This window comes from Aristolochia californica, unplaced genomic scaffold (assembly GCF_029961685.1).
Source record: "Aristolochia californica isolate CCGP_79_NKW_82.1479 unplaced genomic scaffold, dmAriCali1.0.hap1 SCAF_11, whole genome shotgun sequence".
NCBI lineage: Eukaryota > Viridiplantae > Streptophyta > Magnoliopsida > Piperales > Aristolochiaceae > Aristolochia > Aristolochia californica.
This window is the reverse complement of record NW_027181782.1, coordinates 31,910,818-32,051,878: the sequence shown is the minus strand read 5'-3', so window position 1 is coordinate 32,051,878 and position 141,061 is coordinate 31,910,818. Positions and strand designations below refer to the sequence as shown.

The window sequence follows — 141,061 nt, the reverse complement described above, 5'->3', positions numbered from 1 at the left end:
CAAAGTTTTATTAATTGACACTCTGCCTTCCTCGAGTTAGTGTTTTTTTGTGGCTTTTCATAAGCTTTTATTTCTTCTTTTATATATTGACACATCTCTTATTTCTCATATTGAAGATCTCTCTCTTGTGAATTTTTCACTAAACATCTAGGATCTCTTAATTTTTTTCAACATTTAGGAATACTTTGTGATAATGTTCAACTATGTACTAGTCCAAATCTAATTACACAGTGGAATGAGGATTAGTGAGCATAAAGAAGGAATTAAAATGAAGGTTTATACAAGTGGAACCAACTTAATATCAAAAAAGAAATATGGGCCATGATCAAAAGGCCTTTTAGAAAACCTCTGATGGCTATTTCACATAGTCTATGTTTACTCAAATCTGGTCTACACCAGTCCAATTTTTTTCTCGGTTCGTCTGTCCAACCCACTAAATGACTAAAGTGGGTTCGTCGGTCCAATTTTTGGGCTCATTAAGAGCCCTTTACTTAAAGCCCATCCAGCTGTGTTATGACAGGAAGAACCTGATCCACACAATCTCTTGGCCCCAACCACGTCCAACAGTGGCTATTCTCTTGCGAAACGACGCCCCACATATCCCAAAAAAAAAAAAAAAAAACACCTTACCAGACAATCTCGTCTCTGAAACTGAAAGTAGAGAAAGCAAGTCGCCGGAGCAGCAGAGTCCACGAAGCTGACCATGTCAGTCGCGCCTTCGCTTCCTCGCCTCCATTCTCCTTTTGTCTCGTCCTCTCACCACTCAAAGCTCTCTGTGTCTTTCTCGCACAAACCCAGCAGAATACGAACACCGCCCACCTCTTATCCGGCTATAAGGGCTGTTGATCTCGACCAAAACACGGTAAACCTGTTCGTCTTTTACTTACAACTAAGTTTTTATTTTGGATGAAAAGAATCTGGGGTTAACGACGACGCTTACAGGTGGTGGCGATTTCGGTGGGCGTCGCTAGTATCGCGGTTGGGATTGGGATTCCGGTCTTCTATGAAACCCAGATTGATAATGCAGTAAGGACGAAAATTTTCTGTAAGAGCTTGTTGCAGATTTTGTGTTAATTCTGGTTTTTCAGGCGAAACGAGAGAACACGCAGGCCTGCTTCCCCTGCAATGGCTCCGGCGCTCGTAAGTCTCTAATCTCTGTTGTTGATGATATAAGGATTTCATCATCGAATTTCTTCTTGGAAACAAACTGTCAGCCATTAAGAATCAAACCAAACTAAATCCCCAAAACAGATAATATTTCAAATCCAGAGCTTTCATGATAGATATAGTTGGACTTCAGAGAAATGCAGATTTTGTATGGGGTCTGGGAATGTGAGTGTGGATCTGGGAGCCGGAGAACCTGAAGTTTCAGCGTGTATCAACTGTGAAAGCAGGGGGAGTCTGACCTGCACCACCTGCCAAGGATCTGGAATTCAACCTCGCTACCTCGACCGCAGGTAACACTCTCTTTAACAAACTATAACACAGTAACGGTGTCTAAATTACTCAGTTTCTTAGTCCATTTGCTTATACTTTCCTTTCACGAACAGAGAATTCAAAGACGACGATTAAGATGCAGAGGAGAAGAAGCAAACCGTGTCTTCGTTTTGAGCAGCAAAACATTCATCTGAGACTTGTATTTAGTTGAATGAATTGTTGGATACCAGATGGATTTTATCATTTTTTTGTATTTAATAGGTGAGATCTCAATTACTTTATGAACATGACAGACCAAGCCGAATATACCAAAATATGGATGTCCAAGTTTACCTTACACGAAATAAACCACATCAATCTTGATCTTACCCTCTACCCACTGTCTACGTAACAGTTACAGGCTGAGTGGTAGCTTTCTTCTGGGATTTGCACCTGCACAAGGAAGGCCTTTTCAGCAATCGTTCACAGAATAATTTCATGAACCTCGAAATAGAAGTTCAAGTGATGATAACAGACCGGTTGCAAAGTGATCGAGATGCAAAATTATGATTGTTGCAGTTTGTACACATCCAGTCTCCATCACGCCATTGCTTCGCTCTGCAAAAAATCAAATACAACTACTTATCCACTTTTGTATCATCCAGAAAAAGTAGCAACCAAGTATTCTATTGTTATTTGTCTCTCTCCCCCATCCCTGTCAGAAATAACAAGTAACCCAGCAAGGTTTGTTCTGTTGTGATATTCTTTCACATTTTCTACATATACGATGTGATCAATCATGGAATTCAACTATAAATCTACACGAGTATCAAAACCATTAAGGTCCTTAGATTGTAGGCATTGCATCCTCCGAACAGCTTTCCATGTAAGTTTTCTTCCAGTTCTCCCCTAAGAAGGATATGTTACACATGGAACAAATGTCAAAACCTCAGCAACACAGACAACGCACAGAGAAACTACTCGTAAAACATAGTCAACAAAAAAAATCTGCATATTGCACAGTCGGAAGGAACAAAATACATCAAAATCAGATAAAAATATAAAGCAAACTACTATCTAGTCAAGTATGGGCTCCTCATACAATTTTGTTATCTGCCTCAAATGCTATACTTTCCTTAGCGTCTTCTCCCCTTTCTCTTAATAAAGCAGTAGCTATTCTCAGAATACATAAGGATGATAAAGCTGGCAAGAATTTCTCACCCCTTTCCTATAAGTGTAGACATTGTTGCATGCTGTGGTGACGGCATCTGAGCTGTCATGTTCCCGCTTGGGTATGTGGTATACATATCAGGAGGAACATTACCAGACTTTGCCATTGGAACAAAACCTTGATAGGGAAGTTGTTGGCCATTTGTCTAGAACATCCAAAAAACAACAGCATCACAAAGAAATAGCAAATCTAGACACAAGGATGCAAACAGTTAATACTTCAGTTCTGACTCAATTATACCAAAAAATGGCTATTCACATCTCCTGCATTTAGTCGCTTGTTGTCCCACTCATTCACAAATTCATCAGATGCCAAACGCTTTGTTCCCAGAGCTGAAAAACAAAGGTAAGAACAAAATTAGAAACAAGAAAGCAAGAGAAGTAAACAGAATCCAAATGATGATACAAAGTCCTCAATAAGCAGAGCCTAAGAATGCCTTGGAAGAAGCAAAATATCACAAAACCACGTCTATGGTCCGCAGCAGAAATGTTCATAAGTGACACTGTTTGTGCATTTTTTGTACATGTGAAATCTCAAAATTGTTAATAAAAAAGAATGACTTGTTTCTATCCAATGAAATAATATGAGATTTACTTCTACGAATACAAATAAAATAAAACTGAACAGGACTATGATTACATGGTGACCACAATTGCTACAAGTCCTATTTTAAGGCCAAATGAGATAAATAACCACATTAAAATGGGAAGAATTTTAACTCATTCCAAATAACAAAAATACATGTCGCTGACAGCAACAGAATAATATTCTTTTTTATATTGCTCCACACAATATCACTATTCAAGTTGACACAGTACTTTTTAAAAGCACAATATCATTATTCAAGTTCACATGGTACTTTTTAAAAAATATATGAGACTTTTGTCAAATAAGAGAACTGAAATCCATAGGATCAGAACAAATGTGAGAAAGAACTATATCAAGCACTGTTAAATAATATCAGAAGAAATCATGACCTTTCCTTACCAGGAAATAAATCAGAAGCTGACGAGTTTGCTGCAGAAGAAGGCCCACCAGATGGCATAGGTGCACCGCATTTTTTACACTGCCATACAAAATTAATAGAAGATACTCATCTCTCCTTTGAAAAGACACATAGTTATCTACTTACATAAGCCACCCTTGAACAGATGAACAAAAATACCTGTGCACGTGAAGAATAATTATGGAATCCGCAGCCACACAGCCAATCACCAGAGCGCCATCCTTTTGGGACCATAAGAAGCTGACCAGCACCAGTTGCATAAGGAAAAGCACCACCACTGTTCCCAAGAAATGGCCAACCAGAAGCTGGGTGAAATCCATATTTTTCAGCACCTCCAAATGGCCAATTTGGATTAGTAGCTGTCAGCAACTTGAGGCCTGGTGCACCCTGGGCCCTGGCAAAATAATGTGCATAAGTTGGGAGAGAAGCTCCAGGCATTGCAATTGCTGGCATTGCTGCTACCTCCTTTGGTTGCCCACACTTTTTGCACTTTTCTCTTGAAGCATAATTGTTGTTACTGCAACCTATTGACATCACCAATGGGCCCACGAATACCCAGCGAGGAAAATGCAGCCAAGTAACGCACACCAACCAGCCCAACCACAGGACCAACACCAAAAACACACGCACCCACACCAGTCATACACTAAACCCAACAGATTGCAATAGTCTAATTTCAACTTGAGGAAATAAACTGTCAACATTTTTAGCTATTCAAATACTTCAAGATAACAAGTTGGTTAATTTTCAATTATAACAACATTTGTACATCAATTAGTCACTAAATTGGACAGAATAAATAAGATAAAGTCTGTCTGTTGTTTACATGAATTTGAACTTTTCAATTGGCATAAGGAAACAACCAACAGCATTGATGAATAAATAGTACAATAGAGCATGCTTCATGAAAGGTGACTCCTGCAAAAACTTCACAAACATATAATGAGCAAACAACAGAACATTTTCCCTCTTTATAATCAATTCTTAAAAATCCAATATTGTGCCATACCATCTGCCAATGTGATTAAATATTTTATATCCTCCATTTTCATTGTTCTTTTCCTATTGTTTGATGACTTTAAGTGAATCTTGCCCATTGTATTCTGCAGAAATGTTATAGCGTGTACAACAGCAAAAAAAAAAAAAAAAAAAAAAAAAAAGCTAATGATCAATCTATCAACATTATGATTAAGCAGATCAAGCAGAGATTCCACAGCCGACTTTGCTCTCTAATACAAGAATGACATCAAATATTATCGTGAACTACAATTAAGAAAATGTTTAACACGCATCCACCAACTCTTGAGCGAACGCATAAATGACTACTTCAAAGAGAGTCAGGTTATCATCTTTTACGGAGCAGATTCAAACTTCAATTACACGTACACATAATTATCGAGCAAAACAGTATCAGAATAATTTATTGGCAAGAATGTTCAAGTTTCCCATTAACATTCAAAATCACGGTAAATTAGTTTCACCATCAGTTGTCAAAATTGCACCAATATATATACTACAACTATTGACAAACTTTTCCTTTCTGCTACGGTGATTTAAATAATATATAGCAGCTTAACGTATTAGACCCATTGCCTAATAAAACCGGGACACGAAATTATAAACCTTAAAAAAAAAAAAAAAGAAGAGGACGAACCAGTGCATATCCAATCTCCAATTCGTGGAAGCCATTTAGAATCGGCGGGAGTTTTGGTGTCGACGAGGAGACGAGGCTGTTTGCATCTGTTGCAGAAGGATCTGAAAGCGTAGTTCCTGTTCTGGCACCCGGAGCACTCCCAATCTCCTTCTCTACCTTCCGACATGATATATTTTGGCTCTGTTGCTTCGAAGACGTGGGGCAGGGACGAGCGAAGGTCTTTCGTTCCTCTTCTAGGGTTTTGCAAAGTTGTTGAAGCAGAAGGCTGAGAGCGGTACAGCCGTACAGAAGGCGAATTGCCTCACAAAGGACAGATTTTCCTTTGTGGAAGTCCGAGGAGGCCTACCGCTTTTGATGGTTCTCACTTCTGAGTTTGGAACGCAAACAAGACACACGTCTTGTCATCATAGCTGCATCGCGACATATGGTGGGCTGGGAACGGGCTGTGGGCTCAACAGCTCAAGAAATGGATCTAAAGAGTCTGTATAGGAATTTGGCAATTCTCCCCCAGCCATTTAAGTACAAGTTATTACACACGACTCCTAAGAATTTTTTATGGAGTATACTAATATATAATAACCAGTTTAATAAACTTAAACAATTATTAACCAATTAAATAGGAAACTAAAGAGAGTAATTAGAGTAAAAGGTATTTTCATAAAAAAAATTTATGCTAATGAATCCGCTCATGAGCCAACAAGTTGATTTTAGAAAATCTCTAGTTTGACATGTTATACTTAACCAATCTTATTTCAAGTTTGAACTCAAGCAAAGCTCGAACGGTTTGAAAGCCGGTTTAGCTTGGTGCCAACCCTAGTAGCTTGTATCAAATAACTTTCTATTATAATCTAAAAATTAGTAGTAGTTGGGAATAGTCCTGAAACAAATAGATGGATTGATGCTATTGAAGAAACTCGTGATATTGACACAAATCTTTGCCACCATACTTCCATTTTGTAGCATACAAATGACAAAAAAAAAAAAAATACTATTGATTCAGTATAAGATTGAAAAAACGAAAGAGTTTTTTAAGTTCCTCTATGAAGAAAGTAAAAATAGGAAGACTTGATCAGATAAACGTGATCATGGTAGTTTGTTCATATTATAATCACTATGTCATGGAATTTTTGCGATCGTCTTTTATGTTATTATTTTTCTTTCGACAATGAGAATAAGTGTTTCAATATTATAAATGAGTTCTTAGTAATATATGTCAATTTTCTTGTCGATATAAATGAATTTTTTTCAATTTTTTATGTGTTTTGCATACAGTTTGGTAGTAATATTTGTTTTGAAATATGTTGTAACATTTTATCGCAAATACAAAAGTCAAAATTAGCATAATTACTTTAGCAACAATAGAAACTTATCTAGTAATACCCAAATTGAAAAGTGATTACATGTCTTTATTCAAATAGAAATGTTCATCCAAAAATAACGGGTAATAATAAATATTATTCTTATTTCAACGTAAATAACTATATCAAATGGATATGATGAATATCATCACCCTTATGCTGCAGAAGAGTTATTCAACCATCGACAAGTTATAATTAAGAAACATAATTAAAAAAGATTTTTGGTATCTGGAAACAATGATTTGCCAATTTAGATCGAACATCTCCATATCCATACAAGACACAAGTGAAAATTGTCATTGCATGTTGTTTTATTCACTATTTTATACGAAAATTAGATCGTAAGGAATTGAAGGAGAAGTGTAGAAATTATTGATGATGATGTAGAGTTTGAACAATATAAAAAAGAAGATCAAGATGATTTAGAGGAAAAAAGTAACCAATCTACAAGTCTCAACATCGAGGAGAAAGAGAAATGAACAAACTGAATTAGCTAACAATTTTTATAATAACAAAGCAACTCAAATGTTGATTTATTAAAAAAGTTTTAAAATTTGTATTTGACATCACAGGATTATATACTGATGGTTTCTTGGAAATATATATCCCAAGAAAAACATTTCTAGTTTTCCCTGGGATATAAATTTCCAAAGAGGAGCACTATTGGGCCTAAATATATACTCAAAAAAAAATATGAGACCGGCTTATGGGCTCATGTATGTGTGCCTATACAATTTATACGAGGTACATACATCATTGCATGCACTCTCTATTTTATGTCTTTTTACCAATTGAAGTTAAAACTAATTAATTATATTTAATAAGAGAGTATAATGTAATTTATATGATATTGTAGAGATTATTTTAAGACATACAAGTTCCAGTTGGGATCATAGAAAACCCCCTTAACATGTATATAAAGTAGCTACGATTTCAAATATATTGGTTAATGAGTCTAGAAGTGAGATCGAACTTAGCCAAACTCGAACTTCCATATGTTCAAGCTTGGCTTGATTCGAATACTTCGAACTCTAGCTCAACCTCAAGCCTAAAATTGGATCAAACACGAGCCCAAAATTTTTAATCAAGTTTGAGTTTGAGTTCGAGCCGGGTTTAAACTCCCACCTACTTTTAAAACTTGCATAAAATTATTCATAAATACTGATAAATTATACATAAACTTTGCTCAATAAATAATGCCAGCATAATAGAAAGCTTAAAACAACTTGCTGAATTAAAATTACAAAAAAAATCATATTTGACACTCGTTTACTTGTTAACATCTAAATTATTACAGTTTCAGTAAATGATTGATACAAAAAAATATATGTCAAATATCTTTTCCAAACTGGTTCTAAATTATGCTCCTTCCAGTCCCTTATTTGATTTTGGACCAAATAGTTCCAATACAAATACGATTGGGCCTTTGGCTGGCTTCTAATTTGAGGTCTGGGTTCAGTTATAATAGGATTTGGTGCGTAGTGTGCAAAAGGTTCTATTACAGGTGAGAACATCATCACTAGCGCCTTAAGAAAAAGGGGCGTAGAGAGCGAATTAGGGGCTTGGGAATGTGCCAACCTCGAGAATGAAGTGGCAACCGAAAATTGGAAAACTGGAAAAAGAATGGAGGATTGGAGAGAACTAGAGGAGACAGAAACTGTGTCGCCTATTTTTCCTTCTGGAGTCTGAAGTTGCGAAAGAGTTTGAAATCAAAACAAAAATGAACACGGACACGGACACGCAGAGAAAGAGAGAGTAAGGTCTAATTGAAATCAAAATAGAAAAGATCGGCTCACCTCTGGTCTATTTCGTGATTTCCATCGTCATTACACCGAAGAGCGAAGACGAACATGGCCTGCCCTAGTCTCTTGATGAACGCCACTGCTTTGCTGAATGCTTGCCTGAAGAGTCGAACACCCGAAACGCTCAAATGCCTTTATTCCCGTTACTGCCCACTAGTTTAATTAAACGAGTTGGCTCACGAGCTTGCAAACCCAATCGCCACCTCGGATCGTTTACTAATTTTATATATATTTAAGGGTATTTAAAGAAAAACAATTTAAAGTATTTTATATTTGAAAGATAATGCTCAATCGCTTAAATAAAATAATCGATAATGGGATTTTTATATATGCATTGAGTTTCTTTTATTTTAAAAATATTTAAGTTATTTTTATTTTGAGGGGAGGTCACCCATCCTCAACCAACCCGTGCCCACCACTGCCCTTACCCGTTGGATCTAGTTTTTATCCTTTTATTTCCTAAACCCTATTTTAACTACCTACATGGCTACATCTCTATCAAACAACAAGGGCTTCTCTTCTTCCCTTGCTTTCGTGTTGAAGAGAGGTGTGAGCTGATAAGGAATTAGCACAATTTCTTCAGTTATCGGTTTCGATGTTATTGTATTTAACTCGTGTAAAACTTATCTTTTCTATTCTAAATTATATAAATGTTACCCTTAATCAATTGTAAAAGTGTGGTTCATTTCAATATCTAACAAGATATCAAAGTAGATCGACCTTCTACATCTGCCATCCTCTGAAAAAAAAATTCCGCTTCATTTCCCTTATTAACTCACTCTCTGCTACACCCTCCCCAAATTGAACTACTCGGACAATACACTCTTTCCGATTCCGTTTGCCTCAGTCGTTACTAGTGCTACTGCTCTTCTACATCTCTTTATCAGACAATATGCTCTCTTCGAATCCGTCCGCCCCAGCAACTACCAGTGTTGCTGCTCTTCCACATCTCTTCATTGAACGATGTGCTCTCTCCGATTCCGTTCACCCTAGCTGCTAATAGTGTCGCTACTCTTCAACATCTCTTCACCAGATGATGCACTCTCTTAGATTCCATTCGCCTTAGTAGATACCAATGTAGCTACTCTTCCACATTTTTTTACCGGATGATGCACTCTCTCCAATTCTGTCAACCCCAGCCGCTACCAGTGTCATTGCTCTTCACCGTACAATGCACTCTCTCTATCTCTATCCGCCCCAGCCGCTACCAATGCCACTGCTCTTCCACATCTCTTCACCAGATTATGTACTCTCTCCGATTCCGTCTACCCCAGTTGCTACTTTGTTCTTCCCGTCCTTTAGCTTCCAAGAACCCTCGAAACAAATGTCCTTACATAGCCAATGCCACGTACACAATTTCAATTGTTATGACACAAGATTGGTGCCTTTAACAATGGTTTATTTTGATGGGGGCATGGTAAGGGCTTATTAATTATCGAATAAAATTCCATTGTATTTATTCCATGTTGTAATTATCTTCTCGTATAAAACCTATATTTTACATTTTAAATTATATAAATACCCTCCTTAATCAATAGTAAGTGTTCAATATCTAACATGAACCATCGGAGACTTAATACGACACGTCTGTTATGCCAAGCCTTTATTTCTCTGCATATCCATAAATGATGCAAATACCCACTTGAGCAGTTAGACTAGTGGAAAAGCAAAGGGCCCTCTAAGTAAGGGTGGCATCGAGTCGAGTCGAGCCCGAACTTACCTATGTTCGAGCCGAGATTTGAACTGAGCCTCGTCTCGAGCCTAAAATTATTATCGAGCTCAATCCCAAAAATTTTAACCGAGTTCGAGCCGAGCTCGAGCTTCAACATACATTTAAATTTTTTTTAAAAATATATATCAAATAAATTGTATATAAAATTATGCATACATTTTACATGAAATTGGGCATGACCTCTACATGAAATTGGGCATAACCTATATATATATATAATACATGTATAAGATTGGGCATGACCTCTACCTAAAATTGAACATAATCTATGTATATAATACCTGTATAAAATTGGGCATGACCTCTACTTAAAATAGGGCATAATCTTTATACATAATACTTGATAAACACTCCATAAACACTCCATAAAATTGTCTATACATTCCATAAACACTCCATGAAATTGTTTATATACTCCATAAAATAGTTTAAACACTCCATACACTGCATAACATTATGAATAAACTTCATACAATAATCAAAAACAACAAAATTAAATGAAATATCACTATCAATTTACAATCACCCAAGTAAAAACTATAAATCCATTATAAATTTACATACTATAGTTGTTTCTCTTCATGCTAGAAAATAATATACGTCCCTGCATGACCAAAATCTCCACCTATGACAAAAACAAAAAAATAAAATTAGTTATTGTAAGAAAAAAAAACTCTTCCACTACTAGTTACTTAATGTCGTTAAAAATATTAAAATTACTATGATGAGAAAAACATGAAAAATCATGTAGCATGTAGCATGTAGCATTATCTCTACACTCTTCTTCTCAAGTTGTAATCATAAAACAAAATTTTAATAAATAAAATTAAAAAAATACTAAAAAATATCATAATAAATAATTAATGAAAGAAATTCAGGCTGTAGTAGGGGGTGACGACGACGAGTGAGGGTTCAGAGCAACTGCTCTAGCTGGGGTACGACGAGGCGAGGGCGACGTTATGAGAGTCGACGACGACGGTGATAAGAGGCAGAGAAGGCGATGTGCGGGGGGGAGGATTAGGTGCGGCGGCGGCGGAAAGGGCATTGACAGCGAGAGGGAGAAAGGAGATGGAGGCCGAGAGAGGTAGAAAAAAAATTTAGAGGAAAAAGAGAGAAGGGAAGGAGGAGACCAAGAGAGCGAGAGTGTGGGAGAGAGCAGCACGGGAAATGGCAGACTGCCAAAAATTTCCCAAATCCCCCCAAATCTGCTGTTCGTTAAATTAACGAGCCGGCTCGCGAGCTGTCGAGCTGAATATAGCTTTGGTCGAACTTGGCTCATCAATTTAAACATTTTTTATCTCGAGCTCGGCTCAAACTTGAGAGATACCAAATGGATCCGAATTCGAGCGGGTTTGGTTCAAAGCCAGCGTTACCTCCGAGTCCACGAACGATACTAATCTATCAGTACAATTGACAAGTGGATCCTGCTACTGACACAGTAAAAAGTTACCGGCCCATCTTATCTCGGGCAGGTAGAAGACGCACGTCGCCTCTCAGCATTAGCTCTCAGATAGTCTGCGTCCCACCCACGTCGCGTCTTCTTCTCAGCATTAGCTCTCAGATAGTCTGCGTCCCACCCACGTCCTGATTAAGACCCTGCCCACCTAGCCAAAAATACAGAAGCATGCGGGACCTACCTATGAACTCATGAAGCTTGGAACCCTAATTGCATTCCTCTTGTTAGTTAAGTAAGTACACCAAACTTGGACAAAAACACACTGTGAGTTAGTTATTGGGACCCAGATTACTTGACATAGCCCTCTTTAATGTCACAAACTCTTGGGTTGAAAGTCAAAAACTAAACTCATTAGAATGATTATTGAAAGACATTTAATTATATTAAGCGTGATTATGACCCTATTGACCAAACTCTCTTACCATAATCTTAATTATGTTAGACTCCGCAGATATCTCTTTTTTTTAAAATAAAAATAAAATTTAATATAATACATTTTTAAATATTAAATAATAATTTTAAAATTACTCTTGTATTTTGAACCGGGTCAGGTGCACTTTGAAAGTTCAAGCTAGTAATTAGACACTCACGTGGGTACCAACTCTGAGTAACCAACGGTCTCCTTCCTCGAAAGCCGAATTGACTTTGCAATTCCCAGTCGGGCCCACACTTGTCGTCTTTTCTTCTTTAATCCGCATGCAATTGACATTGACACGTCTGCGTCTCCAATAAGTAATAATTAACCAAATTAACCACGTATTATCGGTTACTAATTCCGATTTTCTTGTTGTAACCTTAACTTAAAAGCGACAAAAGCTCTAATGATGTGAAATCATGATCTGTCGCCTGGTTACTTCACCTGACCAGCTGTCCTGTCGGAGGCCCGTTCGATCAATCGTCAGCGGTACCTTATGTCGGACCCTCTGGTCCCACTATCGATAACGTTATCCGTTATCAGAATCAGAACTAGGCGATTAGTTAATTATTCGGATAAAGAAATTTGGAAATAATCATTTATTAAAGAAAAATTAAAAGATTAAAGAAAAGTCAGAGCAAGTGTGGGAGATAAAAATCCGAAAACCCCAAGTCCGGATGTGAGAGACGAATTAAGGAATGATTTAGACTTGGAAAGGAGTCCGGAAGAGGGCCCGAAAAGAAATTCAAAACGAGATACGGCTCTGAGTCGACATTTGCATTTTGCTCCTCCAGGCGTCGATTTTGTTCCCTTGGAGCCGTGCGGCCTCGGCGCAACCGACCGCGATTATATGCCTGATACGTCCGTTAGAGTCTTTGGATCCTCTCTCGGATCATCATTTCTTCGTCTTTCTGCTCTCTTCTCCAGCATTTCTGTTTCTCTGTAGGGTTTCGTGCTTCCAAGTGGTGCGGTCTTTCTCTTGTTGCGAACATTGTCTTTTCTCTTCTGGTTTAGTTTGGACTCTTGAGCTTTTCTGTGAAATTTTTGCTTGAACGAGTACGTCTTGGTGATTTCCTGCTGTATATTATCTTTTTACTGTCAAATTGCTCAGTGGGTTCTGGTAATTTTATCTAGTTGCTCTGTTTTTTTATGTGAATTAATGTTTCTTCAGTCTTCTCTTGAATATAATTCGTTTTTTCCCTGTTTTTTTTTCTTTTTTTCTTTTATTGTCTTTTTTTTTTTCGTGCCGTTTTGTTTATTTTGTTTTCTGTTGAACCTTTACGAGATTACTGATTTTTTATGCTTCTGTTGCTTATTGTAGGAATTAAATGGTTGATAATGTATCTTGAATTTTCTCGGTCAATGCTTTTACGACTGCGATTAGATTTTTTAATATTTGCTTGTTCTTTGTTCCTCTTTACTGGTATATATTCTTTTCTTTTCTTGATGATATTTGGATGTACGTGGACTTTGTGCTGTAACTGTAATTTTTTTTACTATGCAACTTTTTAACCTCAATTGCGAATTGACTTCTGTATATTCATAGTTTCATTACTTAATATATATATACAGAGGGAAATTACATAGATATATATCCCATTCTTGTGTGTTATAGATTTCTCTACTGAGTTTGATGGTATGTATGTGAAATTTTGGATAATTCCTGACTTGTTGTTTCCATTGTGTCTAATTGTTTGTATTATTTACATCTGATGGCTTTGTTTTTTCTTAGTTTCTTGTCAACTCCGAATTTTTTTCACTACTTTTTCATTGTATTGCTTCACAGGGAATTAGAGTCCTGAATCCATTTAAAGTTTACTAGATATAATTTTGGCGCTTTGGCTGGGATTACTGTGGTGGTTGCAGCAGAAGTTCCATCCATTCTGCATTCTTACTTTCCAAGATGATGGGATCCTTTCTGACCAGAGGCCTTGTGTATGTTTTGAACTTGAACAATGAGTCTTTGCTACTATCTATTTGTTAAATTTTCTGATTTTTTTTTGTATTTACTTTCTTGGAGGGAACAGAAGCAAATATAATGTCTGTAGACGAAGTTGTGGTGATTTTCAAGTGTTTGTTGTGTTTGCAGTATGGTGTTTGGCTATGCTTATCCGGCATATGAATGCTTTAAAACAGTGGAGAAGAACAAGCCTGAGATTGAGCAACTGATATTTTGGTGTCAATATTGGTGGGTTTGTCACCCTTTAACTATTACTAAACAAAAACTGTATATATGGCAAACATTGTTTTCTGCTGATGAGCTTATCCCTCTCTGAGATTTCCAGGATTTTGGTTGCAGTCTTGACAGTATTTGAGAGGGTTGGGGATACTTTTATTTCATGGTAATAATTCTTAGCTTTAGATGTTGCATAATCTTTTTGTCCATCAATTTTCTGGGCTCATTTGACAGCTTTTATGTTAAATGTGCATATTTTGAAGGTTGCCAATGTACAGTGAAGCCAAGCTGGCATTCTTTGTGTATTTGTGGTATCCTAAAACAAGGGTATGGTTTCCCTGAGTGTTGTGTTCAGTAATTTATTATGACCTTTTAGCATCTCTTATGTTGTCTTTACTTTGAAATATACCAGGGTACATCATATGTTTATGACGCATTCTTGAGGCCATATGTTGCAAAGCATGAAACAGAAATTGATCGGAATTTACTGGAGTTGAGAGCTAGGGCAGGTGATATGGCCGTATTGTACTGGCAAAAGGTTGCCAGCTATGGGCAGACAAGGATTTTTGAAATTCTTCAGTATGTTGCTGCACAGTCATCATCAAGACCTGGGGTTGCTCAGGTACCCCTTGAAAAGGATAAATAGATATATTACTTCATAAGTAGTAAATGGTTTACCATTGCGTGGTTGTGTGGGTCTTGATGATTCACCGATCTCTAGTAGATTGCTTGCTCTGTGCTTACTAGTTCAAAAACCATTTACTCAATAATGTTGTGACATGAAAAGCTCCAAGCTCAACGTCACAAAAAGTATAAAATGGATGCTGAGGCAGATGCAGGTGTCCATTGTACTATTATCTACATTTACTAGCTTTGCATTCCTTTATTTTTTGAGCTTTCGTTGCTCTGTTCCAATAAAAGCTTTAGAAGTGCGTTTTCATGATTTTATGTTGTACCTGGCCCCTCCACATTGGTCAGTTTCAAATCTGAAATATTACAGTGCTGCATGATGTGTAATTCAAACTGGTTTAAGGTGTCTGTAGAGAGCTTTCTAGAGGAGATGATGCTTGCTCAAAGTAAAGCTGAAATTTGCTGACTAACTGAGAAACTTCATGTGAAAACAACAAAATAAATATGATGGAGGGAGGAGGAAAGAGAAGCAGAAGTGCTGACTTAGATGAAATGAAGACTAGTTAAATCTGAATTTACTTTTTCTTTCTTATAAGCATCTGAAGTACAATGATTATCACTTGAGTTAAATCTAGCACAAACATTTAGCTGAATTGAGAAGCAGACTTCTTGTATTATTTAATGTTGAAATTATCCTGAAAGATTGTTCTCTTGAGGTCCTCATTCTTTGTCCACTATCCCCTACAACATATTGCACATTCAGAAAGGTAGGCAAACTTGAAAGGTAAGCAAAACTGCCATTCAGGCAAACATGAAATCTAGTCATCATGTTTTTTTATGGATTAATATGATTTTGGCATTTGCTAGATTATGTAAACTTTAAAATGATTGGATAGTCGACTTCCCAATGTTGAGGATCTTAAAAGGATTATGTACACATTTTCTATGTTGAAGTTTTTATGCTTGTAACTTTGTCATTCACAACAAGTTTGGATTTCGAGTGCACAAAAAGTTGAATAATAGATTTTCTCTTGCATGTTCTTGAATTAACTGATCTTTCATGATACAAGCTTTAATACATTTACTGAACCAAAGCAGCAGCAACAGCAGTCGAGGGTCCGAGTTCCTCCACCTGCTCCTCCATCCACTCGCCCAACATCTCAAGGGCAACAACAACAGCCAGTGGCACTTGAACAACCAGCTCCAGGTGCAAGGACAGAGGAAGTTGCTCCACCTCCTGCACCGCCAAAAACGCTGGTATCCAATCCAGTACAAAAAGCACCTGGTGAACCTAGTACCATACAAAGAACAACTTCAGGTCCGTCCCAGGTACAAAAAACAATTGTTGGATCCACCAGCACACAAAAGGCAACTCCAGGGGAACCAGAAACTACTAGCCAGTTAACTGCATCAAGCAGTGAAAACACGATGGAAGTGGAGATGCAGCTAACTTTAGCAGAAGGAAATTCAAGTCCTCCACCACCGGAGATGGTCATGGAAGAGGCCATTCGCGTAACACGGGGGAGATTGAGGAGAACCCGAACCGCAGCAAGCCGTTAGTAGCTGTTTCCACTGCTTCGTTTCTCTTCCATCTGTTGTTCTTAGTAGTTAGTGTTAAATTAGCTGATTGATCTGAAATGTAAGTAAAAAGAAAAAGTTGATAAAGGGTAATGAAACGAGACTCTTTTGGATCGATATATCAATAATGTATTTCTCATTTAGGAGGATTTAAACAAGGATGTTGGGGGTGCGGGAGCTCCTTCGAGTTGATAGAGGCCGAGAGAGGGACCCACAAACCGGAACAGTATCCATCCACCAATGACGATGAAAATAGAGGCGTAGGCGAATTTGTTGAGCCAGAAAAGAATACCCTTCTCTCCCACGTAGAGCTCTACTGCTTTCTCGCCGATGGTCATGGAGTCCCAGTCCTTGGGAGGGGGCGGTGGTTTCGGTGGGTTGAAGTCCTCTGACTGCTGACGGGCTCGTCTCCTAGACCCTCGGCGGAATCTTATCTGTAGAGTCTCCGGTGGTTTTTCAGGCGTATCTGAAGGCGGCGGCGGCGGCGGGGGATTATCATCTTTGCTGTTAACTGCCCGGAGGATATGGAGCCCAGAGCGTGACAGAGGGCTGAGGGATTTTGATGCGAAGGCCTTGGAGTGGAAGATGCGGGAGATCGGGTACAGGGGAAGGATGGCGTTGGCTGCTCCCATTTCTTCTTACACCGATAATGGTTGGCTGTTGCTTTTTCCTCTTTTTATCCTATTTTTAGCGCCTGTGAACTTTTTTTTAACTGGGCCAGGCTTCAGAAACTAAAACATAACGAAATAGGCCCATGTATGGGAAGTAGAAACTGTGACATGCGATTGGGTTGAGATCGAACCTGTTCGACTTATATATAACTAGTGGGCTTCATAGAGAATATCGTTACAAAAAGGGAAAAAAATTTATGGGTTTTTGTTTTTCCACTTTTTGTCTCAGTCGCGTCTTACCCAAGTCGAAACTTCCCTCTCATTAGAACGGTGACTCAAATTTGGTAACTCGGAACCCGCGATTGATTCAACTTTCTCTCTGGATTCTGCCACGTGGACAAACGCTAATTGAGTAAGTCCAATCCCACTCTGAGTCAACTTTCCTTCTATGATCCTTGACCACTATAAATGTACCCTTCACTTCACTCCTTCACCTCACTTCCTTCGTTCCTCCTCTCTTCTTCTTCGTTCCATGGCAACCATGATCCTTTCCCTCCCGTCTTCACTGCCTGCCGTCTGTAGACGTAAATCCCACCTGAAAGCATTTCCTGCAAGGGTTACTTCACAACGGCCAGTCATTTCTTGCCTCAGGGCTGAGGCAGTTAGCTCTGTTTCTTTCCCCTCTGCGCCTCTCCAATGCTTCAAGACCTCGGCTGGATATACAAGAGATAAAAGCTGCATTTTGTTGATCGGGCTAAGTTATAATACGGCACCGGTGGAGATGCGTGAAAAGCTTGCTGTACCTGAAGCAGAATGTGCTAATGCCATTGAAGAGTTATGCGGCTTGAATCATGTAGTAGAAGCTGCTGTTCTGAGTACTTGTAACCGTGTGGAAGTATATGTGGTTGCTCTCTCTCGGGACCGGGCCCTTTTTGAAGTTACAGAATGGATGGCAAAGGTTTGTACCTGTCTTTCTATTCATCTTGAATAATATTTTCGCTTTATTTTCTTCTCAGAAATAATCCCTTAGACAAGGCCTTGATGTTAATGTATATCATCTTCTTTGCAGAAAAGTGGCACCGATGTTTCCGACCTCAAACCTCACCTGTTTGTGCTTCGAGAAAGCGATGCAACTCAACATCTCTTCCGAGTATCTGCCGGACTCGATTCGCTCGTCTTGGGTGAGGGACAAGTACTCTCTCAAGTTAAACAAGTTGCGACAATCGGTAATGGAGCAAAAGGATTTGGAAAGATCATGACTCTGCTCTTCAATCGCGCAATCCAACTCGGCAAGGAAGTACGTACCAAAACCAACATCTCATCCGGTGCAGTATCAATAAGCGCTTCTGCCGTCGAGTTGGCTCTTTCAAAGCTTCCTGTCACCACGTTTCGCTCTGTAAGAGTATTGGTCGTCGGAGCAGGCAAAACCGGCAAACTTGTCATCAAACATTTGGCTGCCAAGGGGTCCAAGCATATCGTGGTTGTGAACCGATCGGAGCAGAAAGTCGCTGCCATTCACAAAGAATTGAAGGGTGTTGAGCTGATTTACAAACCCAGTACGGAGATGCTCGCTTGTGCCGCGGAAGCAGATGTTGTATTCACCTGCACATCGTCAGAGAAGCCCCTATTCTTGAAGGAACAAGTCGAAACACTTCCTTCAGTTAGTGAATCGCTGGGGGGACTGAGGCTATTCGTCGACATATCTGTGCCTAGAAACGTAGGTTCTTGCGTCTCCGATGTGGGCTCTGCTCGGCTTTACGATGTGGACGACCTGAAAGAAGCAATGGAGGCCAATATGGAGAAGAGAAGAAGAAAAGCAATGGAGGCTGAACCAATTATCGCAGAAAATTTGCTGCAGTTTGAGGATGCATTCAACTCTTTTGAGACTGTTCCCACGCTCAAAAAGTTGAGGTCATACGCAGAGACAATTCGGGCAGAAGAGTTGGAGAAATGCTTGTCGAAATTGGGGGCTGATCTTCCTGAGAAACTGATCCCAGAAGTCACTGCTCTCAGCCACCGCATCGTGAAGAAGCTTCTCCAGGGACCCATCCAACATTTGAAATGCAGTGCTAGCGAACACCGAACTTTAGAAGAAACAGTTGAAAATATGCATGTCATTAACAGGGTGTACAGTCTCGACACTCAAGAATTTCATGTTAGAGCAGAGTAACTAAAGAAAGAAGTGAGAAGGACAGAGTTCAATCTCTGGATGTACAGCCTCGACACTCTAGAATTTCATGCTGGAGCAGAGTAACTAAAGAAAGAAGTTGAGAACGAAAGAGTTCAAAGCTCTGCAATTTTTTATTCTTTTACTTTTGCTTTCCCACTTTGCTACATGGTTCAAAATTGTGTAGTTGGTCCCTTTGTTATCAATAAAAGAAGGATGTTGATGGCCATTTTGTATAAAGTTAAAAGGAAATGTTTGTATAAATGACAAATTAGAAGAGGAGATCTCCATTGAAATGATTATAAAGGTTTTCTAGTTCTTAGTCAAGAACAAAAGGTATGTTATCTCAGAACAGAGGCAGAAAATTTGATAGGAGAGATCAAGATAGCCATAAAACCAGCCCACATCGTTGAAATAATTCATTCGGGTGTGGAAAGTTGACTTGGAGAAGAGTGTGTGTTGTTGTTCAGAGCTTTGGCCCTGTGTCTTCTCCTGAAAACATCCTGTAGGAATCTCTTGGTCTCAGTCTGTATTTCCATGAAGGGCTTCCCCTCTATACCTTCTCTTTCTCTTTCTAACATTCTTTGCCTCTTCATTACTGCCCTGGCTGCCTCCTTGTTCTCCTTCTCTTGTCTTTCAACTTCTTCCTGCATATACATGTAAGTCTTAAACATGAATTTCTAATAACAATATGAAATTCATTATAAATTAAACGGAAGATAAATCGTACCTTCTTCCATACGCTTCAAATTCCTTCGCTCTGTTTTCTCGGTGCTTCCGATCTCTGAGCACTCACGGGGATGGCACTGAAGGGGCTTGAGTGACGAGACAAGGGACCGAAAACCATACTTAACCGAAGCCAACCTTCCATCAAGGTTATTCATGGCTTCGTGTTACCGAGGGAATTGCAACTGCCGGAAGTTGCAACTGCCAGAAATTTGAGACCACGTTTGAGAAAACCGTTTCTCATAAAAACGGTTTACATTCTCCCACTTGGTCCAAACTTCTAATATAATTTTAAACCCATCGATAATCTGAATTTAAGTAATAAATACATGAATCATGGCGATAGGTCCTCTAATGACGAGTAGTATCTTCCATGTATTACTATGTATGTATTACTTATACTGTATGAATAAACCCTATATTTACTCTTGGTCCAACACAGATGAATTTTCTCAAAATTAAAGTGCACATAAAAATGAGAAAAAAACATCAAATTAATTTAAGAATTTCACTGAAATAACATTGTTCATACAATGAAAAAATTTACATAATGGAACCAAGTCCCATATTCACAACATGATCCTTGAATTTAAACAGTGGCATGCCCTTAGTCAAAGGATCTGCGATCATTAAGTCAATGCTGACGTGCTCAATGACCACTTTATTTTCTTTAACACGTTCTCTTATGGCCAAATACTTAATGTCGATGTGTTTACTTCGACTTCCACTTTTGTTGTTCTTGGCCATAAAAACAGCAGCTGAATTATCGCAATATATTCTTAATGGCCTAGAGATAGAATCCATAATTCTAAGCCCAGAAATGAAACTCTTACGCCATACACCATGTGAAATAGCCTCAAAATAGGAAACTAATTCGGCTTCCATAGTTGACGTGGTGGTCAAAGTCTGTTTGGCACTCCTCCATGATATTGCTCCACTAGCTAACAAGAAAATGTATCCTGATGCTGATTTGCGGGAATCAACACAGCCAGCAAAGTCAGAATCTGAGTAACCAATGACTTCTAAATTGTCCGTCCGCTTATACATCAACATGTAGTCTTTGGTTCCTTGAAGGTATCGCATGACTTTCTTTGCAGTTCTCCAGTGGTCTAACCCGGGATTACTCTGATATCACCCCAACATCCCAACAGCAAATGCAATATCAGGTCTTGTGCAGACTTGAACATACATTATACTTCCAACAGCAGAAGCATATGGAATGTCCTTCATTTTTTCCCTTTCAAAGTCGTTCTTCGGGCATTGGTTCAAATTGAACCTATCACCCTTCACAATGGGAGCTACACTTGGTGAACAATTGTTCATCTGAAATCTCTCTAACACTGTATTAATACAGGTTTCTTGAGACATACCTAAGATACCTCGAAATCTGTCTCTATGAATCTTAATGCCAATGAAGCTTCACCCATATCCTGCATATCAAAATTGTTAGAGAGAAATTGTTTCACCTCATGTAGAAAACCCTTATCATTGGTTACTAGCAAAATGTCATCCACATATAAAACAAGAAAACAAATTTTACTCCCACTGACCTTCTGGTATATACATTGATCCATAATGTTTTCTACAAACCCGAATGAAGAAATTACATTATGGAATTTCAAATACCATTGGCGGGATGCTTGTTTTAATCCATATATTGACTTTTTTAGCTTGCAAGCCAATTGGTCACCATCACTAGAAGGGAATCCTTCAGGTTGTTTCATGTAAACCTCCTCCTCTAGATCTCCATTGAGAAATGCCGTTTTCACATCCATTTGTTGCAACTCTAAGTCAAAATGGGCTACTAATGCCAAAATTATGTACAAGGAATCTTTCTTAGATACAGGAGAAAAAGTTTCTTTGTAATCGATTCCTTATTTCTGAGTGAATCCCTTAGCAACGAGTCTTTCCTTGTATCGCTCAATGTTGCCTAATAAGTTTTTCTTTGTTTTAAAATCCCACTTACATCCAATGGCTTTAAATCCATTAGGCAACTCAACAAGATCCCATACTTCATTACTCTTCATAGAATTCATCTCTTCCTTCATGGCATTGTACCATAATTCTGATTCTTTGCAACTCATGGCTTCTGAAAAATACATGGGATCATTTGCGGTTCCAATGTCAAATTCTTGTAGATACACTATATAATCATCAGGAATTGCTGATCTCCTGAGTCTAGTAGATCTTCTTAATATAGAACCATCATTTTCCTGAGAAGTAAGTGGTTCAACTAGTTTTTCAAAAGTGTTTGGCAACTCTTGAAGAACTTGATCTACTGGAATGTTGTCAGCAATTTGTGGAACTTCAATGATTGGTTGTTCAACACCAGTTTGTACTTGAGGGATGCTGTGAACAATAATCGATCTATCACTTGAGGTGGAAGGTTGAGATTCTGAATAATCCTTCTCAAAAACTATGTTCCGAGTTGGATTCCTCCCACTGATTAAGTCATTTTCAAGAAATTTTGCATTTCTTAATTCCACTGTCCTAGTGTTGTGAGATGGACAATAAAATTTGTAACCTTTAGACCTTTCAGCATATCCAATGAAATACCCACTAATGGTCCTTGGGTCCAACTTCTTCTCTTGTGGATTATAAATTCTCACTTCAGACGGGCATCCCCAAACGCGCATATATCGCAAACTCGGTTTCCAACCTTTCCATAATTCAAATGGCGTTTTTGAAACAGCCTTGGTTGGAACTCAGTTTAATATATACACTGTCGTTTTAAGTGCTTCAGGCCACAAGGATCTAGGAAGATTGGAGTTGCTAAGCATACTCCGTACCATGCCTAATAATGTTCGATTTCTTCTTTCTGCTACACCATTTTGGTCCAGAGAACCAGACATGGTATATTGGGCAACAATCCCATGTTCTTGAAGAAACTTTGCAAATGGCCCAGGTGCTTGTCCACTCTCAGTGTATCTACCATAATATTCTCCACCTCTATCTGATTTCACGATCTTAATTTGCTTACTGCATTATGCCTCTACTTCAGCCTTAAAGATCTTAAAGGCATCTAAAACTTCATACTTGTTATAAAGCATGTAGAGATACATGTATCGTGAGGAATCATCTATAAAAGAGATGAAGTATTTCTGACTATGTGAGTCCATGTCTGGACTACATATATCAGTATGTATGATATCTAATATGGTTGAACTCCTATTGGCACCTTTCTTTGACTTGTTAGTCTGTTTTTCCTTAATGCAGTCTACACAAGTCTCACAATCAGTAAAATCCAGAGTATTAAGTACCCCTTCATTCACTAATCTTTTAATTCTATCTATGGAGATATGACCTAATCTCCGGTACCATAATGTAGAGGAATTCTCATTAATAACACCTCTTTTATTACCAATGTGAACATGCATTGAACCGTAAGTGGTATTGTTTTGTAAATTAATGTTATAAAGACCATCAGACAATGTACTATTCCCAACACAATCAGACTTATAATATAAACTGAAAGATGAGTCTGAAAAGTTACAAGAATATCCATAAGGTACAAGCCTTGAAACTGAAATCAAGTTTCTGGAGAAACTTGGAACATAAAAGGTCTTTTCTAATTTTAAAACAAAGTCACTACTTAAAGTTAAATAGCAAGTTCCTATAGCTTCCACATGTGAGCTCATCTGATCTCCTGAGAAAATGTGATGCTCACTTCCTACTGGTTTCCTTAGGTTTTGCAAACCCTGCAAGGAATTCGAGATGTGGATTGTTGATCCAGAATCAATCCACCAAGTGTAATTATTGACATTAACCATATTAGATTCATAACAAACAAATGAGGTTGGTGTACCTTTGTCAGCAAGCCATTTTTGAAACTTGGCACATTCCTTCTTCATGTGTCCCTTCTTTTTACAGAAAAAAACACTTGGAATCTTTCTTAATACCAGCTTGAGGGGATATTTTACCCTTCCCTTTTTGTTTGGCTTGATACTTGCCCTTTCCATGTGTTGCCATCATGACATTTTCTCCTTGTTCCATCACCAGTCTCCCTTCCTCTTGAACACACATGGTCAAAAGTTCATTAACTGACCATTTATCTTTATGTGTGTTGTACGAGATTTTGAAGGGTCCATATTGGTGCGGAAGGGAATTCAGAATGTAATGCACCACGAAAGATTTTGACATATCAACCTCAGGATTTTTTAATTGAGCCGCAATATCCCTCATTTGCATGATGTGCTCACGCACACCTCTCATACTGGTGTGCTTTAGGGATGAGAACTTCATGATTAGGGTGCTTGCTAATGCCTTATCTGAAGTGACAAATTGAGCATCAATGGCTTTCAGCAAGTCTTTGACATTTTCATACTGCTCAACAGAACCATGAATACCAGCAGCAATTTTTGTCTTAATGAACATTACACTGAGGTGATTAGATCGCTCCCATCGTTCATAAAGTGTAATTGCATATGTAGTGCTGGTATCAGTAATTACAGGTGGTTCGTCTTTCCTAATAGCATAATCTATGTCCATCCACCCTAAATGAAGAAGTATTCTCTCTTTCCAAACCTTATAGTTATCTCCCTTAAGATTAGGGATATCACAACGAAAATCAGAGAAATGTGCAGGTGGTACAATTGCATAAAATTACAAATTACATGCCGATGTTAAAATTGAGGCCTGAATAAAATATCATGCTTTACCAATGTAAATCATGCTTAAAAGTCAAATCAACTGACATAAAAAACATTGCCTGTGGGCTAAATATTTTTAATTCAAGTAGATTCAAAATTCTTTATGAGTAAACTTGATGATAAAACTATCAAATTATTTATGAATTCATAATTCATGTGGGTAAATTATGAATAATTTGATATTTTATCCTAATTAATATACTCAAATATAATAAAAAATTCATGTGGGATAAAATTTATTATATTAAGTATAATTAATTAAAATTAATTTCTAATTTTTCTTTATGATAAAACTATCAAATTATTTATGAATTCATAATCCCTGTGGGTAAATTATGAATAACTTGATATTTTATCCTAACTAATAAACTCAAATATAATAAAAATTTCTGTGTGATAAAATTTATTATATCAAATAAAATTAGTTACAATTAATGTCTAATATTCTTTATATGATCCTAATCATAATATATAATTTTTATTAAGTTAAAGATGTTGTGGTTACTCTCTAATTCATAAAAATTATATGGATCACTAGACATTAAATCTCATAAATATATGAGAATAGCATGAATTGCATAATTATAACTTACACTAACATGTTATCATTATGCACCAAATATGTTCATAAAATATGCATAATTAAAAACTATAATATTATGCATAACTTTAATTTCATGCATTTACATATATGCCAAAAATTGCATAAAAAACTGTAACAGGAAATAAATCTAAACCTTCCTGTATACTGAACAGCAGACGGCCAATGGCCTAATGGTTACTAGCGCAAGTAATTTCCTCATCGCGCGCGGGTTCGAATCCCGCTGGCGCAAATCCAATTTATGCATCGAGTCAACTCGGACCAGGAACGGCTAGCCAACTCAACTCGTCCCGAGCCAACTCAATGGTATATACAAAATTACCTTATAAATTTAATCACATTTTTCTGTGCGTTGGAGGTCATCTTTAACCTCCAGCCGCGCAGAAGAAAACTTCGCTGGCGTTCTTTCAAGTCGTCGACGTCGGAAAACAGGTCAGAATTGTCTCCGGCGTTGACGCTGCGTCTCCGATGCTCTCAGGCGTCACGAGACAGCCACCGTAGTGAGCTCACAGAGAGCGTACTGCGACAGCCTCCGTCGGCGGTCGGTGCCAGCAACCGTGCGGAATGGTCGCCGGAGCCGGCGTCATGCTCGACGCTGGCTGTCGCCAATGCCAGAGCCCCGACGCCCGCAAGCAGTGAGCGTAGAATTGTTTAAAAAAACAAAAACAGAGACTCTAAGGGGGGGTTAGTGCCCCAAAGTGGATTCTTGAAGATCAAGTCATGTCCAACATGAAGATCATGTTATGTCATGTACATGAAGATCAGGTAAGAATTTGTGTTAGTGTTGACGACTTCATGTGCACTGGAAAACAGTTTCAAGTGTTAGTGCCCCAACATGAGAAAAACATAAAAAACAAGAGAATTTCTAAACCTTTACAGTGCACTTAATTACAACATAATCCTTAAACCCTAAATTAGGTAAAACAACCATTATTACTACACGAATAAGTTATTTAATGTATAATTAAATATACTAATATATTTATTAATTGAATTAGATATTTTATTGTACATTAATATGGTAATTACATGAGCCAATGAAATACCTACACGATTAATTACAAATAATAAATAAATAACATTATAAATAACAAAAACGAAAGTAATACGTTGAGTTATTAATTTATTAATAACATATGGTATACTTTAACCTAAAAATGAATAATTTAAGAGAAAAAATTGATCTAATCATAACTTTAACACACTATATATTTGTACATAATATATTTTATGTATTATTAATTATTAATATATTATCACAAAATTTAAAACTATTGGTTTAATTAACTATAGCAATCGGATAATTATGCCAAAAATAATTTATCAAATATTTATTTTAATAATATTTTAATTATGACTATTAAATCACTATTTTAATATAGTAACTGTAATATAAATATATTAAATAAATTAAAATAATTATTTTATAAATATAAATTATAAATTAATAATTTTTATGACAATAGTTTAATTTTTCCTAACTTAGGAAAAATTAAACCATCGTCGTCTTCCTCAGCTGCGAGCCAAAGGGCAACGACGATGGCGACGGCGACGGCCAGCGACGGCGACGGCCAGCGACGACGGCGGGCAACGACGATGGCAACGGGAACGGGCTAGTAGGCAACGGCGACGGAACGAGAGAGGGTTGCGGCAACACCGATAGAGGGCTGCGGGAACGAGAGACAGTTGCGGAAAGAGAGAGGGCTGCGGCAACACCAAGAGAGGGCTCCGGCAACACCGAGAGAGGGTTGTGGAAGGAGAGAGGGCTGTGGAAATGAAATGGCAAAGAGGGTGTGCGGCAGAGAGCCCCCCGAGAGACAGCCCCGCTCGACGAGAGAGAGCCCGCGCGAGAGTCATGTAGATGATTCTCAAAATCGGGTGGAAAGCACTTTCCGCCCGTTACTCTTGAGACATGAACTCTTGAGTCATGTATCTTCATGTACATGAAATGAATTTTGGCTCTCCCTAACGACATCAGGACATGAACTGCGTGATGCGCATGAAGATCATGTCCTGAGTCATGTGCACTAACCCCCCCTAACTGAAACAGAGACTCTCGGAATCAAAACACTGGATCAGAGGTTTGCTCTGATACCAACTGTAAGTCTTAAACATGAATTTCTAATAACAATATGAAATTCATTATAAATTAAATGAAAGATAAATCGTACCTCCTTCCGTACGCTTCAAATTCCTTTGCTCTGTTTTCTCGGTGCTTCCGATCTCTGAGCACTCACGGCGATGGCACTGAAGGGGCTTGAGTGACGAGACAGGGGACCGAAAACCATACTTAACAGAAGCTAACCTCCCATCAAGGTTATTCATGGCTTCGTGTTACCGAGGGAGTTGCAACTGCCAGAAGTTTGAGACCATGTTTGAGAAAATCGTTTCTCATAAAAACGGTTTACAATACATTCATAATTTTTTCCTCAATTTATCCAGCAACCAAACTATTCATGGGAGAACAGATCAAGATTGCCTTTCATCGCATACCCATGATGACAAAAAGTGCTTGAGAGCTTGGTTTTTTTCCAAGGTATTTTGTATCGAGACCTTCAAATTGGAATATATTGAAACCCATTGCACTAAAAGGCCTACCTTTTAGAGAAGGCACAATGTGGATATTAAAGACGGCTGGACTTCTCCGACACTCCCCCGCACGTGCGATGCCCACAACACCCGGGGGGTCATATTCAATAACCGATACAAATACAGGGTGCAGTGGGAGGATTCAAACACACAACTGACTTGCTCTGATAACATATCAAAACTCATTGCGCTAAAAGGTCAACCTTTTAGAGAAGGCACAACTTAGGTATTAAAGACAGGCGGGGGGACAGAATATAAATTCACAATATATTTTAGTTATGTCTATTAATCATTTGTACTTGAGAGGGTGCTATACATTTTGATACCATGAATTTAGGTCTCCTGCACTGCCTTCGAATCGTGATCCAATTTGGCTCCTTCAAATTTTGAGTTGAACTACTTGAGTCAAATTGTGATTCGGACGAACTCGACTCTACCGCTCGTGGATTAACCCAGTGAGTCGTCATCATCATTGCATATCGCTGATATATGTTGAATATCTGATAACGTTTATGTTAGATTGTAGGGTGGATGAGAAGCCCAGCGGCCGATATATGCCGGACAGTCCGTTAGAGCAAAAGAGCCTTAAGATTCTTTCTCGCATAATCTCGTTTCGTCTTCTGGGTACTCTGTTGTCCACCATTTCGGTTTCTATGCAGGGTTTGTGCTTCAAAGAGGTGCGGCCTTCCTCTTCTTGTAATATTGTCTTTTATTTTCTAGTTTAGTTTAGTTTAGTTTAGTCTAGACTTTTGAGCTTAGTGATTTTTCCTGTATATGATCCTTTTCCTGTCAGATTGCTCAGTTGTCTTGTGTTTCCATTTGAGGTTTTATTTGATTAATCAGTTATACTCTTCGTAGACCTCCTTTTTTGTTAAACAAAGAAGTTAAAAAACTCTGTTAACTATCTCAAACCAACTTCCAGTGCTTAGGAGGAAAGGATGAGTGCCTCTGTCTCGTTCCTTCTTTCTCCAGGAGATGTCATAAGAAACAAATTCTGGCGGGGAAGAAAAAAATACCTTGCCTCAGTGATCATAAGAGTCAGCGTTTGTCTGTGAAAGTGAATTTCTTGTCGGAGTAGAGGAACTTTCTCTTATGTCCAACAGAAAATTTGATTCTTCCGGTGAGCCTCCAGTTGTAGGCTACCTGTTTGATCATATTGCATCTAATATCTAACCTTCTGAATTCTGGATTTTCTCTTTCCAACATAATGGCTCGTTTTTCAACTGTGTCAAAGCAGAACTTGTGTCTCACAATTCAATGAGGAGCCCACTTCGGATATGGTGTATGCAGTTTTGACCCACCATATTTCTTCTATCGGCAGTGTTCAAATCCCTCATAGAAGTGGATGCAGGAGAAATTACTCAAATGTGATTGGATTGACTGCTCTACTGCGGCCCGTTATGGCTTCCACACAGCGAAAAATACCTAAGAATCTTCGGTACCCACGTCGTGCAAAGGTTCCTTCTGAGCCAAATAATACTAGATTTATGAAGAAAAAGATCATGGAGGAAAATGCATCTAAGGCTGATTCAGATGATATGGAGAGTCGAGAAGACGACAACCCATCTTGGTCCCCGGATGAAATAGAAACAATTTCCTCTCTTTTCCGGGGAAGAATCCCTCAGAAACCGGGAAAGCCAACAAAACCGAGGCCTTTGCCACTTCCTTTGCCCTACAAAATCCGACCATTGGGGTATCCCACCCCCAAAAGACACATAAGATCAGTTTCCCGTGTTCAATTGTCATCACGTTCTTCGTTTTCTAGCAGAGTGTATAAGAACCCAGATGCACTCATCGGCCTAGCTAGAGAAATAAGCAGACTTCCTTCTGAGACAGATGCTTCAGAAATTCTGGACAAGTGGCTCAGGTTTCTTCGTAAAGGGTCTCTCTCATTGACTATTCGAGAATTGGGTCACATGGGTCTTCCTGAAAGAGCTTTACAAACCTTCTGCTGGGCTCAAAAGCACTCACAGTTCTACCCTGATGATAGGATCCTTGCTTCAACTGTTGAGATTTTAGCAAGGACTCGAGGACTCAAAAAGCCAATTGATATGGAGAAGTTCATCAGTTCAGCAAGCCGGACAGTGGTTGAGGCAATGGCCAGGGGGTTGACAAGAGCTGGAAGTTATCATCTCACCCGGAAGCTTCTCTTAATAGCTAAAGACAATAACAGAACACTAGATGCCAGTATCCATGCAAAGCTAATACTGGAACTTGGGAAGAACCCTGATAAACATAGACTAGTATTGGCTTTACTGGACGAGCTCGGAGAGAGGGAGGATTTGAATTTGAAGCAGCAAGATTGTACAGCTATTATGAAAGTCTGTATCAGACTAGGGAAGTTTGAAGCTGTGGAGAGCCTGTTTAGTTGGTATAAAGAGTTGGGAAACGACCCTAGTCTTGTCATGTACACCACAGTGGTTCACAGTAGGTACTGTGAGAAGAAATACAGAGCGGCGCTGATGTTAGTTTGGGAGATGGAGGAATTGAACTTCATTTTGGATCTTCCAGCTTACCGGGTTGTGATAAAATTATGTGTTGCTTTGGATGATTTGTCTAGGGCTGTTAGGTATTTCTCAAAGCTGAAAGAAGCTGGATTTTCACCTGGTTATGATATTTATCGTGATATGCTCAAGATCTATGTGAATTCAGCTATGTGGGCCAAAGTTGAAGAGCTACGCAAGGAGGTAGAAATGGAAGGATTTAAGTTGGAAAAGGAGACATCCTTGATGTCAGAGATGAAGAAACAAACTGAGTCTTATAATTGATGAGATAATTTTTTCCTTTTTCTTGCTGTTGTAAGTAGATCTAAATGCTCTGTTTGCACTGATTTTCAGTGGAATTTTGTGTTGGTCATGGAAAACAATATGATAGAAAATTAATTTTTCTTTGACCAAATCACTTATTGAAAAATGTTGTATTGAAAAAAATAATTATGAAGTCTGTTTCTACATTAGAAACAAAAGGCAAAGTTTTGGAAATAGCAGAAGACAACATGGAGGTGAGAGAGGAGAGTCATTTAAAATCAGTTTAATGCTTCTAAGTCCATTTTCATTGTTTTTTAGAACAATGTGTAAAATGATAGCCAGCCAAATTCCAATTATTAGCTAAAAGTATGTTTGAGAGCATTAGGTCATGCAATATTTTCTAAAACCATATTTTTCGAGCTTATACAAATGTTTTAAAAACCTTTCATTCACTTAGATTTGACCTAAATCATGCTTAGAGCTTATTAGTATAAACTACTAATATGTTTAATCGACCATCCACTTATAGTATGATCAATCGTCTTCAAAGCAGTTAAGATGAACTTAGAATGGACGATTTGTGTAACATAATCGATCATACAGAATGCTGTTTGACAAGAATTATAAAAGGATTGATCATCCTCTCGGTATGATTAATCATACAACCATTCTAGGGTAAAATATAAAGCATAATAAAGGAAGGGTATATAAAATATAATCAATCAACTAAATTTTCATACAGTTGCAAAGTGGTTGATTTATGTCATAATCAATCCTAAGGTTGTGGAAACTAAAAAGTATAGCATCTAGGAGACGATTGATCGATAAATGAAAATGTATGGTAGATCAACCTTATTTGTAGAATGACGCTTAAAAAATAGCTAGTTTTACCAAAAAAAACCTTAAAAATAGGGACCTAAACTCATACCTAATGAAGCAATAAGCATATCTTAGCATATCAAACTTTTGAAGAAAAAAATTATGCCTCAATTTCCAAATTTACCCTTTTATATGAGAAAAATCCCAAACTTGCATATTTCCAATTATTGGCATATTTCTTGGTAGCCTTAATTCTATCAAACTCCACATACTTCATTCCATTTGCTAAAATATTGGAAGCTTAATCTTACTAGAAGAAGGTTGTCTCACTAAAAAGAATGTGTAAATTTTTTTCTCTTTTGTATTTTAAAAATGAAAGTGGTTTTCTAAAACCTTAAATCTAGCAGGGGATGATTAATAGAGATGAAATCTAGTTGTAAGAAGAGTGAAATTGGGTATGATACTTGGCTTAAAGAGAGTTGGTTAATCTCTTTGTAATTTTTCTAAGAAGAGCAAAATAGTAATTTTTTTTCTAAACAAGGGTTCTTGGTGGCAATTACCAATTGGGGAAAATGGAGAACAAAATTTTCTTACCTCCTTGTGGTATTGTGCATGTGATTTTAATTTTTCCTCTTCACTCGATTTCAATTGCACTATAGGCATTTAAGTTCTAATATTTTTTTATGCTCAATTAACCCGTAGTAGTATGGGTAAAAGCCAAAAACCTAATGAGGAGTTCTGACTCTCATTAAAAATACAACGGCATCGTCATTTGTCTCATGATCAAATTAATTTTGTGAAGTGTTTTAAAGGAACTACGACAATTAGGCTCTACTTGTTATTTTCGCATTTTGTGAAGGAATACTTTGTCTTGAAATGACAAGCAGATCTAGATGATCGAAACTTTCTTCCTTATAATGTATTTATCTTTGACAAAGATGATTAGTCACAGAATCTAAAAGACACCATTGTCATATTATTTTTATGGTGGAGATAAAGTATGTTTCTTACAACTTTAAGGCTCAAATAGTAATTTTGATTAAAATTTGTGTGGGAGGAACCCAATTATATGTATTTCACATGGTTCGCCAAAGTTTCTTGATTTTATTTGAGAATAAAGCACATTGATGAAAAGTTCAACTTCATCAAAGAAATGTGTATAACAAAACTAACTGATGATTTAAAGAAAAAATGTATTGAGATGGTTATTAATCTTTTATTTAAGGGGTTGAGCCTTAAAAGTATTTATTGAACATTTGGATGATATGGGCAATGTGATTCATTTTTCTTGGTTTTGACTGGGGGATGACAAAAATTGCTCAATAGAGAAGACAAACTTGTGTTTTGTGAGAAGAAACTGTTGGAGGAGATGATATGCACGAAGACAAGGGCTCCAGTAGTTGTAAGAGGAGTTCTAATGGTCAATAGCCAATAGTGTCAACACCAAAACTAGATGAACTTTTTCAGGTAACAAAGAGACTAACTTCAGGGGATCCAATGGGGTTGTCTAGTAGGTTTTGCTATGGACAAACATTGTCTCCAATAATTATTGAAATAAAATACAAAAAGGAGAAGATGAGAGTCATTAATGGCAATCAGACACCAGGAAAGGAACAAATGTCAGGAAGTTGTTAGGGGTAGCAAACAAAATGCAAATGTTGATCATGAAACACTAGCGTTTGTGGTTATTAGCAAAGGTAGAGAATTAAAACAACCATGAAATATTGGGATGGGTCATTGGCAAAGAGGCAAGCGTTGTGCAATGAGTAGTTGTGGAATGCTAAGCTATTAAGGAAAACTATGGTGATAGAGTAGTGCGCTAAGACTAATTAGGAGTCTTGTTGGAATGGAGAAGTGTGGATTGATTAGAATTCTAGAAGTGAAGTTGTGATTAGATTTTCTATTTTAAAGCGGGTTTAAATGCTTTAGAATAAGAATCTTGACTCTATTTTGAGTAAAAAAACATGTAAGGAGTAGCCTATAAATATTAATTAAATATCTAGTTTAATTAGATGAAACAAATATACAAATTTGTAACTTTCTCTTACACCTTCTTCTTTGTTCTCCTTTTTCTTCCTCTCATCTAGCATCTAATATCAGAGTTTTTTTTTTATCAAAAGCGTTCTATTTTCCCTTGATTTTAAAGCTCTAGTCTAGTTGAGGCGTGGATTCGTGGATTTGTGTCAAAGAAGGAGGAATCAAAGAAAACCCTAATTTTTTCAACCCACGGGAGGTTGATGACAACCCTTGAGTAAACTCATGGTCAGGTCAAGTGGGTTTGAGTTCTCCAATGGCAACAAAAAAGAACAAATCAACCCTCAAGTAGCTTGAACCTAAAGTTGAGTCAACTCGTGGCGTATAAGGGGTGGGATCACTTCAAGTAATACAATATGACAAGAATACATCTAGGTTAGTACATATAACATAGAAAGTTATGTTGTTGCATTACTAATCAGGATATCAAGTTTTCTGAGAGATAACTTTTCTTGTTAGAGCACAGAGAAGTCGATAAATATAAGCAGGAAGGTTGCCTACTATATAAAAAGTTGGCATTAGTTGTTGGAAATTTTATTGAGTTTGCAAATGGTGTGATTAGGGAGATCCATGGTCTACCGCCTAACGATATTGAGTTTGCAAATGAAGCTCGTAGAAGAGGCAAAACATCATCAAATTCCCAGTTTTGAAGTTCTTCTACTCGTCACAGGAAGAGTTCATAACAATCTCCTGATAATACTAAAATGATCATTAATGCCATTAACAATATGGCATAAACCCTTGTGGGGATCTTTTGTCCCGCATATGCCAATGCAAAGCTTCTATAGTACGAAGCTCTTTTAGAAGTACCTAACTTGCCCAGAGAAGTCAAATTTTATACCCCTCAAGTTGATTGACAACAAAGATAAGAAAAATATGTTTGTCAAGATGACACTGGAAGAGCGATATGATTGGCTCATATATAACTTCAATAAAATGTAATAGATTGACACACAATTGTTGACAATATTAACATTGATATATAAGACATTTGATTTTGAATGAATGTCGTTGATTAATGAGTATTTCGATTGACTTTGAAATAATATGTCTTAATGTGAATAAATGTATATTGTGGTTAATATATGGATATGTGTGTGTTTAAGACATGGATGATACGTTTTTTTTTTTTTTTGTTACGAGAGGAGGGCTAAGAATTATTTAATAATATGATTTAATATTTGTGTTTAATACATAGATATTGCAACTTATTTGATGGTACTAGTTGTGTTTTATTGTTTAGATATAGATGCTCATTTGTGTTTGGGCTTTGTTTTCATTATTAAATATCCAATATTGCAGGTACTCATAGATTATCTATAAAATAGTGAATAAATTTACATTTGTATTATATATTACACAGTTGTACTTGCTCTTGTAAGTTATTACTTACATCATCGCAATGAGTAAGTACAATGTTCTTATGTTAGAAGCGATCTATGGTATTTTAAAAAAATATTAAAAAAATTATCTATTAAATTTTAAAAAATTTATAAGATAAATTAAAATATTTTTCTCAAATCGGCTAAAAACTGGACTATTATTTGATAAGGGAGAGAATCTTTCTAAGGTGAGAGAATCTTTCTGAGGTGTCACCACTTTATTGAAGATGGGATAAGTTCCGGCGCAGCCTGCAACTCAAGGTTCATTTATTTAATTTCGTTGGGTGGACCCACCGAAGTGCCACGTGTCGTTGAGGTAGAGCGACTCAGACATCCACTTAGGGCCATTATGCAGCCGCAGCATGTCCATAAGGATATGCCTAAAAAGGGGAAAGGGGAGTAGGTGTCGCTTTATCTCTCACGTGCCTCCGTCACGTGTGGGTCTGTGACCCACCGCGCAGAATTCATTACACGCAAACAAAAAAAAAAAAACGAAAAAATACCCCCTTAGTTTAGAGAGAGAGGAGAGGGAGGGGGGATCGAGAAATGGGTAAGGTAGTGGAGGAGAAGAAGAAGAAGAAGAAAGGTCGTCCCTCTCTTTTGGATCTCCAAAAGCGAAGCCTCCGACAACAGCATGAACAGCTATTACAACAACTGCAAAAGGACCCCTATTCTAATACCGGAAACCCCAATTCACGAAACCCTAACCCTCCGTCCCACCGGCGGCTTACTCGTCGCAACCCTAATCCGGAGGTCGTTGCGGACAACCGGAATGATGAAGACGACGATGAGGATGATGACGAGGAGACTAATGGCAAGCGCAGGGAGAAAAAACTCACGCTGGTGCTTCGTTTGCCCCAAGGGACGGAGAATTCGCAGTCGGCCGGGAGGTCGGGATCCGACGCCGCTGACGAATCCGACGGGGAGGAGGATGAGAATGGGGAGACTCCGCTCAAGAGAAGGAAGATCAATGCCGTTGGTGTTGCCGACGGATCGGGGGAATTCGGTGAAGGATCGATTAATGGAAAGGTGATAGTTTTTTTTTTTTTTTTTTTTTTGCTCTTTTTCGAATTGGGGTTTTTTTTTTTTTTTGTTCCGGGACATTCCGCTTACTGATTGGGAAGGGGAGAAAATTGACTCTTTTGAGAAAACTGATGGGTTTTGTCAATCATTGGGTCTTTGGGTGCTGGATCAGATACGGAAAAAAGGTGTGATCTTTTTCGAATTTAAAAATTTTGTTTTCCGCTTTGAATTGCAGTTTTGGGGATTTCTCATTGCTATTTGTCTTAAAAGGCGTGTTTTCTTTTGCCCTTTTTAAGTAGGAGACGTGGCTGGACTTTTTAATTTCCGATAGTCTGTTTGTTAGTTGAAAAATCTCTGTCCATATTTGTCACAGATTAATTTTGATATCGTAAACAGTTTACCGAATTGACTTTGTCGAGTTTTTGTTTTCCGTATTTCTTTTTCCTTTAAAGTTCACGTCTGGGATTTCAGCGGTACTTTACGAGGTTATTTGTTGTACTTTTATATTCTTGATTGGTCTCGGGTTCTAAAATATCCTGAGAACATATGTTTTGTCTTTAAAGTTCTAATTTGTCTTTTCTTCCCTTTCTTTCTGTTTTTTTTTTTTTTTTTTTTTTTGTTGTTGTTGTTGTTGCTTCTATTTTTATCATCTCTCGTTTGGTCTTTTTCTCTGATCTAATTGGATCTTTCTTCTACTTTTACCGTTTCATAGCATGTGGAAAGGTCTTCAAATTCTGAGGACGATGAGTTTATGTTCGGTAGTGTTCTTTAATTTGACTGACTGTCTCTCTTACTCCGATATAATTTTTTTCCAGACAGAAAGGCAGACTTCTGTTGCGAAAGCGACTGATTCCCTTCCAGGTGTGTGTTGGTTGGATTTGCCACAAAAAATTCTTGTTCTTGGAAATCTTTATATATTTACGTGGTTTATTCCATGCAGTGGCACCTTCTGGTACCGGGCCCACAACTCCCCTGCCGGATAAGAAGTTGCTGATTTTTATCCTCGACCGGCTTCAAAAGTGAGACTGCGGATTCCTTCTTCCCTTGTCTAAATTTGATTCTTCGATATGTTTCTGTTTTCAAATCTTAGTTCTGACCTCATGTTCGGTAATTATCTGATATGTTGGCAGGAAAGACACTTACGGAGTTTTTTCAGAACCTGTGGATCCGAATGAGGTTGATTTTCGACCCCTTTCATATTGATTCGTTGGTTGTTTATGCCCTTTTTTTTCTTTATTCTTGCTCCAGCTCTCTACTGACATCAACTATTTTGTTGAAATACTTGTTCCATTTGAACTGAATTTTTCACGCTTCCTGTTTACAGCTGCCAGACTACCATGAAGTCATAGAGCATCCAATGGATTTCGCTACTGTGAGGAGCAAACTTTCTTCTGGGTCTTATGCCAATTTAGAACAATTTGAGGTTGGTTGAAGGATGTTCCAGATGGATTTTTATTTCTTTGAAGCTTTTCATTTTTAAGAACGAAATATTTCCTCTTCCCTTTTGTTGAACTGCCGGTTTAAGGAAATTCAGAGGTGCATTTCTCAGAGCAGTGTAGTTTGTCTTTTGAGTGGTTAAAGAAATTTTTTGTGTGTCTGACTCAATTTTAACACATTAATTGGATCCTTTTGCCAAGTTGCATCTCCTGAATTGCTACTTTTGCATTTCAATGTTGTCGCTACTTTCGTCTTTCTCAATGATATCTCATTTTCACTCCACCTAGTTTTCCAGAGTCCACATCTTATTAGTTGAGATTAAGGGTCCATCATGTCCTTATGAGGCTGACTATCTTTTTGATTTATGCATTTCATCTTCCTCTGCATTGTCCTGTGAAAAGGGCGAACCACAAGGCCCAAGGAGTTCTACTTTAAAGGGAGTAAAGGTGCATATTTTACTATGTTAAAGAATCATACGATGGAACTTACCTTTTCTTCCAAAGAAATCTTTTTGTTTTTGAATACCAATATTACCAGTCAATCACACAAGCATACTAAGGGCTATGCTTTATTGAGACTGAATTTCTTGAGGCTTGTCTGGTTATACTAATGTGTTGTGCACTAAATATAGATTGACAATGCCACAACACCCTTCAAAGGCTTAATAAAGGCCATACTTGCTGAAATCTGATATCCATGCCCAAAATTGAAGACGTTACCATGAATGCTGGAAATGGTCTTCAGTGCAATTGTTGTACCTCTGCTCTCAAATCTTTTGCTCTTGGAAACATAGTTGTCCTCACTGTACTGTAGTTTATTCATTTTTAAAAAAATTATAATCCTGGTGACTGATACAGAGAGACACACAATTATCACACACATCCTACATAGTCAATATACCTTTTGAGACCTCATACGAAGACCTTCACATTAAGAAAGCCCCCAATTGGTCATTAAGCCAAAGGATCAATCTGCCGCACTAAATATAAGTGTCTTTTTGTCTAAGGCATAATTTTCTATGTTGGGGCAACTTTCAGTATTGTTTATGAAGACAAATGCCTTAAAAACGGTAACAGGATAGGTTGGTATTCTGTTCCCTCGTGGTTCACCTTTGTCAAACTTTAAAATACTTTTACTTCTACTCAAAAGTGTGGCTGGCTGTCACTTACATTTCATTTGTCCTTCTTTTGCTGGGGACCTTTCCTGACCAATCTCTTGTAAGATGGTTGATGATGATGCCAGCAACCTTTGACAATCAATAATTTAAGCTTTCTTCTGTGACCTTTGTTAGGATCTCTTTTTTATTTATTTTTGTTAAATCCTTTGTTAGGATCTCTTATTATAATTTAAACTTTCTGAAAAAAAAAATAGGATAAATAATTGTGGCCTTCTATTTAAGAATATCTATTCCCCAATATTAGGTCCACATTTTCTTCTTAAAACAAAAAAAAAGGAGTTTCATTACTTATTTTCAGTTGGCTTTCATTACTTTTTCCTGTATTATGTAATTCTATGCTCTCAGTGCCTACTTGCAAATTTTGGGAAATTCGACATGTGGAACAGTGGAAATTTGCTGTTTTTTTTTTTTTTATTATTGGAGGTCTTTGATCTGGTGGACCCAGTTGATAAGCTGGACGCCCTTTGAGTTTGCCAAAAGATTTCAATATTGAGTTATCGATGAGAGAAATAGGTTGTTTCAAGTCCCCTTGCTTATAGGAACAGCTGAACTTATTTGCTGTAATCTCACCCTATCAGACCTGATAATAGACTAGTAGAATTTTTGGTCGAATCTTGGATGATCCTGTGATAGTATCATTTGTTAGTCAATGTCTTTAAATGTCTTATGTTCATTTTCAATCATCTAATTTTTTTCCGCAAATTGGTAAGAGTTAAGCTGTCAATCTTGTATCTTTCAACCTAAACTGATCTTTGCATTTTGCTTTAATTGCATCATGAATCCCTTCTATACTGATTGGTTCTAGTTGCCTTGTTTTGTAAAGATATTCTATTTTAGCCTTTTAAACTTATATTGCTAACTTGCCATATTTTTTTATGTTGCAGGAAGACGTGTTCTTAATATGTTCTAATGCAATGCGTTACAATGCGCCTGATACCATTTATTTTCGTCAGGTATTAATTATGAAACTATAAACATTCTTACTCTATGAACTTCCAGAAAAGGATTGAAAGAGCATTAGAATTGCCTCAATAAATTTGCTTCCCTCTTTTGTCAGGCCCGGTCCATCCAAGAGCTTGCAAAAAAGAATTTTGAGAACTTAAGGCAAGATAGTGAAGATAATGAACCTGAGCTGAAAGTTGTGCGTAGAGGAAGACCACCAGGCAAAACTTCTATCAAACGACAACTAGGACGCCCTCCAGCTGACAGGGCCAGTTCAGATTTCTCCTCTGATGCAACCCTTGCAACTCCTGTTGATAACAAATCTAACCCTTTGCATGATTTAAGAAGAGGAGCTGATAAGCCCAATCTAGGAGATGCATCCACAAGGAGTTGTCGCAGCGCTGAAACTTATGGTGGTTTTGCTGATCATAAATCTGACAGAAATGATGAATTCTCAGGTTTATATTGCTGAAACTTTAAGCATTTGTAGCCCTCTTCCTTTTTATAGACTCAGCCGTTAAAGCGTGTATTTTTAATTTTCTAAATGTCTTGGCTTTTCAGGTTTTATGTTGAAGTCTATGTCTAAACTCGCCAAAAAACAGTTTGTGTTTGATGAAAATCGTCGTAACACTTACAAGCAGTCCCTCCAGTCGTCATCAGCACGTGAACCATCAGTACTAACTACTTTTCATGGAGATAGGAAGCAACTAATGCCTGTGAGTACAATGCCAAAGCTATTCCTTCTGAATATTTATTTTGGGAAGTATTACCAGTAACTGATGGGTGAAACATCTATAATATGAATTAGGTTGGGCTTGGTTTTCATATGGAACATGCGTACGTAAGGAGCCTCACTCGATTTGCTGTAAACCTTGGACCCACTGCTTGGAGAGTCGCTTCCAGGAAAATTGAGAGACTGTTGCCTCCAGGAACAAAGTTTGGCCCAGGATGGGTGGGAGAAAATGAAGCTCCAAATCAATCACCGCATCAACCACTACCATCCTCTTCATTTACAGGTCCACAACCAGTAGGCCCTTCACCACAACTCCCTTCCAAAGCCCGGCTTTTAGCATGTAATAGTGTACAGCATGAAGGTGATAAATTGTCAGTCAAACAAGAATCCTCAAATAACTTGTCAGCCTCAGAAGCTAGTTGGACTAGAACCCCTCCAGTGTCTACCTCCAGAACATCCATTATCGTCAGTTCTTCTGATTCCGCTGAGATCCCTGAAACTCTAAGAGGCAAAAACTTTGAAACTGGTTATAACATACACAACAGCAACAGTGGAGTCCGGCCAAAGCCACCTTACCAACTTCATCAGAACTCACAGACCCATTCTCCTGTTAATGGATTTAACCCCGGATTTGGTTTTAACCTCTCACAAGTTGGAAAAATGATCAGGCCAGGAGGACCACATGGAAGTAACTTCAGTCTAGAGACAACTTCAGCGTCAGGGATGCTTGATATGGTTAATAGAAGAGCGAACAGTTTAGTCCATTCCAACCCTACTAGTCGAGCGGACACTGAAGGCCCCAGGCTGATAGGTGCCACTGTGCCTTCAGGTCGAGCAGAAGCTGAAGGGACTAATGCACTTCGAACTTCGATTTCAGTAAATTCAGGCGGGTCCTCCGCGAATGCTCCTCATGATGTTCATCCAGGTTCGGGACTTCTGCCTCATCAGCAGCCATCTTGGCGGGGATTATCTCTTCACCCAAATTCAGATTCGGTACCACCAGATCTGAATGTGAGATTCCAGTCTCCAGGTTCTCCATCGTCAGGTGCAGTCAAGGTGGATTCACAACATCCGGACTTAGTATTGCAGCTCTAAGGGGTAATTTTTTCGTATTTCTTCCCATAATTCCGTTGCAAGGAAGAGAGATGGGTTCGTAACCACAATCGAGAGCAGTAACTGAGAGGGTATTTCTATTTACAACCCATTTATGTTGTATAAGGTCAGGGACAGACTGTACAGATTGATGTATCCTAATTTAATTCCTCAAAAGGAAAAGGTAAATCGCATTTGTAACTGCTTCTCCCCTTCCCATCAGCTTCTGCTAGCAAGAGGGATTGGGGAAGGTTCCTTGTTTTTGTTTGCGCAGAGAAAAGGGACGGGGAGGCCCTCATCTTTATAAAATATTGTAATCTTATTAAGAGCAAGAAAGTGAATGCAGACAAAAATGGGGTCTCTCATCTCCATCTCTACCTCTCTAGACTTAAGCTGTGGCTTGTCTTGATCATGGGAAAGTCAGTGAAGCTCAGACTGCAACTAGAGAACAATTTTAAGCAAGGAGCATATCAGGTAGTTCCTTGCTTTCATAAATTGGTGACTGCAGCAGGCGCCCAACATCTTCAATAACAAACCCAAAAGTGTTGAATTGAAGAAGAATTGATGGTTGGTGAAAAGAAAGTCTAACAAAAATCAATCAATAACAACAAATCGGTACATCAATGCCAATTACCTATTAATGTAATGATTGGTTTTAAAATAACCCTTACTTGATTTCAAAAGGTAGATGGCTCGTATAGTCTTTAATGACTTAATTTGAAAATATAGACAACTAAAAATAATCCTTATTGATTTGATTTAAAAATACTAGCTCAATGTAAATCTAGGATAAGATTTTCTAATTGGGGAATGCATACAAAACAACTCATATGACCCACGAGTAGTAATATGAACTTAAGCAAACGATTTCAAATTGTTGTCACACTAGTTCAATGTACTTGCTTATCAATATATCTCAAGTATGAACATGTAAATACTTGAATTTGAATTCTTATTGACAAATTTTAATATTTTGAAAAAAACCCTTTTAAGATGCCTCAAAAAATCAACATATTTGTATGTGAGATATGATTTGAAAACAAAACAAAAAAATAAAAAATTGGTGGTACAGATTTTGAGTGATAGTCAATCTCACAACTAATCAAATTTGATCTTCAAAACACATGACACACATTTAATAGGTTGAATTCTAAAAATAGGTGAAAATATGTTCAAATTTATGAAAAATAATTATTAAATCTTATTTTTACTGTTGAACAAGTTTGTAAGTCACTTACAAAATTTGGAGACCTATAACTTCCATATTTGAATCTGACATTCTAAAATTTTGAATTATTGTAACATGGGTTTCAATCTTATAGCATGGGTTCAACTCCTCTTGCTTTTGCACTTTATAGGGGTCTAATCTTTTTTTTTAAAAAAAAACTTTCTATTAGGTGGATTTGATTCCTTTTTTGTTTTTGTTTTCCTTTTCACGTATATGGGTTTGAATCCTTCCATTGGTTTGAATCCTCTTGCTCAAATGGGTTTTAATCCTCCTGGAGGGTTTTACATCTCCCAGTTGGTTCTACTCCTCTTAGTGGGTTTTACTCCTAGCGGGTTCTACTCATCTTTTTCTTTCGAACTTTTTGTTTCTCTATATGCAACTCTTCTACACTCTCTATCATGACAAATGTTAGAATCCTTTCACAAGGGTCCAACTATTTTTGTTCTTTTTTCACCTAATGTTTGACTTCTTTTGTCTTGTCACTTTTAGGGTTATCGTTTTTATTGATGTGTTTGACTTCTATGTATAGGTTTGACTCCTTCGACGTTTTACAAAACCAATTTCTCCTTTCTTTGTTCGGTTTAAACGGTGTTGTTGGGTTAATTGGATATCGTGCTTTCTAGCATGAACTACTTGTTCCCCTTTTGAAAAACAAAATTCCCAAAAAACAACCTTGGGGGGGGGGGGGGGGGGGGGGGGGGGGGGGGTTGGTTTAGTCAACATGATTAAGGGCATGATCTTCACGCGCATTACTCAGTTCATGTCCTGAAGTCGTTAGGGAGTGCCAAACTTCATGTCATGTACATGATCATCCATGACTCAAGAGATCATGTCCCAAGAGTAAACGGCGAAAAGTGTTTTCTGGCCGATTTTGAGAATCATGTACATGAAACTCATTTCTGCCATTTCATTCCCGCAGCCCCTCTGTCGTCTCCCTAAACCCCGAGCTCTCTACTCCCTCTCTCGTCTCCACTGTCCCTCTCCGGTCTCCCTCTCTACGACCTCTCCCTCTCGACCTCCGTTGTAGAATACGGGAAACCGAGAGGTTCCAAGACAGAGGTCGAGAGGGAGGGAGGCCTTCTTCCCTTGGGTCGGCCTCCCTCTCCTCCCTCTCGGCGTACCATCGGAGCGCCGCCTCTGTAGGCATTGCCCGTCGCCGTTGCCCGCTGGCTCGCCGCTGAGGAAGACGACGATGGTTTAATTTTTCCTAAGTTAGGAAAAATTAAACTATCATCATAAAAATCATTAATTTATAAATTTTATTTATAAAAATAATTATTTTTATTTATTTAATATATATTTTTTATAATTATTACATTAAAATAGTGATTTAATAGTCATAATTAAAATATTGTTACAATAAATATTTGATAAATTATTTTGGCATAATTATCTGATTGCTATAGTTAATTAAACCAATGGTTTTAAATTTTGTGATAATATATTATTAATTAATAATACATAAAATATATTATGTACAAATATATAGGGTGTTAAAGTTACTCAGTTCATGTCCTAAAGTCGTTAGGGAGCGCCACACTTCATGTCATGTACATGATCATCCATGACTCAAGAGATTATGTCCCAAGAGTAAACGGCGAAAAGTGTTTTCTGCCCGATTTTGAGAATCATGTACATGAAACGTGTGCAGGGCTCTCTCTGCCGCACACCCTCTCGCTCATTTCTGCTATTTCGTTCCCGCAGCCCCTCTGTCTTCTCCCTAAACCCTAAGCTCTCTACTCCCTCTCTCGTCTCCATTGTGCCTCTCCGATCTCCCTCTCTACGGCCTCTCCCTCTCGACCTCCATTGTAGAATACGGGAAACCGAGAGGCTCTGCGATGGAGGTCGAGAGGAGGCCTCTCTCGGCGTTCCACTCTTTACCCCCCCCATCGGCCATCCTCCCTCTTGACCTCAGTGGCAAAGCACGGGAGGTCGAACATCTGTTGCAGAACTTCTCGTCGTCCCTCTCTTCTCCCTCTCGGCGTACCATCGGAGCGCCGCCTCTATAGGCGTTGCCCATCGCCGTTGCCCGCTGGCTCGCCGCTGAGGAAGACGACGATGGTTTAATTTTTCCTAAGGAAAAATTAAACTATCGTCATAAAAATCATTAATTTATAAATTTTATTTATAAAAATAATTATTTTTAATTATTTAATATATTTATTTTATAATTACTATATTAAAATAGTGATTTAATAGTCATAATTAAAATATTGTTACAATAAATATTTGATAAATTATTTTAGCATAATTATCCGATTGCTATAGTTAATTAAACCAATGGTTTTAAATTTTGTGATAATATATTATTAATTAATAATACATAAAATATATTATGTACAAATATATAGGGTGTTAAAGTTATGATTAGATCAATTTTTTCTCTTAAATTATTTATTTTTAGGTTTAAGTATATCATATGTTATTAATAAATTAATAACTCAACATATTACTTTCGTTTTTGTTATTTATAATTTTATTTTTTATTATTTGTAATTAATCATGTACATATTTCATTAGCTCATGCAATTACCATGTTAATGTACAATAAAATATCTAATTCAATTAGTACATATATTAATATATTTAATTATACATTAAATAACTTATTTGTGTAGTAATAATGGTTGTTTTACCTAATTTGGGGTTTAAGGACTATGTTGTAATTAAGTGTAAGGGTTTATGGATTCTTTTGTTTTTTATGTCTTTCTCATGTTGGGGCACTAACACTGAAAACTATTTTCCAGTATACATGAAAATTTGATCTTCATCTTCATCTTCATCTTCATCTTCATCTTATGTATCTACATGATCTTCATCTTCGAAATGGGTGTTAGTCAAGACAACTTCATCTTCGAAATCTTTGAAATAGGGTGTTAGTCAAGACAACTTCATCTTCATCTTCATCTTATAGAAATTTAAAATTATTGATTTTAATAATTATAAAAATGAACTAATTAAACCAAAGTGTCTGAGTTAACAATATTTTAATTACCACTATTAAATCACTAATACAATAGAGTGAATAAAAAAAATCTGATTAATGAATAAAAAATATTATATTAATAACATAAGATAGATTTGTATTGTATTAATTAATAATATATTTTGACATAATTAATGATGATATATTAATAAATGCATACTTTAATTATATTTTATTTACCAGAGACTTAAATATGAAGTTTAATATAGTAATAAAATAAAATAAAATAATAAATAAATACATATACAACTTTTAAAATAACCTAAAAAAAATTATTCAAATAACGAGTTCGTGCCTTTAATATTACAATCAACGAGTTACAAGTTTAGTACATATAAATTACGCATGTTCAAAAGTAATAAGAGTAAACTATCATTTATCGTTCCACATGGATGTCGATATGGCATCTCGAAATTGTGCGGCTCTTGTGGATTCTAATGTACTCTGCCTCCGAATGCTTGTTACTTGGCTACCCACATCCTCAAGATCATCGCAATCGTCACTGTCTGTATCATCCATTGCACCTAATTGGACCGCATCACCTCCTCCACTGAGCATGCCACCCGAATCATCAACTTCATCTTCAAATATATCATCATAATCTTCTGCACGTATATAATTGTGCAATATGCAACAAGCATGTACAATTTTCACCTGGATCTTAAAAGAAAATGGAGGAGTGCCTTTTAATATTTGAAATCGAGCTTTTAAAGCACCAAAAGTTCGCTCAATAATATTCCGTAAAGATGAATGTCTTCGGTTGAATAATTCTTTTTCATTTCTAGGAATATTATCTCCAAATTCTTGCAGAAGATATCGGGTTCCTCGATATGGAGCCAAAAATCCTGGAAGATTTGCATAACCAGCATCGACTAGATAATATTTTCCTATAATAAAAATTATATACCACATAAAATAATTGAAGATAAAATAGATAAAAAAGTACTGCATAAAAATATATTACTTACCTTCAGGTACAAAGATTTTATCTTGACGAGTCAATGCATCCTTCAATACACGGGAATCGGCTGCTGACCCCTTCCATCCAGCAAGTACATAAGTGAATTGCATATCAAATGAACATGCAGCCATCACATTTTGTGAGAGATAACCTTTTCTATTCCAAAACCTTGGTTGATCTTCAAGTGGAATGTTGGCTTTGATATGAGTTTCATCAATAGCTCCAATACAATCCTAATTATACATTTTCAATTAATATTTACTAACTTTGTATATTAATGTAAAATTATTTAGTTATAGGAAGTGATGTTACCTTGAAGTAGGGATAAAACATTGAATTTGTTAAAATCTTCGAGTGTGTGCGTTCCGAAGGCCGTTTGACGTAATCAGAGTGAAGTTTGAGGATTGCATCCAACACCTTGTTGAAATACTTACTTATCGTCCAGTTTGATCTATCAAACATCTCTGCTGTGACACTATACACTTGTCCTTGACCAACAGTTAGGAGGAAATATGCAAGTTGTTCTTCAACTGAGATGGTCTTTGTGGCTGATAAAAACCCTTTACTAGAAAGTATATCTGCAAATTTGTGAAATACCAGTTGGTTCATCCTGTACACTTTACGAAATTTAACTGGAGATTTGTCTAGTGCCTTTTGCAAATACAATGGACCATTCATCCCACAAGAACGTGGTACATGTTTGTTACAATGGTACATATAGTATCTTTCCATGGCGATCATCAAAGTTGTGAATGCAACCATAATTGCAACCTTTTCATCGTTTGTCATAGTATCCATAGAAATCCACAAATTCAATCGCCTAAAATTCATAAACACGAGTAAACATCAATCTTCAATCATAACCTATTTGCAATCACACCTATAAACAACCATATTCATCCACATTCCCACATCCTACATTCAATCACATCCTACATTCATCCACATTCACACATCCTACATTCAATCACATCCTACATTCATCCCCATTCCCACATCCTACATTCATCGACATTCCCACATCTCACATCCTACATTCAATCACATCCTACATTCATCCCCATTCCCACATCCTACATTCATCCACATTCACACATCCTACATTCATCCACATTCCACATCCTACATTCAATCACATCCTACATTCATCCACATCCTACATTCAATCACATTCCACATCCATACTCAAAACACCATATTTATCTATGCAATATATAAACACAACAACATATCAAATTTAAATACAAACCATACTAATAAGTTTTGCAACGTCATAATTCAAATATCATGTCTACTACATAATAATATTCCAAAAAAATAGTGTATTTATAACGCATTACAATTAGTTTTCAAAACAAAATTTAAGCCACTCAACCCGCTCTTCCACTGTCATTTCCATAAACATGACCTTCTTAGTTGGTGTATCCAACCATGAAGGAGCGCGATACTTCAATTCTGTAGGCAAGTCCGGGATTTCCCTGAGGGCGTTGACGCAACCTCTTACAATATCGTCTTTCATCATGAAATTCTGAAATGTCTGAGCAATTCGATCTATTGCATCAAAAATTCTGCTACTAGTGTCGTTATCGGGCATTTCGGTTCTCTTTCTACGACGACTTGAAGATGACCGTTTACTTCTTTCAGATTGATTACCTAGAGACTCATCCATGCTTAATAATGGTGATGGAGTATCCCTAACTATATCAACATCCGCTGGCTCATCCATCGGGACATGTTCCGATTCACGGATCACCTCATCACCCTGATCTACAAAGGTTGCAGCTCCTGACCCTACCGCTATTGTGTTTCCCACCACCACAGCTAATTTGTCGTATAGGGGGCAGCCTTCACGTCTGTACTTCTCAGCATCTTTATGCTCCTACAAGAATAAAACATCATTTAGACGTCTTGGAATAGAGTTATACTAACGCGAAAAACATAAAAAATATTTTATAGTACATCATATAGTCGAGCCATACAGATTTACTGACCTTTATGTAATCAAGCCATACAGAATTACATGCAGTAACTCGTTGTGTGGTTGCATCCCAACCAAACCCACTAGTGTTGATACAGCTCGTTACCGTTTGGTATGTTTTCTTCCATGCTCTTGTTCGATTCTTCACCTGCTCAACAGTTTTTTTCATGACTGTGTCTTCATTGAACTTATTTACACAGTCCATGTATACCTCATGCTTCCACACCCCATTAGGCAACTTGTTCCCTAGATTGACCTGCTCGACCAAGAGATCGAGCATTTTGCTATCATCATCGAATGTCCAAATATCATATGTTCGACCACTTGGTTGTCTTCTTGCAGCCATGTATAATCTAAATCTGATACGGTCCTCACGGAAAAAACTTTATCAGACAACCTTTACTCGTCACGGAAACACAAACTATAAAAAAAAATACCATGTGGTGGATATGTATAATACCCGACTCTCCTCACCACATGGCAAAAACATTTCATAGCACTTCAAAAATTCTCAACAACATTCTCACATATTTCAAAATTAATTAAATTATTTTCACTAATGCATATGCACTAAACAAAGAAAACACACACACATCAAATCCAAATTCACCGAAGACCCCTGGTAGAGCCCCATATAACTTCGCAGTCACTATGAACTGTACCTCGTCAATGATGGGGGTCGGGTTTCGTTGGCTAATGGACGCCCGTGTAGGCGACTCAACCTTGTTTGAATTGGACTAAAAACCCATAAACACTAATTCCAGAACTTAATACCTTAAAAGCCCAAAACACAAACCATAAAAAAAATACCATGTGGTGGATATGTATAATACCCGAATCTCCTCACCACATGGCAAAAACATTTCATAGCACTTCAAAAATTCTCAACAACATTCTCACACATTTCAAAATTAATTAAATTATTTTCACTAATGCATATGCACTAAACAATGAAAACACACACACATCAAATCCAAATTCACCGAAGACCCCTGGTAGAGCCCCATATAACTTCGCAGTCACTATGAACTATACCTCGTCAGTGATGGGGGTCGGGTTTCGTTGGCTAATGGACGCCCGTGTAGGCGACTCAACCTTGTTTGAATTGGACTAAAAACCCCTAAACACTAATTCCAGAACTTAATACCTTAAAAGCCCAAAACCCTAAACCCCACCCCCCCCCCCCCCCCCCCCCAAAAAAAAAAAAACCTTAAAAACCATAAACCCCCCTAAACCTTAAAAATTATAATCCCTAAAATACCATAAACCCCTAGCCTAAAACTTACCCGAAACACAAACCATAAAAAAAAAACTAAACCATCAAACCCTAAACCCTATCACCTACTAAACTCTAAACCCTAAACACTAATTCCAGGACTTAATACATTAAAAGCCCTAAACCCAAAAAACCTTATAGCTTAAAAACCCTAAACCCCCTAAACCTTTAAAACCCTAATCCCTAAAATACCCTTAACCATAAACCCTAATTACGCACTAAACCCTAAACCCTAATCCCTAAAATACCATAAACCCTAAACCGTAACCCTAAATCCAAAAATAATGCACAAATAACCCCCAATTACGCACTGAAAATAAATTTAAATCAAATAAAACACTAATTTAATGAAAAAAATTCGAGTTTAGGCATACCTTCTGAAATTTGGGGAAATCCGTAGCCGAAGGGTGAAATCGAAGGGGAAATCCGAAGCCGAAGGGTGAGGCCGAAGGGGGAAATCCGAACCCGAAGGGTGAAGCCGAAGGGTGAAATCGAAGGGGGAAATCCGAAGCCGAAGGGTGAGGCCGAAGGGGGAAATCCGAACCCGAAGGGTGAAGCCGAAGGGTGAAATCGAAGGGGGAAATCTGAAGCCGAAGGGTGAAATTGATGCCTAATCGAGACTAGCCAGAGAGATAAGAGAGTGGGAGGCCGAAAGGGAGAAGAAAGGGAGAAGAAAGGGAGGTCGGGAGGGAATAGAGAGAGAGAGCTTGTCCGAGAGAAGAGAGGGAGTCACAGAGACGAGAGAGGGGGTGCGACAGAGAGGGCGAGGCCGAGAGAAGACCGAGAGTTGAAGCCGGAGACGAGAGGGAACTGAGATAGTGGCCGAGATCAACGTCGGGGACGCAGGGAGACGAAGGCCGAGAACAATGTCGGGGGCGCAGGGAGACGAGAGAGGGAAGGGAGTGCGGGAGAGAGGAAGAAAAAAGAAAAAACGACGCGCGATGGGGGGGGGGGGGGGTGCCGAGGAGAGAGAGCGAGGCCGAGGGCATCGCCCGTCCTTCAATTCGAAGAAGATCAAAATGGGCCTTCTTCCACATGATTGAAATTAAACCGTGGAGATGAAGGGCCCCTTCATCCCCTGCATCGAGATGAAGCTTCATCTGCACTCCACTAACGACTTCAAGTGGAGAAGGGCGTTATGTGGTTGAAGATCATCTTGTCCTTCAAGTTGACTAACCCCCCCTAACACCAAGTGCGAAGATGATCTTCATGTACATGACTGACATGATCTTCATGTTAGACCTTCATGTTAGACATGAACTTAAATTTCAAAAATCCATTTGGGGGACTAACCCTACTTAATCTTTATATTCAAACTAATAATTTTTATTTAATTGTATAAATTATCATATTTCTTGAGACACATTCAAGCCAGGTGAGTGCATAAAAAAATTTGAAAAACAAATTATTTCCAAAAAATATAGAATTGAGAGACCATTAAAATTGGGAAAGGGTTTGTACGTTTTACGTTGGCCCGCGGTGTACCATCTAACTCCCGCAGCCAGTTGGAGGAGGAGAACGAACCTGGCGTCATTACAGTGGCATTCTTGATAAATGTTACAAAAAATAAGGCATTATAAAAACATGGAAGAACCAACCCGCCTCGCATTTACATGCAAAAGAGACAAACAAAGGGCGCTAACGGACGGAATTCAGAAACCTCGGATTTCAATTACGCAACAAAATTCTCTAACGATCCTGACCTTTTAAATTATTGGAATACGTTTTTACAATACTACCCTTCTCAATCAAAATGGTTAGTCATTTGGTTTCACTTATCCCATACGAAAAATCATCTGGTGTGGACACCTAAAATAGTTATTAATCACATGATTCAGTGAGCCATTGATCAGCTCAAACTTGAGTTCAAAATATTTAAATCAGACTCGGCTCGAACATAAACATGTTAGATGTCACCCCTTACGTTGATCGGATGGCTAAGATAACCATTTGGATCAGTCGGATGACTGAGATAGACGTTGATCATGATCGGATGGTTAAAATAGTCGATTTGTATGTTTCATGACAAATGATTTTTAGTATTTGATTAGCCGTCTTAAAACCATAAGATAAAATTATACAATATGATATTATATTATAAATGTTGTTTGTTATAAGACATAAAAAAAGTGGTTAACAAATCATGGGTTAAGACACGTTGTGCTCGTTCCACTAAGACGTTAGCGTTATGCATGTGAACACATTAATGATGGTTTACTAAAAATTCACTATAAAAATAAAAAAAGTCTTAAATACCATTTTATTTAAAACTAAAAAGATTATAAAAAATCTTAACCATATGTGGTCCGCGGGCCATTGGAACATGAAGGGAAGCTTGAACGGGAAGCCTGATATATAATGACGAAGGTGGTACTCTCCTTCCTCGTGCCGCTTCGGCTTCTTCTCTCCTTCCTCGTTCTCTGCATTTCCCTCTGATCTCTTCCCGACTTTTCCATGGTTTGCCTTGTGCGAATATCTCTATGAATGTGAACACACTGTAACACACTCGAGCCGTATTCCCTCTCCTTGAAGCATTGTTTGCAGATGCAGTTTTCTCATACTCTGTAGATCGAGGTGAGACTTTTTTTTTTTTTTCCGGTTTCTACTCTTTGTTTACTTCTTAAATGGTTATTTGATGAATGATTGCATTTTTTTTGTTGAATCTGTTTCCGTCTGGCTTGCATTATTTGCATTCGGTGTTCATCTGCTTCGGATTTGTTGCGCATTATGGTTTTTCTTCTCCAATTGGTAGTATTGAAGTTTGCGTTATAGCTTTTCGGTGGACTGTTGCTGAAACTTGTCGCTTTTCACTTTCTGGATTTGTTTCTCAACCATGTGTTTATCAAGTTTATTCATTTGATGTTTGACTTTCTTCAGCTAAAATGGTCTCGACTGCTTCTATTCTTCTCCTTGGTTGCCTTGTCGGAGCGATTCTGATCTTCTGCACAGGTTTTTGTTCTCCGGATTTTTTTCTCGTGATTCTTTTAATATCATTTTCTCCTCTGTGTACGATCCAGAAACGCGACTCCAGCAAGAAATACTGAATCAAAGTTTTAATTAAAGCTTTTCTGTGCTGATTTTTTTTTTTTTTTTGAGCGTGTTGAAAAAATTAAAAATTCCTCGACGAAGAAGGGAAATGCTGGTTTGTGCCACTCCATAACGAAGCTGGAAGGCAGGGCGAACGTTGCAAAAATAGCCTCCCATCCTTCCTGTGAATTTGTGGTGACGACCATGTTTACGATCCTTAAAGAGATAGAGAAGTCTTTATATATCTTGGCAGGGATGCCCTATGTTGGCGGATTGCCTCCTAAATTTTAATCTACATTTTGCTTCAGTTGAAGTAGTCCGTGGCCATTAGCTACTGATTGGTTTTAAAGAAAAACCGGTTTTTCGTCCTCCGCAAGTACGTCTATTTTTCCTGTAACTGAGTATGCAGAATTGTTGTTCATTTTCTACAGCTGATCAGTCGACGCTCATGCTTGTCCATCGGCTGCCGGAAATTTAGCGGAAGAAGGGAGAAAGAATCCTTACTACCGACTTTTTATATTCTGATAGAGAAATCATGTTGAGAATACTTGTCTGTCCATCAGTGTTCGCCTGTCCATGCTTGTATCGTCTTCGATCTTGCTACTATTTAACTCTAATTATTCCAAAATCTGAAAAAGTGTTTTCTTTGAACTTTTCTTCCTTTCTTTAAGTTCCCTAATTGTCCCTCCAATTCTTTTGATTTAAGAATACGGTTTCGTTATATGATTGCTGTACCTGATGAAGCAGTGAAAACTCTGCTTGATTCTATAAAATGTGTGCCTACTATTCCAGCATCCTTGAAGATTATGTCTGCGTTGTCTTCCAGTTAATTGAAGATAGAACTATTTTTTAGTGGTTTTGCCAAGGCCTTTTTATGCAAAGCTCTGTAGAATTGTTGCAAGCTAACTTAGTCTTATATATTCTCTTTAATTATTTTAAACCATCTTTTTCTCATGGTGGAATAACCATCAATGTTTGTTTCTTGTGAACTTGGTTCAGCTTTATGTACTTGCGATCTTAAAATGAAATAATTTTGTTAGTTCAATTTATAATTTAATCCAATGATGATTTGGCTTCAATTTTTCAGGGTTATTTTACTAGCCATTGAGTTTGAATATGTCAATTTGTTTTAAATATTTTTTAAGTGACTATAATTTGAAAAACCTTAAAATTTGACAGTAATATTCACACCCTTTGATCATATTTGAAGTTGTTTGCAGCACAGAATAAGCAAGACCAAGCACAATCTGCTTCAAACAAAATGTGTGATTATTCTTATACTGCAACAAGGACTGTACCATCTCTTTCCCATGCCATTGTTTCGGAAGAAATATTGGCAAGTCAGCAAACAGACAAAACTATTCCAGGTTGAAACTTGTTCATCTCAAATCTTTCAGCCATTACAAGTTACTGATGCCTACTCTTCTTCTCCATCTTGTTTCATTGCATCCAGTAAAAAAAGAGCATCCTTTTGGTTTTTGTTATCTCTAATGAAAGGTTGGTACTTCCAGCATTCGTATCAGTATTACATAAAAGATGGGTGCTTAACAAAAGTTTGCTCCTTTTGCACTAAGAATTCTTTCTCCTGCTCACTTACCTGTGAATATTCTTTTTTTTTTCCAATCTAGCATTGGATGTGTATGAACTCATCAGTGGACATTCTTATCATGGGTATGCGATGAATGACAATCTTGATCTGCTATCCCATGTATTTATACTGATGTGATTCTGCAGATGATGACCAATTGTGGGAATCAGTCTCTTGTTGTGATATGAGCTCCCTATGATGTGCATTCACCCATGAGTAGGAATACTGGTTATACTTCAGACCTGGGCCACTTCCTTGAAATATCCAATTTGGTTGCTGGTGTCTACCATGGCATTTTTATTGCATCCAATATTAATCTTCTATTGGTTCAACATTGATTCAACAGACAAAGCATTTACGGTTCTTTCACAATGCCTGCGATCCATCCTTACAATTTTGGAGGAAGGGGATAGAGAATGTGACTCGTTGACTACTTTTTTTCTCTTTTCATGTCTTATCATCTTAATTGGAAGTTGCAGAGGTTGGAATGAAGAAGAAGAGGGCGCCAACTAATCATGTAGCAAGCATTGGTCTTACCGATTTGGTAAAATACTTTGGTCTTCCAATAACAGAAGCTTCAAGAAATCTGAAGGTTGGAGTCACAGTTCTTAAGAGGAAATGTAGAGAATTTGGTATTCCCCGCTGGCCTCATAGGAAGATCAAATCTCTTGACTCTCTTATACATAATCTCCAGGCAAGTGTTTCTCAGACAATTTCCATATCTAGTCATGAAGCACTAGAAAGCAAGTTATACACCATTTCACATATGGATAACCATAAGTATGAAATCTTATACTTTATAAGATGAGTAATTTGTTTGCTGGATAAATTAAGGAAAAATTTATGAATGTATTTGCAGGAAGAAGGTGAAAGACAAGAGAGGGAGAATAAGGAGGCTGCCAGGGCAGTAATGAAGAGGCAAAGAATGTTAGAAAGAGAAAGAGAAGGTATAGAGAGGAAGCCCTTCATGGAAATACAGACTGAGACCAAGAGATTCCGACAGGATGTTTTCAGGAGAAGACACAGGGCCAGAGCTCTGAACAACAACACACACTCTTCTCCAAGTCAACTTTCCACACCCGAATGAATTATTTCAACCATGTGGGCTGGTTTTATGGCTATCTTGATCTCTCCTATCAAATTTTCTGCCTCTGTTCTGAGATAACATACCTTTTGTTCTTGACTAAGAACTAGAAAACCTTTATAATCATTTCAATGGAGATCTCCTCTTCTAATTTGTCATTTATACAAACATTTCCTTTTAATTTTATACAAAATGGCCATCATCATCCTTCTTTTATTGATAACAAAGGGACCAACTACCCAATTTTGAACGATGTAGCAAAGTGGGAAAGCAAAAGTAAAAGAATAAAAAATTGCAGAGCTTTGAACTCATTCGTTCTCAACTTCTTTCTTTAGTTGCTCTGCTCCAGCATGAAATTCTTGAGTGTCGAGGCTGTACATCCAGAGATTGAATTCTGTCCTTCCTCACTTCTTTCTTTAGTTACTCTGCTCAAACATGAAATTCTTGAGTGTCGAGACTGTACATCCTGTTAATGACATGCATATTTTCAACGGTTTCTTCTAAAGTTCGTTGTTCGCTAGCACTACATTTCAAATGTTGGATGGGTCCCTGGAGAAGCTTCTTCACGATGCGGTGGCTGAGAGCAGTGACTTCTGGGATCAGTTTCTCAGGAAGATCAGCCCCCAATTTCGACAAGCATTTCTCCAACTCTTCTGCTCGAATTGTCTCTGCGTATGACCTCAACTTTTTTAGCGTGGGAACAGTCTCAAAAGAGTTGAATGCATCCTCAAACTGCAGCAAATTTTCTGCGATAATCGGTTCAGCCTCCATTACTTTTCTTCTTCTCTTTTCCATATTGGCCTCCATTGCTTCTTTCAGGTCGTCCACATCGTAAAGCCGAGCAGAGCCCACATCGGAGACGCAAGAACCTACGTTTCTAGGCACAGATATGTCGACGAATAGCCTCAGTCCCCCCAGCGCTTCACTAACTGAAGGAAGTGTTTCGACTTGTTCCTTCAAGAATAGGGGCTTCTCTGACGATGTGCAGGTGAATACAACATCTGCTTCCGCGGCACAAGCAAGCATCTCCGTACTGGGTTTGTAAATCAGTTCAACACTCTTCAATTCTTTGTGAATGGCAGCGACTTTCTGCTCCGATCGGTTCACAACCACGATATGCTTGGACCCCTTGGCAGCCAAATGTTTGATGACAAGTTTGCCGGTTTTGCCTGCTCCGACGACCAATACTCTTACAGAACGAAACGTGGTGACAGGAAGCTTTGAAAGTGCCAACTCGACGGCAGAAGCGCTTATTGATACTGCACCGGATGAGATGTTGGTTTTGGTACGTACTTCCTTGCCGACTTGGATTGCGCGATTGAAGAGCAGAGTCATGATCTTTCCAAATCCTTTTGCTCCATTACCGATTGTCGCAACTTGTTTAACTTGAGAGAGTACTTGTCCCTCACCCAAGACGAGCGAATCGAGTCCGGCAGATACTCGGAAGAGATGTTGAGTTGCATCGCTTTCTCGAAGCACAAACAGATGCGGTTTGAGGTCGGAAACATCAGTGCCACTTTTCTGCAAAGAAGATGATATACATTAACATCTAGGCCTTGTCTAAGGGATTATTTCTCAGAAAACAAAAAAAAAAGCGAAAATATTATTCAAGATGAATAGAAAGACAGGTACAAACCTTTGCCATCCATTCTGTAACTTCAAAAAGGGCCCGGTCCCGAGAGAGAGCAACCACATATACTTCCACACGGTTACAAGTACTCAGAACAGCAGCTTCTACTACATGATTCAAGCCGCATAACTCTTCAATGGCATTAGCACATTCTGCTTCAGGTACAGCAAGCTTTTCACGCATCTCCACCGGTGCCGTATTATAACTTAGCCCGATCAACAAAATGCAGCTTTTATCTCTTGTATATCTAGCCGAGGTCTTGAGGCATTCGAGAGGCGCAGAGGGGAAAGAAACAGAGCTAACTGCCTCAGCCCTGAGGCAAGAAATGACTGGCCGTTGTGAAGTAACCCTTGCAGGAAATGCTTTCAGGTGGGATTTACGTCTACAGACGGCAGGCAGTGAAGACGGGAGGGAAAGGATCATGGTTGCCATGGAATGAAGAAGAAGAGATGAGGAACGAACGTAGTGAGGTGAAGGAGTGAAGTGAAGGGTACATTTATAGTGGTCAAGGATTATAGAAGGAAAGTTGACACAGAGTGGGATTGGACTTACTTAATTAGCGTTTGTCCACGTGGCAGAATCCAGAGAGAAAGTTGAATCAAACGCGGGTTCCGAGTTACCAAATTTGAGTCACCGTTCTAATGAGAGGGAAGTTTCGACTTTGGTGAGACGCGCGACTGAGCCAAAAAAGTGGAAAAAAAAAAAAAAACCATAAAATTTTAGTTATAAATCGTTTTTTTCATGAATTATTTGTTGAGTTTTCCTATTCTTATCTGGATTTTGTTTCATTCTGACTGCCTTTCATTCAATAACCTATTAGCTTTTTAACTTCCTTTTCTATAATTTTTTGTTAAAACTTTTTTATCTTTGTCTGGCTTTTAGATGATTAATGCATGTTATTATACAAATTATGTGTCTCAGATGATATCTCCTGAGGAAGATGGATTTTCTGATTTTTAGACTCAAGAAAATTGACTCGTGACTCAACAAATCAACTCCTTTTTTTTTTTTTTTTTTTTTTAGGGTTTTTTCGAATCAGGTCCAAGGGGTGGAATCACCCCCCTCTTTCGTTAAACAATTTGATCCTGCTTTCGAGTCGGTTGGCCCAACCCAATCCCACTCAAAACTTAGAGACTGGTCGGACTCAAAACTCAAACCAAGTTCAATTCAAACTTCCCCAAGTGACCAAGTTCAGAAACCATGCAGAAAGCAAAAACACGTCTCCAGTAGACATCAAGAACATCCTTCTACTGATACATTTGAGAGCAAAAGGCACACAAGTTCATTAGTTCTAACTATAAGATGCAAACACAGCGTGATAAAATATAGCATGTTCAGTATCACTGCCTCGACCTAGACTCCGCTCGCCTGGCTTCATCTGGGGTTGATGGGAACAGCTCCACATACCTCGATCCGATGGTCATTTTATCCTTGGACATAGCACTTCTAGCCTCATCCGCCGAAACAAATTCAACATACGCTTCTCCAGTAGCTTTACCATCTGGCCGACATCCAATGTGTATGTTGTCCTCCGACAGCTCAAATTCATTAAAGAAATCAACGATATCAGCCTTGCTTACTGAAAAAGGAAGACCACGAAGCTTGAGGATTTCAGTGTACTCCAGCTGATCTTTGTCAAAAGACTTTTTAGAGTGGGTAGGAGGGGGACTGTTATATTGATTATCGTAGCCTTCATTCACCTCAGCAGCAATAGCATTGTAGTAATCCTGCTTCTTGCATCTGAATACTTCCACATACCTTCGCCCCATGTTTTGCCGGTCACGCTGCAGGGCAAATTCAGCTTGCATAGCAGATGCAAATACAACAAAGCCTTCCCCAGAGAAGCGCCCATTCTTGTTAACCAAAAGCACGTCAACAACATCCAACCCAGCAAAAAATTTGAAAACATCAATGTCACAGCAGTTGAAGGGAAGGCCTCGCAAGCGTACCACCGGGAAAGAAGGAAGACCACCATAGCTGTAAGGTGTGTAGCCACCAGCTCCACTGCCACCAACTGCGAAGTACGGATTTGAGTCTATCATTCGCTGTCTCTTTGAGCCGACTTCGTATCCGTCCGAAACCCCCCCGGTTCCCAACATTGCCCTTCAAATATCCATCCCATAACAAAAGAAAAAAAAAAGGAGAGCACCCCCCACACTCAGCCCCTATTGATAATGAGACCCAACCCATATATCTATTTTCTTTTTAAAAACTTAATTACACATTACATCAGTTTTGAAGTGTTTCCTAACAGATCAACTATTTACAAGTTTAAAAGAACATGTAAATCAAGTAAACTACCAACTTCAGCATGCTTCGGTAAAAAACAACATTCAATCTGAGAAAAAATAGACCGGCATGAACACATAAAATGGATTAAAAGGGTAATGCAAGTTACATGGAGATAATCACCTAGTATGCAATAGATCATATCACAAGGCCTGGTAATTAATACTATACTATTTCCAACAGAATTTGTCTCTGTACACACTCAAATTTTTTTTGGCTATTACTAACATAAGAGATTAAAAAACATACAAAAAAGCACAGCAATTGTTGAAAGCAGTCTGCCAACAACGAGAAAGGACAAATATTGAATTGAAAACAAGAGGACTCCAAGACCAAGTGGAACTAGCGAGATGCATTTGTATATGAAAAATTAAAAGAAACGTAGAAGTAACATTTGTTTGAGAAATTATCATAAAAAAAAAAAAAAAATGCTGCATAGTTAAACATCCAATGAACTCCATCCAAACTGGGAAGTACAGACACAGCTTCAAAACAAAGATAAAATAGACGTTTCTCCATCACGAAGAAGTCACTACTCAAAAACCCTATCAGAGGTAGGAGGAAATTGGTGCTGAAGATGTTCCATGGATCAAAGGTTTCAAGAGCTATGGCCAGAAACAAAAAAACATTATTCACTGTAACACTGTGAAACAAAGAAACACGAAATTTTACCAAAAACTTTGGATAATGCAACCAATTTTTATTTTTTTGAAATCAAGGATATCTGGATCGTTTCACAATCCGTAAGTGTAATCATAGCACAGGTCCTTGCTGATCTTCTCTGAATCATTCCAATTTTATCTAATGTCTCTGAAGAGCCAATCAGATTATAGTCACATTCTTTTTCCTATTCTCCTTCGTCTAATTGACTGGTAGTAGAGAAACAATAAGCACCTGAAAGAGGGTAAACTATCTGGCATACGGAAACAGATTCAACATATTCAAAGCAAAAACCACCGAAGAACCGTTTCCTCCAGTCTTTCCTGTTCTTCTTCTTCTTGTTCTTCTACATAGAACAGCCTATGAAACTATCTTCCAGCCACTTAATGCAGTTCAAACCAAAACAGATACTTGCACCTCCACCCGAACCATGGACACCAATATCACCCAATTTCAGACGTGTTCAAACAAAATATTTGCCTGAGGTTTGTTGGTATCTAAGAGGAAAACTGGTATTTCTATAGTGACTGTCTTAGTACCAAATTGGAAATAAACACAGGGACATACTTCTACCCAATGTGGTCCTCAACATACTTCTCTATAACATGTACTCAATCACATGATTACTTTTGGAAAAGCCTGAACTATGTATCAGACTCTGGGAAACCGATAAAGCACAACTTCAAATGTTAAAGTTAAAGCCAGATAATCTCAAGCAGCATACAACCCATAAAACCAACCCTAACAATATATAGTAAATAATTCCCTTCCCTCTTGATCCTAAGTTCCAAAGCACATCAGTGTCATAGAAGCCAAACCCAGAGAGACTTGAACATAAGGTACTAATCTGAACACACGCTATATGACCTGACCATTGGGTTAAAGGCCAAATTCATATATCTGAATAGTTCTGAAGAGTTCAAAAAGGGAAGAAGTAGAAAATAAGCCATGTGTTTTTAGAGGAAAATGAACCATAATAGCTCCAAGAAGATGAAGCAAATTCCAGCATTTTCTGGGGGGACATTTTGCCGTAACTACTTCTTATTGGGCATGGTCTGCTTCACCACTAGTAAAAAATTTCACCCTTCCTCACTTCAAAAAATTGCAGCAGATCAGCGAGGTCAGGGCCATGGTTTAGCATTGTTTAAGTTTGACCAGCCTAACTAAAGCTTTTTGTCACTATGAGGGGATTCAAGTCTTAACCTTTACCCCACATTGAAGTCTCAAGTTTGACTGGAAAAGCTTACAGGACCAAAAGCTCCAGCTTGCAGGATTTTATCACTTCATTGCTCTCATCTTTTCCATTACGATATATATTTAAAAGAGACAAACCAATTCTTCACATACATAAGAATAATTACGAAAAACTTTTTCTTATAACAACAAATACTTATCATTAGAAAAACTTTTTCTCATAACAACAAATGCTTTTGATTCTTTATTTTATATTTTATTTTTCAAAAGACTATTTATTTTATCAAAATAACATTTTATTTTAATTTTATAAACGAAATGAAATCTTTAAATGAAAGCATTTGCCAGAGAGAATATCCTTTTTCAAAAATTCAACAAAAAGTAGAACCCTCCCATAGAGAAAAAAGTATTTCAAATGAGAGTGGGTCATTGACAAAAAAATAAATTCTGGTTTCCCAATGGTTGCTCTATTAGCAACTGTTATTTCATTAAACAATGTTGGTAGTATACATTATCATCATAATTAAAATTCTCAAAATGGGGTTGTTATCATCATTCCTTGTCTTTGTAATCTCTTTTTTAAGGTGCGAAATAATTAAAGCCCTTTATTTGATGAAAATAAACTTTTAAGCTGTTGTCTTCTTTTCAAAAATAAGTTCCAACTCACATCCTTCATTAAAATTTATGAATCCTAACACTGGTTCACGTGACCCAAAATAAAAAGGTCTTTTTCCTAAATCAGTTTTCTAAATTAGAAGGTATTTCTAAAGACTATGCATTTTATTTTAGGTTGGTATTAAAAGAGAAAATGGAAATTTCTAGAATGACTACCTTAGTACCAAATTAGAAACAAGCGTAGAGAAATACTTCTATCTTCAAGTGCTATGCACCATATTTCTATATAATATAGCGTACTCCCCATTCACACGACTACTTTTGCAAAAGCCTGAATATGACTCTGCTAAACCGAGAAAGTCCTACCTCAAACCCTAAAGTGAAGACCACATAATCTTAACAGCGATATGCCTATAAGATCAAACCCATCGATAAAAGTATAGTCCATCTCTCTTCTTAATCCCAACTTTTAAAGCCCGTCAAGCATCAGAGAAGCATTAAGACAACACATCTCAAAATATCAAAACATAAACAAGAAATAAATATACAGGATACAACCAACTACCCAACATCCTCAGAACATATCATTCAAAAAATTCCAGATTCAGATTAATCAAGATTCTGTAACACAAGAAAAATCCAGGTAAGGAGAAAGCGGATCTATTCAACTTACCCTCTCGCTCCGTACATGGTGCAGAAACTACTAGCGCTCGCTAGGTAAACCGAAAAGGCGAAAACGGCGACGACTGCGTCTCTGGACTCCTTTCAGAACTCCAGAACGAAGAAACGGCTGTAATGATTTGTGAGGGAAAAGGAACAAATTCGAGCGGGATTAACAACCCTAAAATCACCGCCTTCATGCATTACTTCTTCACTACTTCTTCAATTGGGCCATAGAATAATGGGCCGTTTGGTTTTTTTTTTTTTGCTCAATTTGAAGCCCACTAAACATGAGTGCTATGAGCTTTAAATTGATGGATCATGGTGTATTTGTACCAATAGAAAGAATGTAATAGATATAATACTTAAAAATAAATCTTAGTATAAATAAAAGGTTAACATAACTAAAACACCATTAACTTACTTTTCTATGAGACTTGTTTTCATGAGACTTATCATAGACTCCACCAGATTAATTTTAGCTTTCTGATACTTATGATCTAAGATCATGTAAAACTCTTTCATACTTGCACTTCAATACTCCCGCTCAAGCTGAAGTTTATAACTTCAACTTGCAATAAAAAAAAACTTTTGGTTTTCAATCTTTTTTCATTGAAAAATTCCTCGTAGATGCAAAAACTTCATATTTTGTTCTTTCCCTTTTCTTGAATATTTTGATCACATAAAAATTACCAAAACATGTAGAATAAAATACCTCTTTCTTATATTTCTTCTTCTACTTCTCCCCCTCAAGTTGGGGATAAAAAAGATATAGAAACCTGTTTGGACAAAACACAATATGGGAGAAAAAAATCACTCCTAGTCGTACAACAAAGCTCCATACACAAGTTAAAACGGTCATATTCTTAAACATACTCTACTCAAGGTAGAAAAATGACCCAACTTTAGGCTACAACAAAAAGATTATTCACTTTATAAGGGTAACTCAAACACAAATCACCTATTGGGTGAATAATAAAAGACTTGACTCAAACTGGATGTTGGGCACACTCTTATACTATGTAGGTAGTGGATCTAGGCATTGCTCTAAAGTAATAAAAACACAAGATGATATACTGAAGAAATACTAGAGGAAAATAATTTTAACCAGAAGAAGGCAATTATGCAACCCTCATACTTCCAAACGAATCTAGAATGGGAGACTATAATGGTAGAATTATAAACATAACAAACAAGTTGGACCAAATACGACCTCAAAAATTTCTGAGGGGTCAGCATAAATGTTTTGTGTAATGTTATAGTTGCACTATACCTAGACAATTTCATATCAAGATATGAATATATATATGTCAGATAAGAGATAACAGATGTTCACATTGTGGCTCTTCAAGGCACTGAGCCCTTATGTCGTCTTGACCTACCTTTTTGAGTTAGACTGTAGCTCTTCTTGATACTTCTATTGTGGTATGGCTTTCCAAAACTAGCCTTAACCACTGAAAATGTTCCTATTTGAGATATGATTGATGTCCTCCTTAATAATTCCCTAGTAAATGTTGAAGTTAGATATGATCAGATGTGGCGATTATATGAAGAAAGTAAGATCATTACTTCAAATAGTTTAGTACGTTGGAGAAGATCCATAAGTGCAAAGTCAATTAATATGGCCATTTCCTATATGAATGCCTTTTTTTGAGACATCATTTTTAGTTTTTTTTCTTCTTAATGCACTATAATCTTCCCATGAAGAGATTCAGTTTTTTAGGTCTCACATTGCTGGACTCCCTACTAGAGGCTCTGCCATCTGCTTACTATCACAGAGATTAGTTAAATAATTTGTGCTGAAATATGCAGCTTGTTACAAAGGCCAACTAGCTTTTTTCTTCTTCATGGGAACTGAAGACTCTAAAGACTTACTGAAAGACATGGAATGGAAAGTCTTAGGCAATAAGAGTGAGGCTAATTCAACTGCTGGCCCTGTCACAAAAAAGTGGCTGCCAAAGAAAATAAGGGAAGTCCCAAACTATTATCTCCTCCCTAGGAGATCCTTGTCTTCAGCCATAGCAGTTTATGGAGCAATTATTGCTGCAGGAGTAGGTGCAGGCATGTTGGTAGAAGTATGGATAAAGAAAAAAGTCAGTGTTTGAGACCATAATTCAGTGGTTTGGTTACAACTAGCACAATTATCACATAAATTGATTTGTTTATAAGCTTTTTTTTCATGGTTTTTACCGAGGATGGTGGTATTATTTGGGAAATGGACTAAGTCTTAAATGATGTTAGTGGATATCTCATATGCCACTTTCCCAAATTTGTTATCCTGAGTTTTGTTTTGTGGCTTGTTTCGATTTTTTTGTTCTTTTTTGAAAAGTTCTGGCCGCAAATCCAGTGGCAGCTGCAGGAGTGCCGACTTTGTAATGCTCAGTCATACTTGCGTCTTGTGCAAAAAAATAATTGAACTGTGTCTAAGGGTCTGTTTAGAACCCCTAGAAAAGAAAGAAAAAGAAAAGAAAATGAAAATTTGACCATTATTATTCCCAAAAATAGTTATTGAAATTGAGATAATGATCAAATTCTCCTTTTCACTAACTATTTTTGGGAATAATAATGGTCAAATTTTTATTTTTCTTTTCTTTTCTTTTCCATAGGGTTCCAAATAGACCCTAAGAATCAACTAAGTCGATTGAAATCAATATGCAGAAACCTTTACCAATATTTTAATGGAACTCTGGCTGACAATTCAATACATGGGAAGATATATGAATTACATTGGTCCTGCCTTGCAAACTCAAAATGACTACAGCATGTGACCTTTAAACTCTTGACAGCTACGAATCAATTCACCCACTGGACAGCACAAGTAGAAGCATAGGAAGAATTGCTCACTTCAGGTCAGCATAATCCAAGGGACCGTAGGGAGAGAACAATTCATTCAGGAGACCTTTCTTCCTCATAGGGCTGCAACCCATGTCCTTGCAGAGTTGATCATTGTACCATATATGGATTCCTGCAATGCTAGACCCCCTGTAGTATCTCCCAGTGTATCTTTTCATGAACTTCTCCCACCTCAAAACATCTTCATCCATATTTCTTATGCTGGGAAACTGGAACTCTCCATCAAGAAAATGTGCAAGCCATCGGCATCTCATCTCAGAAGTATACAAATTGGAGAGGCAAGTGAAGGAATACGGGGATGAATGCATTCCCTGGAAATGAAAACAGGAAAACAAGGAATTTAAACCAAATCAATTAGAGCTAAAATCAAACTTAGGGAGGCAAAAATATCCAAATAACACCTCTTCAAGATTTCACAGCGGATCACCCATTTACAGATCATGTTTGAGTCTAATCCTACTGAAGGACAAATATGTTATCTTTTAGTCCTATTAGCTATGGAGTTCGCAGATTATTTTGCTAAGTCTCTATATAAATGACTGCAGAGCAATTTATGGGATACTTCGTTTTCACAGAGTTACCAATAAACATTTTCTCTTCTTTTTATGGATTTAAGACGAGGAGCATCATCAGCAAGCTGGTGCATATCAGTGTCAGCCAGTGTTGTTAGAACTAGATTGGATCGGCTAGTTCAACCTGATTGAGTCGTTACCATACCCTTTTCTGGTCTCACACAAGGAAAGTTTGTTTTAACTTAAAACATGAATACTTGGCTGGTTGGTCTGGTCTGGACTTGAATCAGACTGGTTAGTTTGATCCGGTTCAATCATTTTCTTATGGAAAAATGGTGAAAAAGTTTTTACTAGAGAGAGGGTTCAAAGCTATGACCAAGTACCTACAGAAAACGTATTATCAACCAACAGAAAAGTGATTAATGTCCAACTTCAACAAAATAATATGCATATAGAATAATAAGAAGGTGGCCTAATTGGACCTGGTCCAACCAATGGTTGAATCCAGTGTAATCCTATTGGAGCAAAACCAGTCATCCTATCAGTTTGATGGTCAGATCGGTTTTTAATAACATTGGTATCGGCTATTGTATCGAGATATTAAAAATCTGGTATGATATGCTTCATATATACCATGTTTTGGGGCTGTATTTTGACTTGTATCATCCTTCTAAGGGCTGATACACATTAGCAATATGAGCACCCTTGGATGGCACGATCTACAAACCTGGCAGATTTGGATGACATAGTCCTCATGAAAACATTAAAAGGATTGGGTCCGACGAAGATGGTTAAAACACTAATTGGATCCACCATCTAGTAGGCACTTTTGTAACATCACCAAAGTTACCTATATATCCCCACTATTATTCTTTAGTGTCAAAAGACCTATATATCGCTGTTAAATGAATGTTTTTTTTTGGTTTGTGCCACTGTTTTCGTATAAAATGCATTTTATCTTACAAAACCTCCTAAAATAAGGACACACATGAAAACTTCTAGTAATTTTCCAATGAAATATGGTAAAAAGCTTGAAATGATCCTTTGTGCTCATATGACAGCTTTCGAAACATAAACTTGGCTAAGTGTTTTATATTTTCTCATGAGAATTTGTTTCTTATGGAGGCACAAAGACAGGCCCTCCTTTTATTATTGAGGTTTAACAATTCAAACTGCTTGAAAAGAAATAAAGGGTGTAGTCTGATAAGGGCAAAAGATGAAATGGGAAATGAACAAAATTACTATTTGGATAAGATAATTTTGAGAAGGGTGAATGGAAGTTACTATAAAGTGGGACAGTACTGTTTGATGAGCCCGCCACTGCTTCTTTGAAGACAGGTGACACAAATATGTCCTGCAGCTTTTGGTCACCCTTAAATCCAGTGGCAAAGACTACCAGATCTGTTTCTTGAGGAGTGGGTTCGCTGTCAATAATGACAACTTTCTTGCGAAAGCCCAGTGATTGTGATTTCTTCAAGATAATGCTTCCCTCCTCAACTTTTTTGTAGAAGTTGTCTGGCAAAGCTGAGAGTGTGCAAGAAGTGAGTTGAAGAGAGAAACTATGTTTAGGAACCAACCCATACTTTTTGAGTGGGAGTTTCCACCTCAGATAGCTCTCGACGAATTTGGAGATTGCCCACCTCTGTAAATATCAGTAAAAGATTTAGAGTAGATTTAAAGATAAACAGATAAATGGTTTTGTTTCATGGATACCAGGATAGAGTCGAGACAGTGGAAACAATAATGAATTTTATTACTCTGATGGCGTCTACCTATGTTTAATGAATGTTTAGAAAGGTGTTTGAGGGACTGCACGAGTGAAGGGAGTTTTCCCAGTACCCCCTAAAGAATCCTTGTTATAACATGGAAAATTTCCTGGTTAGCAAATGCCAAGTCCTTTAGATGTGGACATGGTGCAGCAGCTACATAGCATTTCAGCAATACTTGATAAACTAGATTGTAGAGGTTATCTTCCTGGAATAGTAAGTGACTTTAGTCTGATGTCTAGTTTTTTTTTCTGTTTATTTGAAGCTTGTAGCTTATAAATGCAACACCTGAAGAACTTTCACAGAGTTGAAAGCAGCTTCAAGACCAAGTTCAATTCTATAAACAGAATATATTAGATCTTAGCTTAATTTTCAGGAGGGAAAGGCTATTTCATTCGTGAAATACAAAAAAAAAGTTTAGTATATGTTTGGCTATTTCGGATTGCATATTGATATGTATGTATAAGCCATTTGTTTTATATCATTCAATACAGGAGAGGACAGACTTGCAGAAGCAACCCTCATAGAGCTGTTGGATTACTGTGAACATAAAACCAAGCAGTGTGAGACCAGTTTAGATATTTGATATTTAAGAGTTTGAGAGGAAGAGAGATTACCAGAGGTGTTAAGAATGTAGCCAAAATTCTTAGCAGCAGGCCCTCACCAGGCTTGTGAATCATGAGCTCTGAAAACCGATTTCCATACAGGTAAGATAAATGGATTCCCCACGGAGAGTAATGTGGAACGTTCCAATGTGCAGTTCTATATATCAGTGTACAGGGGTATGCAGGTCCTGAAATAGATCACCCACTTCAAAAGTTAATAGAGTACTTAGAGAGTAGATCAGTACTCCTAGTATACACTCACACTCCCCATTTATAGTTGCACACTCTGCTGCAATGTCTAATGCTGATTTCTGGAGTCCAACAACTGTTACCCGCTTCCCTTTTACCATCTCGACCACAGTGTGGTTGTCCAGGGCCGAGTAGTCCATTGAGTACATCACTTTACCATTAAACACTTCAGGACCTTGACCAGGCGAAAAGAGGGGGATATTTGGAATGCCACTGAATCGGCCAACGCAGAGAACCAGAAAGTCCACTTGGTAAATCTGGTTTTAGCATTCATTCAGCTATGAGAAGCTTTAAAACAGTTTCAAGAGAGCTGTATGGTGCGATCCCAACTTGCTGCTTTAGCTATCTTCTTATTATTAATATCAACTCACTTCTATCACATAAGAGTGGATTCCGCTCCAGGGTTCAATTTTCCAGCCTTTATTTTGGTAAATGAAATTGCAGTTTTGGTGTCAATAATTATCTCAAACATATTATAGAACAAAGCCACAAAATAAGATGAATTACTTGGTGGTTGCGTTCTTGGAATTAGGCCTAAAGTAGCAGCAGCAAAGATCTGGTGGAGATAATTATTGCTAGTTTTCAAAGGCTGGTTGAGTAAAAGAGTAAAAAAGGTTGCTCTCTTTAATATTAAACAAATTTGGAAGCTGAGCATTCATTAACAAAATAAAAACTTGGAATGCATGTAGTTAGCGTAATGGCTGAATCTAACTGCAAGAAAATCTTTAAAAGGTTCGTAAAACTGAAGCTTCAGCGGACATCTTTGTAACAGAGATGGACATCGTAGTGCACGAAAGAGAAATCACACTCAGTGATAGCATGAGAAGTGATTACCTCTACAAAGTGACGATCATCTTCAACAGAAACAAGCCATTTCCCTCCCGGTGAAATGCTTCACCAGTTCCTCCCCATAGATCCCATGAATCCATCTCCTTCTTAGAGACCCCATCATACTCTATAGTGACAACTCTGGAACTGAACTTGATATAACGAAGAAGATCATATGTCTGGGCGTACAATTCGATGTACTCCAGAACTTGTCTACTGTTGGGAAACACATCTTCTACATTAGCAGGCCATGGGAAGTCTGAAAATCGGTAACCTTCTTTGGGTGTCTGAAGCTTGGTGGATTCAATCGTTTGTGTCCACACTCCTCCAGTCCTCTCTTTGGCTTCAAAAACGATGGGATGAAATCCCTTCTGAACCATGTATTTGCAGGCAAGAAGACCACTGGTTCCAGCTCCTACGATCCCCACTCTTCTCTCCATTGCTGGAGCTAACTAGACTTCATCAAACTTGAAAAGATCCTATCTCATTTCACCTGTTCTGACAGATGAAAGAGATGAAAAATTCAGATGTGCCTGTTGCAGTATACTATCTTCAAACTTCGTTTCAGAAAATCAACTACAAGCGCCAATTTTGACTCCAATTCCTAAACCCACTATCATTTTTTTATTAAAACCATATTACATGCTTTTCTTGGTTTTTTCAGTCTTGGTTCATTTGAATTAAATATTCTAGCTGGTAGACATAAGCTGAGAATTTCAACTTTCAACATCCTTTTTCGAAGCCAATCCAATCAAAGTTGCATTTATTTGAATGTTGAAGCTTGAAATCAGTATCAGGTTGGCATGGAGACTCTTATTTTAGATTAGAAATTTCTTAAGGAGTTTAAGTTGGTTTATGCTTTTTACAATTAAGAAGTTCTTTTCAATTTTCTTTTCTACATTGTATGATTTATGTCTTTCTTATGGTTTTATGAATTCATTCTATGGTCAAGTTTCAAGTTGAATACAAATTAATTTATAACTTGTTTTCAATAGTCCTAATTGCATTATTCCGACAATTTTATCATAATTTGCTATCGAAGTTGAAGGTTAAATTTGTTCGTGATGATTTATGGGAGGGAGCTTAAAAAATTGTTATTAACTATCTTAAAGATGAAGATAAATATGACTAAGGGGGGGTTAGTCCACAATGAACTTGAATTGAAGTGAAAAATTGAATTGAACTGAAATGAATTGATTCAACTTCAACTCATATTTGCGTGTTTGTGTAGACGAGTTCAAGTGGGGGGAAAACAGATTCCAATGTTAGTGCCCCCAAATGAAAAGTATGATATAAAGAAGAGAATGAGTAACCTTTTATAATATACTTAAATAGAACATATATCTAAACATATAATTAACCAAAATAAATATGGTTACTACACTTATTAGTAATTTAACGTGTAGTATTAGAATATATTAATATCCTAATTAATGAAAAACTATATTATATTACTTAATGATTATTATTTATTATGAATTAAAACAATAATTACATGTGACTAGAATAAATTATTTAAAATAAATAAATAAATTTAAAAATAACATAAGTGAATATAATAAATAAATAAATTATTTGTAATAACATAAGATATAGTTTAACATTAAAACTCACTATTTTAATACAAAATAAAAAAATACATAATAAATAAATAAATATATTAATTTATCAATAACATAATATATATTTTACAAATTATTAATTAATAATATATTAACAAAAAATGAAAAACTAATGGTTTAATTAATTGGATAATTAAACCAATTATGACAATGGTTTAATTTTTCCTAACTTAGGAAAAATTAAACATCGTCTTCCTTAGCGCGCATCGTCTTCCTCAACGGCGGGCCAACGGGCAACGGCGACGACGCTCCAACAGTACGCCGAGAGGGACAAAAGAGGGAGGCCGAGAGAGAAGAGAAGTCGGGAGGCCGAGAGGCTCTGCGATAGAGGGTTGGCCTCCCGTGCCCTGCGACGGAGTTCGAGAGGGAGAGGAGGGAGGAAGACCGACTGGGGGAAGAAAGGGAGGCCGAGAGAGAAGAGAAGTCGGGAGTCTGAAAGGCTCTGCGACAGAGGGTCGCCCTCCCGTGCTTTGCGACGAAGGTCGAAAGGGACCAAAAAGAGCAAAGAAGAGAGGAAGAAGATGGGGCAAAAAATAGGTAGGAATCAACTTTCCCCTGTTTTTTACTGAGAGAATGAAACGGTGTAATCTTACTTCAATTCAATTCTTTCTACGCTAACGCCATTTTTTAATGAACTAGGTAGTGCGGGGGGAATTCATTCCACTTCATTGTGGACAACACCCCCCCCCCCCCCCCCCCCCCCCCCCAAGCAATACACATGAGGGTTATTTAGAGGATACAGTTGCAAAAGGAGCAGGTTAATACACAATCTACACTACCCTAATCTGTAAAAACCAATCCAATATGCAAATAAATGGATCGATTGGCATTTTGGTAAAAAAAAAAATGATTTACATATAATATGAATCAGTATGTAGATGTGTCACAAAGAAAATTGACCCAAACTAATAAAACCTGTAAATTAAAATGGACTAAATTGGATCTTAGAACTTTGACCAAAATATACAAATAATTTATTGTATTTATTAACACATATATTAATTTAATAACAATTAACTCTACTTATCTAAGTTCAAAGATGACTAATACCAAATTATTTTACTTACAAATTTTGCACCTAAGACCTAAGACATCTAAAAAATTTAAGTAACTAATAGGACTCCAGTTTTTCTATTCTAAAACACCAAAATTCTACAGAATAAAATCTTCTCCCATCAATTTGCCTCTTTTGAACACAATTCTCATACCACCTCCTCTCAAATAAACACTCATTATTGCCCATTGTTGGTTGGACCTCATTCTATTCACCTTCCTTGTTTGCCCCTTCACATTTCGCCGTACTTTTAGTTGGCTATGGCATTCATGGGAGAAGAAAATTGTTAGAAAACTTTAAATCTTCCTTGCTCCATCAGGTATGACATGTTCCTCCTCCTTCAATGTATTATTCTTATTAACTCTTACTAGTAGGACAAAAGTCACAACATCACCTATGCATAATGATGCGTGTTACAAATATGGAACCATTGACATTATGCACTTAGAATGCTCAGCTAGAAGATCAAAGTTGAATGGGGTGAAAAAAAAATTGGAAAAATAATAATAATCAAATTCTTATTGGTTTTTAGGGTTCCAAACATAGGCTAAATGAAAATTTTGTTGACACAGCTACAGTTGCCAATTGATTCAGCTCAAATCTGCATAGTCCAAGGGCCCGTGAGGGGAGAACAGCTCATCCAGGAGGCCCTTCTTTCTTCTATGCTTGCAGCCAATGTCTCTGCAGAGTTGATCGTTGTACCAAATATGGAGTATGCTAATGCTGGAGTTTCTGTAATACTTACCACAGTAACGTTTCATGTACTTCCCCCACATCAATACATCTTCTTCCATTGCCCTAATGCTGGGTAAACGGAATCCCCCATCAAGGTAATGTGCAAGCCATCGGCATCTCATCTCAGATGTAAACAGATTGGCGACGCTCTCCGAGTACCCAATAATGGCGAGTTGAGGAATACGGGGATGGATGCATTCCCTTGAAGAGGACCAAAGAAGCGTGTTCAGAATCAATGATACGAAGATTTTGAGCGACTGATGAGGATAGTCTTCATTCAAATGTTATTACCTGTAAAGGGGGACTGTGCTGTCTGGTGAGCCGGCCACAGATTTTTTGAAAAAGGGTGATGAAAATATGTCTTGGATCTTCTCGGCCCCTTTGTATCCGGTTGCGAAGATCACTATTTTTGTTTCTAGAGGACGGGATTCTCCATCAACAATGAGGCCGTTGTTGCAGAAGTGGAAGGACTCTGTTTTCTTAAAGATGATGCTTCCCTCTTCAACTTTTTCAAAGAAGTTTTCAGGTGTAACGGCGAAAGAGCACGAAGCAATACTTTGGAAGAAGCTATGCTTGGGTATAATCCCATACTTTTTCAGAGGCAGCTTCCACCTGAGATAGCTCTCCACAAACTTGGAGAATACCCATCTCTGAATGTAAATAACAAAATGATCTGTATCAGTGCTTGACCAAATTCATTTTCACACATGGATCTTGTTAGATCTGTACGAGTTCTAAACAAATGAGTTCTTGTAGTCAATGGCGTTTTGAGATTGAATTTGGCCATTGAGGGAGAGATGACACCAGAGCAGAAAGAATGATTCCTTTAATATGCCCTGCCCCAGAAGATTTAATCGCAGAGAAAAGATAAACCTCTTCATATCTTATGAGATTTGTTGAGCTTTCATGAATCCTTCCAATTCCTACTTCAAGTGTTTTGATTGTGATGCAGAGAAGGAGAAAGAAGTTACCAAGGGTGTCAAGAATGTTGCCAGTAGACTCAGTAGCAGTCCTTCACCGGGCTTGTGAACCAAGAGCTCAGAAAAACGATTAAAATACAAGTAAAACAAGGAAATTCCCCATGGAACGAAATGAGGAATGTTCCATTGCGGATTCCTATACACCATTGTACACGGGTGCTCTGGTCCTGCAAGATAGAAAGAACCCTTAAATGTTCATTTTCCAACACATTTAGTATCTTCTCAATGGATTGATTATTGAACAAATCGCTCACCGTTTACAGTCGCACATTCAACTGCAATATCCATTGCTGATTTCATGAAACCAACCACTGTAACTCGTTTTCCTTTCACCATATCAGCTACAGCATGATGGTTCATGGCCGAGTAATCCATTGAGTGCATCACTGTGCCGCCGAATGCTTCCGGACCTTCGTTTGGAGGGAAGACAGGGATGTTTGCAAGACCGCTAAAGCGGCCGATGCACAGAATCAAAAACTCCACTTCATAAATCTGCTTTTTTTTTTTACACAGACTCATGAATTAGGAGTGTTATCAAACGAACAAGAAGAAAATCCATCAAAACTGCCGACAAAAATTCTTAATAAGTTCGAAAGACTGAAGACGGTGAATGAATTACCTCCACAGAGTGATGAGCATCTTCAACTGAAATATTCCATTTTCTACCTGGGTGAAAGGCCTCACCAGTTCCTCCCCACTGATCCCATGACTCCATCTCCTCATCAACCACCCCAACGCATTCTACAGCAACAACTTTAGAATTGAACTTGACATAGGGGAGGAGGTCGAAGTGCTTGGCATATGATGCAAGATACTCCCTGACTTGCTGAGCGCTGGGAAAGTCTTCTTCCACGTTAGAAGGCCATGGAAAGTCCAAAAATCTGTAAGCTTCTCTCGGTGTCTGAAGCGTCGTTAACTCTGGCGTATCTTTCCACGCTCCTCCGATGCCCTCTGTAGCTTCAAAAACGATTGGGTGAAACCCTTTTTGAAGCACATACTTACAGGCAAGAAGACCACTGATCCCAGCTCCTACAACTCCAACTCTCCTCTCCATTCTGGGAATCACTTGCGTCCAGGGTACACGAAGAAGAACTAAATCTTTTCTTTACTTTATATAGAGCAGGAGATTGATAGCTGTATTTTCATAGATTATTAAGTTGATAGCTGTATTTTTCATAGATTATTAAGTTGATAGCTGTATTTTCATAGATTATTAAGTTGGTAAGTCGTTTGGAACTCCTGCACATTTGAACTTTTATTGAACGGTATCATGTTGTGCATTCATTAACAAAATTGTCAAACACAGTATCACCCAAGAATGAATTTTTGATATATTTTTCTCTCAAACAGAGGCTATTTAACATACACTTACAACCTAAAATCAAGGAAACAAATCAGGGAAATAAATCGTTTCCTACAATTACGTTAATTATACAACTCATAATTTACATTACAGCTTTGCACACACACACCCTCAAGTTGGTGCATAGATGCCGATCATGCCCAACTTGTCAATTATACCACGAAATGCCTTCCCTGATACAGCCTTCGTGAGCATATCCGCCAACAGACACTTGGATTGAATAAAAGGAAATTGTATAATCTTTGCATCGAGGTTCTCCTTGATGAAATGACGATCAACTTTAACATGTTTAGTGCAATCATATTTAACAGGATTTTGTGCAATTGCGATGGTTGTCTTATTATCACAGTGGAGATTAATAGGTTTAGTGTATTCAATCCTTAAGTCCCTCAGTATATTCCTTATCCATAACAACTCACATACACCATGAGTCATGCCTCGAAATTCAACTTTAGCACTTGATCTTGATACTACCTTCTATTTTTTGTCTTTCCAAGTAACAAAATTTTCTTCCACAAAAGTAAATTAACCAGACGTAGATCTTCTGGTTCTCTGATCACCCACCCAATCAGAATCTTTATACCCTTCAATGTTAGAGATACCTTTTTTTTAGAATAACAAACCTTTTACTGAAGTACTCCATAAGTATCTCAAGATCCGATAGACCGCTTCCATATGTTATTCACCTGGTGCATGCATGAACTAACTCACAACGCTCATTTCATATGCAACATCTGGCCTTGTGTGTGATAGGTAGATTAATCTTCCAACTAATCGCTGATAATGCCCTTTGTCTGCTGGGGTTTGATATGGAAGAATTCTGAGCTTATGATTCATTTTCGTGGGCGTCTCTACTGGTTTACAATCAATCAATCCAGTTTCGGCTAGAAGATCTAACACATATTTTCGCTATGAAAGGAAGACTCCATGTTTCGATTTTGCAACCTCAATTCCCAAAAATATTTGAGTTGTCTGAGATCCTTCATTTCGAATTTAGTGGCTAAATACTCTTGTAAAGTTTGCATTTCACATGGGTCTCCTATCAAGACCATATCATCAACATACACAATTAAAGTTGTTATTTTTCCTTCTTTGTCTTTTATAAACAAAGTATAATCTGAATTACTTTGCTTATAGCTAAAATTTTTCATTGTAGCCGAGAATTTCCCAAACCATGCTCTAGATGACTGTTTCATCCCATACAATGACTTCTTCAATTTATAGAGTTCACCTCGACACAAAGAACTACTTTTAACTCCGGGTGGTAGCTCCATGTAGATTTCTTCTTCTAAGTCTCCATGGAGAAAGACATTTTTAACATCAAATTGTGGCATTGGCCAGTCTCGAGTTGTTGCTATAGATATAAGAATACGAATTATATTAATATTAGCTACTAGTACAAAAGTATCTTGATAGTCAATCCCATACCTTTGTGTATATCCCTATGCAACTAGTCGAGTTTTATATCTTTCAATACTTCCATCCTGTTTGAGTTTCATTGTGAACACCCATCGACATCCAATTGTCTTCACTCATTTAGGTTTTGAAACAAGTTCCCAAGTGGCATTCTTTTGTAGAGCCGCCATCTCTTCGTTCATCACCTTTTTCCATTTTGGATTAGCTAATGCATCCTGCACATTACTAGGAATAAAAACCCTGGATAATTGATCAACAGTAAATACATACTATTTAGTCAACCTATGGAATGACACATAGTTGTTGATTGAATATTTGGTCTTGGCTTAAAGATCAGGCTCATATTGTTTCTTTGGAACTCCCCTATTCAATCTTTGTGGATATATAGAAGTTATATTTTCTGTAGGAACATATATTTCATTAGACTCATCAAACACTAACCTAATCCGTAAAAACCAATCCAATATGCAAATAAATGGATCGATTGGCATTGTGGTAAAAACGTGATTTACATATAATATGGATCAGTATATAGATGTATCACAAAGAAAATTGACTTGAACTAATAAAACCTGTAAATTAAAATGGACTAAATTGGATCTTAGAACTTCGAACCCAATATACAAATAATTTATTGTATTTATTAATACGTATATTAATTTAATAACAATTAACTCTACTTATCTAAGTCCAAAGATGATTAATACCAAATTATTTTACTTACAAATTTTGCACCTAATACTTAAGCCATCTAAAAAATTTAGGTAACTAATAGGACTCCAGTTGTTCTATTCTAAAACACCAAAATTCTAAAGAATAAAATCTTCTCCCATCGATTTGCCTCTTTTGAACACAACTCTCACACAACCTCCTCTCAAATAAACACTCATTATTGCTCATTGTTAGTCGGACCTCATTCTATTCACCTTCCTTGTTTACCCCTTCACATTTTGTCGTACTTTTAGTTGGTTATGGCATTCATGGGAGAAGAAAATTGTTAGAAAACTTTAACTCTTCCTGGCTCCATCAGTTATGACATGTTCCTCCTCCTTCAATGTATTATTCTCATTTCTATGTTAGATTTTATCCTTTTTATTTTAATATACATAGATATGCAATTTGTCCACTTCTTCATTTTTCCCAGAAAGTCCTTAATTTGATTGGGCTTAAATAATTTTTCAACATCGTCCTTACCAAGTCTATGTTATTGAATTTATCAAACATTATCTGCATTAGGGAACAAGCCCCTTCTTTCTTATGTTAAACCAAATGTTGTAATCATATTGATCTCCATTATTTTGATAATAAAAAATGGGTAGCTTGCAAGTGTGCTACTAACGGCGTTATTAGTATATGTTAGACACATGCCTTCCAACACATACATTATGAGGTCTATGGCAAAACCTCAAGATAAAAGGATAGTCAATAAAATTGCCGAGTTAAGACCCAAAGAAAATCACATTAAAGATTGTTGCTAACAAGAAGAACTTACAAAAAGAAGAAGACTAAAGACTTGAAGATGAGAGTCAAAGTCAAATAGAAATGTCTCAAGAACTCTTGTTATATCAGTAAATAACCAACCAAACTTCGATATTTAAAGCATACTTATGTTATGGACCTTTAGGGCATGAAATATTTTTTTAATCAAATGCATATAAATGTTTTACAATGGCAAAACCCTTAGAATAACTTATATCATGTAGCATGTTACATGATCGATCATCCAGAATACAATTTGGCATGACTTATAAAGTGATGAAGAGAAGATATGGAGGGCTCTTACCCATAGAATACCTTATATCATGTACCACGTGACATGATCAATCATCCAAAACGTAGTTTGGCATAACTTATAAAGTGTTGAAGAGAAGATATGGAAGGATCTTACAGGACTCCCACAGTAAGAAGTCTCACAGAGCCAAAATTAATATGGTGGAGTTTTACAAGAATCTCACATAAGGAGGTCTGACAGAAGAGTCTCAGTTAAAGGTGTTTTAGTTATGTTAATCTTCTATTTATATTGAGTTATTTAATTATGCTATCATTTATTGTTAAGTGTTAGAGTTTGGGTGTAATTGGGATGATGGTAGTTTAATTATAATTAGAGTCCACTACTTTCCTCTATTATAAATAGAGGTATTCATGTACTCTGATTACATCAAGTCAATCAAGTTTTTCTCTTTTCCATAAATTCAACATGGTATCAAAGCAGGTTCTATGAGTTGACTCAGTCAATCCACAGAGATAATGTGATCCTTTTCTAATTTATTATCTCTAGCTGCTTAGGTTCGTATTTATCTTTTTTTCTCTTTTTAGTCCTTATACCCATTGTTTTCTTTATGGGTTCACCTCTATACTGAGATTTTCATATTGCATATTATATATTGACAGCAATAAATTTGAGTCCACTTTCCTATGCAAACTGAATTTTTTTTCAATCGGAGTTTTTTTACAAAGAGAAATTGATATTTGAAGCAGCAAATGTCAGATTGCAAAAGAGGTTCGAGTAGCAGTAGAAAGATTTTACTTTCAAACTGGTTTATGCCATCAAGAACGAGACTTTATAGGGATAATTATACATTCAAAGAAATATATGTAAGTCAATTTTCTTAATTATTCAACCAATTCTCAATCTGAGTTTTCTAGATAGAGATATTGATCTTGGAAGAGTCAATGGTCGCTGGCCAAATCAGACAGAGTACTTGGTTCTGCCAGATTATAAATTTTGAAATCTATCAGATTCCTTTTTCTCAAAAGAAGCATAAATTATACCTGGTTGAAAGGTATTGAAGTCTAGTTTCATAAGGAAAAATTTTTATGTCAATTTGATCTATATTTAAGGAGATATTTGCATTAGAGTCAATAAGGGTCTTGATACATAATAAAGAGAATCAAGAGATCCTAAAAGATTCAAGATCGAATATTTGTATGTCAAATTTGATATCAAATTAAAATATTTGAGTCTAGTTTCTCGATCAACAAACCGTATGTGATTATAAGCTATATTTTTTAAGATATTGATATCAAAAGTATTAAAGCTTCCTTATTCAGGGATGGATTCGTAACGGATTATTTCATCTGTCCTTATTAAGGACTTTCATTATTTGGTACATGTTATATGGACATTAGCCCATATCTGTTATTGTTATTGTGTCTCTCTGATTAAGACATTATTATGGAAGAATGACACTTTGGTTGCTAACTATTGTTAGTATTGGTTATTATGACGAAGATTTGAATAAAGAACATCATGACCCTATCTACTTATCATCATTTGATTCTCATTATCATGTTATGGTTATTTGGCAAACTTACTCCTACCATCCATTATTTGACTCTCACTTACCCGTTTGGCCAAACCCTTTTGAAACATTACTTTGGTTGGTACCTTTTATTTATATGGGTGTTTAAAGTCCATTGAGACTTTTTATTGGTACTCGTGGGTCTTTTATCGTCGTCTTGTAAATGACAGACATTACCCACTTTAGTGATTATTATCACTATATTTGTTCAAAATCCTTTGAGTTTGGTTTCGGCTTATGTTTTATCATCTTGATGGAAGACCTTATTACTACATCTATGTTATTTGGTTCATGATGGTATCACTACAATTACCTCCCAGCTTGAGGGGGAGTGTTGAAGAGAATATATGAAACGCTCTTACAAGACTCTCACAGTAAGAAGTCTCACAGAGCCAGATTTTTATAAGAGACTCACAGAAAGAGGCCTCACAGAAGAATCTCAGTTTAAAGGTGTTTTAGTTATGTTAGTCTTCTATTTATGTTGAGTTATTTAATTATGTTAGGACTTAGAGTTTGGGTGTAATTGGGATAAGGGTAATTTAATTGTAATTGGACTCTACTACTTTCCTTTATTATAAATAGGGGTTCATGTACTCAAATTACATCAAGTCAATGAAGTTTTTTTTCTTTTCCATAAATTCAACATAAAGCATGATCAATCATTAGTTCAACATGATCGATCATGCAACATGCTACCAAAAACATACTATAAAGCATGATCGAGCGTCCCCTCTTGCATGATCGATCATACAAAATTTTGCATAGTCAGTTTTATAAAGCATGATCAATCGAATTAGATTGATTGATCAAAGAATGAGTTTTCTGAAAGGTTGAAAACTTATTGATTGATCATAGGCTTAGGGAACTTAAAAATTATAGTCGTCATACATGGTTGATCAGTAATACATTTCCAATGATTTATGAACATTTTTTGTAGCTTTTTGCTAACGGGTAAAAAATAACTAATTCGGCTGGGAAACTTCTAAATAGGCGCTCAAACTCGTAGAAGATCAAGAGTTGAGCTTATATGGGCATACCAAACCTCTTAAAAATTCTTTTGAGCTTAAAATTCCTATTTTACCCTTTTTAAGAGAACATGACTGCATTTTCTCAAATCCTTCATCTCCTTTCAAATTTCCTTGCATTTAATAGCTCGAAAAAGCTCTAAACGACTTTTTTCACGTGCTTAAAATTATGGAGGTTTGGATCCCACATAGAGAAGTGCTATATCTCCATCAAAAAGATTGTAATATATTTTATTTTCTTTTGTATTTCTACACTTTCTTTTATAGAGGTTCTCTAGTACCTTAAAGCTAGAATAATTGGCATTCTAGAGCTCGAAATCTAGAAAGTGAGTGCCACTAGTGCCACAATCTAATTGTATTGAATCCCTTGGAAGAGTTTATTTTTGTGTAATTTGAGGTTAAATGTGATTTAAACAAAGCCTACAATCCCTTTGTATTTTCAGCTAAAAGAGTTTATTTTAGTTGTTTGTTCCTCCAAGTTGGAAGAGTTTAGACAAAAAAATGACAGGCTCATCTCATAATATGAGAATCATGAACAAGGTAGAGCTAAGGTCTATGAAACTAGGACAAAAATCACAACATCACCTATGCATAATGATGCGTGTTACAAATATGGAACCATTGACATTATGCACTTAGAATGCTCAGCTAGAAGATCAAAGTTGAATGGGGTGAAAAAAAAATTGGAAAAATAATAATAATCAAATTCTTATTGTTTTTTAGGGTTCCAAACATAGGCTAAATGAAAATTTTGTTGACACAGCTACAGTTGCCAATTGATTCAGCTCAAATCTGCATAGTCCAAGGGCCCGTAAGGGGAGAACAGCTCATCCAGGAGGCCCTTCTTTCTTCTATGCTTGCAGCCAATGTCTCTGCAGAGTTGATCGTTGTACCAAATATGGAGTATGCTAATGCTGGAGTTTCTGTAATACTTACCACAGTAACGTTTCATGTACTTCCCCCACATCAATACATCTTCTTCCATTGCCCTAATGCTGGGTAAACGGAATCCCCCATCAAGGTAATGTGCAAGCCATCGGCATCTCATCTCAGATGTAAACAGATTGGCGACGCTCTCCGAGTACCCAATAATGGCGAGTTGAGGAATACGGGGATGGATGCATTCCCTTGAAGAGGACCAAAGAAGCGTGTTCAGAATCAATGATACGAAGATTTTGAGCGACTGATGAGGATAGTCTTCATTCAAATGTTATTACCTGTAAAGGGGGACTGTGCTGTCTGGTGAGCCGGCCACAGATTTTTTGAAAAAGGGTGATGAAAATATGTCTTGGATCTTCTCGGCCCCTTTGTATCCGGTTGCGAAGATCACTATTTTCGTTTCTAGAGGACGGGATTCTCCATCAACAATGAGGCCGTTGTTGCAGAAGTGGAAGGACTCTGTTTTCTTAAAGATGATGCTTCCCTCTTCAACTTTGTCAAAGAAGTTTTCAGGTGTAACGGCGAAAGAGCACGAAGCAATACTTTGGAAGAAGCTATGCTTGGGTATAATCCCATACTTTTTCAGAGGCAGCTTCCACCTGAGATAGCTCTCCACAAACTTGGAGAATACCCATCTCTGAATGTAAATAACAAAATGATCTGTATCAGTGCTTGACCAAATTCATTTTCACACATGGATCTTGTTAGATCTGTACGAGTTCTAAACAAATGAGTTCTTGTAGTCAATGGCGTTTTGAGATTGAATTTGGCCATTGAGGGAGAGATGACACCAGAGCAGAAAGAATGATTCCTTTAATATGCCCTGCCCCAGAAGATTTAATCGCAGAGAAAAGATAAACCTCTTCATATCTTATGAGATTTGTTGAGCTTTCATGAATCCTTCCAATTCCTACTTCAAGTGTTTTGATTGTGATGCAGTGAAGGAGAAAGAAGTTACCAAGGGTGTCAAGAATGTTGCCAGTAGACTCAGTAGCAGTCCTTCACCAGGCTTGTGAACCAAGAGCTCAGAAAAACGATTAAAATACAAGTAAAACAAGGAAACTCCCCATGGAACGAAATGAGGAATGTTCCATTGCGGATTCCTATACACCATTGTACACGGGTGCTCTGGTCCTGCAAGATAGAAAGAACCCTTAAATGTTCATTTTCCAACACATTTAATATCTTCTCAATGGATTGATTATTGAACAAATCGCTCACCGTTTACAGTCGCACATTCAACTGCAATATCCATTGCTGATTTCATGAAACCAACCACTGTAACTCGTTTTCCTTTCACCATATCAGCTACAGCATGATGGTTCATGGCCGAGTAATCCATTGAGTGCATCACTGTGCCGCCGAATGCTTCCGGACCTTCGTTTGGAGGGAAGACAGGGATGTTTGCAAGACCGCTAAAGCGGCCGATGCACAGAATCAAAAACTCCACTTCATAAATCTGCTTTTTTTTTTTTACACAGACTCATGAATTAGGAGTGTTATCAAACGAACAAGAAGAAAATCCATCAAAATTACCGACAAAAATTCTTAATAAGTTCGAAAGACTGATGACGGTGAATGAATTACCTCCACAGAGTGATGAGCATCTTCAACAGAAATATTCCATTTTCTACCAGGGTGAAAGGCCTCACCAGTTCCTCCCCACTGATCCCATGACTCCATCTCCTCATCCACCACCCCAACGCATTCTACAGCAACAACTTTAGAATTGAACTTGACATAGGGGAGGAGGTCGAAGTGCTTGGCATATGATGCAAGATACTCCCTGACTTGCTGAGCGCTGGGAAAGTCTTCTTCCACATTAGAAGGCCATGGAAAGTCCAAAAATCTGTAAGCCTCTCTCGGTGTCTGAAGCGTCGTTAACTCTGGCGTATCTTTCCACGCTCCTCCGATGCCCTCTGTAGCCTCAAAAACGATTGGGTGAAACCCTTTTTGAAGCACATACTTACAGGCAAGAAGACCACTGATCCCAGCTCCTACAATTCCAACTCTCCTCTCCATTCAGGGAATCACTCGCGTCCAGGGTACACAAAGAAGAACAAGAACTAAATCTTCTCTTTACTTTATATAGAGCAGAAGAGAAGCTATGAAGATGCAGGGTCCTGGGCAGTTGAACTCATATCTGATATCTCGGTTTAATCAGAAACTCAGAGGATGGTTCTCGTCTTTACTTTCTGGGTGTTGATGGGATTGGGATCCGATTTCTAGACAGATACCTGATTCAACAAAGAATGAGGTCAAGTTCTATAGACGGAAGTTTGATGGACAGAAGATATAAGTTTACCATAACTAGAATGGCCACGGTTTTAATGACAACAAAACTCAATAATACAGCCAAAGTCCTGTGAGGGATTCCATTGTCGATTGCTAGTAGGAACGATAGTGGGTCAAGTTGAATGCATATCTCTAACGCAATGGCGAGCGGGCAATGCGAAGACGAAATCCCCATAAAAAACAGTCGTGGAAGCAGACGAACAGGAAGAAGAAAACCTGAACAAGCAATGACATTGAGGGCTATTCCAATACGAAAAGACATTTGTTTGCAATAATTAAATAAATAAAAAATTGATATCAACGTGATTAATACTAGTAGCATTAAATGAAACACTGAAATTTGTTTCTATCTTTTTGTCCTTTAATATTATTTGAACTAACTTATGTAGTACCAAAATATGAAAGTTGGTAGGTCTGAAAGGTATAAACCTAAGTGAGAAGGGGGGAGCAAATAGATTTATAAACATAAATGTTGATTTTAAATTCACTCCAAGAAAATTGAATGATGCAAACAAATGCCTTTACTAGCCGATTTACTTTCGCTATCGAAAATAAGTATACTAGCGAATTGTGGTGATATTTTTTCTAGACAATTTTATAATTTGTTGGTAGAATTTGAGATTGTGGTTTCAAATTTCAAAGTTTTTTTTTTTTTTACATTAATACATTTAACTTCTACAATTATAACATGGAGCAGCAAATTTATGAATTCGCTAGCTCAGTTTGGATTGCACCACCAAGTTTCTAATTTCGCATGCACATGATTGGGATTAGACGGGATTCTTCTGCTTTGGCTATTGCACTAACAAATTTTAAAATTTGTTTGCGCAACATTTGTTTTCGTCAATGAATTTTGAAATTCGACTCTGGGACGGTGACAAGATTTGACTTTGAAACCAAAAAATCCTAGTAAAGAAAAAAAAACTCTAAACCCTAACCCTAAAATTGTATTAATAATCGGATGACTATCAACATTGAGACTCTCAAAATCAATCGTATTAATAAATCATAAAACTATGAAAAAAAAGGTGGCATAAAAATCGTTAAACCATAAAAATCTTAAATCCTAAAAACTTAAAACCCTAAATCCTAATCCTTTTTTAGAAAATGGGTTCAAGGCCACACATCCAAGAGGTGGCATCTTGGTAAATAAGAAGATTTCTCATAAAGATTGCATGAAGATGTAATTAGTAGATGAGATACATGTTTATTTATGTCTTTTCTCTTGTAAAGATTTTAGCCCTAAGACCATTGTAATCATTGTAAAACGCTCTCTACAACTATAAATAGGGGCCCTTGGCTAAGGGGTAGAGCATCAAGTCCTCTCCTCTCTTCTCAAAATTGTCCAAGCACTCCTCTCTCTTCTCTTGGTAGCGGAGCTCTAAACTCTCTCTCCTTTCTCTCTACTTTCCTTTTTCTTCTTTCCCTTCTTCTTCTCTCCCTCCTTTATTTGAGATCAATATGATGGAGTCCTAAATTTTACATGGTATTAGAGCATAGGATTTAGGATTCCTACATAGAAGTGATACTTGAGTACCTTTGAAGGTCTCATGCATGTTGCTCTTGAAGGAAGAGACTCAACCATGAAAAGATAAGTGATTTCTGGTTATTTTTTTCCATAAACTCATGTTATGAATCGAGCCCTTGATCTCTATATTACATAAAAAAACAAATGGCTTTCATATGAGAAGTTATGAAAGCTAATCCTTGGTGTTTAGAGAATATTATGGCCTTGATCTTCTTATACTAAAATATTGCAAGTTTGATCAAGATCGGTTGCCTACAAGTTCAATGAAGATCTATTGATTATGAAGTTGGTGTTTATATGATGGAAACATAATATGAGACTTGCATAACTCTTAGCTTGATCTCTCACTATCCAAGACCAGTATTTTACTTAATATTTTGGATGAAATCAAGTTGTTTTATGGTTTATGGTACTGAGATTCTCCAAACTTTAAGAAGTTGTTTATGGGATTTTGCCGAGTTCAAAAAGTAATTTGTTTTTTGTGATTTATGAATATTTAGAACTTGCTAATTCCTTCTCCAGTCCTTTAAGACTTATGAGCAATTTCATTGCCTAAAGGATTTATGGAAATGAGTAAGGAAAAGGTATTTTTTTTAGTGATAAGATGACAGCTATTGTAAAGGATAATTAACGACAAGTTTGTTTTAAGATTCAGCCATGAGTTTTTGAGTTTTTTTAGAAGATTATAAAGGAATTTGAATTGGAATTGAATGAATGGATAATTGATTCACTTAAGGCACGGTTTTTTGTTTCTTTCAAGTCGATTTAGTGGTTGATTTGGTGGGTAGAGATTTATCTTTATTTCAAAGTGGTTGGTTGGATAAGAAAGTTGTTCAAATTTGATTAAGTGTATTAATTTCTTTCAAATTTGAATTACAATTGTTTTTGGCAAACATAACCCCCATGATTACCACAAGTTGGCATCCTTATCACATAAGTTGGAAGATTAAGAAGGACTCACAAATGCATCTTTATCTTATGGTTACGTCATAGAAGAGTTCCTAGTTTGAGTTATGTATGTCTTTTATCTATTTTAAGTGTTAGAGTTTGGGTGTAAATGGGAAAAAGGTAGTTTTATTGTAATTGGACTCTACTACCTTCCTCTATTATAAATAGAGATTCATGTACTCTGATTATAATAAGTTAATGAAGTATTTCTCATATCTATAAATTCAACGGTTATATTTATTACAATCCTACTCTTTGACGGTTACTTGTGTCTAGGGATGTGACCTTTTCTTAGGACACCTCATTTTATTCCTTGACTAATGCTTCTTTGGGTCTTTCATTCCTTCCGATAACTCTTCATCCATTTGTGCCCTTTAATGTCGGTATCACTCAACCCCCCTAAACATCGACTGATACCACGCCTGTGGAGTTTCAGATCCTACCGAGGTAAGTCCTTCTTCGCCTATTTCATTTGGTCCACAGTTTGATACTCAGCCCATAGCTCTCAAAAAAGAACCCTTGCACTTGCACTACTTCTCACCTTATCTCCAACTTTATGTCTCACCATCGATTGTCTTCTGCTTGTTATCATTTATTTGCATCTTTTTCTTTCATCTCTATTATGTAGTCCTATCAAGAGGCCCTAAAACATCCAGTAAGGAAGGTGGCTATGGATGAGGAATGCAAGCCTTATATGAGAATCGGACGTGGACCTTACAACCTCTTTCGATAGGTAAGAAACATGTGAGTTGTAAATGGGTTTTTACTATCAAACATAATCTAGATGGGTCTGTCGCTAGCCTTAAGGCCCGCCTCATTGCTAAAGGGTACATTCACCTATGGATGTTAATACTAAACTATGTGCAAGTTCTTGGAAAGAAATTGATATAAGTAAACTTATCTATCTCATCGTAACTAGACCAAACATCTCATATGTTGTAAGTGTGGTGAGTCAGTACATGTATAAACCACAACTTACCCATTGGAAAACCTTAGAGAGAATATTACATTATTTAAGAGGAGCATCAGGAAGAGGGTTTCATTATAAGAGAAATGGACACTTCTACATAGAATTTTTTTTGAATGCAGAACGGGTTGGATCACTTGATGACAGGAAGTCCACCTCTGGATATTGCACTCCTATTGGAGGGAACTTGGCTATATGGCGAATCAAAAAACAAAATGTGTTTGCGAGATCTAGTGCAAAAGCAGAATACAAGGTTATGGCACACATAGTGAGTGAACTCCTATAGATCAAGTCTCTTATTAATTAATTGGGATTCTATAAAAGGAGTTCTATGGATTTATATCGTGATAATCAAGCAGTTATTCATATCACTTCAAATCCGGCCTTCCATGAAATGACAAAACACATTGAGGTGGATTGCCATTTTATACGGGAGAAATTTCAAATAGTTATAATCTCTCTCAAACATGTTTCATTAGAAGAGTAAGTAGCAAATATTCTTACAAAACCGGTTATGTCTAAGAATCTATCTTGTATATGTGGCAAGATGGGTATTTATGATTTTTCTCTCCTCCACCTTGAGGGGAGTGTTAGAAGATGGGTTCAAGCCCGCATGTCCAAGAGGTGGCATCTTGGTAAATAAGAAGATTTCTCGTAAATATGGCATGAAAATGTCATTAGTTGACAAGATATGTCTATTTATGTCTTTTCTCTTGAGAGGTAGAGCATTAAGTCCTCTCCTCTCTTCTCAAAATAGTCCAACCTCTCCTCTCCCTTCTCTTGGTAACCAAACTCTAAACTCTCTCTCATTTCTCTCTTCTATCTTTCTTCTACATCTTTATCTTCTCTCCCTCCTTTGCTCGAGATCAGTTTGATGGAGTCCTACAGGTCAATCAGCCTCATATCCAGCCCCTACAAGATCGTTGCAAGGCTCTTCGCCCACCATCCCGATGGTCATCAATCATGGTAAATCATCTTTCATCAAAGTGTGCAACATCCTTGACTCAACAATGGCGGCATACAAAATTATCGACCACTTCAAGAGATTTGATAAGGCCAAAGTCATCATCAATTTTGATCTTGAAAATACCTTTGATTGTGTGAATTGGCAACACTTGGATGATATTCTTGACTACATGAGATTCAGGTCATGTTTACGCTTTTGGATTAGAAGCAATGTCTCTTCAGCCTCTTATTCTATTCTCCTCAACGAATATGCCTATGGCCACTTCAAAGGCACTGGATCTACCAAGGAAACCCACTCATCCCCACTCTATTCAATCTCACGGCAGATTACCTGACATCTATGATCTATTTGGCCAAGGATGTTAGCTAATTATCTTCGGTGGCTCATAAAAAAGAACTTGCCATTCCATTGCTCCAATTTAGTGATGACACTCTAGGGTTTGGAGATGGTTCCCCTAGATCAAAATAGACGGTTCAAAGCTCAGATCGGCCACTATGAATTGTTCTCTTGGCAAAAAAATCAATTGCAATAAAAGTACACTTATTGGATTCCACATCAACCCTGGACTTGTTCCAAGCCATGGAAGATCACATTGGATGCTCTATCGCTACTCTCCTCACCACCTATTTGTGTCTTCTGCTCTTTGATTGCCGACCCCATAAAGGACTTTGGTCTCTTGTTGTATGCATAAAGATGGGAGCATCATTCTTTTTGGTCGAAAATATTTATGATACAAGCAAAGCCCACAACCACTGCCTTAAGGATAAGAAAAGGAGTACGTGGTGCTTTGCTACCCATGCACATTCCTCAGAAGCCTATTCTTATCTACTTTATTCAAAACAAGAAAAGGATTTTTCTTTTCCCGTTTAATTATCCGATTACACATGGTTCCATAATTGGAAAAGAAATGGATCACCTGAAAACTGTAACACAATAACTCCAATCGGCAACTCAATCAAGTCGTGTAATTTTGAGTTCATAACATCAATAATACATAATTGTTATTCATATATTTAGTCATATAGTGCTACCTTTTAACTAGCGTGATACAACCGATATTGATCAATAATGCTCTGATTTGTCTCTCATATATACCATAAATTTACTTAAATTTGATAAATCTTGACTAACTCACATTTATCATATTCATAAATAACAATATTTGAATTTAGGTTATATTAATAAATTATAATTTGATTATCTTGATCAACTATTGTATCAAAATTGCCAAAATAACTAAGAATAATTTTTTGGATTACCTCAGTTAATACTACAATTGACGGTGTCCTATCATCAATTTCATGATTTGATAAAAAATAAAAATAAATGGATCTTGTTTAACCATACCTTCCAATGCATTCAAAACACAAAAACTCCGTAATGTTCTTGTCAATCTAGAACATTGGATTAAATGGCGATCTTCTTCACCTTCCATAAATTTTAACCACCAATCTCCTTTCCTGCAGTTGAATTTTTCTCCATTGGACCAATTTTCAACCGTTTTGTTCATGTTTCCAACATTATTTGAAGGTTTTATATTTTCTTCAGGCATTCTTTATCAGGCCAAGCTTTTCCAAATCAACCACATCACTAACAGTTCCTTCCAATGTTAAACTCGACTATGTTATTGAATCATGGAACAAAATCGGGGCAGTGAACTCAAAACGTGGATAAGTCTTGTAAAGGACCGGTATTTACATGAAGTTCCGAGGCAAAAACAGTCGAAGACTCTTATCAACAAATTGTTCACAAGATTTTAATTAGACAATCTTAATGCAAAAAATCAAACATTTAACAAAATCACATCAACAATCAAGGACAAAATTTACCCTAAAAGAAAATAACCTTGAATATATATTCAGATCACCCTTAGGGTTGATCAAGTTGGCACTTTCACTTCATTTAAAATGTCCAACGACTTAACATTTCATGGTGATCAAGTTCACATGTTCTTTGTATCCACTCAACAAAGAAAGACTCGCGAGAGATTACGTAAGAAAAACAATCAAGTCTAAATCAGTGATCGTGCTCACGTGTTATTTGAATCCACTCTCATGGATAACATAGCTATCAGCTGCAGAATCGACCATAGTCGAACACAGCAGTTTTTTTTATCAGGAAGCTACCCACCTAGAACCTCGATAAGAGCGTTCGCTTACACAATACCGTTCTTCAGTCAATGGAAGACAAATAAAAACTCGAACAGTCGCAGATGGCTTTTCCAAAAAATCACCAATCAATGAGGAAAATAAACACACCCAGAAGCAGAAAAGCATCTGAAAGAAAATTGCGGAAACAAGAAGAGCAAGAAGACCTAACTGAATCACTGGAAATCTTGAAACGATGTTAAGTACAAGATATGCGGCATATCGACGCCGTTTGGTCACTGGAAATTTCCAGAAGCCCATTCAGAGTAAAGAAAAAGAAAAAAACATCAATTTTCACAGAATCACAAGACCCTACAGCGCTAGTAACCAAAAATCTAAAAGCTGTTTCCACCTTGCTTTTTTTTTTTGCATGAAGTATCTCTACTCATCGTCCTCTTCCTACAATAAATTCAGATGAATACGAGTTAGCAAAAAGATAAAACTTTTCATCTATTCGCAAAAATGATTCAAAACCATTACTACCTCTCCACTCTCTTCGTCATCTTCATCGTTCACCTCCGACTTCGACTTGTCAGATTCCTCTTCTTCCGGTTCATTCGGTCCTTCCGACTAAAGATTTGAATAAATAATTAGAAATATGATGCCAACTGAAAACAATTTTAAAAAACGAGCAATAAGCATAAAACCTGTTTCTTGTTATAAGCAGCCATGGTCTTGTTATATTCCGTCTTCCTCTTGGCAGCCTTAGCGACGTATGGAGCCTTCTCCTGAAGAAGAGGTGTTGAAATCCATTAGATACTTAATGAGACAGAAAACGTTTTCGACTGGATAACACTTTTCGCAAAACGTGTATTTCTATTGTAAACATACCGCTTCCGTCAGCGATTTCCACTTATCTCCACCAGCCTTGCCAACCTGTTCGCACAAACACAACGATAAAAAACAAACGCACAGATTAAAACTAGTGTTCGAAATTTAAATTTAGCAAGATGATCAGATCTATGGAAAACAATAGCTCACCACGGAGACGGATTTGTTGTTAGGATTTTTCTCCTTAAACTGCTTCCGGAATTCCTCCCTTCAGGATTCAAAAGGAAAAATCAAATCACGAAACGAGGAAAGTTTTATTCAATTCCGACATAAAAAAAATTCCTTTCAAAAAAAAAAAAAAATAAGAGCAGAGGACCACTCACATGAAGACAAAAAAGGCACTTGCAGGCCTCTTAGGTTTGTTAGGATCTTTCCCTGCCTTTTCCTTCTTGGACTTTTTGACCGCACGATCGCTCCCTTTCCTCTTCACGGAAAGCCTTCAGACACAAACTAGAATAATGAATTCGCGAAACCAAGGAACATAAACAGAAAAGATCAATCTGAGCCTTCGACGATCGATCGCCTCCATCAAACCACTCTTCCAGATCTAATCTTAAAAAAACCCAAACAAACACGTCTCTACTTTGCAACGTTCATACAAGCAGCAACGACTAAAAATTCAGAAAAGGAGAAGAAAAACAACTTACTTGCTATCGGCCTTCTTGGTCGTATCTGCCTTCGACTTCGCTCCTTTCATCTTACAAACTGCCAGAAAACAACACCAAATCGTCAAAATCACCCAAAAAATTGATAAATTGTTGAAAAATCATCGAGAATACGATGAAAACGGACCACCGGATCTTACTTTTAGGGTTAGGGCTTCTTCCGCGAAGAGAGAGAGAGAGAGAGCGAGAGAGGAAACAGGGAGGCTGCGGCTAGGTTTATTGAGGGCCTGTTGTAGAAAGGGAGAGATAAAAGGTGAGCCAAAATTAAAATTCAATGGGGAAAGAGAAGAAATCCGGGTTTAGGCGGGATATGAAAATAGTTGCCACGTCAGCGATCCGCATCTGCGTATTCTATTCGACCTTCGCCCTCGCCCTTTTGTTTCCTTTGTGTTTCCTTGTGTTTGTTCACTTTGCTTCCGCTCGGTCGCGCTTCCCTCTTGTACAAGAAGCGGGCCCACCGACGGAAATATCTCCTTCTTTTACCAGGATGATGAGATCTAAGGTGGTCCGCTGAAATTCCTAGTCCCGCACTAGAGAGTTCGGAAAACTGAATAAGATCGAGCAGACCTCTAGTTGCAGTGACTCTAGGGGTTACGTGCCGCGACATTCTTTCCGAGGTCGTTAAGTAATGACGTGGGTATCGTAGTCATTTCACTTGCTCCTTGTGTAGCATTTGACTGAATTAAAAACGAGTCTCGTGGAATCTAACTGGGTTAGGTCAAGTTAGAGGGTGGATCGGGTTGGGGTGATCATTCTTCACCGAGTTAGATGCGACGTCGTTAAGTAATGACGTGGGTATCGTAGTCATTTCACTCGCGCCTTGTGTAGCATTTGACTGAATTAAAAACGAGTCTCGTGGAATCTAACTGGGTTAGGTCAAGTTAGAGGGTGGATCGGGTTGGGGTGATCATTCTTCACCGAGTTAGATGTGAGTTTGACTCGAACCACATCTAGGATGTAATTAGGTTAAAAACGAGTCAAATGCATCATATTTATATATTAGGTTTTCGGTAATTCAGAGATTAGTACATGTTGAACAAATAAAGATGAAAAGAAAATGAAAGAAAATGTTGACTGAGGTGGCATATCAAGGGGAGGGGGTGAATCGAGCATAAAAAATTAAGTAAACTAAAATAAATGTGCATGCACACAACCACAAAGAGACAAAAAAATATTTGTTAGCGGTATACCTAGAGGTAATCACTGCCTAAAAACCCTTGGGAATTTTTTTATATTTTGCTCTAGTGACAAAAAGTACAAAGAAATTTTGATTATCTTTAAACCAAGTATAATCCTCAATATGCGATCCCAATATCTATCCAAAAGATCTTCATATAACTATATTTTGGCTCTAGTAGACATTCCCTTTTAAGATTCATAGCTCTAGAATACCAAATTGTATAACTTTTAAGGTACTAGAAATATTTTTGTAAAATAAGTGAAAATACAAAAGAGAAAAACAAAAGTTATTGTTAGAGCTAGGTGGTTCCGTCGACCACTGATGGGTTAGATACTTGACTTTTCGCACTTAACAGACTAGGTTGTATTGGCTAGGCGTTTGACACGGTATCAGAGATAGGCACCACGTTCTGCATTTGAATCCTGGGTGAAACGGTAGGGAACGAGAACGGTGGGTGTCAGAGTTAGGTGGTTACATCCACCACTGATAGGTTAGGTATTTGGCTTTCTGCACTTAACAGACCGGTCTGTTGAATTGTATTGGCTAAACGTTTGACAATCACAACTTTCTTTTTAAGATAGAGTCCTACTCATAGTGAGGCTCAAACTTCCAAATCTTTGAGCACGTGAAATAAAAGTGTATAGAGTTTGATAGAACTATGAATGCCAAAAATGTGAAAACAATTTGGGAGATTTAGCCAAATTTGGAGTTATTCTCTTCAAAAGGGCAAAATCAGAATTTGAAGAATAATATATTTTTTAAAGTTTAGTATGCTAATATAAGCTTATTAAATTCACCTCTACGTATTTGGGAGCTTATTTATAACTTTGTAGCCAGAATAGTCATTTTTTTAACCATTTACAAAAAGCTAACAAAATTGATAATCTATGTTTTTGTAACATATTTTTTTAGTTCTTATGACCCAATGATCGATTTGTCAGATGTGGTTCTAGTCCACCTCTCTTGATTAAGTTGACTTTCTGCACTTAAACGACTAGTCTTTTTGGTTGTATTGGCCAACCTTTTGATATGGTATTAGACCCAAGTCCGGCACGTCCCGCCTTTGAATCCCATGGGGAGCGGTAAGGGGCAGGGTGAGTGTTAGAAGGTGTTAGAGGTGGTTCCGGTCCACCTTTTTTTATTAGGTTGGTTTTCCGCACTTAAACGACTAGTCTTTTAGGTTGTATCGGCCAACCTCTTGACACGATCATGACATCAATCAACCACTTCATAACCCTTTGAAAATCAGGTTGATAGATCATGTTTTATAAAATTGGTAAAGGAGTGTTTTATATAATCACTCATGCTACAATAGATGATCCATCATGCTAGTTCATGATGATGTTTTATAAGCATTTCCTTATCGCTCGATAATGCCTCTACAAGATGACTAATATTGCTTTATAAAATATGTTAGGTTGCATTCAAGATGATCGATCAAGCCCTTGCGGGATGACCGATCATGCCTATTGCCAATGTACAAAAATGATTTATAAGCGTAATATAGGCCATGCCTAAGGGTCTTGAAAATATTTATATATAATTAAAAACATTTAATGCCCTATTTTTTTCTTGAATTCAAAGGTTGGTATAATACAAAAACATGAGATTGGAGTTTTAAGCGAAGTTTATACATGGTGAAAAGTTATGTTATAATGTCAAACCTTTCTATAACACGTATATTCATTTTATAAAAAAATTACTCACATCAAATAACCAAATTATGTCTGAGTCGGACCACAACTGTAGCAGCTTGTAGTGTAACAGTCCGACTTAATATTGAACAGTAAGGGGGTCCAGCAAGCCAGCAAGCAAAACGAACGCGATGGCGGCTCCGGGAAAATGTTTCCTCGTGACAGGCCCTCCGGTAAACTTCATCTACCTGAACTCAAATAAAATTCACTGCCATTTGGATTCGTCTTCATCTTAATCTGTGGTTTGTTGTTTTCAGGGCGTCGGAAAGACGACTCTCGTGATGAAAGTCTTTGAGAGTCTCAAACTCTTTCACCCTAATCTGAATATACGTGGATTTTACACACGTAGGATTGAGTTTTTCGTTTCTTGCCAATTTTCTTATAGTTGAAATATAAAAGAATTACTGTATTGAAGAAGGCATTTTTACTGAATTGATAGTTTTCAACATGGTTTTCGAGAAACATTTCATTTCTGCGTAATTCTTTAGAATCATTAGTGCCTTTCCCCCCCTGCTATTGGAGAGATATTGGAAATCCAAAATCTGGATTTTGCCATTGGAAAATTGATATTTTTTTTGTCAGATACACGCTCTAAAATTTATTCTGAACTTTGGTGACGCTGTAATGCTTAAAAAAACTAAAAATGCGACAAATTCATTAATTAGACTATATATTTATTTATTATTTCCATTTGTCGATGAGTGAAGGATTTAAGAAACTGGTAATTACGCTGATTTGGCCTTTTATGTCTCAAGGATTTTAGCCTACTGACTTGATTAAGAGTTGAGACATACTTTATTAATCGAAATACTTAACGGGGAACTGAGTTTCAGTGTTGTCTGCTGTTACTTCTCAATAGATTCTTCTGTCTCATATAATTTCATCAGCCTGATGGTGGAATTTTTTGGTTAGGTGAGATTAGACAAGGAGGTGAGAGGGTGGGATTTGAGGTAGTGACATTGGATGGCAGAAGAGGTCCTCTTGCATCTACAACAAATTCAAGGTAGGTCTTCTTATCTCTCCATGCACTTTTTCCTCCTACTTTTTCAAAGCATGCATGCTTCTTGGCGGTGTACATTCTTTTGTTTTCATTTTTTTTTGCTTTTTAAAGGCTTTTTTGGTATAGTTTTTGTAGCTAAGAAGAAAGAAAATAATTATTAGAATACTAGGGGTATTTGGTCATTTCATCATCTCATATAGGTTCATATGTTCACAGAAAGCTAGGCTACATATCATGTCCTTATGTTTCAAGTCTCATTCAATTCTTATGTATATTTCGCGAGTTATGAGTATTTTGTATGTAGGGACATAATTGTTCTTTTGTTGTAATCTCACTTAAGTGAATGATTAAAGCTAGGCTACCTCTCATCCCATCTCTCAGTATGTTTGCCTTGATTTTTTTGTCTCCATTATACAAATCCTTTGCTATGTCTTTGTTTTTGTCTTCTATACCTCATTCAGTGCAGGATACTATGGCTTCACCTGAGTGAAAACGAGCTATGGATGAGGAGGTAGATGCTTTGGTGTTGAAGTCTATGTGACCCACCTTTAGGGGAGGCTGTAGTAGGGTGTCGTTGAGTCTACGCAATTAAGTATAAAGATGATGGGACTATTGACCGGTATAAGGTAAGGCCAAATTAGTAGCCAAGAGCTATACATAGATCTTCAATGTTGACATGTTTGAAGGGTGGCCGCTATTTCAATTGGATGGCCAAATTGCATTCTCGGAAGTATATATGAAGCAACCACCTGAGTATGTTGCTTTGGGGAGACAGAGAAAATGTGTCGATTAAAGAAAGTGATCTATAGACTTAAACAAAGCCCTAGAGTGTGGTTTGAAAAGTTCAACATTGTGGTGATGAAGTTTGGTTTGTATAGAAGTCACTGTGATCACTCTATGTTCTTGTTGAAAAGGACGACCGGTATTGTTATGTTAGTTGTCTATGTTGATGACATCACCTTATTTGGGAGTGACTTGGAAGGAATTGAGGTAAACACGTATTTGGCCACAAATTTTCAAACTAAGGATTTGGGGCAACTGAAATATTTCCTTGGCATTGAAGTGGCTAGAAGTTAGAAGGGTGTTGTTCTCTCTCAAAGAAAGTATATTGTAGAATATGTTGCAGGAGTATGGTCTCTTGGGTGTTTTGGAAGTCAATGCTAGCATTCATGACTCTCATAGTCCTGTTGATAGGGACAAGACACAATATAGACGTCTAGTGGGAAAATTGATTTATGCTACAGTCACTACATCTATATATCCTTTGCAGTGGGAGTAGTGAGTCAATTCGTGGAAAAACCCAATAATGATACATTTAGAAGCTGCTAAGAGAATTTTAAAATATTTGAAAGGTGCTCTTAGAAAATGCCTACTATACACTCAAAATGAGAGGATTGGTGAGATATCCTGATGTAGATTATGCTAGGTGCAAAATGGATAGGAGGTCTACCACGGGTTACTCGTGTTTTGCTAGAGGTAACTTGGTGAGTTGGAAGAGTAAGAAACTAGCTGTAGTGACTAGAGCTAGTGGTGATGTAGAATATAGGGTAATGGCTCACATAGTTAGTGAGCTTACGTGGGTGAAATCGGTTCTTGTTGAGTTTGGATTTTCCATTTCAGAACGTATGGTTATAAAGTGTGATAATCAGGCCATCATAGTCATAGCAAATAACCTAATATTCTACGAAAGGACCGAATACATAGAGGTTGATTGCCATTTTATTATAGATGTTGTAATGAGAAAGTGGTTAATCTGTATGTGAAATCCTTAGAGCAACTTGGTGTGTTCACAAAACCTCTTGGAAGGCATGAAACCTGGTATTTTGTGACAAGCCGGGACTTTTTGACATTTACTCTCCATTGGGAGTGTTAGAATACTAATACAAGGGTATTTTGGTCATTTCACCATTTCATATAAGTGTCATATGTTCACAGCAAGCTAGGCTACGTATCATGTCCTTATGTTTCGAGTCTCATTCAATTCTGACATATATTTAGTGGGTTATGTGTATCTTTGTATGTAGGGGCATAATTGTCCTTTTTCTGAAACCTCACTTAAGTGAATGATTAAAGGGAGAGGCTTGTGCTTTTGGGAGCCTAATCAATGAGTCCTCGTCTCGCTGCTTCTCAATTCTTTTCTCTTCTCTCTATTTTCCTCTTTTCTCTTCCTTCTTCCTCTCATTCTTACATCTTTTCAATAATTATTAAAAAAAGAAGAAGAAGAAAACAATTAATGCAAAGAAGTAGTGAGAGAGGAGAAGAAGAAAGAAAATAATCATTCAAGAAAAAGAAGAAAAAAATAATCATTCAAGCAAAAGAAGAAAGAAAATAATTGTTCAAGAAAAAGAAGAAAAGAAAATAATCATTCAAGAAAAAGAAGAAAGAAAATAATTGTTCAAGAAAAGAAGAAAAGAAAATAATTATTCAAGAAAAAGAAGACAGAATTAAGAAGCAAAGAAGTAGTGAGAGAGGAGAAGAAGTTTCCTTGAGAAGAAACATGAGGGAAACTAGATATGTCTGAGACACCAGAAATATTCTCACCTCCTCATGGTTTGAGAAAATAACTGAATAACAAATCATAATTTTAGTCCAAGCCTTCCACTTCTGGGGGTTCCAGGGACATTCTCACCTTCATTTCATGGTTTGAGAACCGTAACCGAATGAAAAATCTTAATCTTAGTCCAAGTCTTCCATCTGCTAGACCCTGAACGAGAAATGTGGGAAACAAATGAATTTCCAGCTTGGAGTAAATGCAAATGCGAAAATATGTAAAACACTCATTCCACCATACTTCTTTCAAGCTGGGTCATATATGTCAATGTAACAAACCCATCTTGGAGTAGATGGAAATTAGAGGACTTTGTCCAGCAATATGCAGAGATTGATAAGCAGAAGGTACATTTTAAGGAGAAATTATTTTAATGAGAAATAATTGTATTTCTGGCTTTTACTCATATGAAATGGCAATCAAATTACTTGGACATTAGATTGCATGTGGGAAACCTGAAGTTATCATCAATGGTTGTGCTTATTTACTTTATATAAGCTTCTGCACTTTATGTCTCACCTTTTCAAGTCATAAGATTTCTTTTTCTCGATAAAAAGTACAGACTCCCTCCACAAGAGGATTTGCTCTGAATGAGAAGCCAATTAATCACCAAGAAATGTTCAATAGAATGCCAGATTTCCTATCATATAAACTAGCCCAATCTGCATATAACATTCCAAATCTGAGTATGCTAGTCTTTCAGTTTAAAAGGCTCTTGAGATTTTTATAAAGCCCTAGTGCAGGAGCTTTCTTAAAGTATCACAAATGTCTTTCAACTATTGTCCAGATGAAATACTACAGAAGTCTGCATGTACAAGCTGCGTCATGTAAATCAATATCTCCTTCCTGCATGTATGACCGTCATTTGTAGATGTAGCATTGGAATTAAGAATCTCTTGCTGTAGATTGGGTACCTTTTCTCATTTAGAACTGCACCTTCCTCGAATCATGGATTCAAACTTCAACAGAATATCCCAATGTTCTAATATTTTTTTGTGCTGAAATTCAGATAGAAGATTAAATTTTATTTCTATTTCCAAATTGATCCTTTCCCCAGATAAAAAATCATTAAATATCCGATAAAAACTCATTAAATACCCTTTGTGTTGTATGCTTGAGTAGATCCATGCTACGGTATACCAATCCTAAAATTTTCCATGCTACGGTATACCAATCTTTTCAAACCTTGCATGTGAAGTTGTTTGAGAGTTGAGACAGAATTGTACTCTCCTCCCAAATTTGAAATTCCCTTGGCTATTACATATAACTTCCTCCAGATTGTCATTCTTGAAAGCATTTTTGTAAAAAGTAAGGAGAGAGAAGAAGAGATGAAAAGAGAAAGAGAGGAGAAGAGAAAGTGGAGAGAATGGCTCAAAACTGATCTGCCTTGGGTGGTTTGCATGTCCCCAGGCTTATTTATTGAGTGAAAAGGTAAAAAATTACAGGTATGCTCCTCATTTAAGTGAAACCCTAATCTTCTTATATCTCCCACTCTACATGTCCTGTTTACATGAAATTTGGACTATAAGCATAATTCAACATAAGGAACAAGATTTCATCAAGATATAAAAGTGAAGGTCAGGTGAAATGACCAAATTGCCCTTATAGTTGTTTTTCAACAATTGTTTATGTCCAATTGATAGATAAGCTGATTAATATTTGCCTACTGCCCTAATAATTTTAACTGAAAGAAGAGATTTTTTTTTTCCAATGGCATAATGAAAATAATACCATCCTAAAGCTAAACATAACAAATAGCAGTATTTTTTATAGAAACCCATGCAATAAATCCACTTATAGCCATTTGAAACCAGCAAGCTTGGAGTCTTGTCATTGATCCATTTGGAGCGCTTCACATTAAAGAACCCATCTACAACCCTCAGCGCATTTATGAACTCAACTCCTACCAATACGTATACAGTTTTTCAATCGCTGCCTCTTTAGCCTTTGTCGGCATACACGTGAGATGTGGTATCATGTTTATTTGGGGATCAGGTCAGATATTCCTGGGTCAAAATTGAGGACTAGCCATTGAAAGCTTTAATCATTTGATAGTTGCAAAGTTGAGATTCTTGAGAGACAAAACAGCATGGCAGAGGGGTGGGATGGATTTGTTATTCTTTTTCATGCAAAGAGCATTATGAGTGCGCATAGAAAACACGGTGAGATTCAAATCTTTAAACAGAAATAGTAAGAAATAATGATCTACGATGAATCAAATGAAGAAGAGGGAGAATAAAGAATTCAATAGAGGTGGAATACGATCCAGAAGGATCAAATAAAGAAGAGAGAAGTGGGAAGAAAAAAGAAGGAGAGAGGGTGGAGAGGGTTAATTTTTTTTTTTAAGGGTAAATGACTTTTATTGAAATGAAAATATTATCATACAAACCAATACAGAGGACCCTTCAGTCTAAAAAGGGGTAGGAATTCCCAATAACAAGAGATGGGCGAGAAGCTTCCTCTTTAGCTAATATATCAACAGTGGAATTTGAAGCCCTTAATGTGTGCTTCCATGAAGCAGCATAAGGCTTGAAGTCCATAATTTCTTTGTGGATATATCTGACATGTCAAAGAGGCTTCAGATTTTCTTTCTTCCAGCTAATCACTATTGAAAAATGTCCTTCTACAGCAAAGGAGCTGAGAATTACTCGAATTTACTTAGAGCTCTGATTTCTGTTTTTGCTGTGTCTTTCCATCCAATAGGATCTGCAAAAACAAGTTGGACAGTGCCTTCATGATCCTGAATGACACACCAATCCAGCCTGCCTAGGGTTTCTGAGTGAACTTCCATCAGCATTTAGTTTGAGGCTCTCAATGTAGAGGGTTGATTATGTTCACTCTAGAAAATTGTGTAACATTGATATTTCATGCCCTATTTATGAAATTTCATTGAATTCACCTTTAGGATAGAATGTATCTTGTTGGATAGGGATTATCTCTTTTATAATACAGTTATGGTCACCCTTAGCTTATTTTAAAATTACATGTTTATATGGGACATGACTAATGTTAGCACAAGTTTTCATATCAAACAAAAACCTCCTTACTTTCTATGATAACCAAACAATATCTTGAGATGTTACTAATTGCTTGAATGAGGGCAGGAAGACGCAATCCTCCTGGCAATGAAGTTTTCGGACTAAGGCTAGCAGTAACATGAAATGTTGGTGAATTCTTGAAACCAAGTCAAAATCTAAAAAAAGCACAAGTCAAAGAAGAGGATTGCTTAGAAGAGGACAAGTGAAGTGGTGTCACCTTGAAGCAAATTTTTATATGCAATTAGTCTAGGTTTGATTTTTCTCTTAAGTAGATCTCACTTAAGATGTGTCACCTAAATCAAGCTGGTAGGGCAATTGGCTAAATTATACAAAGAGGCATTATGCTTTTAGACATGCATATATGGTTGGAAGGGTGAGTGTTGTAGTAAAATTTGGAGACTAAGTGCTGAGTACACTTCCTAATTTCAAAATATTTGAGCTGGTGAGTGTACTTTTAATCCAACAGGATAAATAGAAAGCAGAGAAGAGTACTTTGAGATATTCAACAATCGAGGTTATGGGAGAGAAGAAAAGTATGAGATTGAGAGATGGAGAGGAGGAGGAGATGGGGAGGGTTTGGTAGGGTGCTCCTGCATCTTTTGCAAAAGAGAATTGGGAAGTCCACAATACCTCCTCTCAATGTAGTGGTGTTCCTTTCTGGTGTCTGTTTTACTGGGGAATGGATACGCTGATTTCAGACTTTTGTTTGTAAGACACCTAAATGGGGCTAACTGAAGAAAGTGAGGGTTGCCACCAACCTGCCACCCCACTGTGATGAAAACAAAGAGGTGGAAGTTGGACATTTGCCACCTTTGAGTGTTTTTTTTTTTTTTTGAAATAAGGTGTATATACTATAAAAGAGAGGGAAAAGAACAAACAAACCTAGCTAGGAGGGCCTTCTTCCACAACAAAGTGTTGGAGTGAAATACCCGTCTTAGCCTGAATGTCTGTCAAAAGATTGGCAAAGCGAGGATTGTGCTTCCAATTACAATTTAAAGAAGAAATTAAATTACAAATTTTTGAATACATATTCCAATGGTGACCTTCCACGAAGGTCTGATAGATTTTGCACACCAGTTAAGGACAGTCTTTGAGTCCCCTTCGATGCAGAGGGGGCCCACGAGCTGGCTAGTGAATACTTTGATTCCGTTAAGCAATCCAGAGACTTGAACCACAGACCTATTGAGACTTGAACCACAGACCTCCCACCTAAATAACTCTTGTGAAGTTGGGTCCAAGGCCCATCCCAAAATGACTAGCCAACTTAGGAAATCTCTTTCCCAACTAATAAACTTAAGATCTTTGTACTCACTAATCCATGTGGGACTATTCTTTAACACTCCCCCTCACGTGAATGCCCTCTTTTGTGGCTCTACAAGTGGATAATTTACGTGTAGGCTCTCTTTTTGTGGCTCTACAAGTGAATAATTTTAGGTGTATGCCCTCTTTTGTGGCTCTACAAGTGGATAATTTAGGTGTAGCCCCTCTTTTGTGACTTTACAAGTGGATAATTTAAGTGTAGGCTCACATATGAGTACCCGCTCTGATACCATGTGAAGTTGGGTCCAAGGTCCATCCCAAAATGACTAGCCAACTTAAGAAACCTCTTTCCTAACTAATGAACTCAAAATCTTTGTATTCACTAATCCATGTGGGACTATTCCTTAACAACTCTTGGTTACATTTGGTGTCATGTAAGATATGAACCCCTACTTTGACTTTGTTGTGGATAGTGTTAATGAGGACTGCAATCAGTTTAGTCTCAATATATCCAGTTTGTTATCACATAATTGAGGAGTGGAAAAAAGTGCTGAACAACAGGCAAATGACTTGGATGATCATGTTGTCCCATCTTCTTAGGATTCAATAGGCTAAATAAGCATCCTTCTAAAATATCGAAAATGTTCTTGGGTGCTTCAAGTTAGGTCAATATGTATTTTTAAATGAAGACTAATGACTTGCACTTTGAAATTGTTCCTCCAAACTTCAAAACTTGTTTGGTCTTTTCTAGAGGCTGATCTGTTCATTGATTGCAAACTTAACTGTCCGAATGAAATGACAATGGTCTTTATTGAAATTACTTGTAATTGGATGAGCTACATTAGTGGAGTTTTTAAGATGAACATAATTGCTTGTACTTGCGTTTCCCCATTACATTTTGTCCATGAAAATCTTTTTGGTTATGACTTTTTGGATCAATTAATTGCATAATATCTGTTTGTTTCTAAGCTTTTTATCAATTAGAGAAAGAGTGTTTCTTTAGCCTTAGGGTTAATGCCATCAACAACCATTCTTCCCTCCATGCTTAGGAAATGCCAGTGGTTAGAATAACTACTTCTGAGATGGCTGACTCTAAATAGGAAATTGTGAGCTTAAGTAGCGAAAAATTAATGATGCAGAGAGTGCAAGCAAAGAGTGGTTAAGCGATAGGGTATAGTTGGATAGTTAGATAACAACTTTTAGAAGTACAGGAATGGATGCAATCAAAAGGATAGTTGTTCCCCCATACAAGATAATTGTAGCACTTGTTTGATTGCATTGTAAGACATATAGGCGATGTTGGAGGTTTCCAGTAATATTAGCTAGCCCAAAGCTATGGAGTAATATGAAGTATTTGAGTATCACTTCAGATTTTTTTTAGCAGGCACAAACTGTATTTGTAAATTTTTTTCCTTAAGAGTTGAATCCAGCCACCTACTTAGAGTGGTGGTTGAAACTTGTTAGTGAGAATAGTCTCACATGGATAAGTGTTAATAAAAGTTGTTGGCTTACAAGGTTGAGCAATAAACCTTCAAAGTGGCTTGTCATTTTTTTGTGGCTTCTATGTGGTCTTTGGCTTTAAATTGCACTTGTAGGATGATTCTTGCACTTAACTTCATTGACGTTCATACTCTTTTCTTTCTCTGCCTTTCTTTGATGTCTTTAGAAAACTTTACTTTGGTCGACATCTTTGATTAAAGACTTCAATACCACTCTTAGAAAGGTTTGAACACTTTACTATTACTAATACCACCATTAGAGTTTCTACTTCTCTCCTTCAAGCTAGAGAACTATTACATAGAGACCTAGCTTGGATTGACACAATGATTTTTTTTTAAATGATGCTGAATTTTATTAAGAGAGAGCTCAAACGAGCATATTACAAGGGGGGAAACCTTCCAAAACAATGAGAGATTGTTGGGAGGTTGCGAATTTTGCCAATTTATCAGCTAAAGAATTGGCTGATCTAGGAATGGGGTTCCAATTACAATGAATGGATGATACAATGTCAGCAATACAATCAATGGTTGGCCAGTGGCACCAAGGGGGAGAGCTAGGGGTGGCATCGAGCCGAGCCGAGCCCGAACCTGCTTATGTTCGAGCCGAGCTTGATTTAAATATTTCGAGCCGAGCCTCGTCTCGAGCCTAAAATTGTTATCGAGCTCGAGCCCAACGAGTTCGAGCCGAGCTTGAGCCTCAACATACATTTAAAACTTTTCAAAAAATATATATTGAATAAAATGTATATAAAATTATGCATACATTTTACATAAAATTGGGCATAACTTATATATATAATACATGTATAAGATTGGGCATAACCTCTACTTAAAATTGAGCATAATCTATATATATAATACTTGTATAAAATTCGGCATGACCTTTACTTAAAATTGGGCATAATCAGTATACATAATACCTGCATAAACACTCCATAAAATTGTCTATACATTCCATAAACACTTCATGAAATTGTTTATACACTCCATAAAATAGTCTAAACACTCCATACACTGCATAACATTATAAATAAACTCCATACAATAATCAAACACAACAAAATTAAATAAAATATCACTATCAATTTACAATCACCCAAATAAAAACTATAAATCCTTTAAATAAAATCCTATTACTATTACAGACTTACTAGAAAATTACAAGAAATAGTTTAAATTTTTCTTAGGAAAGTTAAATGGACCTCTTATTGCCTTTTCTAAGGAAATAAATAAAAATTAATAATTAATCTAATATATTATTATACTTATCGATAAATTTTTAATCACATAAAATGTCAAACACAAAATTGCTATAAAAATTGCCCCATGCTCAAAGTATTATATCATCAACTGTCAAATACTTATTCAAAATTTTTCTATATGGTTTTCTAACCCATCTTGGCAAGAAAATCTTACTTAGAAAATTATATGATTTTTTAAAAAGAATTTATAATTAGAAAAATATTTTGAAAAAACATGAGGCACTAATGGTCCTTATATTTCTATTAAAAATGTCTTTTCAACATTTATTGAAAAAACCACTAATAGTCTCTAGAAACGTTTTTCTCGTAAAATATATTTTCAATTTATTTAAGAGCCATGAGGAAGGGATAGAGTTTTTTTTTCCTTGTTTATGATCTCGCACGTAGGGGTGGCTTTGAATAAATTATATATAAAATTATGCATACATTTAAAAAAAAATATAATGATAGGGGAGGTTCAGGATTGAATTTCAATAATGGATTAAAATGCACCAATATTAATATTTTTTACTCCAATTGTTGTCTAGCTTGTTTTGTAATTTTTGAATCTGGCCATAATTTATTATGGCCTCCTTAGTGCTCCTAGATAAAAATTTATATTCTAGGAAAAACTAAAAATATTTTTCCTATGATACATATTCCCAAAAAAACCTTTAAATAAAATCTTATTACTATTAGTGACTTATTAGAAAATTATAGGAAATATTTTAAAATTTTATTAGGAAAGTTAAATGGACCTTTTATTGTCTCTTCTAGGGAAATAAATAAAAATTAATAATCAATCTAATATATTATTATACTTATCAATAAATTTTTAATTAAATAAAATATCAAACACAAAATTGCAATGAAAATTGCTTCATGCTAAAAGTATTACAGCATCAACTGTTAAATACTTATTCAAAAATTTTCTATACAGTTTTCTACCCCATCTTGTTACGAAAATCTTACTTAGAAAATTATATATTTTTAATAAAAAATTTCAATTAGAAAAATGTTTAAAAAAACATGAGACACTAATAGTTTATAGAAAATTATTTCTATAAATTTTATTTTTAATTTTTTCCAGAGGAAAAAGTTTTTTTAATTTTTTATCTTATGATCTCGCACGTGCGAAACCGCACGTGCGAGATCATCTTCGCGCGAGGGAGGGGGGAGATTATTTCTCCCCTGTTCTGGTTTTCCGCCGAGACGACGCGGAGGGAAGGGGGTTACGGCACCGGGGAGGACCTATCGTTGGGGATGACATCTACGACGGAGGCGGCGGCGACGGAAGCGGCGGCGACGGAAACAGAGGTGACGGCGAGGAGAGGAAGAAATCGAACGGACGGCCACAGAGGCGGCCGGAGAGCAGCTGCGACGGCCGGCGAACAGCTGCGACGACGGTAGAGGCGGCGACAACAACCGATGGGAGGGGTCGGCGGTGACGAGGGGGGAGGAAAAATTTTTCCCCCCCTCGCTCTCGATCCCGCTCCCGCTCCCCCGCTCGCTCGCGATCCCAATACCGATCCGACTCACTTCGAGCCGACGAACAGAACCTGGCTTCGGTCGAGCTCGGCTCGTTAAGGTAAACGAGCCGATTTCGGTGCTCGAGCTCGATAGATAACGAATCGAACCGAGCTGGTACCGAGCCGAACCGAGCCGGCTCGGTTCGAAGCCACCCCTAGGGAGAGCTATCTTTTGAACACCAGCTGATGACAGTCTTTGAATCTCTTTCGATAAGCAACTTGCCATGGAGACGCTCTTTGAAGATTTGGAGGCCGAATAGAAGAGCCATGTATTGACACAATATGAAAGTGAATAAATCATTACTCCTGCTAAACAATAAGATTCTATACACCAACAAAACTTGGTCTTAGCCGAGTTAAGAGACAATGCTCAAACACAAAGGCGGAACCACCCTCTTTTAGGGGCAATTGTAAGAGTCTACCGACTTGCAAGAGTAGCAACAAATTCAGCCACTTCTAGGGGTGAAGAGTAAACTAACTCGACTCGACTCAACTTGATTTGACTCAAGCTGGATTTAAGGAGACACCTGACTCTATCAAGTAGAGGGTCTATATGCATTGCTCCAAAGTGATAAAAAAAAAATCAGAATAGAGTGGATATTGGAAGCCTACCACCTGTAAAGGGCCTTTTGGATGTAACCTGAATTCCACATGTATGGGAAAAATACTAAAGTTAGATATCGACCAAGTTGACTAATATCAAGGCCATGAAACTTGACGAGAAATTACCCACAAATTCCATCACGAGACCATCAAAGTCACCATAAAATTAACCAGACCTGGACCATTAAAACTGCCATCAAGCCGTATAGATTGACCATTAGATGAACCAACAAATTGACAATCAAAAGTAACCAATTTTTTGACCAACCCAGAAAAAATGCCATATGCATTTCATCAAAGCCCCTAGGGAGTCATGCCTTCTCAGTCTACAAAATCTACTTGTTAATTATCAATAAAGAAAAACAGGAGGAAGTTGCATTGTTACTTGTTAACTATAGCCCTTTGGATTGTATTGTCACAACAGGTGAATTTGTTGTCCTTATCAAAAAAAAAAAAAAAAAAAAAAAAAAAAAAACAGTGAATTTGTTGTATCTAAAAGTTGTATCTGTGGCCTATATTTTTGAATTTCTACCTTGATAACAACATCCCCAACTTCAAACTTGGAGCTGTTATTAAGGCTGATGTAGCTACAAAATGTCTCCTTGAGATAAATTGCTTCGGATACCAGAATATTTCTCTCAACTCCAACCTGCCCGCTTCAAGATATGGAACACATCTCTCTAGTTATGCTGTTCTAGAGGAGCCCAGAAGTGGGTCCTTCCCAGCTACGACAACTAGCATTGGAAGAGCTTTTGGGCTTCTCCATAGGGATCTGTCATCACAAAGAGCAAAAATCGAGTTTCCAATGATCATTGAACTTCAATGCTTGGAAGCTAAATTGGGAGAGAATCTTTGCCAGGGTCCGCCAAAGAGATAATAGTTGGCTCTGACAACACAAGCACTCGGCAACTGGAAACCAAAACCTTCACATAGCAAGCCCATGTGGAACTGAGCAGTGCAGCAATCGAAACTGGTGAGTTTATCTAGATTGGACCTTCGTCTTGCTTCTGAAATTATTTTCGAGGCGAAAAAATTGGTGGCTTTAATCAGTCAATTCCTCCAGTAGAGTACTTGAAGCTCTCTTAGCCAATAACCCACACAGAGCAAACACATAGGCTATTTCTTTATCTTGCTTTTGAAATTATTTCCATCATACGTTCCATTGAGGGGACATATCCTGATGATTGTCAAACTCAGGGTTCTTGATCTTTGCATCGATGAGATGGAGAAATTGCTATCTTTAATCAGTCAATTCTTCTCCAAGTCGTATCTACTAAGATAACTGATCATGATTGGGTTGAGAAGCACACCTACTTGTATCAACATTACTCAAGTGCATGATCCAACCTTTCAATTTGATCAATAGTAGTGGCCAAGGTATTCGTCATGATGTGCTTGGGTTTTTTCAATGTTGATGCCATTACTGGAGTTCTGGAAGCACTGGGCCTATAGTTGACAGCCTTCCTCAATGGTGGCCTTGACTATCTGTTGTAAGGGCAGAAAAGATTAAAAAAATGCCTCGATGAACATCGAATCAGGGAAACCTTGTTCCTTGTCATCTTGAAAGACGAAATTATTTGCCAAGATTAGGTGAGGAGATAACACGAAGGGGAGTTTTAGAGAAACACTGAAATACTAACCATACGTTGAATGGAGAGATTAAACTGTGATGAAGTTAACAAAATCAAAAACCAAAAAGAGACTCGAGTGAACTGATGGAGGTTAATTCTATATAAGATGAAAAAGAAACATTCATCATCATCTCTGTGAGTTGATAAGTTCAACTCACACATTTTAGAGAACCCACTGGAGTACTATGTTAAGATTGAGTTTGGTTCCATCTCAAAATGATTAGCCACTTAGGAAGCCTTTTTTTTTTGTTGAGAAAGACTTATGAGTCTTATTGTTCAACCTTATAAATCAAAAAATTTTATTTACATTTATCCATTTGAAATTATTCCTGCTATTCCTCCCCCTCATGTCTAGACTTAATCACATAAATAACAGGCTTGGGACATGGATAACACAAACCGGGTACAAACTCAACGAAGTGCAAACTGAGCCTAACAGGCATATGTCCTACTCTGTTCTTTTTTCTTTATACTTAACAAGTAGATTTTGAAGATTGTGGGAAGGTGCGACTCCTTTGGATCTTTAAGGACATGCACTAGGTATTTTTTTAATTTTATTGGGAGCCCAGAAGGGAATCTTGGCCCTGCAGGAATGGAAGTATCCTTTGGGACTGTTTGGGACAAGTCAAGAGAGCGTATCCTGCTCCTTTCTGTGAGTGTGACTCTATGCAGACCTCTGAACTTTGCTCTGCGGGTTGAAGATCTACAGGAAAAAATTTCAATTTTCAACTCATTATTGAAGTTGATTCAGTTATAGTAGTTAGATGGTTTTTAACAGGCATCATGCTACCTTGGAGATTTTGGCATATCCACAATGAAGATCTAGATACCTAAGGCCGTTTGGTCTAGTGGTATTCTCTTTACATCAGGTGTGTCAGGTCGCGAGTTCGAATCGCGCCACGCCCTCTCAAAAAAAAAAAAAAAAAAACAATGAAGATCTAGATTTGTCATGCTCTTTCTTTGCAGGGGGTATATAGCATGAGAAGTGCAAATGGTTTGGCAGATAATCTGGCTAGGATAGGTGTTTCATGTACTCACCAATTGAAAGGGATACTTACCTGCTTGATTCTGGTTGATTTTGTGTTAGGTTCTTTGGTTTGTATGTTTTTTGGCATATTAGTGTTTAGTTTTTTCTTTCTGTTTGGCCTTTGAATGAGTGACCTCTTTGTATCTTGTATTTTTTTCGCGTCTTTGCGGTGAAATTCTCATTATTCTCAGAAAGAGTTGAAAACAGATTTGCTATTCTATTCATTTTCCAATTACAAAATGATGGAGTCAACCTCACTTGCAGACTGTCATTTTGCATGCTAGCAGTAGTTAAAATAAAAAAATCCTACCTGTTATAATAGGATAATTTTTTGTCATGAAAAATAAAACACAAAAAAAGTCTTCCTGTTTACTGGAGTTTTTCTTTTGGAGCAGCTCAGCTCAGCAGGCTTTTTATAACAATCTGCTGCTGTTGGTCTTCCCATGATGTGTTTATCTATTCTTATGGTCTAGTGGGCTTTGCAATTTGATATTTTTAATTTGGGTACCACTTCATTCTACAGCTTGAGTTAAGTATGTTTTACAATGGCAGCCCAGAGTCCATCAGATGGCCCGCTGTTGGGAAATACAAAGTAGATCTAGCATCTTTTGAGTCACTCGCTTTGCCAGAGTTGCAGGTAGTCTTTCTCATTCTTTATCTTTTGAGACATGAAGCTAAATAAAGCAGCCTAAGTTTAGGAATCATTTGCCGCACTAATGTGGCTTTGCTTGTGGCAGTGTTAACATTAGTTCATTCTCTGATTTCAGGTCAAGGAACATACAGATCTCTTCATCATTGATGAAGTCGGTAAAATGGAGTTGTACAGTTCTTTATTTTTTCCATCTGTTTTAAGAGTTCTAGAATCCAATATCCCTGTCTTGGCTACGATACCCATTCCAAAGTTTGGTCGAGACATACCTGGAGGTATTATAATTTATATCATCTCTGTAAATAATTTTGAGTGGTTGAATTGTTTGGATTGAAAGTTACTTTAAATAGAAGCTCCTGCCTATAAATATTTAAAGTTCTTGTCCTGTCAAAATCTAAATTTTGTATGTGATACTATGTTCTTTTGGTATTTTATGTAGTTCTATGCATTAGTGTCATTTATTGCTCCTATTTTAGAGGTTTGGGATTCATTATAGAATCTTTCTGAGGCTTCTGAGGTAGAGTTCTTTCTACTCATTCAGTGCTGAAGGAAAGACTTGAAATGGATAACCCTCGATAGTGTATAACCTGTATATGATCCTAATAGAGTACTGTCATCTGCTGTTCAAGTGGGGGTGCTAACAAAGTTTCTAGATATCCTAGTCTTCCACTTTAGGACTTAGTGAAGGTGATTTGGATCATTCATGTGAAATCCTCGCATGAATGAGCTGCGGTCTGAAGTCCCAGTTAATCAGAAAATAGCTGTTTGACCTTTAAAAATGGCCAGAAAGTTTTCCTATCGTCAGCTATTATGGAATAAGTTACACATACAGGTGGATGTTCTGCTTTATGATAATTTTGGATCAACCACAATCCTCTGAAAATGCCAGTTGCAATTTCTTTTTGTATGTATCTTGCACATGAGGTGACTACTTGTTCTTCATAATAACGTGTTCTCAATTCTTGAACATGTCCATTTTTATTTGATTAACAGCTTATTTAACAAAACTAAAGCGCCTGTTTTTTGTTTCTTCCTCTATTCAGTTGTTTATTTGATGGGTTTAGTTTCTAATCCACTTGATTGATGATTTTGACAGTGGCAAGGCTGAGAAATCATCCAGGAGCAATTGTTTACACGCTCAATACGGGGAATGGAAATCAGATCAAAGAAGAGGTTCACACCCGGTTGGTGAACATATTCCAGAAGCAGTGAACAGGTTTCCGCGATCAGCTTGATGCAGGAGCGTGAGTGGTCTTTGCTAGAACATCCTGGAGGTGCTCTTTGCTAACATTCAACCATGCCTGGCCGTGGTTCTTATAACACTACCTCTGCTCATGAGATGTACTCTATTTAGTTCAAGTTTCATATAATCACAGGCTATTTTTGAGCTAAAAATAATATTTAATTAGATAATAAGAATATTTTCATGGTTATGGTTTGGTTTGTGTTTAAATTCATTTATTTATTAAAAATAATTTCAACACATGAATCCTTAGATATGAAAGATGCTTATTTAACCCCAGTTTCACTAAGAAGGGCTCTTGTTGTTACTCCGGGTAATTCCAAAAGTTTGATTAATTGTTGGTGAAGAAAAAGTGAATATGAAATGTAAAAATCTGAACCGTTGAATCTGAACCCCCAACTTGATATTATTTTTACCAAAAGCTATTGTTTGCTAAAACCAAACCTGTTCTTGGTGAGAAACCAGAACAGAAATCTTTTGTTTCTCTGTGAGAGAAGTCGTGTTTTTCCCAGATGCCAGAAGAGTCTTTAGGCAAGATGCTGCTGCAACTCGTCGATTTGTATTGCAGAGAAGAAGAGGGAGAATCCAGGACATGAAATTTCTCATGTTTTTTAATTGGAGTTTTCTATTTATTTTAGTAACTTGTTATCATTGATTCTTGGGTTCAAGTTCTCTTATTCAAATCCTAAAAGTTTCCTTTTTAGTCAAATATGGTAAATTTTTTCTCCCTCTTACTTCATTCGCTTAAAAGATTTTAAAGGACATGATCGAAATCTGATCTTTTAATTTGTTTTATCCCTGTTTAGTGTTAAGACTGGTCACTCTCATTAATCTATTAATTTGATGAATGTTTCCTTGTTTTTTTGGAACTATGAGTGTCGCATTATCACCTTATTCCATTTGAAGTATGAGTGTTACTATCTCTATTTTTCTTTCATTCATCTTGTATTTTCATCGCTTTGAAGTAATAGATCAACTACGTGCAAAGAACAGGAAGACGACCAACATCCGATTTTTTTTAATTGAGTAGTATTTTTATTCTTTAATTCTTTTTACCCAAGTGGATTTTTTAGCTACCCTTACTAATTGAGTAAACTCTTTTTATTGCCCTAAAGTTGGGTTGGTCCTCTAAATTTGAGCAGCCTTTTCAAACTAGTATTTGGAATTCTTTAGTTGGGTTAGGGGTAATTTTTCTTCTCTCACATTTATTTTGTGTAAGCTAGGCCTCTTGATAAAGAAAATAATTATCCCCAACTTGAGGGGGAGAAGTAGAAAATGTACAAAGAAATAAGTATTTTATTTTATGTGACCAAAATAGTCAAGTAAAGAGGAGAATAAAAGAAGACGATTTTGCATCTATGAAAAAAATTTTAGCTAAAGAAGATTGGACTCTAAGATTGAAGACCAATTTTTTTTTTTCTATGCAAGGTAAAGTTACAAACTCTAACTTGAGGGAGAGTGCAGAAGAGTGATATGGAAAAGTTCAAAGATATTAGGAGTACTATTTTGGGTCTAACTAGGACATAGGTAGTTTAATTTCATTATGGTTCTATGTATTTCCTCCACTATAAATAGAGGCACAATGTACTTAAATTAAAAAAGTTCATAAATTATTTATCGTTTCCAAAAATTCAATAATTTCCCATAGGTCAAACTCAAATCCTAACAGAAAGTGTTTTATTCTATATTTCCAATGCGAGTAATTACTTCCATCAAATAGTGGAGGTTGAGTTATTGACATAACTATGGAGAGGTTTGTGAAGATGTGCTAGTAGCCATTTGGGATCTTTAATACTCAACCTAAAGATTTTAACAGGCTTCATAAGTATACTTGCTTTGATACCATTAGAAACAACTTAGTCCAAGTAAACCTAGAGGGAGTGAATAGGTTTACCATAGTTATGGACTTTAATTCCTTTTTGCACAAGCATATCCACAACACCATGATTTTTATAGTCATTTACAATTACTATATCAAATTACTACTCCACTCGCAGAGATCTCTTGCCCTGGAATTAAAACGTCCACTCTGTTTAGCCAAATGACTATATAGGTTATATTACATCACTACTCCGCTCGGATGGATCTCTTGCCCTGGAATTAAAACATACACTATGTTTAGCCTAATGACATCTAAAGCTTAGAACTACATAGGTTATTTTACATCACTCGCCCAAACAACTAGAGACTTACAATCAACAAGAAAAACAACATCTGACCAAACAACTAGGGACTTATGGTTGGTAAGAAATATACCACCTACCCAAACAACTAGGGACTTGTGCTCAACAAAACTCTAAGTGAAACAACTAGAAAAGAAACTTATAGTTGGTCACAAAGACCAAGGAGCAAGGGATACTTGCTTTACAAATAAGCTCATAATGCTTCTTAATGATTAAAAAGCCCTTTCATATGTTTTGTCTTTCCCTTGGATTATTTGGAGATTCTAAACATCTTAATAGGAAGATTAGTAATTGCTCTAAACTCTCCTATATCTTACTCTAAGATTTGTCTCTATTGCTGATGTATCAAAAGCACCAGTCCAAGGGATAGGAGTTTGAAATCCTTGTTCTTCCCTACCTTTATCTTATGTTCTCTTTGTTCCTCAATTTTCCTTTGAGCCTCATGTTAATAAGTAAACTTACTAAAAAATTTTGGATGTTATATAATTTTAAGACTTCCAAACCAAACATGTGATTGATGGATGCCATGAAAAAGAACGACTCTACTACCTTGCAACTAAGATCATCTCAGTACTTGTTACGACCCAAAAAAAAAGTAGTTTAATGGTACAATAGGTTAGGTCACCTATATTTACCTACTTGACAATCTCTTATTCTAGCTTTACATTCCATTAAACAATTACCATGTGAGTTTTGTCTATTCAGTAAACATCAAAGAAGTATTTTTTTCTTGTTGTCAAGATGACTCTAGTAATAGTTCTTCTGATTTGATCCATTATAATGTGTGGGCCTCTTAATATATCGAATATTTCTCATTCTTGATATTTTGTCATCTTTGTGGATAATTATTTCCTTGTCACTTGATTGTTATTAATGAAGGATCACTCCTTAACATTTTTACATTCTATGCTATGGTTGAAATTCAATTTTAGAAAAAATAAAGGTATTTTGGTTAAATAATGCAAAAGAGTATCTCTCTTACTCCTTCAATCATTTTGTAAATAGAAAGGGCAATATTCACCAAACTTAATATGCTTATACACTTCAACAGAATGATGTAACAGAAAGAAAATAAGACGTGTTAGAAGTGGCATGTGCTCTTTAATTTTACTAGTCATATGTTGTTCTCACCACTTGTTATCTCATAAATTGAATGCCCTCTACGATTTTACAAAACTCTTCATCTATCTCTCTACTCCTTCACACAAATCCATTTTCCCTTCCTACTAAAATATTTGTGTGTGTTTGTTTTTTGCACAATTTCAATCCAAGTCAAAACAAACTCGATGCATGAGCCTTCAAATGAATCTTCCTTGTATATGCAAAAAATAAAAAAAGAATGTATATGTTATCATTCGGGATTGATTGCAACTTTGTATTTGCTAATGTAACTTTTTTTTAAGATCAACCCTTTTTATCCTCAGTAAAACTTCTCATTTAATTCTTATCCCCATCTAAATTACCTAGACTTCTTGCGCCATTGGACCAAGAATTGCTTCATCCGAATGAGGAAGATAGTTTTCCTTCTTCTCCACTATCCCACCAATCACTTGGGCAATCTGTTCTTTCTGAGGTAAGTTCTCCTACTAGTCCTTCCATCACTTCTGGCCTTCAGTATGATATTCGTCTCATTGCTCTCTTAAAAGAATCTTGATCATGTATTTACTCCATGACCCACTACTTTTCATCCTATTTCAAAATTTTCCTCTACTCATTGCTTATCTTTGAGTTGTAGTTCCATTCTAGTAGCCATCTCCTTTGTTTTTCTTCTTAAAGATTATCAAAAAGTTTTATAACATCCAAGATGAAGAGCCACTATGGAAGAAGAGATGACTGTCATTTATGCCAACCACACTTGGGACCTCACTCACTTACCATCCAAAAAGATTTTTTTTGGGTTTAAGTGGCCTTTCACTGTAAAATAGAATACAAATGGTAGTATAACCCGTCTAAACAAGTTAGTAGCTAAATGATACATTCAGTCATATGGCATTGATCATGTAGAAACATTTTCTTCGATAGCTCACCTTAACTTAGTATGTGTTCTTCTTTTCCTTGCTGCAACCTTTAATGGGATCTCCATTAATTAGACATTAAAAATGTTTTCCGTAGTGGAGATAAGGGGAGAAACTATGCAAACTTTAGAAATCTATTTATGGTTTAAACAATCCCCATCGAACATGGTTTGAAAAAACTTTGTAGAGTACTTAAATTCTTGAAATGTTAAAATGATCATTCTTTATTTGTCAAACACACTAGTTTTGGTGTCGTTCTTATAGCCGTTTATGTGGATGACGTTATCTTGATCGGAAGTGAGAAATTAAAATTCAAAAGACCAAAGATGACCAAAGATGAACTTAGAAAAGTATTTAAGACCAAATATTTTGGATTGTTAAAAATATTTTTGGCATTGAAGTTTTGCAATCAGACATGGGGTCATTTTATCACAAAGAAAATATGTGTTATATTTATTGAAAGAAACATGTATGTTGGGTCGTAACTAAGCCCCTTGATTCTCCTATGGACCCAAATGTTAAGTTGCAATCTGAAGCAGGAGATAAGGTAAATATGGGAAGATTCCAAAGACATTGAAAAACTAATTTATCTTACTGTAAATCAGTCAGATATTTATTTTATAGTAAGTATCGTTAGTTAATTTATGCATAATCCTTAGATATCACATTGGCCAGCCTTGGAGAGAATCTTGAGATATCTCAAGAAAAGTCCAAGACAAGAATTATTCTAAAAAAACCATAGGCATGTTACTATTGAAGGGTTTGTAGATGTAGAGTAGGCTGGTTCTCCAGATGAAAAAAATCCACTTTCGATTATTGCAAAATTATTGATGGCAACTTGGCTACCTTGTTAAGAAAAAAACAATCTATTATAGCTCTATCCAGTGCAGAAGCATAATATCAAGCTATGAATCATGTTATAGGTGAGATGATGTAGCTTAAATCCTTGTTATCAAAATTGGGATTTTCTTCTAAGGCACCTATGCAACTTCACTATGACAATCAAACAACAATTCATATTACCACAAATCCAATTTTCCATTTAAAAAAAACAAGCATATCAAAGTTGACTGCTATTATATGAGAGAAAAACTACAAGCTAGAGAAAATTTTATCACTTTCTTTTAAGAAATTAACTTGCAGACATCTTCACTAAAATCGTAACACCAACAACTTTTCCTGACTCTTGTACAAAATTAGGAATTTATAATATATGTGCACCAACTTGAGGGGTAGTGTTATAATGACATCCACACTTTGGAGGATGGCATAAGGGTAAATAGGATAGCTCTCCAATAAAAGGTAGCATAACTTTGTAATTATACAAGCTGGTGTGTATCTTTTTTTCTTTAAGGGGTGTAACCCTAAGGGAATTATTGACATTATAAACATCTTCCTACAACTATAAATACAACCCAAAGGGAGTGGGTTAAAGCATCCAAATCTAGCCTTTCTTAGCTCTAAATTCTCTCTTGTGATTGCTTTCTTTCTCCTCCTCTCTCCCACGAACTAGGGTTTTTCTTCTTCCTCTTCTTTATCTCTTCCCCAATTTCTCTTTCTTCTTCTCTAAACTTTTGTAATCGTGAGAGAAGGCCCTACAAATTAACATCATACACCATGAAATCAGTTATTCATTGGAAGAAATAATAACAAAAATATAATACTAGGGAAGATAAAAACAATCAGTTATTCTATGAGTTGACTCGATAAACCCACAAAGACAATGTTTCTAGCCAAAAAAGATGATGCAGTTCCAGCCTTCGCTAAGCTATGTGAAAAGTCCAAAATGAGCAAGATTACAACATTATCAAAATTAGGAGTGGCCATAGAGGATAATTTAAAAACAACATTATCAAAATTAGGAGTGACCATAGAGGAGAATTTAAAAATTAATACTTCGAGGAACATTGCACATGACATAGTATAGACCATACATTTTCTACCCATCAACGAAATAATGTCCTTGAGAGGAAAAATATTACTCTAATTGAAACGGCAAAGGCTATGCTACATGCATACAATTTGCCACGTAGACTATGGGTCGAAGTTGTAAATACAACTTGCCACATCACAAATTGAGTTATTATTAAGCCCCTTCTCAACAAAACTCCATATGAGTTGTACACAGGCACCCTTCCCAACATAACATATATTTAGAACCTTTGGATGCAAAATATTTGTACTGAAAAAAACCAAAAGAAAATTTAGGAAAGTTTGACTCTAGGGCTGATGTATCTCTAGGCAACTAGAAGATGATTACATGGACCTCATTAGAATATTGACAAGATGATATGGACCCTGTTGGGACGCCAAGTGGGAAAGATTAGGATCCCTTTTGGGACTCCAATTGGGGGATAAGAATATATAACTAATAAATTTATAAGAGTGATATTTTAAGTTCAGCCTTGAGAATAATGTGCCTCATCTACAAAAAGGAATAAAGACCTCATTGAATGACCAATGAGGGTATATTTGTATACAAAAGACATAAAACATTTTGGATAGTAACATGGAATGTGTGTATGATAAGTAAATGTATTTGTTTTGTAATACCAATGTATCATGCTATTGACTTATAGCCTAGGTTGTCGTTTAATGACTTATATGTTCCTTGTTTGGGTTGTAATTATTGTTTTTTAGCCTTCATTATGAATAGGGTTTGGTAGTTGGTAAGATGTTAGTAATTATAATTGCTTGGTTTTAGGAATGTGGAATGCTTAAAGGGTTGATTATAGTATACAATGATTTAGTGTTATAAGTATTGCATTTTATTTGTTTATTGACTACAATGGATATGAATTTCCTTGATCATGGTTCTTGAAATTTTCAAATGACCATGAATAGGACTTACTAGGCAAACAACCTAGAGTAATGGACTCGTGTGGCTTGTCTATTATACAGACATTGAAGTATTGCCATCCATAGAAGATCTGAGAAGGTGGAATGGTACATGTTTTTATTTTTTGACTGTTATAAATTAATATAAGGTATAGAGTTTTTAAGAAGAGATATTGGGACATGTATAAACATATATGTGACAAGGGGAAGGACAATTGTTATTAGGTCATTCTTTGTGAATTAATGTTAATGGATTTCAAGTAGGATTTTTGAAAGTTGGACATAGATAGATGTACCTTGATGTTGCAAATAACCAACAAGGATTTTAATCCGAAAAAAAATGCAACATTCAAAAGAGGTTTTGTCATGCTTGATATTCTGCAAGTTAGATATTGGGGCATGATACAATGAATAGACGAAGAAATTATTTTACAAATGATAAGTTTGGTCTTTTCGGTTAGACAAGTGCTTTAGCGTGCGTCACTTGTAAGAGCTTGGAGGATTTTATAGACTTTTTGGATAAGTTGAAGTTAGCATCAACCACTAGAGGGAGACGTATTGACCATTATTCACTGTATTGGCCTTTCTATAGATTTTGTTAGCTTACATTAAACCTCAAGCCTTAATGCCATAGCAGTTTTGAGTGTAATAGAGAAACTAATAAAACAAATTGAACTTGATTATGGAATAAACTACTAATAAAAAAAGCTAAAGTTAGATCACTAAATTCTCATAAATTAAAACCTTAGTTTTGAAACCACAATTCCAACAATGGGGTACAATTCATTTTTTTTTTATTTTTTTTTGTAGGTTATAGATATTAGTATAAACAATCCAAGTCTCCTCTTGCAACTTAAAGATCATTTGATCATCTTTGACAAAGAAAACTAAAAATACTTAAATGTCATCAAAGTAAAGGAGATGCAACAAACAATGGTCAATGATTAAAAAAACAAGTCGCCTATCTGGGTTGTCATGAAAATGTTGATGTCATAACTCTAACTTAGTGGACTTAGTCAATAGTGGGAGGCAATTGGTAATCAGGACAACCACAAATAAGGCTGGAAATGAAAAGTTTTGTGCACTAATAAAAGTAAAACAACTTAGTATCTTCTATAGAATGTGACATACCATCTTATACCCTAACCACAACCACATAAGTAAATAACAAACACTCTTCCACACATAGTAACTTTAATATGCAATAACTAAGAGCACTACAAGTTCACTTTGTTAGTCTTGGATTTTGCAACATGTTCCTAAGCCATAGATTCAATAGGAAGGGTGATGAAGACTTCTTTTAACATGCATTCTAAGTCTCAAACCATTTTGCAGCTTCTCTTAAAGTACTAGGTTAGACTAACTTAAATGCCAATTTTATCGTAACTTTTATGTAACAATTTAAGAGGGCTTATCCAATACGAAAATTCATTTAGTGTGAAAATGCGAAATGGCTATCTTAATCTTCTGATCATGATCAACGACTATCTCAAATGTTGGATCAATGGCTATCTTAGTTATCCAATCATAATCAAATGGCTGAGATAACCATTTGGTGTGTTTTACACAAAATAGTTTTTCGTATCGGATCAGCGGTACCAATTTAAATCTAAATTTATACTGTTTTACTCTTTATTGGGATACTGATAGAAACGAAAAATGATATGAACTTCCCGGTGTTCAAACGGAATGGCATCGACAAGACAAAATCCTCTTTGCCCGTCTTTCCTCTTCTACGAGTTTCAGAAAGGCCCTGCACAATTGTCCTATATCCTCTCCCCGGTTCTCTGACATGTTATTAGGACAAGAAAAGAAACCAGGAATAGATGATTCTGAAAGTAGAGTTTGACGCCATTCGCTCTTCCAAATAGCTCGTTTGAGCTAGGTCCTTAGGTATGTTTCAAATCTCTCTCATGCCCCATCTGACTTCTCCCTCTCTAGTTTCTCCCGTTTATCGCTGTGTCTATTCGATCTATCTCCACACCTTTCTCTCCAGTTTCTCCCTTCTCTCCCTTCTCCTTTCTCTGTGAATTTCTCTGTTTTATTTTTGTTTTTTTAAATTTTATCCTACTTCTAGTCCCGGCTTCTCTTGCACTTACTTTTATCTAAATATGTTGATTATTGTCCATAATTCAAGGCTTATCTACCTTTTTTCTTCTCTCAGCGGTTTCCATTGTTGTTTTCTCATTGTCACCATCTTCTCTTGCGTGCTTTCCTCTTTTACTATCCTCGGCCAAGAAGAAGAATGTTTTAAAATTTTCTCGTTTGTTAGACACTTATCAGCAATTTATTTTTGTGTCTTTATTTGTTCTGTGGGATAGGCGAAGAAATTTTCTCAGGGGCTCTTTGCATTCGGACCTCTTTTATTGACTTACATGTAAAGAGTTGGTGAAGCAGACAATTGCAATCGAAATTGGAGTTATTTGATATTCTCTACTAATTTGAAATCATTTGTTCTTTTACTTTGTGGTCTTATCCTCTTTTTTGAAACTTGAGAACACTGAATTTTTAACTGCCAGCTGCAACCTTTTCTCAGATGGCGTTCCATTTTTTGTTGGCTTAGAGGATAAGTGAACAAGATTTTATCTGCTTGCTTCTCAATTTTCTTTTTTTTTTTTTTTTTTTTTTTTTGAGACTAGGCACAAGATTGATGCCAATAGGAATTCTTAGTAACTACTTTTCAATCTTTTGATAGGAAGAAAGCACTAATGTAAGGAGAAATAGGTTATATTTCCAGGTAGTTTTCTAATGGGGGACTGATTATATTCGAGTTTCTTAGTTTCCTAGAAACTCATAACCAATAAATGCATGTCCACCTTTTCGTGGTATACTCATTCACATCGTTGGGACTAACAGAGTCTCAAATTCTCTTTTCCTTTTTCTCAAACCGAATCTCAATTTCCTTTGGAACTTTCAGGTTGAAAAGGGGCAGAATGATAAAGATGCTGAGGAGAAGCAGAAGAAGATAGTGAACATAATGTGCATTTAGGCAATCCTGATATGTAATTGTACCAGAGCCTTGTGAGGACAGCAGCAAAACCTGCCTCTAAGAACCCATCTCCAGACTTTAATTAGTTCGACTTCATCTGTTTCACTCATCTTTGTTGCATCAGTCTGTCTATCTTACTACAGTGGGAGAGAATGACTAATCAGCTCAAGAATCAGAGACAGCAGAAAGGGATCAAGCAATTTGACTTCTGCAAAGTCTGCAAGCTAAATCACTCTGACGATCGTCGTCATATTTACTTCCCAAATCACAAAAAGGCTCTCACTGCCCTCCTCTCCCGTTTTGCCCAGAAATTATCTGATATCCGATTTTTTATCAAATACCCTTCTACTCTTCATCCAGCGCATGCTTCTGGCACTCATCTCTGGTGTATCTTTTGTGATTTTGACATAATAGAAAGCAGGAGTGCCTTTGCTTGGTATGTTTTTATGCCCTGCCTTCTCTTGCTCCTTTTTTGTTCATTTTTTCCTATTATTTTTGTCTTTTTTCTAGTGAGAATGCAATCAAACATTTGGCAAGCTTGGAGCATTTGAAGAGTGTTAGGGATTTCCTTTGGAGGAATGGCGGGGGAAAAGACAAGGTCGATTCTTTTAGGATACTGGAAAAGGATTTTGAAAAGGTAATGGTTTTCCTTTTGGTCGTTGAGTGTGTGTGTGTTGTTACTTGCACTTAAAATGTTGTGGAGTTTTATGGGTGTATATGCGAAAGATAATTAACTGAGAGAGAAGAGAGAGTAGCATTCAAGTAGTGACCTAAAGGAGTTAGAGAATGTGTTTATGCATGGAAATGTTTTTTATTTTGCATCATGAGGCTTTAGAATTCATCAGACCTTATGGGCTTGCTTTGCTAAAATTAATTTGCATAGTCACCAGTTCTTCATGACCATTGCAGTGGGAAAGCCGATGTAGATCATTAAAGATGCCAGCTATTTCACCAGACAGTGGATCAATTGCAAGTGTGGCAGGACCTACAAAAGATATCCACAATGAACATACCTCTGTTAATATCAGTAGTTTAAAAGAAATTTCTTCGTACTCCTTTCAATCAAGTGTTTCTGGTGTTTTGCCTTTACAATGTCATACAAATGAGAGCCATCTGGTATCTCATACAGAATTTGTTGAATCTATGGGTGTGGGATCTAGTATATGTTCCATAGTCAAAGGTTCAAGTGGATCAGCTGGTTGCTCTTCTGCCGTCGGAAAGGTACTGCTTAATCACTTTAATAAACTGTTTGTAGTTATGTATGGATTTTGTTTTTTTCCTTTTTTTCAGAATTTCTATCCCACAAACCGGCTACAGGGTTATGAATGAACTATGAAATTACTTGAATTCTTTTTGCATTACGCTTTTAAGTTTCACATAGATTTCATCAATGGCAGACAACTACTTGTTGAAGTCCAGCTCTGATGATATATAAATGTTTGAGAATTTTTGCTCAACCACCTTTGTTCCATTAGACAGAGACACACAAATGAAGGATTCTACTATCTTGGACTCTCTAAAATTATCTCTGGTCATCTTGTTGAAGATCCAATCTCACTATCCTGTGGTTAGTGATTGGGAGAAACTTACTGTGGGACTCCCTTAATTGAATACTACAAACCCAGATGTGAGGAAACAATTTCATTTCACTGTTTTTCACAGAATTAAAAGGAAAATGGTGAGCCCTAGGTTCATCTTCAAGATTAAGAAGCCTGAGAAAGTTGGCCTCAAAACATTTTATGGAGAGTTGGCCTTAAAACATTTTTGGAGAGGCTACTGCTAAACCTTTCTTGTCAAGCGATCTAACTTTTTTTAATTGTGGTATCCACAAGTAACTAGAATACGCAAATGGCAATGTTGTATGGTATACTTCCTTATTGTTGTTGATGGAAACATGGATATCTGAGTAGAATTGTGTTTTTGGAGTGTTGACCCAGGTCAAGAAGTCTGGATTCAACAGCTTCCTGGTCTAGATCAGGTGAATTGGACAATTTGTTTGGTCAGTTCACTTTGCTGTTTAAAAACTATGCATTGTGAAGCTCACGTTCAATTCTTCAACTTCCATTTTTTTTCCTATTTAAGTGATTAGCTTATCTATTAAAAACTTACATGATTCTATCTTTGAGGAATTATGCCTAAGTAGGATTTTCATGCGATTCGGACAATGAGCTTGTGTTTTACTACACAAGTGCAGAGTAGCGTATGATCAAAGCCATTAGTACCATCAAAATTATGTTCCGTAGTGTTAAAGTGTGGTGTAAGGGTAGTTTAGTTATTTTACATTGGTCGTGTACTTCAGTGATAGTACAGTCATGTTTAGAATGTTGAGATGAGTCTATGATTTCAGTTTTTATATTGTTTAGAGATGTGGTTAGGAAGTTAGGAGTTATGTTCAAGAGGGATAATTTTGTAATTATGTCTCAAACCACTTAAGTTAATAAGAAGCAAGAGGGGTCCTCTTTCGACCCCAAGGAGAGCCAACTCAATGCTGTCTTTCAGTCTCTCTTCTCCCCTTCTTTCCTTCTTTTCTCTTCATTATTCTCCCATTTTTGTCTTCTTTCATGGTATCAAGGCTAGGTTGTATGCCCACTGCTCGACTGGAAGGCGGCTCGGTGTTGTCCTAAATAGAAGAGTTAGTCCATGCGGGCTTACCAAACTTGTTCCAGCACTTATCTGAAAAACGATTTGTTCGTCCACAATGAACACTTCTGTCACCTCTACCATCACTCTGAGCTCTCCCTTGACTTGAGCCATCACGGCCTTGTACAGATTCTTACCGTCCTTGAGTGTCAAGTGCAGTTGCATCAACATCTTTTACTTCTTAATTATCCTTGGATATAACTGTTGTCTCTGCTAGCATAACTTTGTTAAAGGCTTTAGAGAGTGATGGGATGTCATCTGAGGCAAATAACTAAGCCTGGACTGCATCAAATTCTGGTTCCAAGCCATCTAAAAATTAGAAACTTGTATTTGCCCCTGTGGTTCCTGAAGCTCCTTTTCGACTGTGGTAAAAGGGTGAAAGACACTAATTTTCTGCCAGATGCTTTGTCACTCACTATAGTAATCAGTAATTGTTCTTCAACTCTCTTAAGATTGAACAATTTAACATATAACTCATACACCCTAGATGAATTGCTTTCTTGTGCTTATAAGGTTTCCAAAGACATCCACATTTCCTTGTTTGTCTCATAGTTCATGATCTAACTCCTCAATTGGAGTCCATACTATTGAGTAAATAGGTCATGACTTGACTCTTTTAGCTTCCCAATCATCTGTAATAGGAATTGGTGGATCATCTCTAATGACTTTTGTCTTCTATTTAACCTTAAGATAGATACATGCTGACTTAGACCAACTGAGATAATCCTGACCAAACTTTTCCTTAGTGATGGTATCTTTCCCTTGTGAACTTTCAAATTCTCTTAGGGAGTGATTATTTCATCAAAATCAACCATAAATAATAAATGACAGCCTAGATTAAAGTCACCTCAGATAGATGCTTGTGCTGTCTATGTGGGCCCCACCTCAACTATTAGGGTTTGATTAAAAAAACTCAAATTCCAACTAGTAATATGCAGAACACCTTCAACAAGGGTAATTTCAGCCTTAAACCACCAAAAATTTCAAGAAATTGGCTGATGTCAGCCTCCTTAAAGATGGTGTTGGCACTAGGCATAGGGCTAGTTTTTTTTTTTTTTTTTAAATGATGTATATATTAACAGAGAGAGAACAATACAGAAATCGGGGGAGAAAAACTCTAACAACAAGAGATTGGAGGGTTGCTTCCTGCTTGGCAAACACATCAGCTGTCGAATTTGTGGATCTCAGAATGTGAGACCAAATACAAGAAAATTGAGAGGCAATATCAAGAATCTCCAGAAAAGTGTCTCAATGGTGCCATGGGGGGGGGGGGGGGGGGGCGCGAATGCACTATCGCACCATACAATAACCACCTTCGAGACTCCTTCAATGTGAAGAGGGCCTCCACAATTGTCTCTAATATGGAGCCCATTGAAAAGGCCATGAAGCTCACCCAATGTTGAGTCAGAAATGCCCAACGGGCTAGTACCCTGCGCACACTGCAAATGGGATAATCCTAAGTCAAAACCCTCCTAGGGCACTAATTAGCCCTAGAACTACTCAATTGGCACCATGAACCATCAACCCTAGAGTTATGGCACAGAAAGAAACTAGAAAAATTAAATCTTGACTCTCAATCAGTAGCAAATCCTAAAACCCCCTTCTCTGAAGAGTTGTTGTGGTAAAAAAAGGAAGATAAAGTTTTTCACGGGTTCGAAATCAGGATCCTATTGCTCTCATACCATGAAAGAAAACAAAAATAGGAGAGTAATAAAGAGACTAGAAGGAAAGGAGAGAAGAGAGGCTAAAAGAGAGCATTGAGTTGGCTCTTGTTGGGTCTAAACACGACCCCTCTTGAGTTGACTCTCATTGTGTCTTTTTGTCTCATACACAGAAGGGATATAAATGTTTTCGCCTATCCACTAGAAAGACATTTGTATTTGCCGATGTAACATTCTTTGAAGATGTTCATTTCTTTTCTATCTCCGACAAGAAGTTACCTCCATCTCTTGCAGATACAAGAATTGTTATTCCTATTCCTATGGAGGATGTTCCTGACTAGCTACCATCTATTACTACACTAAAGCCCTTATAAGTATATCAAAAACAAAAAACTATTCATAATCCAATGCAGGTTCCCTTTCTCTTGCCTATTCCAAGATCCCGTTTTCCACAACACTTGAGGTAACTAATTTAGATCTTCCTATTACACTTCATAAGGGTGTAAGTATTGTCCATTAGACATTCATTGTCTTTGTTTTCCTTTACTATTCCATCTTCAGTATAGGATGCTATCTTGTCTCCTCCCTAGAAGCATGCTATGGATGTTGAGATGGAGGTGCTACGTGTAAGAGGTACATGGGTTTGTGTGATCCACTTTTTGATGCTACAATATTGAGATATTGTTGGGTGTACATTGTGAAGTATAGAGCGGATGGATCTATTAACCAATATAAAGCTAAATTGGTAGCCAAGGGGAACTCAAACCAATGACATCGATGTTTTTGAGGCCTTCTTCCCTGTTGCTAGATTGACTTTTGTTCGCATTCTTGTATCTATTGGCATTAACAAGGAATGGTCCTTGTATCAGTTGGACATTAACAATGCCTTCTTACATGGAAATTTAGAAGGGGAGGTCTATATGGAGCAACATTCTGGGTATGTTGCTCAAGGGGGAGACTGAAAAGGCGTGCAGATTATGTAAGGCAATTTATGGACTCAAACAGAGTCCTCGGACACGGTTTGAGAAGTTCAGCCAGGTAGTAATATCTTTTGGGTTCTTTTGGAGTCACAATGATCTCTTTTTTTTTTTTTGTTAGGAAGCAGTTATTTGGAATTATAGTATTTTTTTTTTTTGAGAAGATTGTGAATATATTACTGAGAGAAAAAATACAAATCTTGCTAAACATGACCTTCCTCCACAACAAGATGTTGGAGAAAAACACCTAGTTTAGCCTGACTATGCTAAGTGATTAGCGGATCTAGGAATATAATTCCACATACATTGTAATCGAGAAATTAAAGCACACATATCATAAAAAAGATCCCAGTGCCGCCAAGGAGGTTTGCATGTCTTCTTACACCAATTGATGACAACTTGAGAATCGCCTTCGACATATAAAGGTCCTAACATCCTCTGATGAAATAATTTTAGGCCATTAAACAAACCAGACAGCTCGGCTCTAGTTGAATTTGATATCCCGATTGGCCCGAAAAAAGAGAAGAGAAGATTTCCTTTATCGTTATGAATAACCCCTTCATATCCAACAGGCCCCGGACAGCCCAACGCGCTTCCATTGAAATTCAATTTAAAATAACCAATTGGGGGAAGAGACCAAGTTTCCATAATCAAAGGGTGGGGGAATTGAGACATTTTTGCAACAAGATCCCAATTTTCTCGTATGTTGATTCCTTCGAGATTTTTAAATTCTTTTCTCATATGAATCCAGGAAGTAACTTGCCCAACAATTCGGTTGCTAAGAATATTTTCAGAAAGAGATTTTCTATTAAACTTTTTGTTATTCCTGTCTTTCCATAGGGCCCAGATGATGTGACCAACGCAGCAGGAGATTAATAGCTTTCCAAGTATAGGGAGATTAGCCTTTGTAATCGTATGAATTGTATATATGAGATTTTGGGAGGAGCAGTATTGCAGGCCAATTTTACTGATGAGTTTAGTCCAAACCGAGTGAGCATAATTACAACGCAGTAATATATGGTCCGCAGTTTCAGTGGAGGTCAGGCAAAACTGGCACAGGGGATCCAAAACATGCGTTCCCCGGCGCATTAGCGAATCAGAGGTCAAGATTTTGTTTTGGCATGCTGTCCAGATAAAAAAATTTGCTCTTGGAGGTACGTGTAAGGACCACGCAATAGCTGATGGGTGGCAGGATTGAGCAGGAGGGGGAGAGAGAAGAGCTTTATAGGCAGTTGAAGTAGAAAACGTACCTTTGGGATAAGGAGTCCATATCAGGGTGTTTGGAGCATTTTTGATACAAATCGAAGATAGTCTCGTGATGAGTTCAAGGGTTTCTTCTTCTGTCAAAGCTCTTCGGAGGTTTAAATTCCGCTCACAAGAATTCTGCCCGACTACTGAAATATTAGCCTCCTTGTTTCTGGCAAGAGAGAAAATTTGACCATAGCTAGAATTTAAAGTAGCCTAGCCTACCCACCAATCTGTCCAAAAACTTGTCCTACTGCTAGATCCAATGTAACTCTTGACAGCGTTTTTGTAAACAGGCAACAAACTAGCTATTTTTTTCCAGACAGGAGATAATCTGTTATACCTTCCTCCTTCTGTCCACCATCCAAAGGACTTGTCTGCTTTACCCGCCACTATATTCTGCCAAATCAGAGACGGGAACATATTAAATTTCTAGATCCACTTCATAAACAGAGCAGAGCTTGTTGTTGCAGTGTTGCGAATCCCAAGGCCACCCTTAGCAAAAGGTTTACAAACATCAACCCATTTCACTAGGCAATATTTTCTTTTACCATTTTGCCCATCCCATAAAAATCTTCGTTTTAAAAACTCTATTCTCTATCTAACAGAGACAGGGCAACGGTACAAGGATAGAAAATAGGACGGAATACCGTGTAAACAAGACTTAATAAAAGTAAGTTTACCAGCTTTGGACAAGAACTTCCCTCTCCAGGAGGCAAGTCTACCTTCAAGTTACTCAATGACTGGGTGCCAAGCAGATTTTGAGGGTAAGACAGGAGAAAGAGGAAGTCCCAAATACGTGCCTGGAGGGGAGGCAACTTTACAACCCAAGTAGTTAGCCATGGAATTTAGAATAGAAGGATCAATATTGAAACCCAAAATGGATGATTTAGCCCAACTTACCTTCTGTCCAGAAGACAACTCAAAGAGGTTTAGCAGAGTTTTCAAGTGGGAGATTTGACACAAGGTACCTTCTTCGAAAAAAATAGTGTCGTCAGCATACTGCAATAACGGAATATCCTGGCCATGGTCATTTGAGATAGGATTAAGCTAACCCGTTCTTTTGGCAAATCGGACCATAGAAGCAAGATGCTTCTCCAAGAGAGTGAAGAGAAATGGTGACAGTGGGTCACCTTGTCTAATTCCCCTCGTAGCTTTGAAATAATTGCAAGGAATCCCATTTACTAGGACAAAAAAGTATGGAGAGGAGATACAACTTCTCATCCAAAATTTTCACCGAGTCCCAAAACCCAATCCAAAAGGTAATTAATTAGCTTCTAGTTTGCTCGGTCAAAGGCCTTTTCAAAATCAATTTTCAGGATGAATCTTGGCCTATTAGATTTTTTGAAGGTGTCTAGGAGTTCATGGGCTGCCATGGCAGAATCTAAGATATTTTGATCCCGGATAGAGACACTTTGGCAGGGGCTTATAATTTTGGAGAGGTGGGTCTGAAGACGATTAGCAAGCAGACGGGCTATGATTTTATAGTAACTTGTGGTGAGACTGATGGGTCTAAAGTCTTGTGGAAGATTGGCGGGAGATTTTTTTGGGATCAGGGCAATAAAGGAAGCACCTATTGCCTTATGAGTGATGCCGACTTGGTGGAAATTTTGGACAAACGCATAAACATCCGATTTAATGGTATCCCAATATTTGTGGTAAAACTCACCATTAAAACCATCCGGTCCAGGCGCTTTATCTTTCAGAAGCCCCATTGCTGCCCAATCTATTTCTTCTGTGCTGAAATGCTTTTCCAAGTCAATTGCCTTAGACGAAGAGATTCTCAGATTATCGAGTTGGGGCAGCTTCGGCCGATTAAAGCGCTCTTCGGAATACAGTTCTGAGAAAAATTTCACAAAGTTATTAGAGATAGAGGGGTTATTCGTAATCACTTGGTCTCCGTGACAGAGGGAAGTGATACGGTTAACCCTCAATCTGGCCGAGGCAATAGCATGGAAAAACTTTGTATTTCCATCCCCCTCGGCCATCTAGCGAAATCTTGCACGCTGTTTCCAGCAAACAGTTTCGCAGCGAAGCAGATTAGAAAGTTCAGAATTTAATTGACTTCTAAGGATTAAATCAGAGAGAGAAATGGACCTTTCCTCTTCGAGTAGGTCGAGTTCCGAGATGCAACTACGAACCAAATCCTTCCAAAAAGCAGCAACAGCATGATGAGAGAAAGACCACAAACGGATCTTCGACTTCAGAGCTTTCAATTTAAGGGAGAGTTTCCAGCCAGGGTTAGGGTGATGATCCAATTCTTGCCACTAGACCGGAATGGAAGAGTTGAAAACTTCCAATAGAGTCCAAGAGTTTTCAAAGTGGAAGGGAAAGCACCCCCAGGCAGGGGGGAGGGTGTTAATTTGAATAGGCCAATGATCAAAACCGACTTTGTTGAGGACTTGGCCAAATGCATTTGGGAAAAGATTGAGCCATTCATTGTTAACAGAAAAAGGGTCCAACTTTGAAAGGATTGGAGGAGATTGGCCATTTGACCAAGTGTATTTTTTTCCGGACAGAGAGATTTCTGAAAGTTAGAGACTACAAATGAGGTCAGAGAAGGCTCTCATGGCAGAAGTAGTTCTGGGCGCGGGAGGGCTTTTTTCATAGCAGAGTAAAATGGAGTTAAAATCACCGGCTAGAAGCCAAGGCAGATCCCATAAATGGACTAGTTGAAATAATTGCTCCCAGAAAGAGACTCGATTAGTAGGCCTAGTCGGACCATACACACCCACTAGAGCCCACGAAGTGCTCAAAAAATAATCGTGGAAACGAATGCCAATGGAGTATTGACCCAACTGGCAGAGATTAGCGTCTACAGCTTTTGGGTCCCAGATGACAAGAATGCCACCCGAGTGCCCAATAGCATCGACCGTTGCCCACGCAGGGTCCGAGCCATACCATAACTCGCGAGCAATAGAGTAATCAAAATTTTGCAGCTTCGTTTCAACAAGAACTACAATTTTTGTCTTACATTCCAAAAGGGCTGCTTTGATGGTGGCGCACTTAGAATGTGAACCAATTCCTTTGACATTCCATGACATGATGATCATTTAGAAACTAGTAGTTGAGATCCTTCTCCCGTTGGTGAGAAGCCTCGTGGTGGTAGGAGCTGAAAATCCACGCAAGTTCGGCTAATTCGTTGTATTCTTCCGGTGGAAGATCTACTTCTTGTTCTTCCAGAAATAGGAGGAGATCATCCTCCGGTAGGGGCTGGTGCTGGGAATGGGGCAGTTGCTGGGTACCCGGGAAGTAAGGAGACAGAAAGTTTGTTGTTGGGTGTGGGGAAGCATACTCAGGTTGGGGCAGAGGCTGCGACTGGGTACCCGGGTAGTAAGCAGACATAAAGTCTGTTGATGATAGTGGGAGGGTAGGAGTGGGGACTTGATTTTCTGGGGGGAGGTAACTTTTGCTTTGCCCTTTCTCTTTTTTCTGGAGTAGGTAAAAGTGAAAGGGGTAACTAAAGATCTTTTTTCTGTTTTGGGGTTGGCTATTTCGGAAGAGGGGGTGGAGGGAGTTTTGGTTTTGGAACTTGACGCTTCCATGTTGGGGTTTGGGTTGAAGATTTGTATTGGGATGGGGGAAAGATAACATTTGGGGGTGATATTTATATGCGATTGGGGGGGGTGATTGGGAAGAGAAGAAACGGGGCTCCAGGCGGTATCTGATTTGGGGGAGTTGTCGGATTGACAAGCGTCAATCCAGGTGAATGATTTTTGGATGGGAGATGTACTTTTCTGGGTAGCCGTAGTTTTGTACGGGCAGATTTCCCATCCTGATTTGTGACAAGTGGGAACCATCGAAGAGAACTTTGTGGCAGGTTTGGGAAAAGTGAAGGATATTTTTGGATTGGATTCGATGGCAGGGGTTATGGGGGTGGTGTTGTGTGGGGCTCAAGGGAGATATGGAGACTGACGGAAGTTTGGACACAAGACCGTCAACTGGTCATATCTGTCAGGCGTGGGTTTCGAGGTATTTAATGCCCGGACCGAAAAGACAATTGATGGGGAAGGAGATTTCTGGGGGGCTCGAGAGAAGATAGGGGGGTGACACGTGTTGTTTTGTCCCGGGGGCGGCGGAGACAGAAAGGTGGATGGGGGTTTACATGATGTTGGAATTTGGAATTATAGTATTACGTAGTTATGTTGATGATATCATCTTGTCAGGGAGTGATACAAAAGGAATTGAGGTAGTAAAGGAGCACCTTGCTAAACCTTTTCAGATCAAAGATTTGGGTCCTTTAAAAAATTCCTTGGGATAGAAGTTGCTAGAAGCAAGGCGTGAGTTGTCTTAACACAAAGGAAGTTACTTATCTGCTACTGGAGTATGACTTATTAGGTGCGAAACCCACAAAGACATCTAAGAAAGTTGGCAATGATCTTCATGAAAGCAATTACGAACTCAAAGGCAAAATAATGTATAGAAGGTTAGTTGGAAAATTGATTTATGTGACAGTTGTTTGTCCTGATATATCATTTTTCGTAAGTGTGGTAAGTCAATTTATGGAAGATCTACGCCAAATCCATTTGGAGGCTGCTCTGAGCATATTGAGATACTTGAAGGTGTCACCTAGAAAAGGGTGGTTTTTTTAACCTCATAATCATTGCAAGATAGAAGCTTTTGCAGGTGCAGACTATGTTGGATCCAAGTTTGATAGGAAGTTTACGACTGGTTATTGTGTGTTTGTAGGAGGAAACTTGGTAAGCTGGAAGAGCAAAAAACAAAATGTGGTGGCTCGTTCTAGTATAGAAGCTGAGTATAGAGCTATGACTCATTTTGTAAGCAAGTTGAAGTGGGTCAGATATGTTCTTTAGGAGTTAAAATTTATGTGTTGCAAAACCTATGACCATGTATTTTGGTAACAAGGCAACTATTTTCATTACAGCCAATCCATTATTTTATGAAAGAACCAAACATGTAGAGGTTGATTGCCACTTCATTCGAGATATAATAATGAGAAAAGAAGTTGTTAGCTCCTATGTCTGGTCTAGTGATTAAGTTGCTGATATCGTTCCTAAAGTCTTAGGTAAACGTGAGTTTGGGACATTTTGTAACAAGCCGGGGCTCTTAGACATATACACTCCAGCTTGTGGGGGGCTGTTAAAATGTAATGTAAGGGTATTTTAGTCATCTTACATTGGTTGCGTACTTCAGTGAGAGTATTGTCATGTTTAGAATGTTGAGATGAGTCTATGATTTAGTTTTTATATTCTTTAGAGATGTGGTTAGGAAGTTGTAAGGTGTTATGTTCAAGAGGGGTAATTGTGTAATTAGATCTCAAACCACTTGAGTTAATAAGAAGAGAGGGTTCATCTTTAGACCTAATGAAAACCAACTCAACGCTCTCTTTCAGTCTGTCTTCTCTTTTCATTATTCTCCTATTTTTTGTTTTCTTTGACCTTGCAATCTAGACCATTACTATTTAAAATCATCTCTAATGAGATGAATATAAAGTTTGGATCTGAAAGAAACACTGAAAGTTTTTTTCTGCATGGTTAATATCATATAATCTTGGTGTTATTGTTTTGGCTGGATTCTAGCTTCTTTTTTCCTCATTTTTGGTGTTTTTTATAGCTTGCTTTGTTCCATTTTGATTGGTTGTTCCTACTCTCTTTTGTACTTTTGCCCTTTCTAAACTTTCTTAAAGTATTATCTGATTGCTCTCAAAGAAAAAAAATCATATAATTCAAGTTGAGTAAATTGTGATTTTTAAGCAATCAAAACAACTAGTTCATTTAGTTTCAACGTCACTAGGAGGATTAGATATTTAGATCAAAGATGTTAATGATTGTCAATCTACAAAGGGATTGGTCCACAAAGAGGTCTGATCATAAGTACAACTACGTAAAGAAATTACAAAGTATGAAAGTGTAGGAGTTTGATTTTTGAGTTTTCTCCTTTAATTTGAAATCCACGAACAACTTTTGTTGGTCCCTCAGATCAACTAACAACTTGATTTGGGTCTTTTCAATAGGCTAGCAGTTTGGACTTGCTGTTGGCTGCAACTAGTGACAAGGAATTTAGTCTCAAGTAATGTTTTGACAATCTCAAGAAAATATGAGAGGGAATTGCAGCAGAGTTTTTGCTTGTTGCAAGCTTTGTGGTGGAATTTCTCCTAGAAGATCGTTTATGAGTGCCTAAAAGAGTTTGAACCAATTATTGAGTCAACTTCCTTGTTTGGTTGAGGAATTGATCTTGTATTGCGTTTGACAGCTTCAAGGAATGTGATAGAGTTGTGGCAAAATTTTTGCTGATTGGAAGCTCTATGTTAAGATTTTGACAGAGCTTGGATAGGATTTAGGGTGTCTGATGTTGGTGTGGCTAAAAGAATTTTCTCTCCTAGACGGTAGCATTTCTGTCCACACTAGTTCTCCAATTGCATAAAGTCCCTTATTTATAGAGTGGGAGGGGTGGTTCAACCACCTCCACATTATCCTTTATTACTTTATCTCTTTCCTTTGGATCAATTCCATCTTCAACGTGAGGAGGATATTAGAGAACCGGCTTCTGCCTATCACTTCATGATCTCTCCCCAAGCACATCAACCAGCTCATCTAGCTGCTTTTGCATGGTCTATACATATTCCACTTCGTGCAAAGTTTTTCATTTGGAACGCTTGCCGGAAAAAAATCTTAACCTCCGACGCATTAATTCGACGTGGAAATAATGTCCCGGACCCATTGTGCCCATTATGTAATTCCTCTCTTGAAACTGCTGATCATACCCTTTTGCATTGCGAATATGCCCACTTGGTCTGGACCGAACTAATGAACAAGATTGGGTTACAATATTGCCCTTCGCAATCCCTACACGACACAATCTCCACTGCTATAAGTGCTTGTCTTCCCAAACTGGGGAAAATACTAATTTCTTGTCGTGTTGGGTACATGGTTTGGAATTTATGGAAAGTGAGAAACAACAGAAAAATTAATCAAAAATCTCTTCGTTGGAAAATTCTATGTAATAGAATCGTTGGGCAAGTATCCTCTTGGGTACTCTTACAAAAGGAATTTTGTAACTTATAAGGATCAAACTTGCGTGGAAAGTGGCGACTTATTGTAGAAATGTCCTTTCCACCTAGACCTCCTATTATGGCATGGTCTCGACCTCCAATAGGGTACTTTAAATTAAACTTCGACGGAAGTGCGTTTGGATGCCCAGGGCCTACGGGTTTTGGAGGAGTGATTCATGAGGAAAATGGGAACCTTCTTTTATCATATGCGGGTCCGATTGGTATATCAGCTTCAACAAATGTTGAGTTACACGGGCTGTACAATGGGCTGAAACTCTTCAAGCAAAAGATGGAGGGTGTTCTCTGCGTTGAAGGCGATTCAAAAGTAATTATCAATTGGTGTACAAAGCCTTCAAAACCTCCTTGGCGGCGTTGGGAGTTATATGAGGATATATGTATTTTAATTTTCCAAATACAATGTAAGTTGAATCACATTCCAAGATTTACTAATTATTTAGCTGACATTCAAGATAAACAGGGCGTTTCCCTCCAACAACTTGTTGTGGAGGAATGCCACTTTAGCTAGGTATTGATTTTGATCAACAGTCAAAATTACATATCTTAATTGACAAACAATCAAAAGATTGAAATTAAACGAGCTCACTAATAGTTGATTGATGGTCAAGATGATAAGTCCAGTTTGCAATCAAGATCTTATATTTTGATCAAAGATGGACCAACGATCAAGAGTACTAGGCTCGGTGAACAGTCAAATGATGGTTAAAGTCAAAGTTTTGGTCAAAGATAAGAGTCTTGATCAGTGATAAGGATCAAAAGACCTGATCAATTGTTAAGATCAAGCCAAATATGTGGGTCATCATCAAAATCAAATTGGAACTCTTGGAACTCTTGGATTAGATTTGATTATCTAAATTCTATTAGGGAGAAATGGATTCATTTTTTTTTTTCTTTTTTTTTTAAATGATGCTGATTTTTATTAAGACAAAAGCTTAAAAGAGCAATTTACAAAGGAGGGAAGCCTTCCCAAACAATGAGAGATTGCTGGGAAGTTCTGAATTTTGCCAATTTATCAGCCAAAGAGTTGGTTGATCTAGGAATGAGATTCTAATTACAATGAATAGAAGATACAATGTCAGCAATACTATCAGTGATGGGCCAGTGGCGCCAAGGGGGGGAAGTTGTCTTTGGAACACCAACTAATAACCGTCTTCGAGTCACCTTCAATGATTAACTTGCCATGGAGACGATCCCTGAAGATTTGGAGGATGAACAACAGAGCACTAACTTCAGCAGTATTAGAATCGACAATGCCCACTGGACCAATATAAGAAAGAATAGGGTCTCCATTATGACCTTTGAACACACCGCCTACTCCAGCCGGCCCAGAACATCCAATAGCACTACCATCAAAATTCAGCTTAATGTAGTTGCAAGGGGGAGGATCCCAGATGGCCATACTCAGAGTTCTGCTAGGGCCAGACATATGAGCGATCAAATTCCAATTTTCCCAAAGGGAAACACGCAATAGAGTGGCAAAATCCTTCCTTGTATGAAACCCAGCAAATGGACCCATTTTTTTCAAAAAGATGAAACTCGCACTCATATAAGATTGAAACATGACATTGTAGGAGAATGCCACTAAAGGAAATTTGTGGTACCATTTCAAATTTCTTCTAATCTCATATGAAGATAAAATGTCATCCTCTCGTAAGAAACTGAATGAGTCATGAAAAATGTTTATCCTTTCCTTGAAAATAGAACTAGTCAAGGGTTGAAGATTAAATAATGGAGGATAAATTAGAGGTAGTTGAACCACTTTTCTCACTCTATAAACAAGGGACAGCCACAACCCCTTGGCTTTAAAGACAACTTTTGGAGGAGAAATTCCGGAGCTCTGGAAGGAAGTAAAACTTAGGAAGGAAAACTCTACCGAAACTGCAAAAACATTATCTTTCCCAAAAATACCAATTTTTTTGCCAAAATTCTTATAGAGCTTGTAATAAGCAAAAACTGTTGTGACAACTTTGTCAAAACCCCTTGAAAGTGTTAAGTGCCAGCCCAAGATCAAATCATCCTCATCAAATGTCATACGGTGATCAATATCAAGTAGACTTGCAATACAACCAAGGAAGACAATCTGATTGTTGGTTCAACTTCTTTCGACATGTTCAAGTATTTTTTTCTGAAACTTTGCAAAAATCTTGCTAAGGAGATCGCTACAAGCAGATGTTCTACAAGTCAAACCTCACACCTCCTTATACTGTCAAACCTAAGACAAGATCAAAGTTCACTCATCACATGTCACACGGTGGCAAACAAGTAAAAACCACTAGCCGATCAAGGAAATTCAGATCCAGTTGTTTGGTCAACTCCAGTACCACCAAAGATTATTCATGGAGGTTGAATCAATGGACGAAACTGGAGATAGGACGCTTAATATTTTGTAAAGCCTTTGTTATTGTACTTATGCTTGTACCTTTTTGCAAACCAATCCTTTTATACATCAAGAGAGGGTTCTATTAGATTAAACACTTTTTCATCGAGACAGATATGTATCTTTTACTACTGGATTGTAATTTTACCTAACATAATGTGGACATAATAAATATTATATAATTTGGTTAGTATTTGATTTCTGTTATTTTTTGGTTATTTTTTCTGAATTTTTTAGTTTTTTTTTTTTTTGAGTGGCCAGGATTTGGCCCGAGTCATTCTTCTACCTTCAGAGAGACAGTCCGACCCTTATTTCACACTCTTGATGAGGGTTCAAATATTGAGCAAAGGAACCTTATTACTTGTGCGGACAAGTAGATATTTGCCTTATTATTTCTTGCTAAAGAGTTGGCCCTTAATTAAAGAAGATAAAAGAGGTGTTTGGCTGCTTCAGCTACTGAAGAAGATACTCTATTGAGGTGACAAAAATCACCTCATTTAAAGGTTTTAGGAGTAAAAAGTTCTAAGAATTGTCTTCTGTTAGAGACAGTGATTAGATAAACGAAATTTTATATTTCATCTTATGGTAAAATTCTCGAAGCATGGTCTCAAGAAGACTTCTATTAAAAAGGGTGGCTGCATATGTCAGAGGAATAATGAAATACCTGAGAGAGCATCCACCGTCTGCTTGTATGTGGTGCAAAACTTTCGATTGTTGTACTGAGCCTTTCAGATTGCTGAGAATTTTACCTTATATTTGGTATCAAATTATGTGGAGCAACATTAAGTGGTTAAAATTTTTCAAAGGAAAAAAAAAACTTTAAGTGTGTAAAACAAGCCAGTAATTCATAAATTCTTCTGTACCGATTAATAATTTTTTTGTAAAATGATCAGTTGGTGCAGTGGTTGGTTGTGTTTCTTTAGTCCTAGCCTTGCATAATCCATTAAATTTGTCTCTTTTAAAGTTAAGGCATACTTATCTCTGATCGCTTATAGGGAAGCTTGGCCTAGTCAATTATTAGGTTCCTGAGTAAAGATGTCAAGTTCATAATATTTACTGTCTCTCCTCTTCCTCATCATCATCATTGTATTCTTCTTATGCTCACACCTGTGCTGCCCTACTTCCTTGGTTTTTCTCCCTTAAATGCAAAACTGTTATTCTGTCTCTGATGAAATTCTTTGATTTATTTTGCCTTTTTAAAGTATTTGGTTCTATTATAGTGTTAATACCCAAATGGCTTGAAAACAATGACCATCTTATTAACAATATTGGTTGTGTTCAGGTAAAAGCGACAAATGGAGGAGCTAGCATTCAGGGTACTGTTAGCGTTGTAATCACTCTCTTAATGGAGCCTTTTAACTTTTCACATCGAACATGCAATTTAATTTGTGGTTCTGTTTTCCTGGTTTAGCATCACAATGGTTCACTCAAGTTCATCGTATGCAAACGGAAGAGCCTGTAGCAAATGTGCATACTGGAGCTCCTCCCCCATGGTTAGAGATGAAAGATGAGAATCAGATAAGTCTTGGAGGAAACAAAAGCACAAACGACTCCGCCTCCTTCTCCTTGGAACAAACAAGAGGAACTAGAAAATTAAATCTTAAGCGGGTGGGAGCTGCATGGGCGGAAAGGAGAAAGGCAGAACTTGAGATGGAGAAGAGAGGAGAGCTTGTTACTGAACATTGTGGTTCTGGTTGGCTACCCAATTTTGGTAGGGTGTGGCAAACTGGGACTCGTAAGGAGTCAAGGAAAGAGTTTGAAATAGAGAAACAGACACTGCTCAACACTATTCATCCACCTGAGAAGCCAATGAAAATAGAACCGTACATAAGCAAACGAATGGTAAGTTTCCTACTTTTCTTCTTCCAATGATCATGTCGACTAAATACTCTGCTCAAACTTGAAGGATCTGTTTAGAACCCTTAGAAAAGAAAAGAAAATGAGAATTTGACCATTATTATTCCCAAAAATAGTTAGTGAAAATGAGATAATGATCAAATTTTTCTTTTCACTAACTATTTTTAAGAATAATAATGGTCAAATTCTCATTTTCTTTTCTTTTCTTTTCCACGGGGTTCCAAACAGATCCGAAGTGTTCTGTTTTTTCTTTTGAAAAATTGATTATGCAAACCTAACTTTGTTGCTTATACAACAGATACAACATCATCTATAGTTAGTATTTTTTTACTAGGATAAAAGATGAATAAACAATAGGTGTGTTAGTGTATACAACATATATGACATAGATCTGTAAATAGTATTTTCAACTATGGTTTTGAAGAATATCAGGCTGGGGTAATATTTACTTTTAAGTAATGATCATTGAGTACATATACCACCATTAATGTAAAAGTGCAAGCTTTACATAGTTATCAAAAGTCGGTTCTTACATGGGTGTTCCATTTTCAGTTCAAGTCACATATTTCTATTAAACTAACTTCTAACTTAGTGTTGGTATTCACTGATTTTCATATTCTGTGCAGCTTAAGGAGGGAGGAGAAATCGATGGTGCAGTTAATGTTCATCCGGAAGAAATTTCTAACACAGTATAATTCTCCCTTTTAGTTGCTTCTGGCCTCAATAACGTTCACTGGTCTACACTAACAGAACTACCAGTGCAAATGCCATTACTGAATCTTTTCCCATGGAAAACCCCAATATGATGGATAGAAAACAGTGAACAAATCCTTTCTTTACATGGAATCGGGCTCGAGCTATGATCATTGACTGTCTGGCGTTGCATGCACGTTTATATATAATATTTGCATGAATTGAGCACTAGGGCATGTGCAGTGACACATTTAATTTTTCTAGAAAATTTACGCTGATTGCATGTCTCGCGCACTAATAGGAATGTTACATAAATTAAAGGTTATTTATTCGTTGACTCATTAAAGTGATAGAAGTTGCAGAATTAACTTGTGCAAGAGATATGCTATGAGAGTGGATTTTCTAAAATTGGTTTACTTTTCACGATTTTCTATTGGAGTAACAGGAATCTCTTGTCC

At 37.2% G+C, this 141,061-nt stretch overlaps 13 protein-coding genes, 1 non-coding gene and 1 pseudogene across 23 annotated transcripts; 7 read left to right on the top strand and 8 right to left on the bottom strand.

Annotated features, from left to right (window-relative positions):
* The first annotated feature begins 643 nt into the window (after positions 1–643).
* LOC137944810 (protein disulfide-isomerase LQY1, chloroplastic-like) lies at positions 644–1,632 on the top strand. Its single transcript, XM_068790569.1, has 5 exons — positions 644–862; positions 943–1,026; positions 1,089–1,140; positions 1,301–1,457; positions 1,551–1,632. The coding sequence occupies exons 1-5, from the start codon at positions 704–706 to the stop codon at positions 1,570–1,572; spliced, it is 474 nt and encodes a 157-aa protein (XP_068646670.1). The 5' UTR covers positions 644–703; the 3' UTR covers positions 1,573–1,632.
* LOC137944809 (ranBP2-type zinc finger protein At1g67325-like) lies at positions 1,352–8,643 on the bottom strand. Of its 5 annotated transcripts, XR_011110854.1 has the most exons (8): positions 5,308–5,937; positions 3,813–4,177; positions 3,635–3,713; positions 2,888–2,979; positions 2,638–2,792; positions 1,954–2,034; positions 1,771–1,869; positions 1,352–1,415 (listed from the first exon to the last, which is right to left on the bottom strand). XR_011110854.1 is itself a non-coding variant. In XM_068790567.1 (7 exons), the coding sequence occupies exons 1-7, from the start codon at positions 8,515–8,517 to the stop codon at positions 1,821–1,823; spliced, it is 747 nt and encodes a 248-aa protein (XP_068646668.1). In that variant the 5' UTR covers positions 8,518–8,643; the 3' UTR covers positions 1,662–1,820. The 5 variants fall into 5 exon arrangements, 4 of the variants coding, with proteins under 4 accessions (XP_068646668.1, XP_068646667.1, XP_068646666.1 ...); XM_068790567.1 differs by lacking the exons at positions 1,352–1,415; positions 5,308–5,937 and adding an exon at positions 8,462–8,643 and having other exon boundaries at positions 1,662–1,869; positions 3,813–4,047; XM_068790566.1 differs by lacking the exons at positions 1,352–1,415; positions 5,308–5,937 and adding an exon at positions 8,462–8,543 and having other exon boundaries at positions 1,662–1,869.
* A 4,164-nt stretch (positions 8,644–12,807) lies between these two features.
* Positions 12,808–16,608, top strand: LOC137944808 (putative HVA22-like protein g). Its single transcript, XM_068790564.1, has 7 exons — positions 12,808–13,035; positions 13,857–14,005; positions 14,160–14,258; positions 14,356–14,412; positions 14,510–14,573; positions 14,659–14,868; positions 15,975–16,608. The coding sequence occupies exons 2-7, from the start codon at positions 13,974–13,976 to the stop codon at positions 16,434–16,436; spliced, it is 924 nt and encodes a 307-aa protein (XP_068646665.1). The 5' UTR covers positions 12,808–13,035; positions 13,857–13,973; the 3' UTR covers positions 16,437–16,608.
* A 1,238-nt stretch (positions 16,609–17,846) lies between these two features.
* On the top strand, positions 17,847–19,235 carry LOC137943788 (glutamyl-tRNA reductase 1, chloroplastic-like). Its single transcript, XM_068789222.1, has 2 exons — positions 17,847–18,023; positions 18,135–19,235. Exons 1-2 carry the CDS (start codon positions 17,847–17,849, stop codon positions 19,233–19,235), a joined length of 1,278 nt encoding a protein of 425 aa, XP_068645323.1.
* A 9,101-nt stretch (positions 19,236–28,336) lies between these two features.
* LOC137944386 (pentatricopeptide repeat-containing protein At2g01860) lies at positions 28,337–30,708 on the top strand. Of its 4 annotated transcripts, none has more exons than XM_068790059.1 (2): positions 28,337–28,474; positions 29,119–30,708. In XM_068790059.1, exon 2 carries the CDS (start codon positions 29,198–29,200, stop codon positions 30,563–30,565), a length of 1,368 nt encoding a protein of 455 aa, XP_068646160.1. In that variant the 5' UTR covers positions 28,337–28,474; positions 29,119–29,197; the 3' UTR covers positions 30,566–30,708. The 4 variants fall into 4 exon arrangements, with proteins under 4 accessions (XP_068646160.1, XP_068646156.1, XP_068646157.1 ...); XM_068790055.1 differs by having other exon boundaries at positions 29,035–30,708; XM_068790056.1 differs by lacking the exon at positions 28,337–28,474 and adding an exon at positions 28,672–28,917 and having other exon boundaries at positions 29,035–30,708.
* Positions 30,709–35,286: 4,578 nt separating this feature from the next.
* Positions 35,287–41,514, top strand: LOC137944185 (uncharacterized). The gene is made up of 9 exons (XM_068789758.1): positions 35,287–35,808; positions 36,618–36,663; positions 36,743–36,821; positions 36,933–36,978; positions 37,127–37,225; positions 39,301–39,369; positions 39,474–39,816; positions 39,920–40,074; positions 40,167–41,514. The coding sequence occupies exons 1-9, from the start codon at positions 35,326–35,328 to the stop codon at positions 41,184–41,186; spliced, it is 2,340 nt and encodes a 779-aa protein (XP_068645859.1). The 5' UTR covers positions 35,287–35,325; the 3' UTR covers positions 41,187–41,514.
* Positions 41,515–55,740: 14,226 nt separating this feature from the next.
* Positions 55,741–57,277, bottom strand: LOC137943787 (glutamyl-tRNA reductase 1, chloroplastic-like). Its single transcript, XM_068789221.1, has 2 exons — positions 56,948–57,277; positions 55,741–56,832 (listed from the first exon to the last, which is right to left on the bottom strand). The coding sequence occupies exons 1-2, from the start codon at positions 57,122–57,124 to the stop codon at positions 55,741–55,743; spliced, it is 1,269 nt and encodes a 422-aa protein (XP_068645322.1). The 5' UTR covers positions 57,125–57,277.
* An 805-nt stretch (positions 57,278–58,082) lies between these two features.
* On the bottom strand, positions 58,083–62,530 carry LOC137944807 (uncharacterized). Its single transcript, XM_068790563.1, has 2 exons — positions 62,373–62,530; positions 58,083–59,044 (listed from the first exon to the last, which is right to left on the bottom strand). Exons 1-2 carry the CDS (start codon positions 62,387–62,389, stop codon positions 58,282–58,284), a joined length of 780 nt encoding a protein of 259 aa, XP_068646664.1. The 5' UTR covers positions 62,390–62,530; the 3' UTR covers positions 58,083–58,281.
* Positions 59,949–60,050, bottom strand: LOC137945085 (U6 spliceosomal RNA). Its single transcript, XR_011110903.1, has one exon. It is a non-coding gene; the product is annotated as a U6 spliceosomal RNA (small nuclear RNA).
* A 2,636-nt stretch (positions 62,531–65,166) lies between the features above and the next one.
* Positions 65,167–69,687, bottom strand: LOC137945055 (probable flavin-containing monooxygenase 1; annotated as a pseudogene).
* A 2,619-nt stretch (positions 69,688–72,306) lies between these two features.
* LOC137944618 (probable flavin-containing monooxygenase 1) lies at positions 72,307–74,617 on the bottom strand. Its single transcript, XM_068790314.1, has 5 exons — positions 74,183–74,617; positions 73,818–74,055; positions 73,555–73,730; positions 72,875–73,233; positions 72,307–72,784 (listed from the first exon to the last, which is right to left on the bottom strand). Exons 1-5 carry the CDS (start codon positions 74,615–74,617, stop codon positions 72,439–72,441), a joined length of 1,554 nt encoding a protein of 517 aa, XP_068646415.1. The 3' UTR covers positions 72,307–72,438.
* Positions 74,618–81,269: 6,652 nt separating this feature from the next.
* On the bottom strand, positions 81,270–84,059 carry LOC137944367 (probable flavin-containing monooxygenase 1). Its single transcript, XM_068790028.1, has 6 exons — positions 83,914–84,059; positions 83,196–83,845; positions 82,830–83,067; positions 82,567–82,742; positions 81,887–82,245; positions 81,270–81,796 (listed from the first exon to the last, which is right to left on the bottom strand). Exons 2-6 carry the CDS (start codon positions 83,628–83,630, stop codon positions 81,451–81,453), a joined length of 1,554 nt encoding a protein of 517 aa, XP_068646129.1. The 5' UTR covers positions 83,631–83,845; positions 83,914–84,059; the 3' UTR covers positions 81,270–81,450.
* A 6,569-nt stretch (positions 84,060–90,628) lies between these two features.
* Positions 90,629–92,230, bottom strand: LOC137944804 (DNA-binding protein MNB1B-like). The gene is made up of 8 exons (XM_068790559.1): positions 92,097–92,230; positions 91,939–91,996; positions 91,615–91,728; positions 91,442–91,499; positions 91,292–91,336; positions 91,108–91,188; positions 90,944–91,030; positions 90,629–90,859 (listed from the first exon to the last, which is right to left on the bottom strand). Exons 2-8 carry the CDS (start codon positions 91,986–91,988, stop codon positions 90,842–90,844), a joined length of 453 nt encoding a protein of 150 aa, XP_068646660.1. The 5' UTR covers positions 91,989–91,996; positions 92,097–92,230; the 3' UTR covers positions 90,629–90,841.
* Positions 92,231–94,931: 2,701 nt separating this feature from the next.
* On the top strand, positions 94,932–112,272 carry LOC137944803 (uncharacterized). Of its 2 annotated transcripts, XM_068790557.1 has the most exons (6): positions 94,932–95,003; positions 95,088–95,175; positions 95,743–95,833; positions 110,759–110,843; positions 110,974–111,130; positions 111,952–112,272. In XM_068790557.1, exons 1-6 carry the CDS (start codon positions 94,962–94,964, stop codon positions 112,065–112,067), a joined length of 579 nt encoding a protein of 192 aa, XP_068646658.1. In that variant the 5' UTR covers positions 94,932–94,961; the 3' UTR covers positions 112,068–112,272. The 2 variants fall into 2 exon arrangements, with proteins under 2 accessions (XP_068646658.1, XP_068646659.1); XM_068790558.1 differs by lacking the exons at positions 94,932–95,003; positions 95,088–95,175 and having other exon boundaries at positions 95,753–95,833; positions 110,730–110,843.
* Positions 112,273–120,809: 8,537 nt separating this feature from the next.
* Positions 120,810–140,788, top strand: LOC137944802 (TITAN-like protein). Of its 2 annotated transcripts, XM_068790556.1 has the most exons (8): positions 120,810–121,027; positions 122,052–122,559; positions 122,634–122,760; positions 123,033–123,118; positions 123,225–123,344; positions 139,336–139,369; positions 139,465–139,895; positions 140,537–140,788. In XM_068790556.1, exons 5-8 carry the CDS (start codon positions 123,267–123,269, stop codon positions 140,603–140,605), a joined length of 612 nt encoding a protein of 203 aa, XP_068646657.1. In that variant the 5' UTR covers positions 120,810–121,027; positions 122,052–122,559; positions 122,634–122,760; positions 123,033–123,118; positions 123,225–123,266; the 3' UTR covers positions 140,606–140,788. The 2 variants fall into 2 exon arrangements, with proteins under 2 accessions (XP_068646657.1, XP_068646656.1); XM_068790555.1 differs by having other exon boundaries at positions 122,052–122,760.
* Positions 140,789–141,061: the final 273 nt, after the last annotated feature.

What these genes read in the sequence shown, in the direction of transcription:
- LOC137944810 (XM_068790569.1), top strand. Translation starts at nt 704, where the DNA reads ATGTCAGTCGCGCCTTCGCTTCCTCGCCTCCATTCTCCTTTTGTCTCG. An exon ending in CTGCAATGGCTCCGGCGCTC is followed by an intron (nt 1,141 to 1,300) that starts GTAAGTCTCTAA and finishes GTTGGACTTCAG; the next exon opens with AGAAATGCAGATTTTGTATG. An exon ending in CCTCGCTACCTCGACCGCAG is followed by an intron (nt 1,458 to 1,550) that starts GTAACACTCTCT and finishes TTTCACGAACAG; the next exon opens with AGAATTCAAAGACGACGATT.
- LOC137944809 (XM_068790565.1), bottom strand. Translation starts at nt 5,473, where the DNA reads ATGTCGGAAGGTAGAGAAGGAGATTGGGAGTGCTCCGGGTGCCAGAAC. An exon ending in TGGAGATTGGATATGCACTG is followed by an intron (nt 4,178 to 5,307) that starts GTTCGTCCTCTT and finishes TGATGTCAATAG; the next exon opens with GTTGCAGTAACAACAATTAT. An exon ending in TCTCGATCACTTTGCAACCG is followed by an intron (nt 1,870 to 1,953) that starts GTCTGTTATCAT and finishes TTCCTTGTGCAG; the next exon opens with GTGCAAATCCCAGAAGAAAG.
- LOC137944808 (XM_068790564.1), top strand. Translation starts at nt 13,974, where the DNA reads ATGATGGGATCCTTTCTGACCAGAGGCCTTGT. An exon ending in TGTGGTATCCTAAAACAAGG is followed by an intron (nt 14,574 to 14,658) that starts GTATGGTTTCCC and finishes GAAATATACCAG; the next exon opens with GGTACATCATATGTTTATGA. An exon ending in CAAGACCTGGGGTTGCTCAG is followed by an intron (nt 14,869 to 15,974) that starts GTACCCCTTGAA and finishes GAACCAAAGCAG; the next exon opens with CAGCAACAGCAGTCGAGGGT.
- LOC137943788 (XM_068789222.1), top strand. Translation starts at nt 17,847, where the DNA reads ATGCGTGAAAAGCTTGCTGTACCTGAAGCAGAATGTGCTAATGCCATT. An exon ending in TTACAGAATGGATGGCAAAG is followed by an intron (nt 18,024 to 18,134) that starts GTTTGTACCTGT and finishes TCTTCTTTGCAG; the next exon opens with AAAAGTGGCACCGATGTTTC.
- LOC137944386 (XM_068790055.1), top strand. Translation starts at nt 29,075, where the DNA reads ATGGTGTATGCAGTTTTGACCCACCATATTTCTTCTATCGGCAGTGTT.
- LOC137944185 (XM_068789758.1), top strand. Translation starts at nt 35,326, where the DNA reads ATGGGTAAGGTAGTGGAGGAGAAGAAGAAGAAGAAGAAAGGTCGTCCC. An exon ending in AACCTGTGGATCCGAATGAG is followed by an intron (nt 36,979 to 37,126) that starts GTTGATTTTCGA and finishes TCCTGTTTACAG; the next exon opens with CTGCCAGACTACCATGAAGT. An exon ending in CAGAAATGATGAATTCTCAG is followed by an intron (nt 39,817 to 39,919) that starts GTTTATATTGCT and finishes TTGGCTTTTCAG; the next exon opens with GTTTTATGTTGAAGTCTATG.
- LOC137943787 (XM_068789221.1), bottom strand. Translation starts at nt 57,124, where the DNA reads ATGCGTGAAAAGCTTGCTGTACCTGAAGCAGAATGTGCTAATGCCATT. An exon ending in TTACAGAATGGATGGCAAAG is followed by an intron (nt 56,833 to 56,947) that starts GTTTGTACCTGT and finishes TCTTCTTTGCAG; the next exon opens with AAAAGTGGCACTGATGTTTC.
- LOC137944618 (XM_068790314.1), bottom strand. Translation starts at nt 74,617, where the DNA reads ATGGAGAGGAGAGTTGGAGTTGTAGGAGCTGGGATCAGTGGTCTTCTT. An exon ending in ATGCTCATCACTCTGTGGAG is followed by an intron (nt 74,056 to 74,182) that starts GTAATTCATTCA and finishes AAAAAAAAGCAG; the next exon opens with ATTTATGAAGTGGAGTTTTT. An exon ending in AGCACAGTCCCCCTTTACAG is followed by an intron (nt 72,785 to 72,874) that starts GTAATAACATTT and finishes GTCCTCTTCAAG; the next exon opens with GGAATGCATCCATCCCCGTA.
- LOC137944367 (XM_068790028.1), bottom strand. Translation starts at nt 83,630, where the DNA reads ATGGAGAGGAGAGTTGGAATTGTAGGAGCTGGGATCAGTGGTCTTCTT. An exon ending in ATGCTCATCACTCTGTGGAG is followed by an intron (nt 83,068 to 83,195) that starts GTAATTCATTCA and finishes AAAAAAAAGCAG; the next exon opens with ATTTATGAAGTGGAGTTTTT. An exon ending in AGCACAGTCCCCCTTTACAG is followed by an intron (nt 81,797 to 81,886) that starts GTAATAACATTT and finishes GTCCTCTTCAAG; the next exon opens with GGAATGCATCCATCCCCGTA.
- LOC137944804 (XM_068790559.1), bottom strand. Translation starts at nt 91,988, where the DNA reads ATGAAAGGAGCGAAGTCGAAGGCAGATACGACCAAGAAGGCCGATAGC. An exon ending in ACCAAGAAGGCCGATAGCAA is followed by an intron (nt 91,729 to 91,938) that starts GTAAGTTGTTTT and finishes TTGTGTCTGAAG; the next exon opens with GCTTTCCGTGAAGAGGAAAG. An exon ending in ACAACAAATCCGTCTCCGTG is followed by an intron (nt 91,337 to 91,441) that starts GTGAGCTATTGT and finishes TTGTGCGAACAG; the next exon opens with GTTGGCAAGGCTGGTGGAGA.
- LOC137944803 (XM_068790557.1), top strand. Translation starts at nt 94,962, where the DNA reads ATGGCGGCTCCGGGAAAATGTTTCCTCGTGACAGGCCCTCCG. An exon ending in TATACGTGGATTTTACACAC is followed by an intron (nt 95,176 to 95,742) that starts GTAGGATTGAGT and finishes TTTTTTGGTTAG; the next exon opens with GTGAGATTAGACAAGGAGGT. An exon ending in TCGCTTTGCCAGAGTTGCAG is followed by an intron (nt 110,844 to 110,973) that starts GTAGTCTTTCTC and finishes CTCTGATTTCAG; the next exon opens with GTCAAGGAACATACAGATCT.
- LOC137944802 (XM_068790556.1), top strand. Translation starts at nt 123,267, where the DNA reads ATGGGTGTGGGATCTAGTATATGTTCCATAGTCAAAGGTTCAAGTGGA. An exon ending in GCTCTTCTGCCGTCGGAAAG is followed by an intron (nt 123,345 to 139,335) that starts GTACTGCTTAAT and finishes GGTTGTGTTCAG; the next exon opens with GTAAAAGCGACAAATGGAGG. An exon ending in TGGAGGAGCTAGCATTCAGG is followed by an intron (nt 139,370 to 139,464) that starts GTACTGTTAGCG and finishes TTCCTGGTTTAG; the next exon opens with CATCACAATGGTTCACTCAA.